The 144,179-nt window shown below is 42.7% G+C and overlaps 3 protein-coding genes across 5 annotated transcripts; 1 reads left to right on the top strand and 2 right to left on the bottom strand.

Annotated features, from left to right (window-relative positions):
- Positions 1–39,749: 39,749 nt before the first annotated feature.
- LEO1 (LEO1 homolog, Paf1/RNA polymerase II complex component) lies at positions 39,750–52,215 on the bottom strand. 2 transcript variants are annotated; one of them, XM_055717254.1, is made up of 12 exons: positions 52,081–52,215; positions 50,385–51,110; positions 50,020–50,124; positions 49,270–49,364; positions 47,876–48,021; positions 46,397–46,481; positions 45,965–46,059; positions 45,546–45,680; positions 44,807–44,942; positions 44,310–44,496; positions 43,944–44,041; positions 39,750–40,027 (listed from the first exon to the last, which is right to left on the bottom strand). In XM_055717254.1, exons 1-12 carry the CDS (start codon positions 52,136–52,138, stop codon positions 39,923–39,925), a joined length of 1,971 nt encoding a protein of 656 aa, XP_055573229.1. In that variant the 5' UTR covers positions 52,139–52,215; the 3' UTR covers positions 39,750–39,922. The 2 variants fall into 2 exon arrangements, with proteins under 2 accessions (XP_055573229.1, XP_055573230.1); XM_055717255.1 differs by having other exon boundaries at positions 39,955–40,024; positions 43,945–44,041; positions 52,081–52,200.
- Positions 52,216–52,623: 408 nt separating this feature from the next.
- On the bottom strand, positions 52,624–78,884 carry LOC102053509 (tropomodulin-3). 2 transcript variants are annotated; one of them, XR_008733156.1, is made up of 11 exons: positions 78,763–78,833; positions 72,036–72,222; positions 70,448–70,604; positions 62,777–62,899; positions 62,084–62,173; positions 61,430–61,560; positions 60,136–60,243; positions 58,521–58,664; positions 58,024–58,168; positions 54,132–55,609; positions 52,624–53,263 (listed from the first exon to the last, which is right to left on the bottom strand). XR_008733156.1 is itself a non-coding variant. In XM_055716145.1 (10 exons), exons 2-10 carry the CDS (start codon positions 72,159–72,161, stop codon positions 55,578–55,580), a joined length of 1,056 nt encoding a protein of 351 aa, XP_055572120.1. In that variant the 5' UTR covers positions 72,162–72,222; positions 78,763–78,884; the 3' UTR covers positions 52,624–55,577. The 2 variants fall into 2 exon arrangements, 1 of the variants encoding a protein (XP_055572120.1); XM_055716145.1 differs by having other exon boundaries at positions 52,624–55,609; positions 78,763–78,884.
- Positions 78,885–86,008: 7,124 nt separating this feature from the next.
- LOC102053684 (tropomodulin-2) lies at positions 86,009–122,438 on the top strand. Its single transcript, XM_055717075.1, has 10 exons — positions 86,009–86,165; positions 96,552–96,760; positions 98,493–98,649; positions 110,113–110,235; positions 112,499–112,585; positions 115,298–115,428; positions 116,049–116,156; positions 116,425–116,568; positions 116,899–117,043; positions 118,887–122,438. The coding sequence occupies exons 2-10, from the start codon at positions 96,635–96,637 to the stop codon at positions 118,919–118,921; spliced, it is 1,056 nt and encodes a 351-aa protein (XP_055573050.1). The 5' UTR covers positions 86,009–86,165; positions 96,552–96,634; the 3' UTR covers positions 118,922–122,438.
- The last annotated feature ends 21,741 nt before the right edge of the window (positions 122,439–144,179 follow it).

Genomic DNA, 144,179 nt, shown 5'->3' with positions numbered 1-144,179 from the left:
TTTTTCAAGGTGGGTAGATATCCTCAGGGACTCACAAAGATCCCATAGTAAATTAAGAATGAAATTCCCATCCAAAAGGATGAGTGATGGGAACTGAATTTAACTGCATCTTTCAGGGACTGGCTGCATTTGAGAACATGTCCTGTAGTCATTTAGCTCAAGCCACAGTTGCTTTGAATTTAGCTTGGGAGGCTCTAACTCAAGGAATGGCTGGTAATTACTACTGACAAATATACTGCTCTCTGAAGTAAGGCACACTGAATTGTGAGTTTTAGTAACAATAGGATAAATATTAACTGGCTAACCATTTTGCAATTGTTAAGCAAAGTCTAGAGATCTGGGAGTTTGCTTAGCAAAACAGTTCAGAGGAGTTTGCCATAGCCCTGGAGATACTTTCAAGTAAAAGTCATAACCAGGTTGGGCTGGAATCACATGAAGAAGTTGATGGTAGAATTACCAAACTGTTTGAGGATTTGAGCTCTGGAGCAGATTGATGAATGGTTTGGATTGAAAATGAAGGCTTTTATCCACTGTGCAAACGCCTGCTTGTTGGAAACATGAGGAGTCATGTAACTGATAACGCCAAATCTGACAGAGGTCACGGAGCTGTTCCAGAGACACAGACATGTACAGGATCCTTCCTGTGCTCTGACACAGTTTCAGATGTTGACCATGAAGCTTTGGATGACCCTTGGGTGTTTCACCAACTGCTAACCTTTACAGAAGCCAAAATGTCCTGCTCACTTTCATGGGGCTCAGCCTCTATACCCAGAGATTTCTGCTGCTTTTTTTCTACTTTCTTTTACATTTGATAGTTATCAAAAGAAAATATTTATTTAACAGTATGAAGCAACGAGCACCCACGTAATGAATGTTACCTGCATTTCTGTACTGCTTACAGGCAGAATTTCCCTGAAAGCACCATCAACTGCCCGGTGCTGCACGCATGTACACATGTTTATTTATCGTTGCCTTCCCTGGTAAATTTACAGTATCCATGCCACTTAGCTCCCCATTAAACACGGTCTTCAGCTGCATTTTGTTTTTGCCAGATTACAGTGTTTTGAATTTGGAAGAATGAGTATCACATTACGGGATAGCGTCTGATCCATATAATCTGAAGCCAAAGCAGCGCTAATCTTGCACCGCATCCATGTCAACACACTTACTCATGTCTCCTGGGTTAGGGAATGAGACACTTTCCCTTCAGCCTGAGGTTGGATCAAAAATACCAAAGAGACGCTGACAGAAACTGTAATTATAAGTGAAGACATCACGAAACCAGCCCTGCATAAAACCGAGATCATGCTCCAGCTTTGAACTGGCTGCTGCATTGGAATTACTGAGTAAAACAAGTACAAAATTTATCAGTAGGACTGGTAGACATTACCTTTGTTTTGTACCCCTACCACAAACCATTATAATGAAGCTATAAAGTGTTACAATAAAATAAACTTGGCAAGCCATACACACCCAGGATATTTTACTTAAAGAAATTTAAAACTAGCGTTTACCAATTTCCTGGTATAGGATAGGACGTTTTTAGCCCACATAAAAATGAACATTTTCATTAGCTATGAACTACATAATATTTAAAGGCTGACATAAAAACTGAATTACCTCAGATATTTTTCTTCCTTTGGGCTAAGTATATATTTTGGAGACGGTCCATTGGCTATCCGGTAAACAGTATACTTCACAAAATGACTCGTTTCCTCCCCGTGTGGCCAAACCATTTAAAGGAGATGTTCATTTGTTTCCTGTAAGTAACACTTGTGGAAGAATTTTCCACTGTGAAGCAGGTCAAGAGCCAGCAAACAGCCTGGGAGCTCTGTGCAAAACCCGTGTGGCTGAGCAAGTCAGGGAAAGCCCACACCGAAGCAGTGGAGATGGTAAAGCTGGAATGGCAGCGCCTGCCCAGCACTGGCTGGATGCATTTCGCTTGACGGGAGGCAGTAGGAAAAGTGTAACGAAAAGGCATTAAGAGAATCATGGGTTTTCATGAAAAGCTGAAAGCACCAGACTATATAAACGCAGAGTACCTCCTATAGCAGCAGGCTTTGAGACCCAAATCCCCAAAATACGCAGTGTCTGGTGCCCAGTGCTGTTAGGCCAGGCAAACTCTCACTCCTGCTGTCCCTCCTTCCAGCAGTCCTCGCAAGTCCTGCTTACTCTGTGGGGCCATTTGCAACCATTAGTTTCTGCAGGGTTAGGTTCACATTAAAGAAGAAAAACTCCTCAAATTGTTCCAGCTGTCAAGTGTTACAATACTAATGAGCGAGCACTTCCAGCACAAGAGCAAAGGCTATGGTCTTAACAGCACATTTGAAGAAGAAAACCATCACAGCAGGTCAGATTGGATCAGATCAGCAGTCAATCTACCCTCACGCTGTTTCTGACACCGGCCAATACAGGACATCAAGGGAAGAGGAGGGGAAGAGGATGAAATCAGGAGGAATTCAGTGGCAGGTTTCATCATTCCCTTGGAGATGATGGAGAAGACCAGGACTGGACCATGAACAAAGGTACACAACAGAAGAATGTTATCCGTGGAGCTAGTCCTCCATTTTCACCTTGCTTGTATCCAATGGTTTTTTTGTGACAGACAGCAAGGCACCTGCAGCTCACTTTCTTTGCCTCTGAGGCATTACTTGCCTCAAAGCACCAGGGTGTTTGGGAGGCACCCAACCTACCGCAAATGTAACTGCATAGAATGTAAAAGTGCAAATTGCCTGACACCAAACGCATCAGATTTAACACCTATAGCCTGTCTCTGCCAGAAAGGTACAAGAGGTCCAAAGCAGCCAGAAAGCACTGAAACCCAGGTGAGCACTTGTATATCCTGGACTTCTAGACATCCGGGAATCCCAACAAATGTGCAAAATGTCCAGCTTCCCCTCAGATAAAACTTGTAGGTGGAAGAAAGGACACATCTAGAGGGAAGTCTGCTTAGAGCAAGGGTGGAATCTCGTTATTAGACCTGACTGAAAAATGCCCAGCAGACATTGAACAACATGACTTCATAGCTCTCTGCCCATTTGTGGGAATGTTTTGACAAAATGATTAAATGACCCAAGACTTCAAGCCAATCTGATGTACCAGGAAGAGTGACAAGTGGGTACTATTGTGAGAAAGCTTAGCAGCGCTGCAAAATCCAACAGTACTCCTAAACTGCAGATGGAATTGGACAATTACAGCTTTGTACTTTCAACCAAGGACACCACACCTTGTCTTAAGACTCTTTAGAACGCTTTCTTCTGTCCCCGAGAATGTTCTTTGTCTGCCGTGGCAGCTGGTTTTCCTCCATGAGCTAATCTCATGCAAGCTGTAGCCTCACTGGGGGTTATGATGTGGTCAAACATAATGAAGAACAGCCGCAGCAACCTCTCATTGTGATCTTACTGGCATTTGGGTGAAGATCTCCATACCAGTTCAGCTAGTGGCTGACAGGGATGCTAACAAGTAACACAGCTTCTAGAATCACTGATGTGAGAACGAGCTGGTAGGAACTTTTACAACATTTTGAGGAGATGAATGCTAGCTAATAAAGTCAAGCTTTTCTGAAGAAACATAATGTAAATAAAGGTACTTAGTCATATACTAAAAGACAAGAAAGCAGCAGTCTTAAAAATTACTCGTATTCAACCGTAGTCTCACACTTGAACATCAGAGCTGGTTTGCAGCTTTGTTGTCTCAAACCCAGAGAGGTAAATAACATGTTGTGCTATAGCTGCTTGTTTGGGAAAAACATGGGGTATTATATTTTCATTTAAAGATATAATCTTGAATGCTTATGAGCTGTTACTTACAAGAAGAAAGCATGCATAGTAAAGCCAGCCATATGTTACAAATAATAAAGGAAATATAGCTGAAGCGTTAGCAAAGGCTTGGTTTACTACAAGAAAAAGGACTTAAAAGTCATTTCTTTAAAAGAAGCATACACACAGACAAATGCATCTAATCATTCAGGAATCCTATTCTTGGACTGTTTCGTCAGATTTGGCTCCTAAACCACCTCTTCACCGCCTTTACCACATATAATTTTTTCTACATGAAGTATCTTCTGAGCAGCATCCTCCTAAATTTCTTTAAAAATAAACTTCAAGTAACCATTTAAAGCTTCTGAAAGATGTATGCTTTTGGAGATAATCCGTCTTTTCTGATTATCACAGGAGCACTTATAGACAAAAGAAAATAAAAACAGAGCCTACCGATGTCTGATTTAGTTGCAAATTAATCAACCTCATAATCACTACACAGATGAGTTTCATCACTATCTAGACCATTGTTGCCTGGCTTATTCACTCATATTGCCTTCTGGAAGAAGGCTGATCTGGAATATTTTTACAAAAACACAGTATTTACATAGGGCCTCTTGATAAAGACTTTGAACCCACAGAATCCAGCTGGATCTCTGCTGTCTGCGACATTTGCCATACATAGTTTTAGAGACTGACATCAATAAATGTAACCTGCAGTTCCCAGCATCTCTCATGGCCCTAGCTGAGTTGAAGGACTCTGTCAGCTGGCATAGCTTCAAAGCACTGTTAGAACAACTTTATACCAAAACAAGCTAATTACCACAGTCTGCATCCAAGATGGGCTCTCATATATTATTATATTGTCAAGGAAAAAAACTGTGGCATCCCTAAAGATCTGAAGAAATTCCCAAACTAATCACTGTTGTATATACCCAGTTACATAGCAGAACATTAAAACACTATGATATTTCAAAGCTGAAAAAAAAAAAGAGTTTAAAAAAAGAAAACCACTAAATATCTAACATTATAGAAGTTCATTATAAGGGATCAAAAGCAGCTTTAAATTTGACGCCACTTCACTGTCCTCCCACACACCCACCGAGCACGAGCAGCCCCTTCGCTGCCAGCCGTGGTCCCAGACCCCACCCACCAACATTTTTATATGCCTATCCTGAAATAGCCGCCTCTTGCATCAGATGCAAAAGCTACACTACTAACTGCACAGAAGTCACAGTCCTCCCTATTTTGGTCTACATACCTCCAGAAGAAGCCTCACCAAGAGCTGGAGAGCCTTGTCTACCTGCACCGCTTGCCACTGACTGCCACATCTCTTGTCTTCCAGCCCCCTTACTCTTCACCAGGTAAGGCTCATGAAGCACACACTGCAAGGACACATTTCCCCCAAATACATAAGCTCCGCAGTAAAGTTAGTTACAAATAGATTTAACGTAGCACACATCCAGATAAAGGAAGTGATAGGAAGTCATAGCTTAGATTATTTGTGAAGAATTATGAACTGCCAGGTCAGAGCTTTCTATTTGTTCCTAAACTTTAACCCAGAAGGGCCTTTCTCTCTCAGTCACATTTCTATTTGCTTTTTCTTGTTAGTAACTGGTACACACTTACAGGCTGATTTTAGTATTCTCTAAGAAAAACATATTTATGTTTTTCACCAGTAAAAAAATCTGTTCACAAAGACTTGGTTTAACCAATCAGACTGATAGCTGTGAAGCATTCCAATAATTTTAAGACTGCCTTGTACTGCTAGCCACATCCTGAAGCCAAAGCCAATGTCGCTTCCACAAAGGACAGGAGTGTAAGACTGGAGAGCCCTCTGTGATCATTTGCCTTGATTTCCCCAGGCCCCAGGACTTGCTTCACAGTTTCAGTCTGAAGGTTCAAACTTGCATGTCCATTTATCTCTTAACACTTAAATTGTGACCAGGCTTTACAGCAGGTGCCCCCACTCTGAGGAGGGGTGGAATCCGAAGGTCCGGGCTGGCTTGGTAAGCTATCTTAAAGGCTATCCATGGATAGCTTCATGGTTAAAACAACACAAAAATCACTGGATCTCTCTTACCTGCTCTTTGAGCAAAAAGGATAGTGCCTGATCCTGACTTTTGGATAGTTTTATAATGGGCAGAGACCTTATGGTAGAGGTTCCACCCTTACGCTCAAATATCTTACATCAAAGGGCACTGCTGGGAGACTGCTAATAAGATCCCTGGCCAAATTCATAAGGCATTTTGTATTCTTTGCACACAGAAATCAGGGTTCTCATGCTCTGCAACTCCCTTTGTCCCATGGCCAAGGCTTTGCTGAGGGAACATAATGCCAGCTATAGCTATCAAGCGTCATATTTGCCCCAAGATAATTCCCTTTAGGGGAATTATTTGCCACAGCACATGGGAACCAGCACTGGGAGAAGACAAAATCTCTCCCATTTATTCTGACTTCAGTCCTGGCTGTCCACGGTCAAGAATCTTGAGCTGGCAGTTTGGTTGATGACACCCAGGTCTAGTCAAAGCACATTGGCTCTCTGCTGGGCTATTAAAACAAAAAGTCCCATACAAACTGAATTTTTAAAAAGCCACCACCACATCTAACCAGCAAACAAATCGGACAGGAATTGGGTTTCCTCAGCAGGGCACAAACATCTATCATGAGAAAATACCAACTACTTAATCAGCTATTTGACCATCCAAGTTTTGTTATTTCAGTGGAGAGAAAAGATTCAGGATATTTTCAAGTCTCCTGGTGCGTTTCTGTAAGAAGCGGGACATCCTGCCTGCTTTGTATTTCTGTTTCCCTTTGTTTGCTTCAGGTTACACAGATTAGCATTGCCAGCAGATTATTTGCAATGCTGACTAAAGATCATCACTGCAGGGACATGGAGAGAAAAAGGATCATCTGCAGCTGTCAACAGCCATAACATAACCATTCTGGAGTTATTGCAACTTTCAGCATAAGCAGAGCGCAGCAGGAATGCTGCCTGTTCTAACTGACCATGTCCATGGGTAATTATTTATAAAATATGTGGTAGCTCAAGCTGGGGACTGAAGACTCCACCATTCCTCAACTGTTTTTGAAAAGTATCTTACTAACTCTTGAGGCTTCTGCATTTGAGCAGAGACAAACATTACTACAAAGGACTTCTTCTAATGAAGTTATTTATGCAACTTGCTTATTTTATGGTCATTAACTTTCATGAAATTAATACATATACAATTTTAATCCATGGAATCCAGGCTCATAAATCCAATGGAGTCCACTCATTGAGAGCAAAGAGGAAGTTTAAAGTTTACATTAATAAGCAGATGATGAAGCAGCAGTGTTCCTGGCCTCAACCATGCTACGTGGGAAGGAATACAGAAATTCACCATTCTCTTCCTTCGACTGCCTCTAAATGTCTCTGTCTTCAGTAACCTTTCCATCCGTGTTTACTCCCAAGGGCAATAGATCTAAGTATACCTCCTATAAAAGCAAGGCAGGAGCGAAACTGATTAAAATGTCCCCTTTTTTAAAATTTATTTGTTTATTTTTTATTTTCAGGTCACCCAACACAGCAACAAAGTAACTCTGTGAGAATTTAATTTTGCTTTAAAACTTAAAATCAGTGAGTGGACTTATTTAGTAAGGAACAGGCAAAGTCCTGTTTCCCTGCATGTTAAAAGAACTTGATAGCAGCAGCTGGATTCTTTGCACCAATTTTCCTCCTGAGAGTTACCAATTAACCCCAGAGGATCTCTCTCTTTTTTTGGGAAAGCTAATTCAAAGCAAGGAATACTACAGTTTTGACATGAAATGGATAAATGATATAGAGACTGCTGTTCTAGAGGAAAAATGCCTTTGGAAATACATTAAGCTAATTCAGACTAAAAACCCACTCAACCTGGAATATGGTTATCAGACAAGTTAATCAGAAACAGTTTTAATGGGACAGCCATTCCAGAATAACTCTTTGAACTCCTGCTACAGCTGTGATTACTTTTCCGCTCCCTCTCTCTTTTCTCTGCTATTGTGTCTCCTTCAAGCACACACAGTATGTGCATAAACAGGGCCCGACCAGTCCTTTCCACCAGCATGCCCTGATTTTCATGTGGCGATGTGTGTTATGTAGGGAGATCAGCCACTGCTTCATACAGGACTTTAACTGTTTCTGACAACCTTCTTAACGGGCAATGCCATCCAGCCCAGCAGGGTTTCTCTGGAGCCCCAGCAGTAGCAGTGTCGCAGCTTTAACAGAAGGAAACAGGTATCGGAAACTCAGTTTAGATAGTGACACACCAAACTGACGTCAAACAGGATTAGCACCTTTGTATCTTTGTTCCTCGGTAAATACTTTAAATCAACAAGTTACTTGCCTTAAGTCCTGTCTCTCTGAAGATATGAATTTATTTTTGCTTTCAAATCAACTTTCATGTGAGATATTGAAGCACTTGGGAATAATTCACAATGAAATTAATTTAACATGGTGTAAATCCTGAATAGTAGCATATGTACATACCAGAATACAGAATGAGGACCCTAACGTTAATCTGCTAATATTAGAAAGCACCATGAACACCAAGCCATAGCTCAGCACATCCTAAAATCAGACACATCCAGCTGGCCAAATGGCACATGATTGACTGCCAACTTCCATACAATCAACCTTAGAAGAGTTGAGAGCTGAAGCCATGGAGCCAGGTCATCTTATAGAGGCTGTAGAGAAAAATGCTGCCCAGACTTGATGACCCAGAATTGTCTGGAAGAAGGCTGGGAGTACTACAGGCTTGCAGAGTTCTTCTTGCTTTTTCAGTTTCATTCACAGCGTTAAGGATGATTGTTACTCATATTTACTATGAGACTATTGTCCGATCACTCCCTGCCCAAGTGGTGAAACATTATTCTGTGCATCCAAATTCATCCTTATTAGGAAGAATCTGGAACAAGTTTCTTATTTCCATTGCTACTGTCATTTCACAGAGAATGGGCAAATTTATTTCTGCTTTTAAAAACAAACAAACAAACAAACAGAAAAAAACCCCACAACTCCAGCCTAAAACCAAAGCAATACCAAAATGGAAAATTTGCTGTGAGTCACCTAAAGCGCACCAGGGAATCCCCAGTTTCTTTGATTAGAGAGTATAATCATGAATTTGCATACACACAAAAGACACCCAAGCCAGGAAGAAACACTCCCTCTTTCAGTTGAACAAATACCAACTATTGATGCACATCAAATGAGCTGTGAGATGCAAATGGATCTCAAAAGACTGTGGGCCCATCTGCAAGTTATTCACCCTGTGGAGGAAGTGACTTGCAGCAGCATTTGTTCTGCTGGGGAGAACAACTCGTAGTACAACCATGTAACGACCCTGTGTTATAATTCTTCAAAACAAAACCCAAAACCCCCACCAAACTAGGACTTCCAATGAAAATGCTTTAACCTGTGCATGCCAGAGCAGGCTAGGACGCAAACGGGACACCACGGAGTCACAGCACAGTGCCCTGGTGGGGTAAGGCTTGCAGCTGGGAGGACCTCTGAATGCTCCAGCTGCTCTCACACTGCAAATACACCACCAGAGCCCAAGGAAAGTGCTGGACAATGGGATATTAATTTCCATCCTGACACGCTGCAGCTAAGCAAGGGACTAGGAGGGCAGTGAAAGCAACTAGAGGCAAGAGTTGCTCAGGGATGTCTTGGAGACGTTAAGACCTGAAAGTCAGAGGGAGCCTTGCCCCTGAGCAGCTGTCTGCATGGGGAATCGGAGAAGAAACTGAAGAAGTCTGGGAGTTAACAAGTTACATGGGTAAGGCAGAAAACTGAAAAAAGCTGCCTGCAACAGAACTCAGTCAGCTTAGTTAAAGCTCAGGAGAAACTAAGTCTTAGCTTTCAACTAAGATTTACACTGCTTTTTTTCTCCCAGAAAGCTTACCCCATTGCACTGTGTTGTTTCTTTATAAAGTGATTAATACAGTGTAGCTTGTCTGAAAGCAAGGAAGATGAGTCTAGTTAATTCAAAGAACAGTGAAGGCTCATGCAAAGCCGTATCACATCAGCATTTCTCTGGTCAACGCTCTCACGAAGCACGGGAAAGTCTCCTTGGCTTTAACAGCCATGTGCGTTTATCTTGGTCGGAGCTGTATCAGGTTGCTACATGCCCCAGGGGAGCGAGGTAGAAGGCAACGTGATGCTTGGTGTCACATTGTGCTGCGGTTCAAAGGAAATCAGCTTCTGTACAGGAGAAAGCAATTAGCTGGGAACAATGGATATGCCCTGTAATGGCAGTGTGGGGCGGGAGCGCTGGGCTGGATCCAGCTGTGGCTGGGAGGGCTGCTGAGTAGGCTAACGGTTGGCTAGCTAGGACAGGAGAAAGAAACTGCCTTATTTCCAATTTTTACCTTGCGCAGTGTCTACATAATATGTCTATTAAGTTAATCTTTCTGTTGAAACACAGTTAAAATTGGGAAAAAGAAATATTGAAACAATTACCAGATGAAAACATAATGAATGACTCAGAGTTGCTAGAGAATTTTCTCAGGCACCAGTGTAACTGGACACAAAGGCAACTGCAAGAACAGTAAGCTCAAAATAGCAGTGTTTTACAGGACGTGATGCACTAGGGCTCACTTACACTGCTGTCACCTCTCACTATAGCACAGCTGCTGGGGTTACAGTAGAAATTTACCTGCAGCAACATAAGCTTTTACCATGGACTAAGCGTGCATATATTTATTTAGCCAATTCCCATAACCTGTGTTGAAAACCATGTTATCCTGATGAACTAGAGTGGTGTCTTACCCGAACTAACCAGCACAGAGCCCGTCAGGGTATGCCTGACATACTTAACTGCCAGACTTTACATCTGCTGCCTTACCAGAATACTAGTCTTTTTATTTCTTTTGCCTGCTCAGACATGTTATAAGTGACTTGCTGCATTTCATACCACTTCAGATGGGTCTGTAACAGTAAAAGGAGGAACTTAGTAACATGTGGGACCAAAGATTACTCTGTAATTTCAGTGCAATGCTCCTGATTTGATATATTATCCAAAAAAGATAGTTTGCAATAGAGAAATCAGAGATTAAGTGATTTCCCTTTTCTTTCCATTTCTAAAGAGCTTCATGGGACTTAATCCCACGGTGACAGTCTGTACTTATTAACTGTCCTCTCAAAATACGTCATTATCTACAAGGTGGATTCAGTGCGACAGTGAGGGAGGCATCACTAACCCTATTTTACAGCAAAGGAAACCAAAACACAGAGTCATGAGGTCTCTCCCCCAAGGCCGTCTACTGAAACCAGTGACAATTCTCCTGGCAAGAGTGCAGCTCCAAGCACATGCAGAGTCCCGAAGACAATAAAGGAAAAGACATGCTGCCAACCTTCCACACAAACTGGATGACTTTCTTAAAAACCGTTTTGCCAGAAAACCTCACCACCATTCATTACTCCTGAAGATGCCCCCACTGCAGATGTTTGTAGCATGCAGAACCACAGCTCTTGGATAGAGGTCAGTGCCAGCGCTGGCCAGCTGTTCCTCATCTAAATCTCCATGGGGCTCGTATTGCTTCAGAGAGGGGTTGATCTTCACCAGCAGTTTGCAGGGAGGACTGTCAGCTGACAGCCAGTTTTCCAAGGGTGGTTCTCCTAACTCGGGCACAGAGGTCATACTGGAAATGGAAAGACACGTGCATGGAACTGAAGCCTGTTCACATCAGCTGAGGTTTGGGCTATGGAAATGCGCTCAGGTGGTGAAATACAACCAGCTACAAGTGTTTGTGTGACACCATGCATTCAGAAACTGTCACAGGAGCATCACTCCTGCCTGATGCTTATCAGTGAGCCACCTCAGGTGCACCACTGAGAGGTGAGGAGATCTCTGCAGGCGTGCTTTGCTCCCACCAAGCAGTTCCCTGGAGGTAGTTGAATTCATCCAAACTTTATTTGCAAAGGCTCCACTCCCAGGATTTCTTCTAATCTCAACCATCTAAATAACTGTGTCAAACATTTATGTGCAAGACGATCAGCAACACAAGCACTTCTTTCTGATGTCAAGGTCATCTGTTAGCTAGAAAGCTTGCTGGTCATGTTTTATGAGGAAAAAACAAAGAAGCAAGAATCATAGGATGGTTTGGGTCGGAAGGGGCCTTAAAGATCACCTAGTTCCAACCCCCTGCCATGGACAGTGACACCTTCCGCAAGACCAGGTTGCTCAAAGCCCCATCCAGCCTGGCCTTGAATGTTTCCAGGGATGGGGCATCCACAGCTGCTCTGGGCAACTCATTCCAGTGTCTCACCAGTCAAGAATTTCTTCCTAATATCTAATCCTTACCCCTTGTCCTGTCACAACAGGCCCTGCTAAAGTGTCTGTCCCCATCTTTTTTATAAGTCCCCTTTAGGTAGTGGCAGGCTGCTATAAGGTCTCCTCCAGGCTGAACAGCCCCAGCTCTCCCAGCCTGTCTGCACAGGAGAGGTGCTCCAGCCCCCCATCATCTTTGTGGCCTCCTCTGGACTCACTCCAACAGGTCCATGTCCTCCTTATGCTGGGGGCCCAGGGCTGGATGCAGCACTGCAGGTGGGGTCTCATGAGAGTGGAGCAGAGGGGCATTATCTCCCCCCTCGACCTGCTGGTCACGCTTCTTGTGATGCAGCCTGGGATGGGGCTGGCTTTCTGGGCTGCGAGCGCACATTGCTGGGTCATGTGGAGCTTCGTGTCTACTGACACCCCCAAGTCCTCCTCAGGGCTCTCGATCCCAGCCTGTATTGATACTGGGGGTTATCCTGACCCACATGCAGGACCCTGCACTTGGCCATGTTGAACTTTATGAGGTTTGCACGGGCCCACCCCTCCAGCCTGTCAGGGTCCCTCTGGACGGCATCCCTGCTCCTCAGCATGTTGACTGTACCACACAGCTTATTCTGGGAAGGGTTACTGAACTGGCAAAGAATAAAGTGTAATTTAACGCTAAAAATAATGGTAACACAATGAGATTCTTGGAGAGATCCTCCAGTTATGCCGATGGGCACTGGAGAGGAATCAAAGAGACGGATTCCTGCAGCAGTAAAACATGCTGACTGGTGAACAATTTATGTAAATTGATCTTATGGGCAAACATAGCTCCTACATGCTAAACTTTTGCAAAAATGCAAAGCTAGAGCTCTGTAAGGCCCACAGGCTGACTACAACCTGTCCAAGATTTACTCGGTGTGCCACGTAGCCACTAGCACATTGGGTTCACAAACTGGATGCACACTAGCGGCTTCAGTGGAGAGGTGACAGGCTAAGGACACTGGCACTGTCTGGTGTGCTTTAGGAGAGCGTTTCCCCTCAGTATGTCCTCAAACACTGCGATATTAGCTGCTGCCCACATCTCTGTGGGCCTCCCCTGAGGGTGGAGGAGCAAGGACAGGAACTCCAGCAGAAATGCAAGTGTGACTTTCTGTGATTAGTAATACTCTTAGTTGAAAAGCAAGCATAAACCTGGACAGGAATCTCCTCTTGGACCACTGGCTATCCCTAGCAGCTCTCTGCACTGCTCTCTTTTCCAGCTCCCAATTCACGAGCTAAATTCACACCCTTACTGGGTCACTTGTTGCCCTTCACACAATGCAGCCCCGAGGCTGGCGGCTCCTTGCTCTAAGGGAGAAGGTCTTTCCCATCATCAGCCTCTTTACAGCCCTTTCCAGGGTTCAAATAGGCCAGTGTTTTTCCCAAGCTCTAAACAGAAATGAAAACACAGAAAAACTGCCATTTGACCAGTTACGCAAAACAAAACGTCCTTCAGCGAGGTATGATTTGTGGATTAAAGTTTTTTCCCTTGAGCTCAATGCAACCTAAAAATCTTTTCCGGCAGCTTATCGCAATTTAGCTAACCCCAATCCTTAAGAGACTTCTCTATCTCAGCACACCAAGGAAGGTCTTTGTCAGGGACTTTCCAAAAGCCCTTGGCAAACCTGTTGCACACAGGGTATAGTACAGGCTTCTGAATTTCACGAAACGTCTGAATTGCCGGAGTGAGAACTAGGGGGGTTGATGTAAAGAACAGGACAAGCCTGGGCATTATTTCACTTGAAAACATTTTGCTAGTCATCTGGAAACTCATCACATTTTTCCAGGAGCATGGAAAACAGGGGGCTTCAGTCAGAGCACACTGCTCCTCACATTCAGGCTTTATGCGGTCCTGGAGAGGTGGCAGCAGCACCCTAGGGCAGACTGGAACTGGTCAGCAAAACAAAAATAACAGAAAACAACTCATAAAATCCATCCTAATTTCCAGTGGCTTCTTCACAGACTGTGCTTCTTTCACCCTCCAAGACATGCATGAACATGAGACTAAAACGTGTGCAGTCCAAGGGATTAATCGAAGGATGGCATGAATTTGTTGGGAGAAAGCAGACTACATGCCTGCAGTAACAAAGGATATGAAGAGATCGCATTAAACACTATCACAGGCTTTGGTAATTTTTGTCTATTCATAATAGCTCTGTGTCACAGCCCTTTTAAAAACCAGAAAATATTATGGTGTAATCTTACCAGTTTCACAAACAAGACCACACTTACAAAAATACATGAAAGTCTGGACAGGCAAACAAAATATTTTCAATATATTCCTCTAGAGAGCCAGATAAACTCCACAACCAGCAGAAAATGCATCCACGTTAACTTATTCGCAATGGAGCTACATCTTGCTAAACAACCCCAAATTAGCTGCTGCCTGGAGCTCAAGCCCTATGAAAATATATCTATGCCTCCTTGGAAAAGTAGAATATCATATACAAATACTTATTAGCACACACAGAGTTAACCTCTGTGCGCTACCTTCTTAAACAGAACTGGTTTTGAAATGTATTTGTTTAAACAAGTTAACAGAAATGTCAGAGGCCATTGCACCAACTGCACATGACGACAGCCTCCTTCCTCCTCTATCAGCACAGAACAATTACACACTGGGAAACAAGGGCTTACTAATGTTGAGTCAGAGCAGGAAAATCTGTCCAGAAAATACATGCAAATGAAAGAAAGAAAAGACACACTTTGCATTCCGTCTTCCCCCTCTTCCTCCTCTTTTCCCTCAAATAACATGAGCTAAGCAGAGACTGCCTCTCCTGCTCTGGCTTGAAGAGCCCCATGGAAGAATTTGGCACATCAACAGCTTCATCTGCTCCCACAGCTCCCACGTGGCTATTGGTAGTAATACCAATAATTAGTATTTGGATAAGTCCTAGCTCAGGTTACTGATTTCTGGATATCTCAGGGCAGGAAACTGTTTTCCAGGAGTATCAGGAAACAGCATGGCCTTGCAAGGCGGGCTTGTGCATAAAGCACACGAGCTCTTATATCTATTCCAGGATGAGAAGCCCTGGGACTTTCTATGACCACATGGACAAATCATGCTGGTGTTCCCCTCCAGCTGCCAGTCTGACCACAGGGGACGTGGGAGGCTACCTTCCCTCACCTTCGTAAAGGAGCCAGGGCCCAAGGGCTTGTGAAGTGCTGGGCATGATAAGGGCCTCCAGAGAACTCAGTTCTGTTTGACTGTAAGAGCTATCTCTTCAATATTTAACTGTATATACTCACTAATAATCGTGCACGCACAAGAACTTACCAGCACCAAAAATGACCGACAAGATCAACTGTGAAACACCAAGTTCTCTCCCATGTACAACCCTCCTCACTACCTCTCCTCTTTTCCACACCAGAGGCTACTTTTGCAAAACTTCCTAGTGCCAGGAGGATCCCAGTATTTCCTCCCCTCAGTGTTGCATTCCCACACCATCACCTTTTGAAATCACTCCATCAGTTTTCCCTGCCTCCAAAGGAAGGCACTGGGAAGACCATGCTGCACCAAACCCGGACTTCAGCCTGCAGCAAAGGGCAGAGCCCTCGCCTGTGCCCCTGCATTAGAGCTGCCCCAGCAGGCACCAGCAGTGCTGCCTACAAGGCGCTATTTGAAGCTGAATTCAGGGTCAGTCCCAATAAAGGACAGGGCAGCAGTCTAATCACAGCACCAAAAAAAAAAGTTGATGCTTTTCTCTTGAATGTGGATTATGAAAACAAGTTGCACCAGGACTGGGCACAGCTGACAGCTTTCCCTAGCCAAAGCCCTGCAGTCACACGTGCTGCGCTGCATGTGACAGAGTGCTGCTCTGACAGCCTGGGCACCGATTCGGTACAAACAGAGGCCATAAGGGAAAACAGGGCTATGCCCTGCTTCATTTTGGACTTGGATTTCCACTTACGAAACTTGATTTCCACTTGTGACCACGACACAGCACAAAGGTTCAGTGCCAGTGCCTCTGCTCTGCCATCATTTCCCAGAGGGATCTGTTGCCTGTTGGAGAGGCTCTGCAGCACCCCTCCATATTTGACATGGAGAAGCCATTCTGAAAACACCACCAATCTCATAACCCTCTCTAGTATTTAAGAGCCAGACTTATTCAAAACAAAATAACAAAAGAAACACCAGTTTGGAAATTTCTGATTATATTTAACTTTTTGTATTCAGGAGAGGATAAAAACCAGGTGAGATGCAATGACTTATTCTTTCAACTAAGTACTATTTCTTTCAACTTTCAGTATTTTCAGATTTAACCATAAATAACCCAATATTCCCACCTCTTCCAGGAACACCAATCCTGCTCCACCTTGCTCTCCCTCAAGCAAAGATGTCAGGCATAGGTCACTCCTAAAGGCAGGAGACTTCAGCAGTTTGTCATTAAGGAAAGAGGCAAGTCCTACTAAGTCAGAAAAGCTACAGAACTCAGTGGAAGTCACAGCCTCATTTTGCAAACAGATCTGTTTGTGTTGCGGCTTTGCTAGATGTGCACTAGAAAACAGAGCCCTGATGCACACAAGCAGCCCTGGAATAACAGCCTGTGAAGGCAGCACTGCACGACCCTCGATGGTTTGGCACTCAGGGCACAGCTGGGCCTCCTGGAACTTGCGTCTTCTCCTTCCTACCTGGGTAACACGCAAGAAAGGCATTTGTCCAACTCATACGTTTCACTTTGGGTTCTTCCACTGTGCTAAAATGGTCATGCAATAAAACGTTACCCATCTTACCCATTTAATTCTCCCCTGAGGACCCGCTCTGCTTTAACATCCTCTCCCTGGTCTCAACTCCCACACTGGGCTGTTGTGCCAATTAATTAGTTAATGTTTGCAAGGTGCTTCGAAGAGTGCTAAGTACGCAGCATTAAACATGATTATTATACAAATACTGCAGGCTCTGGGAATGCACTTCAGGCAGGCAAGTATTACACTGGAGTCACTTTATCCTCCTGCCTCAAAACTGCCATCACTCACAGCACGCTTCAGTTACCCACAAACACACGGCATGTCTTGTCTTACAGCTTAATTATAAAACAACTTCTAGTGTGGCAGAGCAGAAAGGCCAGCTGTTGTTCACGTTGCACAAAACCCACCACTGTGACAGACCAAACAGCAAACTCTGCCCCCTGCCAGAGGAAATGATGGCCATAATGTCCCCAAATGCGGTGATGGTTAGGTGAGGGGACCCCTGGGGCAAAGAGCCAGGCTGCAGTGGGGTTGTGGCCGATGATAAAGAGACCAAAAATAAGCAGGAGAAACAAGTTATGGGAAAATTCAAGAACAGAAAATGCAGCAGCAGGAGCCAGACGTGGGGGCGAGCAGGCTGGCGCTGGGCTCCAGCCGATGAGCTGCAGCAGAGCTGGTTGCAGCCCCGCAAAGATGCATGACCCTCCTTAGCCACCTCCCACCACTCCTGGGTCTGCACCTGGGTCAGTTCATTTACCAGTTCAGCACTCAGCTGCTGCCAAAGACAGGTTTGCACTAAGATTCTTGGCTGGGAACTGAAGTCCCCAAGATATGGACACGCGTCCCCTGCTGCCCTGAGAAGCCCAGGGGATGGCTCAAGGTGACACTGCAGCTGCAGCCACTTACTCCATCAGACAGAGTCAGAGCCTGAGGGCCCGGGAAGCAGTGCTGAGCATGAAGGGACATGTGCTGGACACTGCCACTACACAGCGGGCTGCAGGAGCAACGAGCACTCTTCCTGGCAGGACTCTTCCTGCTGGCAAGAGACCTGGACGAGGCTGAAGAATGCCAGTAGCCGTCTGTCTGCCTTCCAGATCCATGCCTTTGTATTTTTGATATCTAAAATAGAAAAACACACAGTTTGGGATTTCCTCAGTAATCAGAGAAACCCATTAAAACATTTTTCTTCTCCCTGTCAGTGCAAGGCTGTTGCCTGTTAGTGTTTTATATAGTCAATCCCTCTTTCCTATTTATTATCTTCAGACTTACTCTCCTAAAAATATTACAGCCGCTGTTCTTTCTGTACAGCATATACTCCAGAAGGAAACAAACTGCTAATCAAGCTAGTAAATAGGTACATCTGTTACCCCATCTACACTAAAATGAGCTAGGAAGCTTTTTTTCAGAATCACGATACCACCAAGACTCCCGAAACACTTGGCTGCGTTTCCCCAGCTTGAGCACCGGCTACCCCACAGCAGAGCTTGCACTGGAAACCCTCGGAATTAGCAACAGGACAAGCAAGGGGAAATTTATTAACAAATGAATTCCTGCTATTACAAACCACTTCCACCGCACTACCGGGGCCTTTAATGGTTCATGGCAGGATAAGCCACCTCCTTTCATTCCCAGGAGTGCAACTGAAGGCTTGATTTCCATGATTGCCAAGCTCTTACTGCAGCTCCCATTAGCTGTGGCAAAATCTGCGAGTGTTTAGCTCTTCTGAAACACGACTGTTTGATGTGTAGAGGGGGGTAAGCACCCCTGCTCCGACTTGAAGGCTCAAGATGCATCAAGTTTCCACTCCTGATGTGAGGGGCAAGTGTGAGTACATGCTCAGGGAAGCCTGTCACATGCTGTGAGCACGGGCTTTGAGCATGGGGCTGCCCTGAGCAGGGATGGAATAGGCTGCACCTGCCAAGAAAGGTTTGACTCCAGCTTTAGCCCTGGTACCTGCAACTGAAGGGTGCCAGGAGCGTGGAGAGCGTGTCAGGTCTGGGGTACTTTGGACTTGTCTCACCGCAGCCTTAGCCTGCGCCAATCCAGAAGATGACTGGAGAAACCAGCTGATGTACTGACGCAGGGCTGGACCTCCTGAAGCTCTACAGTAGCAACAATTTCAGCCCTAAATTTAATTGGCAAGAGGAAGATTTGATAGATATCTACCCTCAGTTAGAAAGTGCTTTAGAGAGACAGCAGATTCTTCAAAGCAATTCTCCTGCATCACCTACAGTTCCTCCTTATCTAAATGTGATATTAGGAACCCAGCAATTGATGCTCCCCAGGGATTTAATTATTCGCAAGAAATCACTGTTTGCTGCAGCCAGCAGCCAGTGCTGGGTAAGGTCTTCTGGGATCAGACTGCAGGCTGCTTTATGGCTTGACATCAGAACAAAATTGCATGAAAATCAGTCTTGTTGTACATGATCAGATAAATGCAGTTGTCAAGTACAAAGTTGAAAGCTCTTCAGTGAAGAAAGGGTAGCGCCTTTTTTTTTTTTTTTAATGCTGGTACGAGCTATCAGAGGGTCAAAACCAATTCATGAAGCACTTATTCCATCTCTAATGTCTGCCAGACTCGTACAGGCTTCTGTGGGAGGTCTGTTTGAACAAGGCTGTTTTCAGCTATTCACCTAAGGGGAAAAAAAAAAAAAAAAAAAAAAAAGAGACGTAAAGAGGATTTTGTTTCAGTATAATCTAGTCCCACCACGTGACACTGACTGATCTGTGATAAAATTTCCAGAGCTCAGCAGGTGTTTGGGGAGTGACTGCAGCCGCCCATGCAACACAACAGTACACAACCACAAAAGCAAGATCCAAAACAGAGGTCAAAGGAAAAAGAGTGTAGGAAGTTAGGTGTGAAGATGAATGATGAAACTAGATAAAACTTGTGCCAAACATGATTTACAGTAGAGAAATGACATTCTCTTTCCAGGTGAGGGCAAGCTGCTTGGTCGCTGTTACAGGGTACTTCTCTATCACGCTGACAGCCACAGGTGTATGCATATTCAGATACACTGGGACAACCGGCTGTAGATCCAAGGAGTCCCAGGCCAGAACACAGCTCACAGCACACTTTGTCCACTTACTTCATCCACATCATTGCTACTATATTCCACAAAGGATTTTATTCCTTCTCTTCCAGAGCTCCTATTATCATGGAAAGCTGAAAATCAGCAAGAGAGCGATGGCATAAATTCAAACAGAAACAATTCTTTGCTGTTTATGTAGCCCAAACACCAATGACACAGGAGAGAGTTTCAGCCTGCTGTTGATACTCAAAAGTCAGAGTGCCCACAACCCAGACCTTTTGGCTGTCAGATGTTTCAGTATGACATACTAAATATAGTCGTGACCCTAAAGATACCCTATGTACTATCTGCATAGAGTAAAACACTATGCATGGACCAGCTAAACAGATTTATTTCAGGATTGGTGCCATGTGTAGGATAAACAATACACGCTTATCCAAAACGTCTCCACGGCTATAAAAGTTGCTATTGTACAGAAACTTAATTTCAGAGTTAACTCTAGAGAAACAGGAATTAAAGCAGCAAGGTTGCCAAGGTCTAACAAGTACAGACTAAATGACACTAAGGAGGTAACCTGGGCTCAAGCTACCGGACAGGAAAAAGGATGGATGAAGAGTCCCTGCATGCATGCTGGCTTCCCCCTCAGAAAATAAAGCAAGCATCGTTCTGCACAACTCCCTCCTGACTCTTCTGGAGAGTGCTTCCCAACACGCCAGCAGAAAGGCTGGTGCAGCTGCGGGCAGGAAGCACACCCCCACATTCCTCACCCAGGGAGCCAGCCTCCCTCCCTCCGTGGGGGGATCATTGCATCAAATTAAAAACTAAACATTTCTCAGCAAGACTTGCACATACCAGGAACTTCGTGGTAAAAGGAGCAGTACATTATCCTCAAAGTTTTTCCTACAGAAGCTGGGGATCATGGGTGTAAGAAAGTTAGATCCTTTTACTTTCTATGCAAGCCTGGTTTAATTCTTGCAAATTCTATCCACTTTATTACTGAAATTGGAGCAGCCTGTTCCAGGGAAGCACATACTCAGCAGCACTGAAATGCACTTTGTGTATTAAATACTTCAGAAGCTGTCTAAGTAGATCGGTGTGGAAAACTGACAGTTGAAAAATAACAATACTTCTATTATTTTTATCTAAATCCTCAAAATCTTGTGTATGGTTTTATTTTCTAATGTTAGGGAAAAGAAACTAAAAAAAAACCCCACCACAAATGAACCAAAAGAGCTGATGGCCAAGGCTTCTCCAAAGAAACTGCAACAAATGGTCTGACCAGCCAGTATAAACACCACACTTAGTTGCTGCCATGACTTGCATATACAAGGACTTTAAACCTGATTGCTACTGTAATGATGAATTGTTGCACAACTGAAGCCTCGTAACTGAAGTATCGTTTGCAAAGGGATCACCCTCTACTGATTCTTCAGTTCCCTGTTAATTTTTTTCACTGTTGCAACTCTAGCCCCAGAGAATGACCATAAACAACCCTAAGGTAATGACCTAGCTAATCATGACAGTATTTATAGCACTATTATTTCCCCTTTTGCACATTGCGGAGCACAGGGAGAGCAATCAGACCCCTTGAGGATTATATCCTAACATATGTACTATAAATATTTATCTGACTGACTTAATTTTAGCTTTACCTAGGTCTTTCAGGGACACACAGTGGGCCTTAGCTTGGGAAACCAGAGAGGCAACGCAACGTGACCTTCTCATGTTCAAGCCAGTTTCCCCTTACTATTGCTGGGTTAAGTTACCTGTGTGTAACCCATCTGCTATGGCCCCGCAGTGTCACTGCTTTTCTCAGAACGAATGCCAGGACTCGCAGTCCTTGGTGGATGCTGCATTTATTGCTGAAGTTGGTGATGGAAAAGGTAGCAGATTTCATCTTATTTTCATGCCGCATAAGACCCTTTGCCATGACAATGAAAAGCCTGGCACCGCCCGAATTAGTATCACTCCAGATGTTACTCCTTTCTGCCTGGTACAGTGCATTCTCATGAGAGAAACACATTCATTCAGCTGCTGAAATGAAAGAAAATTAAAAAACCTGGTCAGAGTAACATCTTGAAAGTAAACTGCAAGTCAGAATAGCAACATACCTTCTGGGGCATGACTTTGGATGCCTACAGTGATGTCCGCCCATGTGCTTTACACCTTGTTCTGTAAACTTTAGTCTCGCAAGCAGCTCCCTTCTCAGGCGCAGTTTCTCAACAGATCCCAGATCCCACCTAGGAGCCACCACGCCGGCTCGCCTGGCACATCTGTGCAGCCGGAAGGTTTGTGAGAAGGCGGCCCAGGTTCCTAGCCCTGTCCTTCCTCAAACAGCCCCAGGGCAGCAGCTATTTTAAGCCACCATGGCACACTGATTATTGCTGCAACGTGCTGCTCCGCTCCACGCGTTGGGCTTTGTCCTGAGCGTGGGATTTCAGGCAGCCTTTGGGCCTGGCAGAGCCACCCCAACTCAGGGGCTGTGGGAGAAGCCAGCTGACCTGGAGCAGAATCACTGCTGCGACTCCTGCCCTCGCTCCACACGTGCTGCTGCCCTTGGAGAGGGAGACCTGGCACTGCTGGGGGAGATAGGACTGCGCTGCAAAGCGGGAAGTTCAACAACAGCTCCAAAACATCTACCTGAGGAAGCAGGGCATCAGCTCCTGCCCCGATGAACCACCGTGGTGCACATCTAAGCTTTACCTGCCTCATTCGCCTCTCCTAAGGACAGACTGGTACCACAGCTGGCTTTTAGAGGGGTTTTCCCAACTGTGTTTCACCAACCCGGCTAGTACCCGTGCCCTCAGGGTGCCGAGGCAGTCCAGCGTGGTCTTCTCAGCTATTAACAACAAGCTGACCCTAACAATTAACTTGAACGCTTGCCAGGCGACAGATATTTAAGCATCGATTCACTGGCAGGAGGAAAGATCCAGAAGGATTGTGATACAACTGCGAAAGTAAGCAGTATTTAAACAACCTCAGATCTGCCTCCCCGTGCAGGGCTGCAGAGCTACCACAAGGCTGGAGAGAAAAACAAAAAACCCAAACGAACTGAATCACTCCAATTTGGCCATCACAGGCAATTCGTCTCAGCAGAAAATGTAAATACACGAAGGAACCTTTGCCAAAAATACAGTGCCTCCTCTCCTCCCCCCTGGTTTCAGGGTGGAGATAGATTTCTCAGACACACATTTGCAAGGTCGGTAATGCTCTCTACTGCTTTGGAATATTATCAGATGCTGAAGGATGCTACAGCTCACAAATGAAGGAGTTTAGTTCAGGAACAAATTTTCCTCTTTTTAAAAGGATTTCTTCTAAAAATAAACTGATTATTTCAGTACTCCCACTCAGACTGTAGCCCCACAGGTAGATCTATCAGCAAAGCAGCACCAGGGAGGCAACCAGCCTGTTGGAGCAGAAGTAATTTTGTCAAGTGGCTTTGGTTTGTTTTGTCAAAAGGGTTTGTTGCTAAAGAAAACATGGCACTGAGCTGCACCTTGAGTCACATTTTAGTACGTGAGACATTCTCACCAGCGGCAGTTCCCCCCTGTTCTCCCTACACAGGCCAATGTATTAAGAGCAGGCTGAATCCCACCCCGCTAAGAGGCATGGGATGAGTGGTGGTTACAGGCACCGAGGTAACTTTAGGAGACAATTAGCTCTTGGCTTGTGACTTTTAAATCCTTCCTTCTCCAAACAGTTTGCTGAATTCTCAGTGTACAAGATGGCAGAGCGGCACAAACTGCCACACAAACTCACACTTGTGAGGTCCACCTAACCTAGGGATGATCAGTCACCAAGAAGATGAAAATCCTGCCTGGTTCTGCAGCAAGGTGGAGTTCACCCCGCTTGGGCAGCAGAAGTGGCTGACATCTTCTCACTTCACACCAGGCTCCCCCTCGGGCTGTCAGCAACAGAACTTTTTATGGGGCTTCACTAACTGAGGAAGAGATCTAGGTCTTAAAATTAATAATATTAAAAGCAAGAAAGATAAAATCAGTTTTGTGTTCTGCTTTAAACGCAGACCTGCTCAGTGCAGAGTCCCACGCACAGTTGCATCACCACGAGGGGAGGTTAACTCAGTTCCAGAAGCTGGGATGAGAAGCCAAGGGTGGAGCGGGGAACATTGCCACCGAAGTGCCTGCCCCATGAAACTACACCCACACCAGCCCACTGCAAGAACAGCCCTGTCCTTCACCCCCCCGATTCCCACCGAACCACCACGACAGAGTCAGCAGTACTGACCAGGCTGAGGAGCAGGCTGTTCTGCAGGTCCTCAGCTGGACAAGTCCCCTGAGAGCCCTCCCAAGCTGGGCAGTGAAGCAGAGCCTGCAGACCCCTGTGTATCCCAGACCCCTTCAAGGGAAGCCTCATCTCCCCTCTTTTTCAAATGAGTGGCCATGGAAAAGTACAGGGCTGTGGGAGGTGATCCCGTCAACGGTGCCTCCTAAGCTCCGCACACCCACGACAGCATCCTGGAGCAAGGCCAGGATTACAGCTTCACCTTCTCTGCTTGCCACCACCTTTCTTCATGTATCTAAGAGGACCCACATCTTGTTAATGACTGTTTCAAAAAGGGTGCAAGAGCGGATGCATCTAAAACACCACAGAAACCAACATTTCCACCAGACACCAACTAGGAGGCATCTCAACGCCAAGGAAACAGTGCTGGGCTGGCAGAGCAAGGGTTAACCAGCCACTTTGGCCACTCACCATCCCAAGCAGCACTGGATTAAAATACTGCAGAAGCTGCTGGGAGAAGCTGCAGAGCTTGAGGGAAAAGGCAGTGCCCAACAGGCAAGGACAGCGCTGGGTGCCTGCAGAGGACAGCCTGCCTTCCAGCCTCGGCCCGTGAGGGAACACACCTCAATGCAGTGCAGAGATACCACCCTAGGCAGATAAGCAGGCTTGATCTTTCCCTTCTGAAAGGGAAACCGGGATTTTCACCATGTTGTTACGATGTTCATGCATTAAAAGCACTGCCCAGCAGCCAGCTACTAGAGGAGGGATAAGCCAACTATTTCAAATGTAACCCAACAAAGGTCCCTTTGGGAAAAAAATCCAAAGTCCTGGGGGTCTCTCTGCCACTCCCAACATACCCATCCCTGTTACTGCCTACCTTTACCAAGATCAACATCCAAGCCACCCACCAGCATCAGGAGGTGGTTTGATGTTGCACATCCCCAGTAGGCTGACTCCGGCACTGGGGAAGGGAAAAGGCTGCTCCCATGGGGAGACAGTGTCAAATCAGGCAGGTGGCAGGGACAACCACAGAAGACAACAAAAGATCTTTCTTCAGTGCAGTTTTACACAGTGCCCTCAGTACCTGGTATATAACCCATTTATCAGTATCATAGAAGGTTTACATGAATTGCATGAATAACTTACCTGGCCCAGAAAACAAAAACCCCCAAACCCCACAAGCCCTGACACAAGTATAGATGTGTCACATCAGACAGCTAACAAACCTTCTGTAGAAAACCATGAGACACACAATCTCTTCACCCAAAGAGACCCGCCACAGACTTCTGAACCTAAATTTCTTGATTTCTACAGCTGCTGTGGCAGGAGGCAAGAACAAATTACTGGAGTGCATGAGAACCTATTGACCTGGTTTGCTGCTGGCAGAGCTGGTGCAACCCTACACTGCAACCCGGCCAGATGCTCACTGCCTGAACCACCAGTGGACCCGCTGGCTTCTGCTGGAGGTCACCTCCCCCTCCCACGGCTCCTTTAGCCCCAGAAGCTGCGCAAGCCCAGCTCTGGGCACAGCCAGCCACTTTAGCTGGTCACCACCCAGTGCACCTTCCAGGATCCCTTCTGCTGGCACAACTCCCGCACTGCCCAACTCTTGGGCAAAAGTGAGCGGTAACTTTTTTAACATGCACAGTTTGCAGCTCCAAGGGGCTCTCTATGGCTTCGCTCACTGGAGGGCTCCAACTGGAAATTGTTTTAAGAGGACTCCAAGCCTTTCCCAGAGCTTCCAGCCTCTCCCCTCCCCACCTGTACCGCCTGTGAGGAGCACGGGAAACCTCTGTGCCTGCACCAAAGGGGATGAAGCAGAAAAGGCCCCTTGGCAAGCTTCTGCACAGGAGCAGACCAACCTCCAAGTGGTCAAACACATTATGTGATAAGAAACCGCAACAGTCACTGAATAATTTATGTGATAAACTATTTCTGGAGCATTTGATAGCTCTACTGGCTATCATTATTTTTGCTGAATCAACAGCCCCCATCAGAGCATATGCTCTAGTGAAAACAAGCAGCACTGTGACAGGTTAGGAAAGACATTTACTAAATTAAATGCACAGCCTGGTTGCTCCACTGAGCCATAATGCAGTACATACATGGAAATCTAAGCAGCTAAATGCAACTCTTCCTGAAGTGGCTGTCTGAGCATACACAATCTGTCCCTTCAAGGTTTTTCCATTAACATACCCACGTGCAGAGCTATAAATCAAAATGAAGGAGAACAGCGCAGGCCAGCAGAAGAGCAAGAGAGAGAAAAGACATTGCAGGCCATTTTGCAAAAGGTGGTGATTAACTCTTATCAGTTAAAAGCAGTCACGGATAGAGCAATTCTGCACCTCAGCAGCCTGTGACAGAGAGCTGGGGAAGTGGAAGGAGGTGGGAGAGAAACAAGGTGTTCAGCTGCTCTTCAAAACAGAAACAAACGTGACAACATTTTACTTAAAGATTAAAACCATTGCTAAATACCCACTTTGCCTCAGAATGTAGCGCAAGCAGAAAGACGACAGCACTATTGACTTCTGTAGAGAAGCTGGAGGACGCAAAGCGAAGAGGGGGAATGCAGCACAGAGAGTGCCCTGGCAAGAAGGTGGTCTGCATGGCTGCCCTGGTACCTCCGAGGCTGCTCCCAGAGCTGCTGTAGTGCAGCAGGCTGCCCACATCCAACACAGGAATGGGATTTATGTGAGCTATCCCTCCGCTTCAGAAAGTAGCGCCTCGGATTTGCTGGCGGGGAAATGATCAGGCTTTTACTACGAACATTCCCTAAGGACACCCCTCACTCCTACAAAATCTGAAACCCTTCCTTGCCGCCACCTTTCTCCAAACGGCAGCTGTGAACCGCTCTTCTTATGCTGTAGAGTCGGCAGAACTGCCATGAGGTGTTGCTATTGAACAGATTATAATTTGATCAGCACTGGGATTACAGGAGTTCTTTTGCTAGTGGAAAAGCACACATAGTACGCAAGCCCCTATATTTGCACCGAACCCCAAGGAAACACACCTGTGGGATCACCTTGGTAGATCTGGCAGCAAAAAATCACTGCTTAACTTATTTTCCCAAAGATGCATGGCTTTGGACAAGAGGAGTCCCGGCATATGCTGGGATCTTCAGCTCAAAATACAAATTCCCCTCTTATTCCATATTAATAATACACAAACTCCCAACTCCCAGGTGCAAATTGAAGGCAAACTCATTTTCTACCCTGATCACGCTGACATGCCAGTGGGGTTCACAAGAACACCCCGGCCCAGCACGTTATTTTGGTGCGGTGAATCAGTTCACCAGGCAGCAGAGCACGCGCGCCAGCATGCATGACAAGGCAGGAAAGCTGCCAGCTGCCCTTCAGCTGCCGGAGCAGTTCCTATCTGCACAAACACACTGGCACAACACCCACTCGCTATCTGGCAACAGCAGATTTTACACGGCTCAACACTGCTGTTAAATACAGGAACCATTTTAGAGCACAACAACAAAGTCACACATAACAGGTTTAACCAAAGCTGTGTATTTTTCTGCCATGGAAACCGGTCACAAGAACCAAAAAGCTGCCCAACGACAAGAATTTCATGTGCTGCTCTCCTAATCTGCCCCGTTCCCTTCTGAAACCCTAAAACTGATGAACGGCGACACGGGCTGGTTATAGCCAGCCCAAAGCAGCAATCTAAGCTTTTCACATCAGAGCTCTGCCAAGGTGTTATCAAGGGTCACACCAAAGCTCAGAGATGTCACCTGCCATCTCCATATGACCTCATGCAACGCGCAGCCTGCTTCACCTTCACAAAACAGTCTCCTCACATACAGACAGACAAGACCTTTAAGCTGTAAGGACTCAGGATACAGGGTTTTTTTTCCAGAGGCAGGAATAATCCAGAAGTCCAAACAAATGGGAGCTGGCAAGAGCTCGGTGGTCCACAACTCAGTGAGAGACACCACCACATCTTTAAAAAAGGTCAAAAAACAGCTATGAAAATTGCAGCTTGTCCTTGTCCCCCAAAAGCAGAGAGTGTACTGACTGAAGCTGTAGCAAAAGGTGAGCTAAGATTCAAAAAACCTTTGGAAAACTGGAGACAGCTAAACAGCATGATCATCACTGAGAATTTACAGGTTGAAAGCTGTCAGGAAGGCTTACATCAAGTTTATCCTGTCTCAGAGCATGGAGGTCCAATTCCAAACCCATTTTTCTATGAACCTAAAACCATGGATGTTTCATGCTGAGCAACCCAAGAACCAAGCAAAGCACTCAGTATTCCGTCCTGCAGAATTTTGGCCATACGTCTGCAACTCCATACATCTCAGCAAACATTTTCCTGCTTTCTAAACATTTAAGTAAACTTTTCATAAAATTTGTAAGCTATGCTTCCATCCATCTAACAGCAGGCCCCCCAGCTGGTCCTCCCCTGCCATGTCACACCAGGGCCCCAAACTCACAACCTGAGCCTCGGCGAGGCTTCACGCGCAGGATAAACCCCAGTGCTATCAACAGCCCCAGGATCCTGCCTGTGAACTCACTGTCTTGGAGCAGAACAGAATTGCACCTCGTCTGAAAAACACTTACCAGGCCATAACTTATGCAACAGTCAAACATTTCATACACGGAAAAGTGTAGCCCTGCCTAGCGAGAGCAGAAACACACCACAAAAGCTCAGCCATCGAGATGGAACGATAAACAAATGACTAATAGGGGAAGACATGCATGTGGCCGGCCAGCACTGGCCAGCCGGGTGCGAGAAGCCGTGCTGCACTAGCACAGGGCTCCGCTTGGCACCCAGCATGCTGCACGCGCAGGGATGCACAGCTTGGTTGAATTGGTGGGGTGCAAATCATAGAACCATTTCAGTTGGAAAAGACCTTTGAGAGCAGCATCACATCCAACTGTTAACCCAGCACGGCCAAGCCCACCACTAAACCATGTCCCTGAGCACGGCATCTGTGTGGTTTTTAAACACCCCCAGGGACGGTGACTCCACCTCACCCCTGGGCAGCCTGTGCCAGTGCCTGACCACCCTTCCAGCGAAGACATTTTTCCTAATCTCCAATCTAAGCCTCCCCTGGTGCGACTTGAGGCCGGTTCCTCTTGTCCTGTCACTTGTGACCTGGGGGAAGAGACCGACCCCCCCTCGCTGCAGCCCCTTGCAGCAGCTGTGGGGAGCGATGAGGTCCCCCCTGAGCCCCCTCCTCTCCAGGCTGAACCCCCCCAGCCTCTCCCCGTGGGACCCGTGCCCCAGCCCCTTCCCCAGCCCCTGCCCGGCTCTGGACACGCTGCAGCCCCTCAGTGTCCCCCCTGCAGTGAGGGCCCAGCGCTGACCCCAGGATTCGAGGGGCGGCCGCACCAGTGCCCAGCGCAGGGGGACGGTCACTGCCCCGGCCCCGCTGGCCACGCTGTGTCTGACACGAGCCAGGCGCTGCTGGCCTCCTTGGCCACCCGGGCCCCCGGGGGGCTCATGCCCAGCCGGCCCAGGCAGCCCCCCAGGCCCATTCCCGCCGGGCAGGGCCCAGCCACTCGCCCCAGGCTGCAGCGCTGTGTGGGGCTGGTGTGACCCACGGGCAGGGCCCAGCCTGGAGCTGGCAAAGACACAGAATCTGTGCGTGTGCACATATGTGAAGTATCACATACTTTTGTTGTTGAATACAAATAATTTTTCAGCCTAAATTCTATTGGTATGCGTTCTAATTTTTTTTATGCAAGTTTTCAGTTTATTTTACAGTCGTCTTTGTTACCAGTTCTAAAATACATATATTTGTATGGTTTAGAAAGAACCATCTGGAATCATGTCCTGAAAAACACATCCGTCTGGCAGACAGCTTGTGTACTTCTGAGTAATTAGTGTGTGTTTATAGAAAGACAGGGCATGCTTGGGTTTTTTTCATTTGTGAGCCCACTTCATTAATTACCACATTTTCCAAAGAACAAGATATAACATTCCGCCTCTCAAACTCAGGTGCAGCAAACCCCTGTGTACAAGACCAAGATATAATATACACTACAAACGACTGTGACTTGTGCCTTCATTCCCCCCTACACATTCTGTACATCTCCCTTGCACAGTCCTGCAGGGCTCTGCCCAGGGAAGGTGACAAGCACTGCAGATTCAGACAGCCACAGCTCCATCCAACAAAGCCCCTCTGCTAGATCAAACACCTGTTAAGAGTTCTGCTATTTCTCTGCTTCCAGAACAACAGATTTTCCCCCCCATCTATTCCATCTATTTCAGACTTTCTTGAATTTTAAAGCTTTTCAGGTTTTTGAAACACCTATACAACCCGATTTAACAAACATCTAAAAGCTGGACCCCTTCGATAGCAAAGGCCTTAAAAAAGCCAGTTTACCTAAAATCTCCAACAACTTTTGAAAGCTGTGTAGCCTTTTTGAATTTTATAATCACAGTCTGCTGAAAAAAATGCTTGTTTGCTCAGAGTTCAGCCCTGCAGCATGCAATGCATCTGTCAAACTACAACCAGAGATCCCCAACTCAAATGTTACACCTTGTCTTCTTAACTGTGTCAAAAAGCTTGAGCTCTTGTTTCTAGCTCACCGCCAATGCTGATCCGCCAGCACACCTTGGATGACGTTGTGTAACAACAAAAACCTGTTTGGCCTAGGAAGGTCTGAAAAGATTTAATAAGATGTTGTGAAAGGAAGGCAAAAACAAAGAGGGGATAAAGACGGGCTCAAAGGCATTTATGAAACATGCCTCAAAATACTTTCTTCCCTTAAAAAAACTTCCAGCTTTTCTGGGAATTGCATTCTTTCTACGCAGCCAAGTGTATTTCAGATGCAAAATACTGTCATACCCAGTACTACATACAAAACTATGAACCGTCCCAAGTGTCCGGGTGAGCACTCTCAACCTTTTCCCATGTGCAGCCTCAGTTTTTGCCAGTAGTATTAGCCTTCTGCACAGCCGACAAAGCCTATTCACAGCTGGCCAGCTTTTCTTCGTTAGGTGATGTGGATCCCTTGCAAATAAGTTCAGAGACAGAAATCACGTTTAAAAGCACTGCTCCATGCAGCTAAAGTGCCTTATGCAGAGCTGTAAGTATTTGTAATGAACATATTGCAATCACAACGCATTACACATTTATATAATTCACATGACGTAAATCCAAAACTGCCTTTAACAAATGTCAGTCACATGTATTAAGGACATTTAAATTGACTTGAAAGAGCTCCGATAATCCTGCTTACTCAAAACCTTTGCTGGCTAATTGAAGGGAAAGTTGTCCTAAAATTTAAAAACACAGGAGCAGAGGTAGAAAATACCTAAGGAACATGACAGCCCTGAAGTCCAGTATCGTGCCGAATTACAAGATGACTCAAGTCTTCAAACTGGCAGTGCAGCATTCACAGGTTTAGTTCTCCCCAGCACCCAATAATGTCATGCTGTGAAAGGACTAAATCTTGGAGAGACAACCACATACATGGTGTTGCCTACTACAAGCCAGCAGCTACTCCAGGTTTAGTGTTTGAGAAAGTCTGAGAGACAGAATAATCCTATTTAGTTCCACAAGATCAAACAGGATTTGTAAAAGGGTAACACATCCACAGATCAGCGAAATGTTCTCATTTTAAGTGTGGTCACTTTGCAATCAAGTTCAGAAAGCCTTTTCATCTGTAGATACAAAGAAAGTTTTTGACCATGTCCAAAGACATGAGGATTATATGGAAAATATACATTCATAGATATGAATATACATGAAAAAAATGGAACTGATAAAACACCAATCCCCCCCTTATCTACCCCTCATACAAAATTTGGCTCACTGGTAGTGGAGGGATCTCCCACAGCCATATGTACTATCAACACAGGGACCACAACAATAGAGCACAGCATCTCCTCTTAGCAAAGAAAAGCCCATCAATATTCTCTAGCAACTTCTCTGAACAAGGTTTTTTTCAGAAGAAAGTATTTCAAGATATTATCAAAACACCAGTCGTTGAAGCAGATGAAGTCCATGCTCCTATTATTTACAATTAATTCAGTCAATCTAAAATGACACATCTTAGAACGCAGCAGGCAGCTCTAGGGGGTGACCTCACGCAGCCCACAGCCTCCCTGGGCAGCGGAGGGGCAGATGCAGATCTCCTCTCTCCGATGACCAGCGACAGGACACCAGCAGCTGGAATGAAGCTGCATCAGGGCAAGTTCAGACTTCAGGAAAAGGTTCTTCACCGAGAGGGTGGTCAGTCACTGGAACAGGCTCCCTGCCACGGCACCAAGCCCGTCTGAGTTCAAGGAGCACCTGGGTGATGCTCTTAGTCATACGGTTTAGTTTTAGGTAGTCCTGCGAGGAGCAGGGAGTTGGACTCTATGATCCTTATGGGTCCTTTCCAACTTGAGATACTCTGTGGCTCTACAAGCCTAACCATACCTGCAATTACAGCAATTAACAGTTCTGAGGAGCTTCCCAGAGCTCACTGTTGACAAGGCCCTTAACAACAGCAGAGGTATGAAACCTCCAAGTCTTTGCTCTTACATAAAAAAAATGCTTTGTGCTCTGCCGCTGTGAAAATAGCAGTATCATTCAGCTCACAACAGAAAAGCCTCCACCCATGGCAACTGGGAAGGAACTGCTTCCAAAAGAAAACGCAGACCACTTGGATCACAGGAAAATACAGCTCAGTGGACTGAGCTGCCTGCAGCATCAAACCACTGACCCGACCTGATGGGCAGGAAGGGACCCTTCGGAAGGAGCTTTCTACCACACTCTATTCCAAAAGCAGAAAAGCAGCCACCTGCCAGTGGAGGTCCTGGGAAAACATTACCTAAATGGTTAAAGCAGTCACAAGCCTAATTATCAACCAGACAAGCACTATAAATAACCTAAATAGATGCACAGATGTTACTCCTGTGATAAGAACAGGGCCAGTCAGAGCTGCAGAAAACTCTGGGTCTCTTTCGGCCAATATAGGACAACTCCTGCTGTCCTTGAATATTCATCGCCCTTCCCTGTCATTTTTTCATCCCATTGCAATTAAGTATATTTTAACTCAGATGTGGATATTTTAATACCTATCAAACCTCTTTATTTACAGCAACGTCCTATCCAACATGTCTCTAGAGTACAGGCAGCCAGATGAAGTTGGCTGGCTGTCAAGATAAAAATCAATGTATTCACTATATATATATCCCGCTATCCATGACTAAACATGACTGCAAGAGAAAAAGCGCTCGAGTACAGCTGAAGACATAATCCCATACTGGAATACTCGGACCCAGGGGTTAGCAATGCCTTAAGGGTGCTGGGCTCGGCTGGACTTTGCTCTCCTAAGCTGGAGGTTAAACCAGCTCACAGAAGCTGACTGGGCACCAGCACTTGCTGCCCGTTATAAGGCTGCACTCCTCGCTCTGGGCTCTGGCAGACCCTATCCACAACCCGCCCATAAGGCGGCTGTATTGCTGCTTGCTGGCTTGTTCCATAAATTCTTGGAAAAGTTTCAGTACAGACCTGAAATTAATACGGAGTGACCAGGCACGCCCTGTAACAGGACAGTTCGTTGCGTGCTGAAATGAAGACCAGTCTTGATAACTTTATAGGACAATTCCTGTATTTTTTCCTGAAGATACTTGTCTACCTTTCCTTCCCAAGCATGCTTGATTTGCACATCCTACTTCAGAACAAGAAAACTTGTTTCCTCAGGGAATCTGATCTCCCTCTTACCCGAAACAACTAAATCTTTTGGTTTTATAGCAGTGCCTAGTCACACAGTGACAGGTCAAGGCTGAATTAGTGTTTTCACTGTACAAAACACTTCTAAAATCTTTTATAAACCTACCATAAATACTCACCGGGGACTGTAACAGGCTTTATACACCCTCGTTAGGTGAATTGACATATTTTTTTCCTTAAGGCAGCTTTCAAATCCTAGACTGGGAACCTATAGTTCACTGGGTTAAGGACTCCGTGTGTTAATTCTAGATGCCGACCATTTCACCTCTACAGTACTTTAGCTCGGGCTGGCTATCCTTCACCATAAGCCCAAACACTTCTGCAAGTGTCAGCCCTCCCTAAAAACCACAGGCCTGTCAAGTCAAGTTGGTGATCGAAGGCTGTCCGCCTCCACGTGATTTCCATTCCCTGTTACATACAGACCCCATCTTGGGTATCTTGGATCATTGGCACACAGCCGGACCGTTAGAAAACTTACACACTTTGCTGAAACCGTAATTTGAAAGTTTAGCCTTCATCAATTTAACACTTTTTAAAATAGAGGAGGTTGCTACAGGATTAAATGTCGTTACTGTAGGTACTGCAAGAGTTCGATCTGTATCCTACGCTCTCCCACTCGGTTGATCTAAATGTAGTTGGTCTCAATGTACAAACGTGTCCCAGTCATTTTCAGAAGACTGATGAAAGAATTCAAACATATTTGGGCCAAAATTTGCAGTTCTATCAAACCATGAACTTTTTACATTAGACTATGTTTGATAAAGCACTTGGTGTAAGTTCCAGGAAAAGAGGAACACCATCAACACCCCAAGGCAAGTCACAGAACTGTTGGGAAGAATAAGAGACAAACCTTTTTAGTCAGTAAGCTAACACTCCACTATTTCTGTCCTTGTTATTTAAGCCTCGTTTCATCATCAGACATGAGGCTGTAAATGATCACCAATGCTTCTCAAAATGACAGTTGGTATTTTGCATTTTTTTTTTCCCCAAAGAAAGAATATTCTCATTTCCTTTTCTAATCACCAGAAAAACCTGTACTGAGACAAAAAACACAGGAAATTCAATCCAGAAGATGAATTACTGATCTGATGTAAACAGTGCAGCAAGCTGGGTATGGAAAAGAGTTAGTAACTCAAGTTGTGTTAATGTTAATATAAAATGAGGTATCCTCTCAGAAAAATGTGAAAGCTCTGTCTTTAATTAAGGAAGTATACTTTTCAGAGTCTAAATTAATAGTTTCCCTTAAACCAACACAGATTAACTCGCTTGCAAGAAAGGAGAAACCCCCTAACATTATCAGGTGTGACTCTGGAAACACACAAGCTGCCCAGGGTCAATTTTAAATTGCAAAAGTGTGATTTTGGTGTCTGAGCTTTTTCCAGTTCACTTTAAGAAGGAAAAACAAGAAAAGAAAACCAACAATAAACAAACCATGTTTTAGCCACACCACTTAGGCTTGATCCTTCCTTATCTTCTCTGGGATACACTCCTCCCTTCACAAATAAAGCCTAGTCCAAGTAGCAGTTTATTTTTAAACTGAAAACTATGACTAGGACATAGCAAGCTCATGCAGTTTCAATAATGACTTTATTCTATACCAGTAAACACACCTCAAAGCTGCAGGCAGTCAACACAATCAGAACCAACACTGGACCAACAGCTACAGCAGGATTATAGAGCTCAAAATTACACCCCCCAGCCAAGCACACGGACGCTAAATACAAGGGCACTGAACACCTGAATTGGAAGCGCTGGTACTGCTCTTACCCAAACCCTAATGTTTATTTCCTTTACATATTGAAAATAAGAGTGTTCGTTCAGCATCCATGTAAATTTTCCAAAAATGTTTTTATCATAAGATCAGTAATGAGTCTTCTCATGAGAACCTGTCCTGTACAGAATGTTTACCATACATCTTTACATTTGAAGAAGAAAAACCTCAGAAAACTGCCAAATTACCATGCTAAGATTAGCACCTCACTTCCACAGTTACATTCTGAAGTGAGGTATCTTGCAAAGAACAGGAAAAGCACGAAACCATATAAAATGAGATATAATCTGACTCAGTTACAGGATATATAAAAAAAGAGGGTATGTTAGTTAATACTTCCACTGTTTTATAAGCTTTTACTTATCTTTAATTTGCAATAAATAAAGAATGCAACATAGGTATGATTTCATGACTAACAGTAACTGCATCATGAATGCTACTGCTTCCCAGAAAATTTCAATATAACCAAGAGACATGAAGTTACGTTTGTTCATAAACTGGCTCTACCACCTCTTCTTTCTTCAAGACTAAGCCTTAATGGAAAGAAACACCCCACAGATCAAAACAAAAGCCTAATAACTGATTTATTCCAAACATCAACCCAGTAAGCTAAGATTCATAGGCTTTTAAAGCATAAAAATACCATTTAAAAACAACCACCAAAAACCTCAAGAAACCAAAAGTCTTGTCAAAGCATTCTTTTTTTAAAATATATATATATTTAAAATAAAAAGGCTTTGTGTTAAGAGAATCATTCCAGCACAAGTTTACTTAATTTTATGTTATCTTCTCAACTACTTAGGTTATGGAATTCCTTAGAATGCCCAGGAGTTTTAAAGCAATTAAAGATACAAGCTAGTAATCAATACCAGTTTGCAGCTTTTCTGCAAGTCTCATGTCGTCCAGACAAGTACTAAAAAAACCCCAGCCCAAGTCAAAGGGCATCACCAGGCAGCAGCAGGCATTCTTGCTCTCCAAGAAGCACTTCCAAGTCAAGCCACAGGCAAGATCCTGAGCATGGGAACAGCCTACCCAGGTTTCACAAATGTAAGGCACTGCACCTCTTACAGCAAAACCTAAAAGCACATTTATCAGAAAGAGATAATCTTCTCGACAATTCCCATGTAACAATCTCTATACATTCAACACCGCCCAGAGAGCTTTAGCAGCTAATGCTGTTAAACAAAAGCACCCCACAGCGGGCCGACACCGAGGACCCCGGGGCCTGCTGGCTGAGAACTAAACGCCCATGACTTCATCTCATGTTTAACATTCCTCAGGCTGCAGCTCTGTATCAAAGCTGAGCTAAAGTCGTGCTGCCTTATAGAGGATCTGTCCTGCTTCACCTCCGCTTCCCCTTGCCCCCAGCCAACTTCTCCATGTGCCAGGCCAGGCAGCTACACTGGTAGAAAACCATTCACTTCTCTCTGCACGGCCAGGGTAACGTCCCAAAAGCAAGCGAGTCAATGTTTACCTCTGCCAAAGCAATCGCCCCCACCTGATGTCCCCCAAGTCAGGACAATGCCAACTGGCTGCGCTGGCGCAGATGCTCCCACGGCCAGCGGGGCAGTTCCACAGGCACTGCCTGGCAGGGAACGCAAGAACCAGCGCAAAAGAAATGTCCCGACAGTTTAGCAAGCTGCCTCACTGAGCTGGGCTAGTTATCACCAAACCTGCAGCTCTGAGGAGGAAGGAGTGCAGGAGCGGCTGCCCCTTTCAGCGGGCGCTCCCCGGGCCGGCAGCTGTGCTGCAACACGAAGGCTGTGCCAAGCTGCATGGCTGGGATGGAGAAAAACGGCTGGTGGAAAACGCTGCCAGTTACTAGAACGAAACCTCCAAGTTAACACTGGAAACCAGGATACAATTGAAGGTTATACTTGAAATGGCAAAACTACGTAGCCAAGCACAGTTTTCAGTGACTGTTTCAAGAGAATTTATCCTACATCCTGCCACTAGAAAATCTAGTACTCACACAGCTTAGTATCAGCTCTTCAAAAAATTTTTCTTGAAGAAGTATTCTGACCAGTCAGTACAAAAGTAAACACAGTTCAATCCACGTTCCCTTTCCTTTGGCTTAACATTTTTAATTTGGGTAAAATGAAACAATTCCAAGCAGCGCTTTCAGACTTGGAAGCTAAGAAAAGGGACAGCAAAAACGGCCTTTGAGTTAAATAAAGTTAAATAAAACTATACAATAGGCTCACAACTAAAAAAATATTGTGGGTAAGGCTGAGTTCATTCAAGTGACTTTAATTACAAGATGATTGTTAAACCAATTTAAGATGAGAAAACACTTTCTAAAATTCCACGTTTAAATAAGACTTTAAAAGAGCAATCTACAAAAGATGACAGTGTAAAAAATTACTTCTTTTCATCTTTGTAATCCACAGAGAGACTCATTTTTCGAAGCTAAAGCAGACCACTTACCAAGTAAAGGCTTACTCAGCATCAAACCTATGGAAGTGATTAAAACATTTTCACTCTTAGGAATCTAGAAAAATAAAAATAGCCAACACGTTAATTAAACTGACAGAAAAGCAAATGCATCACCAGTGAAACGGTGGTGTGTTTCCATATGCCAAATTTGTTGTTTAAGAGGTATCTGGGAGGCTGTTACACAAATGTACAGCACGTTGCATCCATACAGAATGAGTCCCTTTCTAAACAGCTGGCGTCTTCCTGCCCGAGAAGGTTACAAATGGAAAGCAGGTAACCTCAAATAAGGAACCAGGCTCCCTGCAGAGGTCTAAACTAAGAGGATTACAGGGTCAAAATTCCAACAGATGGAAAAAAGTTTTATCTGCACATTATAGAGGCACAAGAACTCACAGGTTCTCAGGCAGATTTCCGAGTTGAAATTTTTCACTTTGTTTTCATACGTGCAAATGTCTACCCTGCAGTCAGCTGCTCAGCAGAATACATTAACACATGCAGAGAGCTCCGTCCCGCTGCAGCTACAACACGTCCCGTACCTTCCAGGCAGGAGAAAGGGAGGTGGAGTATTTTGACAAGCTACTAGCCTAATTAAAGATGACAAAAGCAAGATGTCCAGGTTGAAAGCTGTATCTCAAAGAACCAGGGAATGGCATGAGAGCAAAGTGCTCACTATGAGGCACTTGCACCCTTCTGCTGTTTTATAAAAAAGCAGAATTCAGCTGGGCAGGAGAGAGATGGGGTAACAGTCCTTCTCACGTAACTATCAGCTACTTTATTTCGCCTTAGGTAACACAAATCCACATCATAATCTTTTCACAGCATCAGTCAATGGTTTCGTTTAAAGTAGCATTAAGGTAGTTCTGTTCTCTTCTGTTAGTCGCATCCAAACTGTAGGACTGTGTGAAAAGTCAGTTAAAAAAGCAACACAGATAACATCTGAATGTTCTCTCACCAGTGAGAGAAACTACACAAGGGATACTTCATGCTGGAAACAAAGCGTGGAAAAGTTCAGGTATTTCTTCTAGCCTTTCTCCACTTTACAACTGGTATTGCATCATCAAATAAGGTGTTCAGAATCAGTGGCAAAGCAGCAATGATTCTGTCCAGAACATTCTCCAGTGACTTCCCAGCTAAACAAACCTACACACAAACCCAACCAGGAACAACAGGAAATAGCACCATAAGGATTATATAGCATTATAAACCACCTATTTTTGCATTGTGGTTCATCTCACCTTTTAAAGGAGACTTTCATCTCTGCTGGCAGAAATGCCTGAGTTTTGTTTTAAATAAGTGCTTTTCCTCTGACATTTACATCACTAGCATGTGCCAATAATAATTATTACTGTTGTTATTAACACTCGGGCAAGATGTCGATCTTCATTCTAGGCTTCAATGCATGAAAAATAAATGTCTTATGCAATCACTTAACTGTTCTAACTGCAGGAACTTCAGTTTACTCAAACATGATAAATACTTTCAGTCATCAAAATATACCAGCATAGTAATGTACAGTCCACAGTCATCAGGAAATAAGGAAAATCCAAAAAACCCCAGAACTGTATACCACTTGTATGTTCTTCCAGCTCTTCCATACTGTTACGCTAAACCGCCATACCCTTGCCAGTCAAATATCATTTAAGCATTCTATAAAGATTAGAATGGTTTCTCCTAATGAACTTGGTAAAAATCACTCATTAATCCACTTGGATAACTAGTTGCTACAGTTCTCAAAACTGAAATGTACTGTGCAAGATAAAAAAATGGCACTGTGATGATCCCTGGTGCAACAGTTGCTGCAGTAAGAAAAATCTTAAGAAGTAAAAGGAAGTCAAAAAAAAACTTTATTCACACCAGAAATGCAGACTTCAATGGAATTTTTCTTTATCAAAATAACCCCATTATGGTTACTTACATTTTTGCTCTAAGAGAACTGTACAATATATATATAAATATATATATAAAAAAAAATCAACTTTTGTACTTCCTTAGTATTAATCATCGTCATCTTCTTCTTCATCGCTGATCACATATTTCTTATGCTTCTTACTTGCTTTGTCATCATCCTCTGCTTTTCTCTTTCCAGAAGGTTCACCCTCCTTAAAGGCAAAAAAAGGACAAAAATAAACCAACATACTTCAAGGTAAAGTAAAAAACTCAGAAGAACAACAACAAGACCTCCAAGTCTTTCTGGTAAGAAAAGCAAAATTACTAGTTCTACTTGTCCCATTTTGTGCTCCTGTGATGCAGGACTGCTTATGTATCTGCACTTTAAGTTCAGTCAACATTGCCAGCAGTCTCAAACCCCAGCCTGAGAGGGTCTGTAACACAGCTGCAGCTCCACTCACCTCAATGAACGTGCAACCATATCTGCTTCAAACTGAACTAAGGCATGAAAGTAATTTATGTCATAATCTGGATTTATGGCATGTGCAATATCATCCTCAGCAACTCTTATGAGCACACATAATTCCTAGAATTTGCAGAGAAATCTTCACCATGCAGCAGCTTTCCCTTCAGGCAGCCTTGCAGCTCTGCTAAGTCTTCAGACTACTGACACCCTAAACTAGAGCTACTGAAGCAACAAAGAAATTCAGTAAGCGGGTAGGTATTTTGTTTGTTCGTTCATTTAAAAAAACAAACCAAACTAAACCACTCTCCGGCATAAAGGAAAAAGACTGATGAGAAACCACTAGTACTAAGACTTAACACCACAGTTTATTTGTTCAGGAGGTTTCAAAGAGATGGTCAAAGGAACTCAAGCCGCTGAGTTAATTACCTGTTTGCAAGCAACACCATAATGATTTTTATAGGCTGGATGCCCATTTTTTAGCACCTACATATAGAGTCAACACGTGGATGTCTATTCCATGTGCATTTACACCAGTTCGGTTTAAATTATCTTTCCAAACAGCATTTTAAATCAAAACGCTCTGAAAATATTTAATCACACTACAAATCACTAGTTGTTAACGCAAAACTCATCAATTCTGACATGAAGAACAAGCTGTCAATTATTATTTAAAAAGAAGAGTATCTTTAAAAATACCCTCGAGGCCTAAGTAATTTCATCCTTTCTTCCATTTGTTGGATTTGTTTTTGGGGGGGAAGGGTTGTGGGTTCAGATTATTTATTTTTTTTAAAGCAACACATTTGGGTTTTAAGAAGCAGCAAATTTTCAGAGTTTAGTTTCAGGATGTTCACGAATTATTAAGAGTTTCAGAAGTCTAATGAGTAGGTTTTTATTCAAAGCATCGGATTCTACATTGACATATTAGTTAGTACAGCGAGCATCTCAAGTTAGGAAGAAATTCTAAACATGGAAACCAGAAATTAGTAGGGGTGGGAATCTCAATGATAGCTTCTTCCTCAGAACAAGCAATCTCCCGTAATCTAGCAGGGCTATCGTTAAATGATTCATCTTCCTGTTTAGCAGAACATCCCCATTACCTACAGTAACAGTAAAACTATGTGCAATGCGGTGTGCTACAGTGTGCTAATAATAGACTGACGTTTTCAGTAATGGTAACATATTGTTATTGGGACAAAGATTTATGTTGTGTTGTTGACTGATGGCACACAAACGCACGCCTGTGTACAATGAAGTCCGTGTTTCACATATGCAGATCCATATTACAGATGCCATACTTCCTATGGGGGGACTGAAAGTAAGCGGTTAGGCATCACTGGGCTTTTTTGTAATACTGCAGCACCCCTCCGTGGCCCTGATGGCAGTATTACCTTTAAGCCATATAATTTTAAAATGGAGGCTATTGTTCCTCGAGCGGCAGAGAAATGCTGTTGACTAGACCTTTTCTTCTGAGAGACCGGAATTGCAAAATCCTGACACTGCCGTATCACGAACCAGCAACCAGTAGTGTCTTACAAATAAACAAATCTTTACCAACAAACACGAAGAGTTCATAAAACTACAGTTTTGTCTACGTGCCTCACTATGGCTGTCTCCAGGATTACTGTCGTATTTTCTGAAATATTAGACTGTCCTCAACGTATAATAAAAAGCCAGAATCTATGTCTTTAAAAGAAAAACTAATTTTTACTCCTGCCTCATATTACAATGCCTCTTAGTGCAAATACTCAGCTGGCAGTGTCAGAAGAGCAGTGTCAGCAGCAGCAATGTGCATTCAGAATGCAGCAAGCATCCAAAAGGCTGGGAAATTAGCTGTGCCTCCCCAGATGTTTGCAGGAAGCACAATATAGAAACGCAAATGAAAGCAAACTTACTCCTTCAAAAATCAGTATTTCTTACAGTATAGAGGTTATGTGTCATACTGAGAACTAGGTCCTCTATCGGTCATTTAAACACAAGTTTGGAATTTCAGCAGCTCTGCTTATGGAATTCTGACGGGCATTCATTCAATAGAAGGACACATAATGAGCTACGCTGCAAAACTACTCTTTTAAGAAGAAAAGGATGTTTTATCACGGAAGCCTCTAAAATTCAAGAAGATTCCAGGCACTTCACCAGCTATTAGAGTAGCACACTAGATATGACTGCAGGAAATCAACTGAAAGAAATCTTAGGGCAATAGTTGAAATAATTTAAACAGTTAAAATAATCTCTTAAAGGAAATGGTGACATAAAGCTTTAAAAAATATTCCATAAGCTTACACAGAGCTACTCAGACTTGCTTTTCCAAACTTCTGCATGATATTCTACGCATAAACTTTTAAATATAGTTCACAGTGAAACAGGACAGGAAGATTATAATCAAACTAGCATGCCAGTGTAAAAACATCTCTCATAACTTACAAGGTAGTAGTAAGAACATTTATTAAGCTAAGTTAGTTTGTATTTATTATTCTGCTACATAAGTGAAGGTGACTATCAGCAGAGCTCAGGTGTGTCCAAACTACCACTCCCAAGCCATGTTTGGCTTGAGAAAAAACGCAAGCACAGCTGCAGCTCAGGGCTGCGCTCCACTAATCAACAGAAGATGACAGCAATGGAGAAGTGGTGATGTCTGAAAGCAAGCAAACTCGTGGGCTACCAAAACCAAGGAGGCCAAACACATGACCCAACCCAATTCTCTCTTGAACGGGGCAGTGGGAAGCCACAAAGCCCAGTGCCAATTGCCATTTGTCATGAATTCCAAAACTCCCTCTTCTTCCAGCCTCCCAAGGTACACAGTAAACACCCTATGGCTCTCCACCTCAGAAGCGTTTTACAATGAGGAGCAAGAGTCAGGAAAACAGACGACACAGGCAGCTGATACAGGACACAGTCCGTATACTTCCTGTTTCCACTTCCACCGCTGGGTGAAAACAGTTAAGTTTTAATTTCAGAAACGGTATCTGTCAATTTTGAGAAGCATTACACTGCAGTGCTGTATCAGTATTAGAAGTGACATTTCTTGAAACAAACTAAACCTCAAGACATGATATGCACAAAGATTCATTTGCTTATACCCAGCAGTGACAGATTACAAACCAATAAAACACAATTTTAGATGAGGAAACAGCTCTACTGCTGCAGCTAATAGTTAAATTGATCATGGCCTAGATGTTTAGGATGATACTTAGGTGATGGATAATGTCTATTTAGCAACACACTAACTACTTTTAATACTATTTTTTAACTATTCTGTTTAAAAATAGCAGAAATACTACGTGAAAATGCTTTTGCTATTTCCATAATAAGCAAGAAAGGACCACGTAGGGTAGGAGACAACACTGCACTAGGATTCTGGTATCAAGTCTTCTTACTCATTGCATAATTTTGGTAAAATAATTTTACATAACTTTGCATATTTTTTTCCATCTTTAAATCAGCAATAAAAATAGTGACCTCCTTTGGTAATTGCTCTGGTCTATGAACTAATGCAGTGTATAAGAAATTGGTGAATAATTACCATGGAAAGCGCGCCAAATCAAATAATACATTCAACACCGCATAAGTGAAACTGTAAAAGTCTCAGCTTTAAGAACTAGATCTAGTGCAGTAAATGTTCCGGACTGAAAATAAGTAGCTTAAGAACAAAATTCTTTTCTTACCTCATCACTAGTAAGTTTCTTTGCCTTGAGTAGTCTTTGCGTTTTATCTTCATCTGAGCCTTCATCACTGTCAGAAGAGTAGATTCTAGCACGTTCCTCTACAGAGAAAAAAGGAAAGACAAATATTTACCTTTAATCTGAAATTGGTGATGAAGGAGTATTAAAAATAAATCTCTTACATTTAGCCCCACAAAAAGCTGGCAGAATCTAACCCCCAAATGAACAGAATACTTATATGAACTGAATTCATGTCTCCTCAGGTATCAAATAAACTGGCAAAATACAACTTTATCAGGACTCTCCTCTGGAATTAATCCATCTAAATCACACAGGCCCTGCTTACGTGCTCTTAAGGTTTATTATTACCTCTGATGCCACCTTTGTATCTGTTTTTGATAGCTGCTAGACTGATTGCATCATCTCCCTCATCCTCTTCATCATAGCGATCGGGTTCTAAATAATTTGCACTCAGACCACGCTGATGCTGCTTCTCCCGCATTCTTCGCTGTTGAGATTCTCTTCGAATGGAGGCTCTTAATCTCTCCTCTTCTTTCTGTCCAAAGAAAGAATCAATATATAAAGATTGAGGGGAAAAAACCCCAAACCAGCTCAAGAGCACCTTGTATTCTACTGTAACTTTTGAAATAACTTCACAGCAGTGTAAAGACTGCACACATTCTGATTTTTCTGCAGTCTGTAAGGTTAAGCAAACTGCATCATCCATGGCTAACAACTCTTGTCTATAACTCCAAAATACACTCTGTTTTTCATGAAGTCATAAAGTGTTCTGAAATGTTCAGCTAAATGACAGTTGTGATTTTCTAGATCAAATCAGCAGGTAAGGGAGTTCCATACCACAATACCTTAATCATTTCTGTGCGCTGAGACTCTGGATCACGACCTGCCATTGGCAAAATACGAATTTTCTGGGTCTTTGAACATCTGTCTGCCAGAGACAGAGTCATCTTCCTGTGAGTGGCACTGTCCGTAGAGTGTGGCCTGTCAAAAAATTGTTATGGGTTAAATACTTCTACAAGGAACACATCCATTTTTGAAGGACAATGGTAGGGCCAGCACACTTAAAATTTCGAAGATTCATCTGCACCAAAGTAAAAGCGTCATCCTTTTATTTATTTATGTGCATTGTAACAGCTACTGGAGACATCAATTCCTCTCTCAGTAAACCATCTGCAGTCCATTACCAGCCCAAATAATCATCCTCTTATTTTACATCAATAGCCCAAGATGAAGTCATCACCTTGACAGCAACCATGTATCAGAAGAAAGGTTTAATTTCAGGGAATATTAATATTCTTTCTGATTCAGACAAGGACTTGCGCTTAAAAATGCAAATTAAAATAGATATTAAAAAATACACGTAGCCCACATACTGCAGTGAATGGCACGTTAACCTTTCAAACTGGGACACCGAATTTAGGACAAATGTTACCAAAAGACTGACTTTGGAAAACAGTGTATTCTTACTAAACAGTTAAGCATTGAAGGCTTATTTATGAACTGGTATCTCTAGTCTTTATATACTAGTTACAATACTTAATTGCAAAAGTAGTTTCAACATTTGAGACAGAATAGCATGTTTACCTGAAGGTTAACTTCGTCTTGAAAACAGCCTGTCCTTGCAGACCTGTCCCTTGTCTGATAAACAGATGGTTGTGATCTCCCTGTAGTGGCGCCTTGTACACATCAAAGACCTCATTGCCCAAGTGGAGAGACATGCTTAAAAGAGATTCATATATCAGTTATTTGATAAAGCCACTACAGTCTATTTTTTGCCTCATTTCTGAACGCAGAAAGCCTTCATGTTTCCTTTTTATATACAGCCAATAATCATATTTCAATCCAAACTAAGCAGAGCGTAAAATTTTCAAAGCACTGAGGCTAAACTAATTTCTGCTGTGCAGAACTGACATCAAAGTTTGTTGACCTTCCAATTTTGCGCACCACTGCACTTCACTGTAAGAACAACTGTATTCTTTCAACAGCAAAAAGTCCAAACTAACCTTCCGTCTGACCACTTGACTATCCGCGCATTACTTTCTCTGATCTCATTCCCTTCCTCATCTCGTCGCATCCGCCACCGTATTGTGTTTTCTACCTGTGGGGGAAAAAAAAAAATCAGAACACTTAGTTTCTAACTCATAGTAGGGAATACCATGATAAAATATACTCTATATGGGTCAAGAATTACAATTAGAAAGGCTAGATAATTTGCTGCATGATGCAGAGAAATTAAAGTGAAAGGTATTGCTTTTATAGGTGAAATAAAGCTGTCAAGTTTTTTCTAAATTTACTACTAAAATGGATCAACTTTCCTCAGTGCTGAACTGGTCCACACTTTCATAATCTGAACCATAACTTAAAACACCTGAAGCTCACTTTGAAGAAATGTGGCTCGGTGAGTATAAAAGAGAAAAGGGAAATTAACATTATACCTTGAGTTTTAACCTAGTTCTACCCTCTTCATCAAGCATCTCCTCATCTTCAAATTCATCTTCATAATACTGAGGATCGAAAGGTCTGCAATAAATTATATAATACAGTCTTTATTCTTCTAAAAATCAATCCAGACTATTCTAGAGTTGTACAAAGTAACAGGTGCTTGAAAGGTTGAAATTATACGCTGTACACAACAGGCACTGCAGCTGTGAGTGAGACCTCCACTTCTGCAGTCATGCAATTTACTGCATTGATTCCACACCACAGGAGGCCTACGCAAATGTCTTCACTACCATCAATTACAGCCACCACTTCAGACCCTATAAATTACTCTAGCTAAAGCAAGCAAGTTTGCCTCACAAAATACTGTTTCCTTAGTATCAGGATGATGAGGTCAGGGTTAAGTCTGGAACAAAATATATACGATACTATACAGAGAAAATAAAAAGAAAACCCCCATCTTATAGATGTGGTGAATTAGGGATTTTCTAAGAGCACAATCTTTGTAATTTTTTTTATTTGAATCTCAAAACGAACCAAAGGGAAAGGAAGATGACATATTGTCTTCTTTTCCTTCAAAAAAACCTGACAAGTGGGGTGGGAGTGAGTGGGGGAATGCCATACACTAGCTTCCTTCCTAACAGCTTCCAGGCTGCTGCAAGGGGAAGTAGTGATAAACAGCCCCTGCTACTGCAAATTCTATTTTCAGGCCTGTCTGACCCACAGACTTCTCTCACTGATTACAGCCACTAGCCAGATGCTTAACAGTTCTCTCCTGAATCAGTGTCTAGCACGAAAGCCAGGAAGAATGATTTAATCAATGTCTAACAGAATCAATGCTACATTGCCAGCTAACAAGCCACCTATTAAACAATGCAATAAAGTTGCTTAACAAAAAGAGATGGATTTAACTGCAGTTTGCTAGAAGTGCTGAAGGTGGGCATAAGCACCAAACCCAACATCGCAAACAATTCTAATAATTTATTTTGTTTCTCCTTATGAGTTCCTGAAAAATTCTTTAGCTTGGAATAGGTAAACAGCAAAATGAATAATCAGCCCCTTCATAGTTAGTACATTTAGCACAAACAAATAAAAAAGGGCTTATTCTGAAATTCAAAATGATGTTTTTATCACTCAAAAGTGCATAAAGATCTTGTGTATTTGGCTTTCACACCTCTGAGCCTGAGCCTCTATTTAAAATTCAACTGATAGCACATGCTTTCAATTAAACCATATTTTTGTCTGTTTTTTGAAAACAAATAGTTATTCAATCGAGCTGAAACCGAAGCTCACAAGAAAAATTCTCAGCACTTTATAACAACGATAGATATTACTACTGACTGATGATAACTAAAAGTGTGCATCTTAATGTCAGACATTTTAAATATGGCCAATGTATTTGTGTTACTAAAACCAAAGCAATATAGGGGAAACACTAAAAAACCTTATCAATCATGTATTTAATGTGCAATTACCTGGGCTCCACACTAAGGAAGTTCGGCAGCTTCACAAAATACAAATCATTACCCAAGTCTGTGTTTACTTTTGGTATTTCTACCTCAATTCTAGTCTCTGGAATAGGCTCTTCTTCCTGCTGTTCTTGACTCAGTCCATTCTCATCCTAATGAAAAAAAGGAGAGTATGAGTATAAGTGAAAAAAGTCTGTCTAGCTAATGTTGCTCTAACAAGCAGTTAAATTTTTCTCGTGGTTTAACCCCAGCTGGCAAGCAACTAAGTACCACACAGCAGCTTGTTGACTCCCCCTGGCCCCCAGCAGGACTGGGAAAAGAATCAGGATAAAAGTAAAATCCATGGGTTGAGTGAAGAACAATTTAAAAATTGAAATAAAATAAAATAATAACAATTGTAATGAAAAGGAGAGAGGGGAATAAAACCCAAGTTATGCGCAATACATATGCTCACCACTCATTGACTGATGCCCAGTCAGCCCCCGAGCAGTGATCAGCAGCCCCAGCCAACAGCCCCGCCCCAGTTTATATACCGAGCGTGATGTTCTATGGTATGTAATATCCCTCCGGCTAGTTTGGGTCAGATGGCCTGGCTGTGTCCCCTCCCAGTTTCCCAGGCCCCCCTCACTGGCAGGGCCTAAGAAACTGAAAAGCCCTTGACTTAGCATAAACATTACCCAGCAAAAACTGACAACATCAGTGTGTTAGCAATATTATTCTCTTACTAAATCCAAAACACAGCATTGTACCAGCCACTGAAAAGAAAATTAATTCTATCTCAGATGAAACAAGGACAATTTTGCCTAAAGAAATGTCACCCATATGCACAGAGACAGATCAGGAAGCTCTGGGTAGAGGAACTTGCACATTTTCAGTGAAAGCAACTCAATTCAGCATTTCCATATGCCATTTAAGGTTATTTCAAATACCTGTGCAAACTCAAGAGACCAAACACAGTAAGGAAACAGCAGAGGAGCTGAGATACAGTTTTCAGGTAAGCACTGCAGAGTAAATGGGAGACAACTTTTCCCAGATTAAAACATAATAATTTATATATTATCATCAAGACTCAAAATGAAAAGATTTGTCAAAGAGCTGTAATAAGGTACCAAAGACAGCTATGAACTAGTATTTTAATTAACTGCAATCAAGGTTACTCATTGTATTTCTTTCAAGTACAAGAAGCGGAGCAGGGATGTGGGAAGGCAGATAAATGAATCCACCTGATATTGCTATGTATAAAACTTTAATAATTCTTTTAGCTACGGCAAAATTATCTGTAATGTTTACTTAATGCCCTTACTTTTTTTTTTTAATTAAAATATTATCAAACTCAATCAGCGTTCTACATTTCAGAGTGGAACGGCATGTTAATTATTCCAAAAGACAAGTCTACTCACAATGGGCTGTCCTGGAGTTGGTGGCTTGTCTTCTCCATCACTCCCTGAGGAAATGTCATCTGCACCTCCAAACAGATCCATGACATCTGCGTGCTCTTGAGCAGAAAAATTACTATTTTAAAACACAGGTATACATGCATGCACACACCCCTACATGCAAGCACATTCATAGAAAAAAAAAAAAAAGGTCAAGACATTCTTCACTTCTATTACCACTAAAAATCACCTACAAAGGTTAAAAAATGCTAATGTTTATGAAGCACACATTATTTTCTTATCCTTATTCTATATCCTTATTTTTAAGCTTTGTTTTCTTGGAAAGGGTCTATCAAATACCAGAATCTAGTTGAAAAATGGCAAGAGAAGAATTAAGAGTATAAGATCATCCTTTACTTCAAGTAAACAACTTAAATATCTGTAAACAGGAACTTCATTACACATTTTGGAGGGTTTGCTTCTCAGATGAAAACACCTCTTCCTCAGCCAGCGAAACATCACAAAACCCAGTACAGGTTCTCTGGGCTGCTCTGACTGGAGCCACCATTTCTTAACATCTTTCAGTAAAAACATGAGAGGAACAGGCAAGTGCTGTTTCACATGAAGGAGACTTGCTGTGCTGTTTTGTTATCTCCATAGCACTACAGACTTCCATGCACTGTACAGCAAGCACTATCAATTTTACCGAGTTCTGTAGCAGATGAACGGTGCGCTTAAGGTGAGGATTAAATGAACGAAAACCCCACCATTTACCTTTCTGTGCTTCTGTATCACTGTCCACTTCCGAATCTGATGCAATCGGTTTCTTTCGTTTCATTCGCAGAACTTCATCTTCACTATCGCTGCCCCTTGCAGACTCTAGTAAGGAGCATAATTATACTCAGTAAGTTAAAAATTTTGTTCCACCTATTTTAAAATTCCTTTTTATTAGTAAGTTGATTCAGATGAAAAGGAATTTTAAAAGTGCTGCATGAAAAAAATTACCGAGATGACTACTGCTGAAAACTATGTGATTAATGCCTTCACACTGAAGTTTGAATCTTTCCAGGCCAATATAAATAAAAGAGTTAAGAGAAATCAAACCAGACGCAAATCATTACTACCATACTCAGTCCTACCAGATTTATGCTCTTGGTCCTCCTCATCAGAGTGCTGGGCCCTCTCCTCATCATCCGAGTTCTGCATCTTCTCCTCGTCAGAATGCTGGGCCCTTTCATCATCATCCGAGTTCTGCATCTTCTCCTCATCCGACACCTGCGGCCTCTCCTCATCATCGGAGTTCTGCATTTTCTCCTCGTCTGAGTTCTGGAGTCTTTCCTCATCGTCAGATACCTGTGGCCTTTCATCTTCATCAGAATTCTGCACTTTCTCCTCATCATCAGAGTTCTGCTGTCTCTCCTCATCATCAGAGTTCTGCTGTCTCTCCTCATCGTCTGACTGATCACTTTTGTCCTCCTTGCCCCACTTCTCATCCTCTGAATGCGCTTTCTCAGAACCATCTCCCTCTGAATGATGACTACCTTCATCTGACCCATGCCCACGATCATCCTCCTCATCATCATGAGCAGCTTCTGAAACACTGTGCTGGTCCACATCTGACTGGTCATTATCTTCATGCTCCGAATGTCCCGAAGCTTCAGAGTGATTGTAGGATCTTTCAGAGTGGTTGTCACTCCCAGTGTGATGGGATGCCCCTTCATCCTCACTATCATCTCCAAATAACTCCTTATTACTAGGTTTTATTGCCTCTCTGTCATCATCCTGGTCACTGTCGCTTCCAGAAGCGTTACTACCAGAGCCAGCATTCTCCTGATCAGAATCAGATTCAGATCCAGAATCGGAATCTGCAAAACAAACACCACCCTTCCAAGAGTTAAGATGTCCCTACAAAGATGCACGTAATGTGATGATCATTGCTTAAAAAAAAAAAATCCAAAAAAATCAAAGCAACCCCAAAACCCAGAAAGAGAGCCTACAGAGAACTGTAAACCTACAGAAGTTACCTAGAACAATAAAATAAAATGTCTACTCATAAAGGCACAGCCAGTGAAAGACACAATGAAAATTGATGGACGCCACGAAGTTTCAAACACAACCTGTTATGTAAGATTCTGAAGTTGTACAAAAAAACCCAAACAACAACACAAAGGTAAATACAATTTGAACTAGCAAGGGCTTAAAATACGTAAATACATACGTATGGCTTGTGAGACCCTACAGTCTAGAGCCTCTAACCCAGGCCAGCTATCTGGTGTGCCCTCGAACTGAGGCTGGGGAGTGCCGTTCCCAGCAGGAATAATAAAAAAAAAAAAGGCACATCTGCCTTGGAAAATAATTTACAGAAATTTGGCGAGCGTTTGAAGAGCATATAAACGACTCCAGTCAGGAGGCATTCGCTTATTTTCCTTTAGATGCCGACAACGACTGAAACTTTTCCAGGCAGCGGGAGGCAAAGAGGCAACACGCCTTGCGTTACCGTCCCGGCTGCAACCGGCTCCGAGCCGGCCCACGGTTAAACGTGCCGCGCTCAGCCGGGGGCTGCGGGCAGCGCTCACCCGCCCCCCCCTCCCGCACCGCCGGGCCCCGACCCCCCCCCGGCCCCAGACGCCCCGTATGGGGGCGCACAGAGCCCCAGCCGTGGCGCAGCGGGGCGCTCCCGAGGGAGGGCGCCCACAGCCGCCGGGTTCCCTCGCGTCGGCCCGGGCAGGGCGCGGGGGGCCGAGCGCTGACCCCGCCCGCCGCGGCTGAGAGGAGCGGAGCGGGCCGCGCCGGGCGCCACCGAGCTGGGGGGGAAAGGGAGCGCGGCGCCCGCACCTTTCTGCTCGGCCCCCGACTCGGCGTCGCTGCCGAAGAGGTCCTCCATGTCGGCCATGGCGAGCGGACACAGCGGCCCCGCCACCGCCGCACAAGGGCCCCGCGCCCGCCGCCGCGCAGTGACGCCACTACAGGGCGCCGCGGGGCCCCGCCCCTTAAAGGGGCTACGCCTCACCGCCGTCACGGGCGGCTGCGCGCGCCCTGAGGAGGCGGGAACCGGTTGCTGAGGCGGCCGGCGGCGCTGAGGGGAACGGCGGGGGCGGACGTGGCGCCCGGCGCCCGCTCGCAGCCTGCCCCGGCGTGGGGGCTCCGGGCAGGTGCCGGCTGCCAGCCACAGCCCCCCCAGCCAGCCGTTCCCGTTCCCGCTGAACAAGGATCGCTCTGCCAGGAAGGCCCGGGGGAGCCGTAAGCAAGCGCGCCTGCTGCTTGGACTTTTTTTTTTTTGAAAGAAGGCCCAAGCCCCCAGCTGAGCACGGTACTTCAACCTTGCCAGACGCGTTTACAATCCGGCAGCGTGTAGTGCTGATAGGCCAAACCACTCTGTCCGTGTTTCCTCAATGGAAATTTAATTTGAACGCTTGCTCGTTTGTAGCTTACAAACAGTATTGCACGAGCTGCAGAGAGAACATGACTTATTTCTTTAACATACAACAGTAAATAGAGTTTGCTTTGGGAGAGAGGCTGCCTTTCCATGCTGAGCTTGGAACCAACAGAACCAACACCCGTGGTTCGTTTGACTTCTGCATTACACCTGGAAAATAATCAGGATGACAAAAGCATCACCTCTTTTGGGGAAAAAGCCCCTGTGTTTGTGGTAGCCGGTTACCAGAGCGATGCCATTCTGCACTCGGAAGCAATGAAGTCACGCACAAGACGTCACTACATCTGACAGCATTACAGTGGCGTTCACTTTGCTGAGACCGTGTGTGATTCCCGTCTACAGACAGAATTCCTTCATTTATTCCAAAAAGGATACACACTGGAGGCGCAAAAGTGACTGTTATTAACTGTTCCATGCACGATGCCTCGTCTTGCAACAATGTGGAGGCCCAAATGCTTCTGGTTGAAAGTAGCCCCAGTTCTCTCTGGTAGTAGATACCTGTCCTGGACGTGCCGACATACGGTCACAGATTTAGCTTCTGTCTGCAGAGTTAAACCAGTTATTGATGTCCACGGGTACCACCTGTGACAGGGCACCTGAGAGTCAAACCAAAGCCCCTGCCTTTGGAATAGAAATCATTAAGCAGCTAAACTTGATTTAACAAAGGCAGGCAGGGATTTCAGCTATCATTTCCATAATCCAGCCTGTCATTATTCTCCATCAGGTAGGAGCTAACTGCCCAATATTGTTAGATTATGATAAAATAAATCATCACAGAATCACAATACATGAACAGATTCCATGAACATGCAGCCCTTCAACAAATGCAGACAATGTACAGCCTGGTTTTTTGACACAAGATTATTACGGTGCTTAGCAAATAAAAAATAAAGGTTTAGGCAACTCAGCACGTGACATGCTTTGGCCATGTTTATGCAGCACTGTCTTTAAAAAGACACTCAACTTGTGACTTTATGCATACTGTATCAGAAGTTAAATTTCAGAATCTAAAAAGTTCTTGAAAATTGACAAAACCCAAAAGAAGCCCTTTTTCTTACTAGTGAGATCATTCTAGTTTTGTCAGTGTTACAGTACGTATAGTCTTTGGTTTTGTCTGAAAAACAAGTCAGAATTCTGTTAACACATTCATTTGTAATTATAATAAAAGGCTGATTTTGAAAACGGGGGAAAAAAACATTCTTCCACAAGCATAAACCAGTTATGTACATTCGCACTGAAGGCACCATAGTTTAAAATTCTCTGAACAGTTGCAGTAAAATCCAAAGTCACCTCCGGAATAAAGCCTGTCTTTAAAGGTCCAAAATCAGATTTGCAGCAAATTACGACATGGGCACAGCATCGAGAGAGCTGCTCTGTGAAATTTTTATAGCATATAGAACCTGATGCAAAAATCTCAGTCCAATATGTATTCTATACATAAAATGCTCACCATATTATGATCCTTCGATGAAAACAGTTGTCATTTGAATTCTCTGTTGCTCTGAATATAGCCAAGCAGTCCTTTGGAACATTTTTGTGGTCTCATGACAACATTGAGCAAACTTTGTACAGTATAGTCCAAACAGACCTACACCAAAAAACCTCTAGATATTCATATTATTTCAAAGAAGTCTACTGTGATTATGTACAGAAGTTGAAGTGATTCTTGTTGCTTTGTTAGTTTTCTTAGATACAGAACTTTAAATACTTTAATAATTACTACACCTTACAGATTTGACACTGCATATTAATTTCTTCACACTTTATGTAGTGTTTCAACAGCAAGACATAAGCACAACAGAAAAATCCTTTCTTAAAAGTGTTACTTCATTGCTTTATTTAAAAAATGATAGATTGATATGAAGTACTAATAGCTTAATGCAACAGCCTGAAAAAAAGGATTTTCCATTTGCCAGCATCTTTCAACAGTGGTTTTACAGTTAAGGCTTCTTTTTCTGTACAGGACTATATAGTAGTATAAAAAAATGCATGTCCACTACTTCTAGAGAAGTGGATACTTATCAACGTAGGTAAGGATTTTTAAACAAAGAATATAAACTAAATAATGCTAATGAACACATGAAATCAGCCTAAAAACATATCCAGTTTAGATACAGAACAAGATACGGTTATGGGACCTTTTGAAAAAGACTTTAAAGCTTTAGGTGCAAAAGAAAAACTGTCCTTTTGCAAGGCTCCTACACCTTTCCCTCCCCACCCAAGGGTTCTGTTTTTTTATTAGTCCCTCAAACCTCTTGGGAGAAGTCCTTAGCCAATTTATTTTTGTTTGGTTTAAAGGATGTCTTAAACTTAATCACAGTATCAAGAACTAATAAAACTTTTAAAAAAAGTAGAATTAAAAATAAGATAGCTGTGAAAGATTTCTCATCAGTGCATATGAACAAGGCTGAACAGCTCTAGACAATGAGTCCAACTGTTGTGTGAAGAATCCCTTATCACTAACACATTGTTTTCAAGAATATACACACCCCTCCACGTAAATAAGCACCCCCAGATTTTCTAACAAACATTTCAATTGGGTCATTATCTGCCAAACGATCTTGAATGTCCCATTCTTTGACTACAGACAATTATACCATTGATTTGCAATTATATTTTTAGCAGAAAGCACAGCCAAAGCCTTGAAATACAAAAAAGTTCTTAAAAAAACAATCAAAAACTATGGTACAAAGACTGGTGCAGTTACTGTGTCTCAATCTGAAAAACGTGATGCATACCAGCAGATTATTAATATAGCTTCGCTTTAAAAGGAATGGAGTTTTCCAGTCTTTTCCCTTCTAACCCAGGTAAGTGTAGTCCAAGATTGCCAAAGCAGACGGTGATGACCGTGCCCTGGCGACCCTTGAAATTTCCACAGTTCTGTTAACAAGATCTGCTAGTTGTCTCCTTCAACCCTTCTCTTGCGAACTGTAACAAGAGAGAGAGAAAAAAGTTTTATTCTTTTATCATTGTAACTACTTTTCACATTTCTGCACCATCAGCAGTTACTTTGCCACTAAAAGTTTCACAGCGTACAACTTAAGGTAAATAACATTTTGTATTATCCATCACTTTAAGCTTATGCTTTTGCAGTGCTTACTGCCTTATTCATGAACAGCTTCAAGTATTTGTGAGGGAGGACTTGTGGGGGACAATCATTTTATGTTTGGTAAGCAGATGTAGCCAGTACTCTTTATGTCAATTTTCTAGTGCTGGAGAATTAAGGTTGCGTGGCTTCAAAAGAAACAGTACAAGAGTCGCACAGTATATCTAAGATTATGTATACACTTGGCAAAAAAAAAAAATACGTTACAGTCAATAGCCTAAAACATTCTACTTATTAACAAAAAATATTTAATTGTTAGAAAACGTAAGAGCAACAAAAATTTGTGAATAAGATTGCTAGAAGCTCACATGCTGTTTAGACTTAATATGCAAGATTGACTGAATGACTGGAGTTTTGCTCAATATTTGTAGTATTTTTAATTGCTATTTTATTTTTTCCCTATCAAATTGCATTTTCCTTTTCTGTGTAGACATAGCAAATGAGGCTAAGGGTCTTAGAAATTACATAGGGCGTCTCCATTTTGTTTAAAATAGTCGAGCAAGCACATTTATACAAGAAAGTGATTCTGTTCTCAAATCCACTCTTTGGAAGTCATGCAGTTTTACCGCTATTTGTAATTTGAGTTGATCTTCTTTACCTTCAAATCAAAATAATCGAGGGAAAGCTGTTTTGTTTCCCCTCCCTCTTCCTGTCTCAAGAAATGATTTAGAAACAGCCTAAAGAAACAATCAGAATAAAATCACACTAGAATTTTACCCTTTACAAATGTATTGCTCACTTGGAGAGTAACCCATAGACTTTATCTCCATTTGAATCCAAATTGTTTTCATCGGTGACAGAAGTGATGCACACCTGCTTTCATCAGATTGCAAGAACAGATGGAAGAGCTTCCAACCTTTGATTTCTCCAATCATGCAGTTAAAAGCAACATGTACACAGTTTCAGACAAAGGGAAGTAGCACAATTCAGTGTAAACAAGCGAGAAGGAAGATACAGGCTACTGTTTTAGAAGAAACGTACGAAGACAGAAATGAGAGACTCTGAACATCTCAGTTGTCAGTGCTCAATACCCAGCTGGGTATTCAGAGTAACCTGTCTCTGTAGCTTCAGGGCTGGAGAGATGAAAAGGTATTTGCAGAAACTTTTACTCTCATACTCCAGACTAAGAAAGCAAAGAACAAGAGGCAAGATATCAATAGAAACATAGATTTCCAACAGTTAAACACTAAAATGAGAACTAGTGAAAAGACAAACCTTAAAAGAAAGTAGACACACTTGAAGTGTTACAATGAAAAAATAACTGGTTTAGAATCCATTTTGAGAAACAGTTATGCAGTGCCTGACTGCCATTCTTCTCTACGCTCTGTTACTCCTCTTCTGTCTCTTCCAGAGTTGTTTTCCTCCACTTTACCCAAGAGGGGAAGCAGATCTTGAAACTAAATTTCGATTTCCTATGTCATTCTCTCTAATGTATTCCTGAACTATTACTACTACTACTAAACTGCCTGGCCTATTTGCATGCTGCTGAGATGTGCAATCATTACCATAAAGCACCTAAAGCCAATAGGTTTAATTAAATAGAGTTTAAAAATGTAATTCTATTTGAATAGATGGACCACATTATCTTGTTTGAGAGCTTCCAAGTATTTGACATTGTTATATAAATTATTTCCATTCACATGCTATATTATTAATGAATATTCTGTGGGTCCACTTAGTTTGGATTCTAACAGCTGAGCTCCAACAAAACTTCCTGCAGCAAATAAAGATGCCACTGCTACCAGTTATCTTTAAGAGAGGCAGGGAAGGACCTGTGCACGAACAGAACTAGAAGGGAAGGGATGATCCAGTCCCAGCCTCTGTACATGACAGTACTTTCCATTTCCTTGCTTAAGCAATCCAAATGAAACTGGGCGTACTGGCATTAAAGAGGATATCCTGCAATATTCATATCAAGTACTTCTTTTACAGAAACAATGAATCTTATCTGAAAAAAAATAAAAATATTTTTCCCCTCTCCTTGCCACAACTCATGTGGAATTTGAATGTTCTTGTTCTAGACCACGATAAAAATCCTCAACTCACACACCTGAACACCCTGCAACAAAATAAAAGGAGGCCATCAAGCAGCAACGGAAGAGCAGAAGTAAAGCACAGGAGAACTCTGAAACCGATCTACTCATATTCTGCCATCCTGGTTATGTCAAACAGAAAACCAGACACCTTTAAAACCTGTACATTCATTTAATAGTCACTCTCTACTGACAGGTCTTACCCAAATCATTATTTTTGGTGATAGCTGCAGCTGCCCTGGCTCGAGGTCCCTGTTGCGTGAAGTGGTATCCAAATTTGAGGATCTTGGTGTTTTCTTCAAGCATCTTGGCAATTTCTACTTCTGCAACAGTGCCCAGCTGCTGCCTCTGTTAAAATGAAAGGTACAGAAATACAACAGAGCTTATGTGTATTCACCCTAAAAAAGATCAGAACACTTCCATCACATTAGTCAATAAACACTTTGCTTCGCTTTGATTAATCTAAAAGGCAGAAGGCCATAAAATACATTTGTGCACTTAAAAGCACAAACAAGCACAGAAGTGACTAGGAATCCATTTCAACAGAATGCTTCTGAGAATCTTAAGGACAATCATTCATAGGGTTAAGATAGTTAAAAATAAAATATTTTTGAAAGTTTATTACAAGCTGCCTTCTAAAAATATTCCATCAACTAGGATAGACTGATTTTAATTATGATATTACCACCACCTCACTTACCTGATTATCAATTTTGATCTCTGTCAATGTTTCATTGTCTTTCAGTGCATCGACCAGTGCCAGAATTCCAACTCCAGTGATGAAGTTTGATTCTATATTTAAACTTTTTAATTTTTTGTTTACTCTCAGCATATCTGCAAGAGCCTTTGAATGCAAGAAAGCATCGTTAAACTTTTGAATTTTGCTACAGTACATCACAGGACACAGTGATAACCATTTCCACTTACTAGTTCAATAGGAGCAACAAGTTCACAGATGCACGGTGTAACTTTGCAGGTTTTCATTTATTGTTTGACAGTGAAGTGACTCTTCAACCAGGCATTATCTATATTCCTCCTTTTAATAGCATTTAGACAAGAAAAGGCCTGCCTTTCTCTTGTTACAAACTAAAAGCTACACAGAATATAAATTATCTGAAATTAGCATACTGGACCAATTCCATTTTGTAAGCCTTCACAGCATACAATGAGTAATGCAAGCTGCTAAGTAAAGGCCAAAGAAAGGGTGTTAAGTCAGCTGAATGGAGAATTAGGTACGGTTAATTTGTAAACAGGAGATCTGACTTTCAAAATGCTTGTGACTACAGATTTGGTAGGAAGAAGTAAAATGCAAAGCTCTAAGCACAGTACCAGCACGTAGCTAAAAGCACTCATGGAAATGGCATATACCTGATCTTATTTTGGAGAAAATAAGAAACTGAGAATAGGCAACTGCTGAGTTTTACTGTCATAAAAATCACAACCGTTACATTTATTTTTTTTATCAAGTCACAATGCAAAATCCAAAGCAAGCCACACCCAAGAAAAGAAGCCTTTAGAGATTTTTATTACAAGAGTTTCAGTTCTACTGAACAGGAACTTTTTAATTGACCCAAAACAAAGCTTTCAAATGTTCATTTAATGGAGTCTTTCAAACAAGTTTTCTTTGCAATTTGAAATTAAAACAAATTCAAAGTATTGTCCCAGAAAAACAGTTAGCATTGTCCTCTTACCTCTATATTTGCAAATAAAAAAGTTATGCTTTTGATTCAACATAAGAAAAACAGAACCAGAAGATAAATACTTCAGTTTCAGTCATGTCAAACTAGATACCTGGTCTAATATTATGCTTTATACGCCAATGCTTTAAGTCAATCTTTGGCAGCAAGGAGGTCAGAGAAGCAATTATTCTACAACTTTCTTCAATTAAAACTCTGAAAACTCTTGAAAAAGATTATGAGCTTTTTCAGTCCTCCAGTGTGCTTCTTTTACTGTTAATTTTGAATATACTATTGGCTTGTGGAATGAACATCAGAAACCATACACTTAGGAAAAACAGAAAAACAGGAAGGAGGTTAGCAAAATGAAAAATAGGGGGAAGGGATTGGGAAAAAAGAATTCTCACTCTTCTCATGCTCATTCATCTGATGCATTGCTGCATATTAATCAGCTTGTAATCATTTACCGACTTTGATACAACAGAGGTTTGTTGAAGAAAACATACTTTGCAGTGTAATGGAATTTAATTGTTTTAATCTCCAAATATTTAAACAGGATTCAATTAAATTCCTTACCATTGTCCTCCCATCCTCACCTCCCTTGTACCTCCACTTAAACACGTTAGCAGGAGTACTTACAACAGCGACAGGATCATTGCTTCGGGTGGCTGCAAGGCTAAAATTCTTCACATGTGTGTTGGTTTCTAGGGCTTTTGCAAATTCTTTCAGCGTTGGAATTGGTATGTTCTTGAATTAAAAATAGCATTTCACTCTCTTGAGATACACAAATTTATCCCCTCCCTCCCAACTTGTTTCATTACCTTATTCTCTTTACAGTAAAACGTAGCATAATATTAACTGGTCTCTAATAATATTGCTGGTCTCTAGCAGTATCACAGTAAAGGCCTACACGTATAGCAAAGCTATACGTTAAGAGGCAATGGCTATTAAGAGTCACCAGCTCTATAAAGCGAAGTCATCTTTTCTACATTGATGCCATTGCCACAATAGAAGTGTTAAAAATATATATTTCGCTATCTTGGAACTGTTACTGAGCAACATCTACATGAACTGAATATTCTGTTATCAACATCAAATTGACCTCTTACAGATAGGAAAAGATTTAGAGCTTTAGACTGGCATTTCATTCAGTGTGTCCTATTCCAGAATGTGCCAATTTATAGTTTGGTGATTTTTACAGTGTAGTAGCAACCAAGGAATAGTTTTAGATACATTAATTATGGTAGCAAATTCCTCAGTTTATTATATAAAAAAATTTGTTCTCTTGCCTTTTTAGGCATTTCTCTTGGCTAGCATTTCTCTATTGTACAATATTCTTAAACCATGTATTTTATTTTCTTCCTTTAGTAAGGGCCACCAATAGCCTAGGCTGCTAGAGAGGCTGCAGCTAGCAGCCGGTCACTGCCGTCTGCGCTCTAAGTCAGAAGTGCTCTAGTTGTGTGTTCTTTCACTCATATATACTTAAAAGCACAACTGTTACACTTAGGAGCAGAAGTGGCCCCAACTGCTGACAGCTCTTTTGTAAGAGAATTAGAAGGATGTCAGGTACAAATATCACTTTGTTTGCAACAGCAGTAAGTGAGAGCACGTTGCTTCATCGAGGACAAAGGATTCCAAGTAGTAGTTAACTCCAGGATGGTGAACTGCTGGAACTGTTGCCAACTTGGCAGAAACAGAAAGCTGGGCTGGCAGTAAGAAAATCTAAGACTTTTTAAGTACACATTTGGCAAAAGAAACCAAGATGGCTTATCGGTTTAGCTCCAGGTTTCTGAGATTACACACACCACAGCATTTAGCAGAAAGGCTGCTGTACTTAAAATAAGCCTATCATGCTCTTATATATTGTTTTGCAGCTTAAAGTGTCTTCTACTAAGAAAAAGCAACATATTTACTGCAGTCTTCAGCTAATTACCTTAATGTTATTTAGATTAACTTCAACAAGACGTGAATCATTATCTTTAATCCTTTGCAGTGTCTCCTCCACATTTGTGGGATTTGGCGGTTCATCAAAAACAGGCAACATTTTTTCACCTTTTACTATATCTGAAAAGACATTTAATTGTAATCACACAGGTCACATACATTCACTGTGAATAAATGATACACATACTAAATAGTTACTGTATTTAAAGACCATTTCATCAGTTTTTACATCTCTCCCGCACCTAAAAAGCATACCATCCTCCCCTGACCCTATTTTCACAAAGTTCAATTCTTTTCCAAACGTCCTCACAGCCTTTCTGCTTTTCTTGCGTACCAGCTTTTTTCAGAAAGCCCATAGGAGTTGAATTACAAACACAAACATGAAACCTAGACACCAACACACCCAAATGCATGTTTATGCCTACTTTTATCCCCTAAAACATGACTTAACAGCAGGACAGATTGCAGCGTACATATATTTTAATTCTACCCTTGCCAGAACTCAGCAATGCTATAGACACGCACATTTCCAACTCAAGACTGAACAGTCTATAAAGAATGCTAGTGCAACATGAAATAGTTAATGCTATAGTACAGCATGCAGTACAAAACCCATTTATCTAGCACTTGCGTACACACTTACTTGAGAAGCTGTCTTTGTCAACCCCATTACTGCTTCCTACTACATCACAGAACTGATTGTTTGTTATCAAGTTAGACATTCCCAGTATAGCTGTAAAAAGAAAAAAAGAAAAAGCAAAAAACCAATTTGTTCCTAATTCAGCTCAGATGCAGAGATCCTTTAAATAATAATTTTTTTGTAAAACCCCCAGGTTACCAGTACAGTAAGCCATTCAATCTCTTAATAACTTCAGTAAATGTAGAAAAAAAATAATTAATTATAGACTTTTTAGTTGGCTTTCACATTTTTGAAAGATTTGATCTCACCAGATTCAAGCATTAAAGTTAAAGGTGCGGCTCAGTCACAAAATTCTTGACTGAAGCTTTAGGAATACAGGCAGATAGCAACATTCTTATATGCAAGGAAAAGTGAAGCACACCTCAAAGATCAGCCAGTCTGAGGAATCAGTGTAAAGGTTTTGAGTTTGAAAATCAGATATTTTTTGCAGGCCAAAATAATCTACCTTCCTATAAATGATCATAAATCAACAAAGTTGATATACTACAAGCAAACTGGCATATAACGTGATCTAGTTTCTATCACAACTACAACTTCCTATAGTCACATTTCAGCCAGCAAATACATTACCACATTAATTATAGATCTTTCTTGTCTAAATACGCACAATACATTCAAACTTCAAAAAACACTAACCTGCGAGGTCACCTAATTCTGTGTCTGTGGCACTAGTCAAGGCTTCCTCCAGTTCTGGATCCAGAGAAAATTTTTCTTCTGTGTAAGACTGTACAGGCTTTTGCTTGGGGATAAATATTTTCCCTGGCATAAAGAAAAAGAAAAGTCTGATGTTACTTTGTCTTATATAGCTACTTATCTTTAAACTTTGCTATACTTAAGAAATACATATTACATTTAGTAAATCCTGAGAAGCGCACCAAGGACAGCATAGAAGAATGAGGTTTATTCTGTTTGCTCTTTCAAGTCAGAGATGAGGAAAGACCATAAGCAGTTGTATAACATTACTTACCACAGATTTTCAGGTGTCTATAAATCTTATATTATATAAGCCTCCATTATACATTTTAAACAGCATAGAAAAAACACCTGTAAGGAAAATTTAGTATCACCAGAGAATGGTGACTGGTGTCTTCTCAAGGGAGAAAGAGACCCAGACAGAACTGTAATCTGTATGTGTCAGAGAAATAGAGTACCAAAGAATCATCTGAAATCATGGACGGGAGCATTCACTGCAGTTTTACAGCATACACAATATTTCTGATTTCAGATGTTAACCCAGTTTTAAAGTCAAAAAGGAGATGCCTGGGCTACTTGAGAAAGCCATGGTTTGTGAACAGCAGAACCCAGGAGAACAGATTTCTCTAACGTAGAAAGGTCACAGACAACTCAATGGCAAAAGGAGCAGAACTAATACCGTATCCTGCACCGACTTTTTAGTCGTTACAGACAGGTAATGGGAAAAGTTATTTTAGGAGACATGCATTATAAATAGAGGTCTGTGTAGTCAGCAAAATTCCTGCATGTATCTTCAGCTGAAAAGTGAGGGTAAGAAACCAGAATATGAAAAAGCTATTCTAACAGTTATTCAGAAAACAGTTCAGATTTGAATGATTTAGAATTGGCCTTTTGAAACAAGTAAGTCTACCACTGGCTAAGAACCCAGGAGAGGTAAGGGGTGCTTAGGTTCAGGACAAATTAACGCGGTAAATAAAAGCGCCAGTACGGTATGAGAGAACAAAACTGATGCATTTGATAGAAGTAATTCACAACTAGAAAACTGTAAATGTAATCTCAACAGTTACTCAAAGTTTTTCAAACTTTCCAAGTCACCTGAGCTATCAGCAGAGCGAGCTGTGGGAAAGGGGTTCCAACTTCCTTCAGTTATTTCCTGGGGTAGGAAGCAGCACTAAATTCTCCTATGGAGTCTCAGTGCTAATTCAGGAACACACCCTCTTCCATACTCATAGCTAAAAAACATTTCCACACATGAATCACCGTAGCTCATCCCAATTACATGATGAAAACCCATGACGCACAAGAATCAGACCGGCTGGGCAGAAGCCAGAAGCCCAAGATATTTTTCCTCGGACTACATACATATGCATCGTTACATGTTTGGACCAAGTCTAAGTTTAGCATTTTTAAATATCTCCCAATGACAAGAAGCTTTATAGGGATGTTTCAGTTTTATTTCTAGGAAATTCCAACAAAGCAGGATTTTGCTTTCCACCACGGGAAGCAATGCCCGAAGTCAGCTCCTGTGCCCCACAGCAGACACAGGCATAACAAAACACATCCACCTTTTCTCTCTCTCTCCAAATTCCCATCCCAGATTACAATAGTTTGTGGTTCATTTTCTTTTTAAAGGAACTTAATGCATTACCACTAGCACAGGCTAGCAAAGAAGTGTATCGGGTTTTTCTCTGACAACAAAGTCTGATGATCAAGATCTGCTGCTAGCAACACAGTATTTTTGTTCCTGGGTTGCTATCTCTTTGGAAAGTTGTATAAATGGTCATTATCCATATTTAGAAGCAGAAAATAAATCTCCTTACATAACTGTACTGACTACAAACAGTAGCTGAAAGCAGCTGACAGGCATTACCACCCATACCTCAGGACTGATGGACAGTGCAAAAGGAACTACGTTTGTGGTGCTTCAGGATCTAAAGAAAACCTTCATGAACTGAAGGCTTAGGTAGCAAACGTTTCAGGTTATTTTGCTATAACTGATACAGTACATTTCTACCCCCATTTTCTTTTACCAGCATCACCTGCTGGGGAGAGAATGTCATCCTATTTACGGCATCATTTATGTCATCCTATGTACAACATCAGTGCAGGAGGCAGCAGGCACTGGAAAGAAACTCATCTCAATTAAAAGCAACTTTCTTAAAACATGCTTCAACCCAGATCAGCCTCCTGTCTGGTTCATTACACAGTACTCACAAAAAAGAACTACTTTTTCTGATGTTACTTTAATTCTTAAATTCATAGGTTAGGAGCTTCTGGTTCTAAACATTTGCTTCCTAAGAGTGAGACTAGATTTATCTTTAAATGCCTGACTCTTAAGATAACCTGAAGAGAGAGAGAAATATATTCAGTTTTTATTAAAGCAAACATGTTAAAAGCCACTCCCCTCCAGAAATATTCATTGCAGCCAACTCCAGTCAAATGAACCAGGTCAGGAGCAGTTTTTGTTATAGAACAGGTCACACCCTTGTGTATATAATCTCTCATCCATTGGCTTCATCTCGTTCTAGCCCAGAGTTCAGAGGTTTATAATGCACGTACCAAAGCAGGTCTTTCCCTATTCCCTACTGCTGTTAACAAACTTACTTCAAAAACTGTAAGACCCCTGTGTCTCTGGGGACAATGACCTAACTCAAGGCCTGCTGCCAGGACAGTTTGGCAATTCCCTTCCCTCTCTTACTAATGTAAGCTTGGGAAAAAAAGTTTAAAAAAAACGAAAACCACTACACATCTGTGCAGCCCATGAGATTAATAGCTTTCTGGGCCCTCAGGTGGAACATTTCCAATAGCAGGGATCTGATTGCATGAAGGAACATGACATCCTCCTTTTCACCAACAAAGACGCTGCAAAGATTAAGCAATACAACATGAAGAGGCAAATTTCAGAGATGTTCAGAGATGTCACATAATTTCTGTAATAATTATATATTCAGGTCTTCTGTGCCTTTAGCTAACATGTTAAATGACGCACGTCCCAGGATTAATTTACAAGCTTTTTGCTACAGAATGAACCTCCAGTTCCAAGTTCCACACAGTCGCATTGCTCAACAGGCAAAAACGCTGCACGATGGCTATTGAAGTGCCCCAGACATTCAGGAACAGACTCACAGCATCTAAGGTGGGACTGAAAATCTTGCAGGAATCGGGTCTGTTCAGTGTGCCCGTGCACTGCACGTTGCTGGTACTGTCCTCACATATCCCACAGTCCCACACCCATGCTAGTAGGCAGCGGACGGCCACAACGTGCCGATCAGGAGAAAGTCTAAAATCCACTTTGCGGTACTCTGCAGAGAAGGAATCAAGTGTCACCTGAGGACATCCAAATACAAGCTCGTCTTGTCAGTGACTTCATGAAGAAAAGTGAGCAACATCTGAGGTACCCCTTGTATCTTATGTTCCTTAAAGTTTCATCAACCTAGAAATTGATGCAATCTACAATTCATCAATCACTAATTCTTACCACGTGACAGACTTAGGTTCATCAACTGACTTGTAAGCAAATTTTAATACAATTTAATTTTTTAAATTCAGCTTACAAGTGACTTAGTGTCTTACTGTAGAAACAGTACTGTTATTCATTATCTGATTACAGGCCACATAGCAGTGAGTTAGAAAACTGTTTTACATTAATGCTAGAGTATCACATGTTATTTTGTTCTAGTGGTCTTGTATGGGGAATGTCAATTTGACAACTTGTTTCTCCAAAGCTCCTACAGGATATTAGCTTCATTTTACAACATGTAATACACATCCTTTAAAGACCAGTGACTGAAAGGCAAACAGAGAGCACGGCGTACACAACGTCCCAAATCCTGCTGCAACAAACACAAATGGCAATCTAGAGCAACAACTGAGCAGGGCAGCGACAAAAGAGCTCTAGTCACCTGGCTAGAGTTTCAGCCTAGCAATATTTTCTGGATGACAGAGCAGGGATAAAAACCCAGCCAAACCAACATTAAAGCAGAAGTTACACGAAATGCAAATCTACACAGAACAAATATACCCTGGCAGGAATGTAGAGGGAAAGCTGGAAGAGGGCATCACAATAGGAGAGTGCAAAGGGTAGAAATGCAAAGCTTAGTTTACGTAATAATTTGCTAACGCCTTGCACTATACAGCACAAAGTACATTACTGACGTTAGATGTGTTTTTATCTCAAGTGCAATAATTCTCGTCTTTTGCTGTTCCAAGAGAAGTGAGAAGCATGGATCTAACTTGGTCAGATGCGTGGAACACACTTGAGGGCAACAGCCTGCAGCCTCGCTTCACTGTTCGGATGAGAGATCCTTCTCCTTGCAGTACGCCTTGTAAAATCTTTATGACATACTTACGTACACAGATTGAGACAAAGCTAGTTTTGTTGAAATTATTACCACATTGCTCTCATGAATCTCTTGAACAATGGTTTACTGTATGGTTCAACACTTAATTGGAACAGAATGTGACTTAAGTCATTAAATCATGTTTAAAACAAAGTATGTTTTTAAGAATGCTTTTAGAAACAAAATCAGGCACTGGAAAAATGCAACAGAATATGATATAGGGATTGTTAAGCTTCGCATTTCTTTAGTGCTGTTCATCTCACCACATCAGGGCACTTAACATTTTCTCAGATCTTCCACATTTCATAGCACACAGCAAAAAAAGGTTCCAAAGACTTGGAGAAATCACATCATCTATCATAACAGCATGTTACCCCGAAATGAGGTACTTGGGACAAACGGAAGAGAGGATATTCCTGCACGCTGTAATAGGGAAACAAGGTTACCAGGAACCAGTAGCAAGCCTGGATGCTTATTAAATTAACCTAGGGTAAGTTTCTCTGATAAACCTGCAGGCCAAATTGCCATGCAGACATTAGTTCTACTAAAACAGGAAAAGGAAAGAGAAAGAGGAGGATGCATTTTCCCCTGCTTACTCCATGAAATAAAAAATTAGACCAAGTTAAAGCAAGGAGACCAGCTAGGCACACAGAATTATTTTAGCAAAGCCTGACACACAAAAACAGCACCAAGAAAATAGCTGCAACTCTAATCCACCTGTCTCCCCAAAAACCCTCTAGATCTGAAGGTCACGATTGTCAGTTTTCTTCTGAAGTAACAGGATAATGAAGTGAGATTTTCACCTACCCCATTCCACAATTTGTTAGCATTTCTCCAGAAATACATTCACCTAACCAAACATAAAAATCATAAGCCAGTTTAGTTGTTTGTTTGTTTTAATATTAAAGAAAAGCACATGAGGATAAAAGCTCCCTCTAGATAAAAAACATCCTACACAAGTATTAAGTTTTGCTCTACTCCCTTCCCAAGTTTTACATCTAGATAAAGATCATGATTTCTTGATTTAAAGGATTAAGTTGCATAGGTTTGCCACTTTGTGCAAAATGGCTACAAACATTAGCAGCAAGTCAAAGCTGAGCCATGATATATTCATAAGGGGAAAAGAAAAGGTTATCCCTCACCTATTACAAAATTAGCTTAGCCTTCTTCCCTCCTCCTGCCCATCTAAGAGCATGAATTTCCTTAGTAAACATTTGTTCCCACATTTTTAGTTTTAATGAAAGTAAGCTACATTTCATTTTTCATATTATTTTCTCTTCTTCTACAGTACTAAAATAAATGGTAGAAAAAGTTATTAAATAGCAAGTTTAGTGTTTGGGTTTTTTTAAAAGAGATACGGGAAATTTTACTAACTAAACTGGTATGACATATTGCAACATCCAGACAGACTGCTACTTAGTAATGCTTTATTACATAAAGGACATGACGTCTTTCTTAACCAAGATCTGCGTTACAGCTGGACCCTTCTGTTTTTCTGCATGATTCTCACAGATTTTATCTACCCAAACAAATAGTTTTGCCATGTGCCGCTTATGTGAATGAAGCACTGATACTCAGCAGAAGTGCTACTAACTAGAGCCAATCCTCCACGCCCAGCCTCACATCCTGAAGGGGCTGTGCACAAACTAGCAGGGCTGCAAGGGATTCCCCAAACTAGCTACGAGGCCTGAATATACTTGAACTCAATCACAAAACCCAACATACACTAGCAAATGTCAGGCAAGAAGCAGAACGCGGGAGGAAGCAGCAGCACACTACACAGCCCAACAGGGCACCAGCAGGTACTTCCCAGCAGCAGAGGTACCACGAGGGCCGTGCTGCTATAGGTACCTTTGCCTTCTACATCCAATACATCACGTTATCCTTAACTCTGTTAGTCTTACTGATTCAGGCAGCAAACTCCCATTCCTTTATCAGCAAAGGAGTATCACAGTTACCATCTCGCAATGGAAGTGGTGCTAAACTACACAAATAAGGCAGAACACGGTGTATTAAGGAGGTAGTACGTCATATACAGTGCATACATTATAAAGTCTCTCTATTACTTCAAGGAAAAGAAAAAGAGACCAATGCTGTCAAGTAACAGCTACTGGTACAGGCAGAAAAAATACAAATACCCGCAATAAAATTTTCACTGAATATACACCACAATCACAATCATACATACAAACCCAGCAGATGAATGAAGACTCAAGTCTGAAAAAAGCAATGATTCACACCAGAAAATTAAGTAGAATTCAAGAGTTTCAAACCCTTAAGAAGAAAGGAACATCTCTGGCAGCTGGATTACAACTTACCAAACAATTTACTGAAGTCTTACTACAGCAGCTCTGCTGTGACGCTGGGGAAGGTTTAGGCAAGCTACGATCACAAGCAGTACACAAACACTGCGTCGACAGCTAAAAACCTGTGCATATGTGCCCAACACAGGGGTGGAAGTTTCTGTCCCTACCAATAATGCTTAGTAAGGCACAACAAACCTGGGAACTCTTGTTTTGGCGGGGAAATAAATTCATGCACATTCTTTTTTAATTTTCTCCTGAAAAAGGAAATGCTTCCCATCAAGTCAAGGAGAAGACTCAATCCAAAACAAAGATTTAAAACCTCAGGCTTTAGTAATGCGTCCACTCATTAGGTCAATGCCTCCATGGTTTTTAGAACACAAACCACTGCCAGGTTTCAAAACTTCTTGTGATGTTAGCTATGTAATTGGTTAATAATAACTATGCAATCTTATTAAACCTCCCAGCAAGGATAACAGAAAGACAACATGACTGCATACACCACTTGCCTGGCCTTGTCATTCTACATCTTTGAACATTATTGAGTATCTACTATGACATCATTCTACTGCTATTTTTAAAATTCAGCTTAGCATTACAAACATCGCTATCTGTACTCAGCACTACAGGGCATAAGCCACAGGCGCCACAACAGGATTTGTTACTATTGACACAAATCAGGAGTAGCTCTTACTTCCAGGATACCATCCCTATCAGAACTTTGCAATCTTTGATAATATCTTTGAGTCTTATTTCCATCCTGCGCTACATGCAAACAGCACACCAGGCCCAATGCCACAAAATGCTCGAACAGGAAGCATCCCACCCCTGCACAGTAGCACTCATTTGGAAAGACTGTGAGCTAAAAAAGCATTAGAGCTGCCAGTGCTTCAATAAACGGGTTCACAGCTGTTCTGGCTAGCCCTCTTCAGAGATTTCATAACCACCTGCACCGGAAAGGGTGGCGTTACCTTTCTTTTCTCTTGTAAAAGGCACATAGTCTTCCCTGTCTTTGTGCTCAAGAGCCTGCTTCTCTAAATATGCCAGGAGTCGTTCTCTGTCGAAGGGACCTGAAGCCTTTTTAGCAGTCTGGTCTTTCTGGCGGAAGCCTGCAGGCAGAAGTGCATTCTGCAAAACAAAACGGAGCAAATAAGTACAGCTTTAAAAGTCTGAGTGAACACCCATTTAGTTTCATTTCCCTCTTCCTTCTCCCTCTCTCCCCAAGGTTCAAACCTGATACACCATACTTTTTAGGCAATCTTTGATCCCTTGCCAACGTCCTTTTTTTGGGGCAGGGGAGGATACAAGATAATCTATTCTTTATACACCAAGAATACAATTAAAAACAGAGCACCCTGCACTCTGAATAGGACTGAAGCAATTCTTTAAGTACAATAGCTCCCAGCACTAGACTCACTAGTTACTTTGCATTTATTTTCTAGAATGAACACTGTTTAATGAGTAGTAGTAAATACAGCTCAGCTATTTACAGTTTAGACATTCAGCAAGAGACTGCTTCCTCCAACACTTACATCCATATGTTTCTAGGTTTTTAAGACAACTGCCTCTACTATCGTCCAGCCTTTAACATACAGTATTTCTACTTTTGGCCTTGACTCAAGATGGGGTGGTTTTTGTGATCATCAACATATTTCAGCTAAAGAAAAAACAAAACTGAACACACACACACACAAGGATACTAGCATGGAAAGAACAGAGCTTACAGAAACTCAGGCTGTCATAAAAGACAGCCAATCACTTTTGCCAGTTCTCCTCTGTTAAAATGTCTATAAAAGCCAAAGCCAACTAAAATATCAGGAATAGCTTGCACTGCCACAAAATAGATGATCACAGTATTCTTAAGTGACGTCTGAACAGCAGGATTAAACTTAATCCTAGTACTATTAAAGCAAGAACAGAGAATCAGGAGGTGAAAACAGAAGTCCTGGACTCTGACGTTAGCTGCAGTAGAGGACACAATTCAGCTCTTTATAACAGAAACCTAAAGTAGTCCTTATTCAATACCGCAAGCTGACAATCATTCAGGAGCCGAGTAATTACTTGCCTCCTCTTGGCAAAGTCAGCACAAGGACAGGAATAGGTATAGGCTACCAGATACAGGACCAGGATTCTTTAGAAGGGGTCAGTACCTTACCTCTCCCATCAAACTCCAATGGTTGAAGCAAAAACTAAAACTGGATGCAAAAGGGCTGGTTACCTGATGACACTGGAAACAGGGAATTTAAACAGGCCTTTCTAAATAAACTTTCTTTTTAAGAACATGACTAGAACCAATTTTTATTTATAAATAAATCCCAGAAGGCTCCTCCTAACAATCACTTCTTCCATTTTCCTCTATTACAGTTGCAGTCACGTTGCAAACAGGAAATAAACAGTTGAAACATTATATACACATATATATATGTAAATAAAATCATTAGCAGACTATGAAAAAACTGTCCAAAAATATATTGTACAAGTAAAAAAATCAGTCTCAGTTTATTTCAGATTAGTTTCTGAACAAATGAAAAAATAAAATTTCTTTTGGCTAATACCTACCTCAGGGTCAAGATCATCCAAAACAGTTTCAAGTTGTTTCAGTTCTTCTTCTGAAAGTTTGCCAAGAATTTCATCCTCATCAAGATCTTTGTACTTGTCCAAGTCCTTTCGAAATGGGAGTGTCATGACTTGGGCAGTAGCAAGTTGCTCAAACCCTTCAAAACCCAATTCTTATTCTCACCCAAATCTATAAAAAAAGGTTTTAAAAAGAAATAACCATTGTTAAGGTAAATATCCCAACTACAAAGCACCCTCAACCTCCAAATACATCCCTGAAAGGAAGGCTTTTTCATCCAGTATCCATATCTCCCTGTTACTCTTGGTTACAGCCCATGGAAGCTGTCTACACCTTGCTTCTCCACTGACAAGAATCCTGTGCTGCCATGCCCTTTTCCATCAGTAACTAAGCTACATGTATGAGTCCATCTTAATGCCATTGGTTTTTACAGATATTGCAGTCAAAAGAAGAGTTAAGATGCTTTACATTTATTGTTGCTGCTGCTGTTCGAGGGCGGTGCAGGAAAACTTCACTACAAACAAGTTAATTGGTTATTACTGACTCATATCCCTGCCTATTACGTACAGAGGGAACAAAGGAAGTTTGCCTCTGAGTTAATTATAGCACTACCACTGAAGTAACATTCTGTTCTGAGGAAAATCAAAATACCTTGAAGAAAGGCTTACAGAATACAGCTCCTAAGTAGCAGCACTCCAGTCAATCCTACTACCAAAAAAAACCCAAACAAAACCCCCAAACCAGAACAGACTGTGTAACTGCTCACTAAATATTATACTTAGAGGAAACTGGGGTCCTTCAGAAGATGTGCAGTCTATATAGTACTTCTCATGGACAAGGACAGCACAAGGAACCTTTTTTTCTAGCAGTCACAATTTTTGAGCGTTTGGCTTGGACAAAACAAACAGCTAATCACAACAGGGTTGAAGCAGACAAGTTGGTTTCTCTCATTTTTCTGTAAGAAGTTCTCGGATTCTCCTTTTGTTCAGCTTCAAGTTGAGCAGACACAAAAAGGTGACTTGAGTGACCCTGTAAGTAAGCGAGAGTGTCCACCATGTACTTGGGGAGCAAAAACTAGATCCATATGTTCAGGCTCATGAGCCTCCCCAACCCCTTGCTCAGCTCTATACACACGCTCAACACAGATCAGACGTACAGCAAACGTTTTTTGTTCTCTAGTAACCCACACTTCAGCGCAGATGCTCACACCACGTATACCAACTGTATTACCTCAAACCTGCACTTAAGACTGTACTTCAAAACGAGATCAATTTAAATCTTTTCCTTCGACTCAAGAGGCAACAGAAGGGCTGTATATACACACTACAACACGGAACCCTGCTTACAGGATTCCTTCACCTCAGATGCTTACATCAAGAAAGGTCTCCCTGGCTGTCAGTTACACACAGATATTATAACTCAGGGACACTGAACAGACGTGAGCATAAAGGTTCACCCACACCATTCTGTCAGGTTTACCTGTGAAGTAAATCTGGTTTTAACAATCGCCTTCGCAAGAACGGTAAATTTTCAGTTCCTAACAATATCTATACCTAAATGAGGAATACATTTACAGCTATTTTCAGCATGTCTGCTTTTAAAAAATATTACTGATATAAACACTAGAGCTCACTTCTAAACCACAGCTGACATTGATAGGACATAATTCCAAAGCTGAACTACCAACTTAGGTAAAGTTTTCTCAAACATAACAAAAAATAGAAGAAACTCTCAATTTCACGGCAAACTACACCAGAAGAACACGCCTGGCTTCCTCTGAACTAAACCCAAGCATATTGGAAGAGCTTGAACCTTTTGCAAGAGGCTACAGATCTGAGAACATCCAGGTTTAATGGCTGCAGAAAATGCAGAGGGTAGCACACCCATGGTTTTTCAAAGCTGTGTTCCAAAAGTAACTGAAGGAGTGTCTCTGTGGCCTGGCACGCCACCTCAACAGTTTTCACAGTCTCATGGCATTTGTTTCTTCAGGTGCACAACAGCTGAAGGACAATTAGCTGATAGCTGCAGCAGAAGCTACACAATCTGCATGCAAACTTCTCATTCCAGGAGCCTTAATGTTTTGCTCTTCCTTACAGTTTAAGCCATTACACACTATCATAAGGGAAAAACATTTCCTGCAGCTGATTACACTGCAATGCTTGTGACCAGGCTGCACCATCTGTATCCTACATCAAGACACTGCTATTTACCACATTTCTGCATGTCCATTTGCATTCAAATGTTAAAAGGTGTAGTTTTAACAGGTAATTATATGGAGCAGAATAGATGGCATACTGCAGAATAATGCTCCCCTTGCTCTGATACAGAGTAGCGCTGCATAACCATACATTACATTCATGTAGGCTGCATCTCCTCTCCATGTATTGCTGTACAATGCTGTCACCCAAAGTTAACTACCTTTCATTTACTGCATTGCTATGTTTTACATTGGAAAACTACTCATCCTTTATAATACATTAATTAATGTTCAGGTCAAAGCTGTCACCCAGAATTAACTACCTTTTATTCACTGCATGGGTATGTTTTAGTTTTACATTGGAAAACTACTCATCCTTTACAATACATTAATTAACGTTCAGGTCATAGCCCTATAGTCCATAGTCTCACTTGTTTCTATAATATGATAAAAGTAGCCATTTCAAATCCTGAGCTACAGTGTTCAGACACCAAAAAAAAAAAAAAAAGACAAAAAAGATAAAAAATGTGTAAATAAAGCAGCAGAGCAGAAAACCCCACTATTTCTGTAACTGAGTCTTCACTTCAGCAAGAGGAAGAGAAGCACATGTAGCCTGGCAAATTTAAATGTAAAGAGTTTTCAACACATTTTCTAATACATGTCAATCAAAAGTACTTTTTAAAATACAAAAGCATACTTAATATGAAGCACCCTTAAAAAGCTACGATGGTAGCACTGGTTAGCATATCTGTACTGCACAGAGATTGCTTGGTAACAACTTTCGAAAACATTCCCTACAAAAAACACAGCATATATGACACTCGTACGTAACGTGCTAAAAGTCAGGTTTTAGAACACGGTGTCAAGAAATCTCATTGCCTAAAAAGGGCACAAAGGCCAGCTGAAGCCCTAATCTAATCAAACAAGCCCCTTCACCTCCCATTAAACACATTTGGTACTGTATTTGCTTTCCCTCACTCACTGTAGCAGTGCAGCATGCAGAAAGGTAATTTGTAATGTAAGTGCATTACAAATTACAAGGTTTAGAAGAAGCAGTTACTTAGACTGTGAATATTTGTGGCACATCTTACTGCGAAATTGTAGGCAAAACTGTAACCATCAATTTTGGCTTTGCAAATACTTTGCACTTTTCTCATAGGCAGAGCTAGTTTTCTTCTAAAGTTTCCTTCTTAGCATCCCTGTGAAAACATGACATGCATTAAAAGTCAAAAGGGCTAGTATTCTTTTCTCAGATATATAACCATAAGGTAAAGCAAGTTCCTCACTGTAGCAACTCCACAGTCACATAAGAGATTAGAAGACGGCAATAACCTTACTTCAGGCCGTTTTATAATTACCTGAATAATCCCGTGAAAGACTGTCAAGCAACTTTCACACACGTCTTACCTAAAAGTTGTAATTTTTTTGATTTTCTCCTCTCCAAAAATATTTTTTTAAAAACCAAGAGATACTAAAAATAGCTAGCTTCCAATTTTCTTTCAAAAATTCACTCCCTAGAAATTTCTATTATATTTAAGAACAAAATTTCTTGGGACCCTAACAGGATCTTTAGAAATATCTTGCACACAGGAAACTACAGTCTTGTTAAAGTCCACTGTAAATGGTTTCCGTAACTTGGATTTTAAAATGGAAGTGACATCATGAAAAACAAACCCAGCCGGTTTTGGCCAGCACGTTCGCGGAGTTCACTTTAATCTCATGTGTTCCTTTGGAGCCTCCTTCCACCCAGCCTCTGGGTGACCCTGACCTGGAGCAGGGGGGTCCGGAGCAGGCGGGTCCGCGGGGCTGTCAGCATTCCTGCACAGTCAGGGCCCCAGACCATCCCAGCTGCTTGGAGAAGCCTAATCCGAGCGTTTCCCCCGGGAACCCCTAAGATGGCAACAATTTTATTTTCCACTGTGCAAGACTATACAGAACTGTTTAGGAAGAATGTGCTGCACTTAAAAGAGCTATCTTTATTTACCAAGGCTAGGACATTTAAAAAAAAAAAAAAAAAGAGTAAATATAAATATTAACATAATCCCAGCAGGTTGCTTAGGGTGTTTTTGTAACGCCTTACGATAACTCTGCTGAACAGCCCAATGCTGCTTTTCTTGGCAGAAAGCTCTCAAAACCCCACCCGAGCCCTCCAAACCTCCAGCCTGGGCTAGAGTACGCCAACCAGGCTCAATGCCCAGGGGACCCACCAGCGACATCCCCCAGCCCGCAGCTTTACGGAGCCAGCAGGTGGCAGCTCAACTTTGCCTAAGCTTTTTGTCAGCTTAGGCAAATTGTGTTTTCCAGGCAGTAAGGAACAGCTGTTCTGGGCTGATTTCCTACAAAAGCAAGCCCGAGGCTTCATTCTGGTCAAAGAAACAATTCATCAAGTTTTATACCCGGCAAAGTGAGCTTCTCCAACTTCACGTTTGTCCGTTCAATGACCCTGGGGAGTGGAGGGGGGACTGACAGCTACTGCAGAGTAACTACACGAACCACGAATATTCTTCCTTGATAAAATCAGAAGACACCCGTATTTCCAGTTCCTGACAGCCTCTCCTCTGTATCAGAGGGCACCTGGAACCAGACAAAGCCCACTTTGCTCTGTTATGTGTCCTGTATACAACTACACACAACTAGGACACAGCTACCTTGCAGACGGGGTGCTCCGAGTGACAGCTAAGCTGCCAAGTTGGCACTGTCCCATACAACCTTATTCCTGCGTGCCTGTTGCTGAAAACCAGTCACCCACGCTGCAGGGTCATACGGACATACCCATCCACCAGGCAATAGCAGGGTGACAGTGCCAGGAGCTCTGAAGCGCGTGTTCGGCAAGCGGCACAGGGCACGGAAGCGGCAGCTTCAGCGGCACGAGGCAGCACTTCATCGCACCTATCTCCATGACACTTCCAGGCATGCTCATCAGACTAGCTGCAGGGCAGGTGTTACGATCCCAAATAAATACATGGCCGGGGTAAGCCAAAACCCCCAGGTGCCACGGGTACCGCCCGCCCTGAGAAACTCCTCTGGCAGAGATGCTGGTCCAGCTGCCCGTTCCCTCTCTGCATTGGGAGCTGCTCTCCGGCCAGGATGAGGGATGCTTTGGCACCTTTTTTTTTCCTGACAATACCTGGATTTTTGTCAATAGAGCCTGACTGCCTGTGGACACTGACACACGGTCTCTCCTCCCAGAGGAACTGCCTACAGGCGTTCCATTCAGAAAGAAACATCGGATGCAAGCTATATATATACATTCTGTAAACCTGAATGTTTATAGAAATGTTCGGATATTTGTTGCCATTACAGAAAAGCGGCAAAACTTCCAGGCCTTGATCAGGACAGCAGAAGAAATTCACTTTATTCCCATGATGTTACTTAGGGAAAGCTTCTGGGTGGTAGGCAGCTTCTGGGTCTCCCTTACATCACAGGCCACCCCTCAAGCTCCGTACACCTGACACAGTAGCAAAACATGAGTCCTAAGGATACGTACAATATATATTATGGCAAATTTAAAGCATACAGCAACCTGCCTAGAACAGCACTTATTTTCAGCCCAGCTTGCGCCTACCTGCCAAGAAACGGGCAGACAGCTTCCAGAGACTTACACTGGGAGTCTGTGTGCCAGATTCCCAGGGAACACGGGACAGTGGGTGCGCAGCCCGGCGCGGGGGGCTCCCGGGCCTCGGCCGCAGCCCCTGGCTGCCCCTGCGGGCCCTGCCCGGCACCGCGCCGGCGGGGGAGCGGGGGGCGGGGGGAAGCGGCCTCCCCTCGCCCGGCGCCGCACGCAGCAAGCAGCAAGTTACGTGAACCAAACCCACGGGCGAGGTCTGTGACCAGTCTTCGGGTTTCACAGCAACGCGGGGTGCTGGTGCCGCTGCGCTGTACCCCGGCGCCCAGCCGCGAACGCCCGCCCAGCGCCCCGCAGCCCGCCCATCCTCCCTCAGCCCGCCGTAGCATCCCCCGGCGCCCCGCAGCCCCCCAGCCCGCCCACCCTCCCTCAGCCCGCCGTAGCATCCCCCCAGCCCCGCAGCCCCCCAGCCCGCCCATCCTCCCTCAGCCCGCCGTAGCATCCCCCCAGCCCCGCAGCCCCCCAGCCCGCCCATCCTCCCTCAGCCCGCCGTAGCATCCCCCCAGCCCCGCAGCCCCCCAGCCCCCCGCCCGCCTATTCCCCGGTGCGCGGAGCAAACCCCGCCCCGCGCGCTCTGCTAAGGGAGCCCGCACCCCCCGCTGCGGGAAGGCAGCCCCGGCGCCGGGTGCCCCCGCTCAGCCGCAGGACACCGGGGCGGGCAGCCGCCGGCCCAGCCCCTGCTGCTGCTTCTTCCTCTCCTTCCTCCTCCCGCCGCCGGCGCGGCCCCTCCCGCCGGGCTCCCGCCGCGCTAAGGCAGCGGGCAGAGAGCTGCGCCCGCCGCCGCCTGCCCCGGCACCCCCGTCGGGACCGCCCGGCACGGCACGGCACGGCACGGCGCGGCCGCTGCCCAGCCTCAGCCCCGTCCCCCGACCGGCCGCTCCCCACTCACCCGGGCGGCGGCAGCGACCCAGCTCCCTCAGCCGCGACCAGCAGCCCCGCGCCGCCCCCGAGCACGACGGGAGCCGTAGTCCGGCGGCGGGGCGGTGCGCCCGGGCCTGCGCCTGCGCCGGCGGGCCGGGGCGGGCCGGGGCGGGCCGGGGCGGGCCGGGGCGGGCCGGGGCGGGCCGGGGCGGGCCGGGGCGGGCCGAGTGGGGCGGCGGGAGGGGCCCGGGCGCAGCCGCGGAGCGGGGCGAAGCGTGGCGGCTGCCGCCCCCCGGCCCCGCGGCGCTGCGGGAGGGCTGGGTCTGCCGGGCGGGGGGCGGCGGGGGACGCGCCGGGCGGGGAAGGAGCAGGACGGCGCACGGCGGGTCACGGCGGCCGGGCCGCGCTCGCCCTGGCAGCCCAGGGCCGCCCGTGGGGCTGCCGTGCGCCTTCCCCGCGCCCCCCCGCGGGTCTCTTGCAGCCGCTGCCTTGGGCCTCTCCAGCGGCTGCACCTCCGCCTGCGGTCTGCGCGGCTGCCCCGGGCGGCGGGGCCCTTGCGAGTGCCTTGGGCGCCCTGACCCAGCGGCAGCGCAGGGCGGGGGGACTGGCGGGGCAGGGGCGGGGGCAGGGGTAGCGGCAGGGGTAGTGGCAGAGGCAGGGGCGGGGGCAGGGGTAGTGTCAGAGGCAGGAGCAGAGGCAGCAGCAGGGGCAGTGCCCGCCCTGCGCTCAGCACCCAGGCTGTGCCTGCCCGCCCCGGTGCTGGGCTGGCATGTGCTCCCTGCACACTGATTTCTTGCCGTGTCATGCCATGTACTAGTAAACACCTTGTGCCAGTAAAACATCAGCTATGCACAATTTTTTAAAGGTTTATAACGTGAAAGTGATCTGGACAGATAGTGTTGAAAACGGTGGAAGATCTTACTTGATTTAGCTGGTTCTGTACCACATTTCTGTGTATGTGAAAGCTGGAGCTGCTTAAAGACGGCAGTCTGCAGAGGCTTGGATCTTTCACCGTGGGTTTACTTTCTTCTTATCTTGATGCTGGAAACACGTAAACTTCCCACACCTCAAAATAAAAATACAAAACTCAATTAAAATTAAGGCTGGCGTGTGCCATTTGAGTGCCTACATTCTGGCAACGTAAAGGAAAATAGCATTTTACAGTCAAAACCATTGAGGAGCCTTCCTTGTAGACACTGCCATTCCTGCCTTCAGGATAAGGCATTTGTAGCATGAAAATAATAACCAATAATCGTCAGCATGGCTATAGCTGTTTGAGCCTGTGTTTTCCACATATCAAGGGCCCTACAACACTGCTGTGACCTGGAGAAGAATGGTGCCCAGGCTTACATGGTAGGTAATACTGAGACACTGATTTGTTCAGAGACTCACTGGAAACTCTTGGCAAATTTGGGAAAAGAAACTGGTGGTGAAATGTTGGCCCCTCTGGTGTCAGCGTGAGCTCTGCCACCTGCTTCAATAGTGCCAAGGTTTCCTTTCCATAAGATACATAAAGTGTAAGGTATAATACATAATCTTATTTAATAGGGAGTTTGTTTAAAATATTTTAAATTCTAGTAACTTATGACTAATACATTAATTAAAGATATTTTGCAAAGTCCTGGCTGTGCTGAAGTCACTATTGAGGCTCTTACTATTATTAATAGGAACAGAAATCCATTTGACAAATGATATTAACTTCAGAACTGTGCAGTCCCATGTGTTGGGCTGAACCATCTAGGCACGCTCCGCTGCAAAGGAAGAAACTCCCAGTGCGTGCCGAGGAGGCTGCGAGTGGTCAGCAGGGGATGGAGCTGGGCTTTCGTGTGAGAGTCTCACTTGTTCGGTGCTGGAGGCAAGAGACCCACAAAGCCATGCTGAGGCTTTCTGGCACCGAGCCCGCGGGTGAATGAAGAGATGCTTTTATAACCACAAGAGCACTTCTGCAAATGCTCAGCAATAGATTCATAATCCTCCAGTCATTAGAAGGCTGGCATTTTCCGAGCTGACAGACCAATGCATCTATCAGAGGGCAAACATAATGTTCTCAAAAGGATTAGTAGAGGGATTTCTTTTTCAAAGGCTGTGATATAATTTATGACAATCATACATGGGCGAGGGAAGTATTGCAAATATGAAACCTCAAAGGACATAGGAAACTTGGACAGCAGCGGAACTGCCACGAGTGCTGAAAGGATGCACATGCAAAGCAAGAGCAGATACAGCATGAGGCATCCTTGCTGCCGTTCACTGAGCTCTGCTGCGCATGGCAGGGAAGGAACATCCAAAGCCTCAGACATAATCCTAAACTGATTAAATTGTAATATATCTACTTTCCACAATGCTGATGTACAAATGGAGAACATGGGTTCAGTGTATATGGTTTGAGACAGAAATATCTTCCTGGCTGGGGAATTCACTCAGGATATAGACAGGAAAGATATTGTCAGTCAACTAGTTGATAATAAAAAGTGATGCCTAGATCCTCTATCCTATGTAATCCTATACAATGAGAGCGGCCAATCTCAGATTGAAACAAATCATGAGCGAGGAAATCATATTCCTTCCAGTGGCAGCAAAGAAGGCCATGGTTTAGTCCTTGAGTCTCTCTTGAGACACAGCCCTCATGCTTTGAGGATTTTGTGCTCTGACATGAAGGGTTAAGAGGAGCACATTCCCATGAGCGGGCTGGCTTACACAGCCTTTGGTAGGAGGCCACAGGGGTAGCTACCTACATGCGTTTTGGAATTTTTTCCTCCCCGTGCAGATGGCTGCCTTGCAGCCAGCCCCGGGGCCAGCCTGCCGAGGCGTGTCTGGAGACAAGCTCAAGCACCGACTGTCAGACCTGCAGCATTCCCAGCCCTACCTGCAGGAGCCCACATGCTCCCTGATGTGCTCCCTGCCCAGCACCTGCAACCACGCTGCACGGGGCTTTGTTTGTTGGGTGCACCATTAAGACAGTTTAGACATATCCAGAATGATTGAGTTCACTGTGAATTGGCTGTATAAGAGAAACGTGCTAAGAGAAACATCCCCAGTGCATACTGGTCAGCTGCAGAGGCCCCTTGTCTGACCGAGGGCCTCAGGCTCTTTAGGTAAGGAAGAAAATCCAAGAAAATCCAAGAAAATCCACCGCTGAACAAGGTGTCCTGCAGATCCGTTTGGAGAGAAAAAGATGGAGCAGAAAATCTTTACCATTAGCAGACCCTTTAAAGAGAGGACAGTACCCGTTAACTCCTGCTCTGAGGAGCAAACCACTTTAAACAGGACAGTTTAAAGGAAGTGGGCAGTTGGTCTGGACCTCCAGAGCCTCCTCCTTCTCCTGCCAGCACAGGCGGCAGAGCTGGGGCGGGTGGCAGAGTAACTGTGTGGATGGAGCAGAACATGTGGCTGGCTGCGGGGAAGTGCAAGCCAACCCGAGGCACACTTTTGGACGTGCTGCCTGGAGCGGAGCGGTGCTGTGTAGCTCTCCCAAATGGGGCACAGAGGATGCTGAGCTGCCAGGGCCAGTCCCAGGGTCAGCAGTGGTCATCTTATGTCCTGGGGTGATTCCTTCCACCTTTCAGCCTTCCGGAGTCCCGTGTTCCCATCCCTGATGGCATACCCACTGAGTGGCCCTGGGCTTAAAATAACCATCTGGTCTGTGCCTCGCTTCCCACACCTGCGCAATGGAGATGGTGATTCAATTTGAGATCTACTGCTGCAAATTAATTGGTACAGATGAGGTATTTATTATTGCTGTTACTACTACGGCAAGTGCAGTGACCAAATCTAAACGTATTTTATTGGGATTTAGAGTACTATGGATATAGAAGGGTTCACAGAAATCAAGTTTGGGTGAAATAACAGATGACTTGACTTTAGTGTTATTTAATGTATTGCTGTACTCTGCCTTATAAAACAGTCCAAGAAAATTCTATTATTTGTCAAGCCAATGCAATTAAAAAATTCCTGCCTAAATATAGATGGGGGTTTGACCACTTGAGATGCTGCTGGCCAGCATTTTAAGGGCTGAATCACCAGGCTCTTACGAATTAGGGCTGGCTACGTACTTGAGTTCTCTTTCAAAGCCGTTTCAGCAGTGTCACCGCAAGTCAGTCATTTTTACACGTGAGCAAGAGCCAAATTTTATCTCTACCCTAGGTCCGAGATTTGCTGATCAGGCATTGAACCAAGGTTTTTCACATACAGGTCACTGAATTTGATCAACAGCTGGTTTTTAGGGAAGAGATCAAAACATGCACAACACAGTAATCAAGTCCAGATGCTTGTCTAGAAGACAAGCTCCAGCTCAAGCAGGAATTAATTAAGCAAAGTCTTACAAGCTGTGTTATAAGGAAAACAGATGAAAAGATCACAACAGCCCCTCTGCTTTTTGTATTGAAAAAATGTGACAAACATTTTAAAACAACGGACCGCATTTTGGCTACAAATAGTTCAGTGAAATAAAACTTGCTTTTGGGTGCCCCAGCTCAGTTTAGGCAGCATTGGAAAAATGCTGGACCTCTACGCTGCATTCACCATGCAGCAGCTCCGAACCGAAGTGTCAGTGCTCAAAGGGAAGGCAGAGCCAGGAAAGATGTTTTGGGGTCCAGAGGACCGCCAGCTCTTGAAGGCTTTTCCAGGAGGAGCTTTTTTCTGGAGTACTTGTCCCCACAGCTGTTGTATCCTTTGGGTGTTAACTCTGCCACTGCGCTTTCAACAAGTCAAGTACATAAATGCACTAAAAGCCTAGGTGGGCAAAATGTTAAGCAAAGATTCCTACCGGGGGAAAAAGGACTGTGTGGGAGCCCTGCCCTGCAGTTTTAGATGTCCTCTCAGCGTGCTGGTCTGTGAAGTCCCACACATGGGAAATATGGTCAGCCCAGGTGCCCACAGTCATTTGGTGTAAATGTATCATAGCAGGTATAGCCCATACATGGGATGTAGTGTAGCCTGTATGTGGGGTGTAGCTCAGATTTGTGAATTGTATTGAACACTTCTGTCTTTTTAGTTTGTGGCCTGGGAAGAATGACAAATTATTTAAAACACCCACCCTGTATATGAGACTGAATTGTGATATGGTTTACTTTGTATGCTGTGATTTTAAGGAGAATGTTATCCCTATACTTTTAAGTATACTGTTGTGTACATCTGCATTTAACACATTTTCCACGTATGTTTTTGTCTGTATGTCTCACGAATGCAGGAAGACTGATCACATTTCTAATTTTTTGGTTGCAAATACTATGCATGAGGTAAAAGGAAGAAAGAAACATGAAACCACAGCCAAAGAAAAGAAAAACCTTGACTCCAGCCAAACTCTGTGCTCCTGGCAGAGGTCTTAAGTTGTTACTTTTCTAACACAAACTAATGAGAAGTGAATTTGTCAGCAGATACACGGCAACTGCAAACAGAAAAGTCAGTGGGAAGAGTTCTTCCCTTTGTATCGACTGAGAAAGACTTTCAACTTAACAAATGTATTTCTAAGGCGTGACAGGAAAATCTGAGTGAAAATTTTGCACAAGTTTATCGAAAAGCAAACACTCCAAAGTTAACTTCCACTCTTTGATGGTCACACACATTTCCCTCTCAGTATTTGTATAATTATGAGTAATTCAAGCCCCGATTCTACAGACCAAGATTAAACCCCAAAAGAGGGTTTAATCCGTGTTAAGAATTAAATCCACATTTCTCTGCCTCATGTCTGAATGAGGCCTGTTTGCAGTGGAAGCTTCCACCCCAACACCGAACCAACAGAATCACCTTCAGCCTGAGCCACCCGGTTACAGAGCAGCAGATCTCAAAGCAATTCGATCCAGCTTCCCTGACACTTCTGGTACTGAACAAGCAAAACCATGGATGCAAACTCTGTATTCTTGGAATGCTGCAAGACACAGAGAGAGAGAGAGAGAGAAGACTGTGGAATAAATGGATCTGTTTCTTTTTCATTTCTGCTAATGTAATAACATTTTGGACGTTTAGCAAAAGCTTTGTTAACTTGTGGCTGAATATCCCATTTCATAAGAAGTTTGGGGCAAGGAGGCTGCAAGCGGAGAATTGCAGCTTTGGAGCATCTTTGTGCACTCTGCACATTGTTGTGGATACAGGTGTTTTCCTGAGCAGCGGTGGCAAAATGCCCAAGGTGACCCTTCAGTCCCTGACACTAGTCTGAGTTTTCTGCCATAGGTCTTGCTACAGGTGCCCGAGGTGTGTGGCAGGGTATGGAGTGAAGCCGAAGGCGTTGTTTATCCTAGTTGTGCTTCTTTTTCCATAAGAAAATTCATCTGTGGTGTGGCATCTGCTTCTTAACAAGGCAATGTCTTGTTTTCCTGCCAACACATCATGAAACTTAAAGACATTTTAATCACGGGAATAGCTCTTCTGCTGCTAGTGACTCATCGTTTGGTGCTTAGAACCAAGGGCCTGGGTTCAGCTAAAACACAGTACCCAGTGAAGGCAATCGGGTAAATTAAATTCTGGACATACTTGATTACAGGGGCTACATTCCAATTGTATTACCTATTATATAAAATTTCAGCTAACAGTTAACTTTCGTATAGAATAAAAGCACAAGTATAAATTGAATTGTTGAAATGAATTAAGAGAAGAGCGGAAGAACAGCAAAACAGTCTCGGCGGTCAGCTCCCTCCGCCCCAGAGCTGGCTCCCTGGAGCGGCACATCTGGGTGCAGGGCGAGGGCCCTGGGGCTCCTGCCGCAGGACCTGTTTGGCCGGGTCCGTTTGCAGAGGGTGTGAGAGGAGCAAACCTTGTCCGTAGGGCTGGCCGCCTCCACGTGTGCCCAGAAGCGCCCAGCACACCTGCTGAGGCCATCAGCCCACGCGTGGCAAGTGCGTGGGTGAGCGCCCAGGGCCGTGCACGGGGCAGGGGCGACGGCGGCGGCGGGCAGAGCAGGCAAGCTGCAGGCAGCCTGTTTGCAGGCTCCCACCCAGGGGGGCACACGGGGCAGGGGTAAGGCTGAAACCATGGCTTGCCGAGTCAGGCGGGGGGGGGGGATCCACCTGCTCTGCACATGGCTGAGGGGCCACCTCGCCTGCAGGTGAGGCAGAAAGCGATGGAAAGAGGTGAGGGGGGAAAGGGGGAGCACGGGGGTGGCCCGGCCAGGGGAGGGCGGGCGTGCTGCTGCTGCTGCTGGTGCTGCTGCTGCTGGTGCTGCTGCTGCTGGTGCTGCTGCTGCTGGGGGGGGTGGCTGGGGCTGCCGGTGCCGCCACTCGCGGACCCCGCGGCGGCTGCTGCCGGCCGCCGGACTACGAGTCCCAGCGTGCCCGGCAGGGCAGGGGCCGCGGTGCGCAGCCGCCGCGCCGGGCACCCACCTGCCGCCGCCGGCGCTGGGCTCGGGGCGCGGAGGGGCGCGCAGGCGGCGGGCGGCGCTGGGCTCGGGCGCGGAGGGGCGCGCAGGCGGCGGGCGGCGAGGGCCGGCCCCACAGCGGGGTAAGGCGCCGGGGCCGGGGCCGGGGCGGGGACTGGGGCCGGGCGGGCCGCCGGGGCATCGCCCGCGGGCCCGGGGCGGCGGCTCCGCGGGGCGCCGCGCACTGCGGTGCGGTGCGGAGCGGGGCGGGGGGCGCGGAGGTGCGGCGGCGGCGGAGCATCCCCGGCGCGGAGCATCCCCGGCGGGGGGCGCGGGGCTCCGGCCCCACCCCGGCGGCCGCTGGAGCCGGTCCGCGGCGGGCAGGACCCGGCGGGGCTCGCCCCGGCGGCCCGCGGTGCCCGAGGCTCCCGCAGGGTGCGGAGCGCCCTTCCCCTTTCGCCTTCTGGTTTTAAGTAGCGCCTGTTCAGGGGGACGCGCGTGTTTATCGCGAGGTGCTCGCGTCCTTTATGGCAGGCGATAAACGACAAAGATTAGATGCAGCAGCGGAATAAAATACGGAAAGAAGGTATTTTTGCGATGAAGATGAGCTGTCTCTCCTCGGAGACCTGGTGCCTTTTGTGTGTCAGAAATACAGCAGGACCGATGGCGGGTGGTTACCCGGAGAGGGTCGGGATAAACGTACCAGTGACAGGTTCGGGATCAGGATGTGGATTTGGTAACATTCAGGGATATTTCCAAGCTCCTGATGAGCAAAACGTGTCCTCAAAACCTGCACATTGGCATTAGATAGCACACATGCTCTATTTTGTCATCTGACTGCAGCATTATCAGGGTGGCCCTCTGCTAATTCAAGGGGGTTTGCTTTGATGGAAGCCTGGGGGGAGTTTCTTTTGCCAGAGTAAAAATCCACAGCTGATCAGTGGGAAACATGTAGAGAAATCTGAGGACTGTAACACTGAAAAATAAACGAAAACTGGTTTGATTTGTGTGACCACCCTGAGCTTAGGAGAAACATAAACTTACGAAAAAACCATTGTAAATCATTAATGATGAAAAAAAATCAGAAATGCATCAATATCAAATATCAATTTAAAAATAAGTGGAAGAAGTAATAATATTTTTATACCATGTATGATACACTGTGTAGATCTTTTGAAAACTTATCATTTGAAAACTTTATCAAAAAGCTTTTCTTTAACTGGTTATTCTCAGAAATTGTCCTTGAACTTCCTCTGTTCTGCCCTATACTTTTGGAGGCAGGAACATGTAATGGGAAAGAAACACCTGGGACCAACTGGCCTAGTACTGCAGGCATTGCATCCTCCAGTGCCTTGCAAGGGATGCCATTACTAGAAAAATCAACCCAAACTCAGGGGTGTATGGAGGTGTCTCGCGCAATTATACTAACGATATTACGATCTTTTCCGTGGTATTCTGCGCCCATTCGCTATCTAATAGACTGTCTGCCTTTGCTGTAGTGCTGTATGCCATGCAGTTCTTAACTGGCTTCCACTATATATATATATATGTATATAAATTTTTAGCTCTATGTAGAATGTGAAGGTTATTTGAATCATTTTAGTGACTTTGCCGACTTAAATTCTTTAGGCATCTTTTCTCCCATTCATCTAGCTTGGTTGGATTTGTCTGAACTTAGCCTCTCTCATCTTGACAATCTAAATAATTTTGTTTGAAATGGTGCGCTTTATTGCATAACTTTTCTTCCTTCCCCAAATCATTATTATTTCCAGTATTTTACAACTTCTGGCAAGCAATGCTGATGCATTTTTGCTGTTATTAATCTGCTCTAGGGTTTTTTTGTAGCATTCCTAAGTTATTGACTCTCATAGTTTGATGTCTTCCTATGACTGAGTATCCTTTTGACCGAGGCGTTGGTAGCTGTGCAGGGTTTTGCATTGAGAGGCACCAGACAGGATCCTGTAGCCACGTGCATTTGCACATGGTAGGTTAATAGCAGGGTAAACGTGTAAGTTCTGTTTACTGACCACAGCACACAAGTGTAGCAGTGTTTCTGTTTAATGGTGGAGTTTGGTCATCATTATTTGGTGCCACAGAAATCTGTAAACTTGTTTTTTAAATCCTTCTTTATCAGGATTATTTCAAGGAACAGCTGGGCCTGCAGGTCCAGCTGCTAGTCTAAAATAGGGAAACCTGAGAAGAGCAGTGACAAAAAGGTGGCACACCATTCCCTATCTGTTGGCAGCACAGGTGGAACCCAGTGTCCTTTTTTCCTGTTGATGCTTCCCACATGTGAAAAACAAACACTAGTGTTGTCTTTTCCAGGGCTGGTCTGATCTCTTTTGTTGTGTAAATAAAAAGTCTATTTCCCGGTACAATTCTTTCTCCTGTTTATTGTTTCAGCTATCAGGATGTGCACATCACAGATGGTTTCTGGCTTTGGTTTACAGCTAAAATGCAAAAAACGTAGGTAGTTACGCTGGCTCTGTACATCGGAAGGAGACAAAACAGCTCAGAAAAGATGCAAAAAGAGATTTTTTTCGAAGTTACCTAACAGTGACCATTATTAAGGGTCTAGTCCTGCAGTCGGTAGTGTATGCTCATAACCCAGCCTGTGGTTCCATCTCTGCTGTGTTTTCACTTGGTGTATATTGTTCATTTAAAAGATCAACTTAAATGAACAAGACAGGCCATGGAAGCAGGGACCCACAGCCAAAAGAAAAGCTGACCAATGCTTGATATTTGGAAGATGGTTCAACTCCTTGTCTTGCCACAGACTTTCTGTTTGACCTCGAACAAGGTGTTTCTTTCCTCCAATAGAACAGTGAAGTGGAGAAGCTCTCATGTGGCTGATGGTGTTTAAAGTACCACAACAGTTGGCTCCATGTAAACATGATCCATCAGTGAGGGTGCCAGAACCCGGCCTTTGGTTTCCTGAGGATGCCTTTTTACAAAGCTGCAGATAATTCATACCCCAGCGTGTGCTTTGCTTTGCACTCATGGTAGGCGTGCTGATGACATGAAGTACAATTCTTTACACAACGGAAAATCTGGGGCACTGAACTGGGTGAAGACACCATCGGGTAAACATCACAGCTATTACTGTAATGTGCATGGTGCAGGAACCGATTAATCCGTGTTCATCTAGGGGCCACAGAGCCATGGGCTGCTGTGTCACAGGACTGGGAGCATGTATGTCCCAGGGTGCTGCTGGCCAGGGGAGGTACAACCTCTTGTTCCACGGTAAACCAACACCTGTCTGCAGCAGAATCAAACCTGCAGGGTCTGGTAGTTATCCAAAGAGGCCAAAATATCGTTGGTGCCTCACAGAAAATAATGAGGCTGTTTTCTTCCAGTTGCTATCAGATGGGCACTCCTACTGTCACTTATAACTGATCAATATCATCACTGATAGTCTTAGTTGGTTGTGATGTTAAGTCTTGTCCGAGGAACCGTCAGTCAACCACCACCAGTACAGCTTGGCACAGGGTGTTTCTGTTCACGTTGGAGCTGAAGCTTACAGGTGACAAATTGTGGGTTAAACTGCCATTTCATAGTCCATTTTGTCTGTATAAAAAGACTTTGCTCCCCAGGATTTTCAGCCTAGCACTTCAAACTGCCTTCAGTTTCAGACAGTAACTATGTTACGGTTTTATTTTAGAAAAGGTAATTAACCTTGCATGGATTTTCAAATAATCAACTTAAGTTCTAAAGATGGAAGAAACCTACCTTCCAGTTCTAAAGTTACCAGTTGCAATGAGCACAATAGCAGATAGTTGCTTCATTATTTTAGAACTGAACTTTACCCCTCTAAAAGCAAGGGGGACTCTCTCCCTGCAGGGGACACAACAGACTGACAGGTCTCTCTGGGCTTTTCTGTTTCCCATACTTGACGCATCACTGGAGTGCCAGAGCACTGTACACAATCCCAGTATTATCTCTAACACTTAAGTTTCTTCTGTCATCCTCTTCCTGTAGGTAGGAATTGAGTGATTTAAAGGTGTTTTTTTCATGTAAGACTGGCCTAAATCATCATATGGTCACTGTATAACTAGTCAGTTTTTGTGTGGAAAAAATTCTAGTGGCTATGATTTAAAAATATGACAATACCCAGAGAAGCAGGTTATAAATTCATCAGGCATTGTAAAGAAATATACTTCCTTCACAGGACTTAGTTTCCTGTTTTGAATGGTTATGAATAACACCACTGATATTATTTTAGAAATAATCTGAAATTAGTTACTATATAGCTTTATTCTGCATCAGTGGGAGAAGCATTAATATGTCATCTTTCTTTAATTGCCAGTGAAAAACCCTTCATGTTATCTGAATCAAAGGGAATACATCCCTTTATATCTTCTATAAATAACAGTACAATGGATAATTTTGCAACATACATGATGGTTTTCTTATAAAAGGCATGACTGAACTCCCATTAAAGTGAATTGATGCCTCACACTTCATTTGCATAGGAGTTGTCAGTCCCTTAGAAGAGAAGCCAACTGTAATGCAAACTGCGGAGTGGCATAAGCGTTACCGGGGTTTGGAAAGGCTCATCCAATTATGAAGTGGAGTTTCTGATCACTGAATGATTATCCTAAACGTGCAGGCCTAGTCGAATATTAGGACAACGTAATTGTTAATTATTTACCAGTCTCTATACAGTACTACGCCAGTTGCTAGGAACAGAATGTGAAATAACCCTGTGTTAGCCCTGGAGAAAAAAAGCGTTTTAAATATACAGGGATTTTTAGGGATTCTTTGCTACAATATGGCAAAAGATGGCAAACTGGGCTGGAATAGAAGAGGTTTGGTCACGTTGTGACTTGCTGAGAGCTAGTCCTGAGCTCAGTGCCATGTGCAGCTGGATGTGCTCCCCCGCCAGCCCCAGAGACACCCTCGCGAGGGACCCAGTTCTACAAATCCTGAAACAGGTTATTCGCTTTGATCCACCTGATCATGCTGTGCCCTGGATGGAAAGGGTTAGACAAGGAACAGTTCAGTGCTCCTTATGTCGTGAGTTCTTCAGAAGGCTTTTTTGGGAAACGGGTGGAAAAGTTGAGGGATTCTAGAAGACCAAATCCTTTCCTACTGAGCTCCCTTCCATTTTTTACCTATGCAAGTTTCCTTCATGTGTCTACTGTCTCGATCTACAACAGCACCTGTAGCTAATACCATTTTCATCATACACAAAAACCCCCAGTTTCATAATACTTCACTGTATGTTCCTATCATACTTCTGTGCTGTGCTGGCCCTAACACTTCCTTTCTATCTTTTCTGAGATTTCTGAACCTCCTAGTTCAAAACAAAGAAGAAATTTTGCACCACAAAATGGGAACTCTGAGTATACATCTCCTATATGTTTGTGCTTAGAAAGTACATATTAGTCTTGTTTTTTAAGTATAAAAATAAAAAAGGAACCTTATTTATATGTTCAATAATTGAGTATTTATCAATTTTTAAAATTTTTATTTAATTATTTTTAAGTTTGGGCTTTCAATAGCACAGCCTTATTTTTCAGAGCAGTTCCTGGACAGCAGAGCGGTCCCCTGTGTGGCGCTGAATTAAGCGTAGGTGGGAGCACTCCACTGTCTGGATGGTGCAGAACAAGCACCTCCTTCAACTGAGCAGCTGCCAGTGTTGCACAAACGCTGCTCTTAATCATAATGGCCCCAATCCTATTTATTTGGTCCAGTATCATTTTAACTTGAGATTTATTCCACCTGTTTCTTATTTTCATGCTTAGCTACTTAAGACTATTTAGAGAAAGGGAAGAATGTTTCCACATTTACCGATCAGTTTCACAACTATTTTTCAAAGCACAAATATCCAGCACTGTGGATACAGAGATAGTTTAAAACAGATCATACATCAAGAATTCCTTTCTAAACACCAGTTGCCATGATTTGGAAAAGTGAGAACAATTTCTCAAATATGATTATAAGAACATTCTTTTTTCCTATATAAATGAAAATAACTGTTGGGGTTTTTTTCCCATTCAGCCCATCTCTTTTCATATATAATAATAATAAATGCACATTGCCATGCAGCTTCATTCTTCACTTGTACACACTATCAAAAGCTAGAAATTCCCATTGTTTGTATCATGGTGTTCTCATCTCTACAGGATCCCAGAGACAGTATGTTTTTCTAGGTATGTAGCCTGTGTTTTAGACAGCTTGAGTGACCTGATGTGCCATTGTAGCTGCTGGTCAATAGAAGGTTCTATAGTTCTAACTATAGTTCTAAGGTTCCAACTCATCTCAAGGGATCCAAGCAATGTGAGTGGGACCTCTCTGACATCTAACTTTAATTCAGCAGAGGACTGATTCCCTCTCGAAAGAACTATCGGTGTCAGTGGTAGAGCATTATGACAGTATTATGGTATCAGCAGAAACTACAGCTTAGCTACCCTAGAAAGAAAGCCCTTTCAGTGTATAAGGATTATACCCAAAAAGTACCTACAGAACACAGCAAAGTGTAGAGGAGTTTTGTCACAGCAGGTGTTGACTACATAGAGCAATAATGTTGTTATGCAGGCTGACTAACGACACTCTTTTTGTCTTTGAAAACATTATTTTGAATTCTGGTGTTGACAGGCATGGCTGAAAAAGCTGCCCCAAATAAAACAGAAGTATGCATTTCTTTCTTTAGAAGGAATCAAAGATAAAAATATAGCAATGGAGTCTTTGAAGCTCACCAAGAAACATCTGCGCTCTACAAAGATTTAAAAGTAGCACGTGGTCAGCAGAAATGCTACCTCTTAGAGTTGTGTACTACCCTGAATCAGCATAGATTTCACGTGCTGGGCATCCAGCAGCATGCTGTGCTGTTTAACGGTGGGTATTTGAGCCCATGGGAAACTGTAGTGCTCCTTATTGAAACTGAACGGGGGGTGGGGGGGTGGGGAAAGGGGACTTGTGCCACTCCATTCCTTACTCTCCTTGTTCACTCTTCCCAGTAAGTCTGAAGGGAAACTCCGTAGTCTTAACCCGTGGTCCCTCATTCTGCTTCCCTCAGTGTCCCTAATGCAGCGACCATTCAACAGTATATCCCCTCTGCAATTAGATTGAACATCTCCTTTCTACTGTGTGACATCTGATCTGCTATTGTATGCTCAAAATAACAGTAGTTGGGAGGTTAGTTAGGATTGCTTTTTTAACGGATTAAAGTTTTCATAGAGTAATCATAACAAAGAAAACCCAGTGGATATAATCTGCAAAAAGTAAACAGTATGTGCACACTCCAGAAAGTCAAGCCACAATAAGAAGCAGCACAGACAGCATATGGTCCTGTTTACATACACAAAATTAACAGTATGAAATCCTATTAGGAAGGTGGAGATCGTAATCATCACATTAGACAGCAATTTCCAGAGTACGTGAACTCGAGACTTCAGCATTTCCTTCCTAGACTGAATGATGCTGAGTTGTTAGATTCACCTCGTTCCCTTGGTTTCCAACAGTGTGATTGTGGTGAAAGGTCAGTAGAGAGCACAAAGGCATGACACGAACGGTAAGCGTTTCAGCAGAGCTTTCAGTAGGCTGTACAGTGGGGTGCAGGCTCCAGAAAAGCTTTACTACTTACTGGGATTGTAGACAAAGAAGTTCCCTAAGCAGTGTCTTCTGCTTTTGTTGAGCCACAAAAGCGTAGGATTCAGTTGTGAAAGGGAAAACATAAAAGGAGTTTCTGTTGCAAATGTATGCATGCATGAAAAGCATGATTTTAAGCTCTTCCATGCACACTAATCTAACAAGGGTTATCCAACGTAGTGCTTCATGCCATGAGGGAAGTTAGACTGATACATCTTTAATATCTGGGTTTATATTTCTTTTTGGGTATCCCTGCTGCACGTGGTCAAATGCCTTCCCTTCCAAAAGTAAGAGGAAGCAGTTACAACATTGAAAACCCTCACCTGTTGCAAAGTGTCTCCTGGCACATCTCCCTGTTATGGCCAAGCACTTGGGTAACTCACAAAGAAATCAGAAATGTCTGGTACACACAGTCCATACTCTGCAGTAATTACCCGTTAGCACCCGGATTCAACTTCGCAAACCTTTTCACAGAAGCCATTGTTTTGCTGATATCGGTAGAACAATCCTTAGTTGCACTCCTGGATGGAATTGTGCGGGTACCGCGGGGGGAGGGGTGCTGGGACCAGGCCCCCTGCACAGCGCGAGTGCTCAACCTCAGCCAGGGACACTGTTACATACTCTTAGCAGTTGCTTTTCCAACAATATTTAATTAACCTAACCATGGGATTACATTTCTGTCTTTTCCAGGGATGCGATTAAACTCTAATAAAATAATCATTTAAACTGTTAAAGAGAGTTTAAAGAGGTCTAATCCCCTCAAAGAAATTTTTCAGCCCAGTTAATGGCTGCTAGCTGAAATGTTACTTTTTAATGAGTTTATCCAAAGAAACTTAGAGAAGGCATCTGATGCCTTAGCACAGAAATGTTGTACTGCAGCTGAATTTGTTTTTACAATCTAAACAAATACACTTACCGCTTTTAAATAGTATGCTTTCATTATTTAACAAGTAGTTTTGGTAACAAACTGTATCAGTTAAGTGTATGTAGAACTAGTGTTCTCTTTAAGCACCAAATACACAAAAACGTTAGCTCTTTTGGACTTCTTTTTTGCAAAAATATCTCTCATACTCACTGCATATGATAGAATTTTGGTAATATAAGATTTTTTTAACAACTGCTGTAGCTTTGTGAAACATTAGATGCTGACTAACTTCCTAAAATAAATTTTCAATTTAAAGAACAGTTGAATTCTACCATGACGTTTGGAACAGCCTGACAACGATGTTAGGCTATGAAAGCAGGGACAACAAGTAGAGCAGTAGTAAGGAAAAAATGAAAATGTAGGGGAAATAATGCTTTTTCTTAGAATAGAATGTTTAAGTGTTTGAAGTCAAGGCTTGCCATGCCTTGCAGTATTCATAGAACTCCAGATTTTTCAAATTTCTAATTCTACTAATCATTATTTTCTCTTTCTATAGGTTGCTGATTTCTAGTTTTCTCAATAAACAGAAAATTGAGATATGTTTTGATATTTAGTATTTTAATAGTGAAACTCTAAGGAAATGCAACATTTTCACTTGGATTTTGAATAGAATAAAAATAAAGATCAGGCTTCCAGCTCTTATGAAGAGCAACAGAACCTGCATGGCTTTTGTTAACTTACGACAATTAAAGATTTGGCCAAAGGAAATTGGAGTTTGGTTTGATACATAAGCCAGATGTAGGTGCCAGCTGGCTGCTTTCCATATCAACCATAACACTGAAATTTGTGAATGCAAAACCTTAGCTGTAAAACTGCACGGCTAGCTGTGTGATTTGGAGAGCTCTGGTGCTGATGTGGGAAACTGGGCAGACTTGGGACGGCCTGGAACACAGTTAAAGTCCCCAGGTGATGCTGTGTCTGGTCATAGATAATTCTTTTCCGCTCCTTTCATTTAGAGGCACATTCTGGCTCTAGAATTGGTTCTGGACAGGAGAAAAAGAGCAAGTGAAGACAGAGAGTCATAGAATGGGTTGGGTCGGAAGGGACCTTAAAGACCATCTAGTTCCAACCCCCCACCAGGGGCAGGGACCCCTCCCACCAGCCCAGGTTGCTCCCAGCCCCATCCAGCCTGGCCTTGGGCACTGCCAGGGATGGGGCATCCACAGCCGCTCTGGGCAGCCTGGGACAGCACCTCGCCACCTTCATAGCACTTTGTCATATAACAAATTGTATGGCATTGATGATTTTGGCCATGCAGATGACACTTGTTACTGATCAGTTGGGATCATCCAACAGGGGTTTGTGAAATACTAAGTCCATATCTTTTTCATGACTGTGTTTTGAACACCTGCAGGTGCCCCATGCAGCAGACTAATTTACAGATGATCTTTTGAGCTAAGTAGCATATCCTCACTGCAAGGATTATTTTGATCATGTGCTGTCATTCGTAGCCAAACATTTTGAAATAAGACTACCGACCAGCATACTTTAAAGTTGCTTCAGTAACCAGAATGTACCAAAAAGCCAGCCAAGATTATGTGGGTAAACTTTCAGCCACCGGCAAAGCTGGGATAGGAGAGAACACCTCAAAGGATAACAATTTGCTTCTCGTTTGTCAGCGTTGGACTGCTTTCTGTGACTGTGCCGCTTCCCTCTGCCTTTAGCAAAAAGAGCAAGCAGATACTGCTTTTTTTCTAAGTAAATTAAATAAAACAGATTCATCTCTATGGAAAAGATAACTTCCCAGTGTTTTTTTTCTTATCTACCTCTCAAAGCTTCTCTTCGCCACTGCGCTCATGAGGTTCCCAAGCATACTGCAGCCCTCCTTGCTCTTTGGCTACTGCTGCACAGGCAGCCCCAGCGCTTCCCGCACCCCCTCTGCTGAGCCAGGACATCTTGCTGCTTTGTTTTCACTAATAAAGTGTAAATGTGACTCTCGGCATGGCTTATTAGGGCTTATTAGGATTACATCAGCTAAATAGACATACTCATAATGCTTTATTGTTAACAGTGAGTGAAGTCGCAAGAAGCTCAGTACTCCTGGATGGTTGAAATCTTGGCAAGCATCATCAATCTAGCCGTGCAGCGAAAGCCATGTCTCTGCCCTTCCGAAAAGAGTTGGAGAAATATAAGAATATCAACGAAGATGAAATACTCAGCAAACTCTCAGAGGACGAACTGAAACAGCTAGAGCATGTTCTCGATGACCTTGACCCTGAGGTTAGTGATGGTGGCCAGGGGAATCATAGTTCAAAAGCTGCCTATTGTAAATGTCACATACTGCAGCATTTTATATTTGTATTCTGTTCCAGCAGAGGCAACGTACCCTAAAGTATGAGCAGCTTGGCTAGGGACATGTTGATTTTATTCCTGCTGTGATGTGCTACTTGCTGTTGTACAAGTCACTGTGCCCTTTCTCTATCCCTTGCCTATTTAGTCGTGAGCTTGTGTGCAATCTAAATCTTTAATCATGTTTGTACACTGCAGCATGATGAGAAGCTTTTTATGGCTGCTATTTCTGAGCCCAGCAATAAACAAACAAACATAATGTGTGTTTGTGAAGATCGGATCTTTTGAACTTCTGAAATGGATTGACTATGTCATTCGCAGATATTTTTAACTGAAGAGAATATATTTAGGCATGATTAAGAAAAATAAGGTTCAGCTACACAACTGTGATTTTCTAGACAGCAAGGATGATTTGAGTATTTGAAGACACTTTCACAAAGAGTTTAAAGATCTCTGCCTTGGGAACCACTTAGTCCTACAATAATGAGGTTAGTCACAAGTGTACTAGATGGGAATTCTGACTGTACCTACCCCAAAACCTTCCAAACTGATGTAGGAATTTGAAAACTGGCAAGTAAAGTGGCAGATAAAATCCATTCACTCTGGAAACAAAATCAATTCGAAACAACACAATAGATATATAGCTTCTAGTTCTATAGCAGAAATTTACCTGGAAATTAAGGGTGGGCTTTACTGTTCTCTCCCTCCATGTTGCCACTTCTCTCGCTACTATCACTTCTCCAATGGAGACACGAAACATTAAAAAAAAAACCCACAACAAACAAAACAGGCCATAGTGCATTTGTAGTCAGGCTACATATGTGCAGTAAATTTGTAACGCTCTGGACATGCTTGTGCACTCCCAGGTAAGATGTCTAGTGGCTTGAGTTCACTGGATGTGCTCAGAATTCCCTAGATATTTGCCATGGATCAGATTTACTGTGCATGTTGTCGCCAGTGATGAAGTGTTTCTGCAGTACTCTGGAGCATCTTCAACATGTTGGCTTTACTGCACACATGCTACAAATTCCATGTACCTGTATTCCTTTCTGGGGTTTTCTGGACTGAAATGTGTGAGCCTTAGGCATTTTCCTGTATTATGGGGATGCAGATGCAATCACATGGTCACACAGCTACATATTTAAAGTTGGGTTTCATCTGCTTGCTTCCTGCATACTCTAAATAGGTGAAATCCACATCATTCACTAATTACTTTCTGTGCATGCATTCATTTCTGAAGTCCAAGAGACAGCTGCATTAGAACGAAAGGAATTTCTGAAAAAATGAGAGAGAGAAAAATGAGGAGAGAGAAGAGTAAATGAAGAGAAGAAAATTTATAGAAAACTTATCTTAGTCTATTTACCTGGACTGCAAACTCTGGTTATAATAAGGATAACACAAAGAGCTCTGATCTTGCTTAGTCCTTTGGTACTGTGATTGTAAATATGGTTAATAAAAATATTAATAGGTGGTACAATCAGAAGCCTGACAGATACACTGGTTTTAATGGTTACATTTAGGTAATGCGTGTTATTGTTTTCACCAAAGAGCATTATGTGAAATAACACACAAAGAATGATTTAACTTAGAAAACAGCATTGAAATGAAATTTGGAATGCTATATGACATTGCCTCATCTCCTTTACATGCCTCTCTTTCACAGAATGCCTTGCTTCCCGCGGGATTTCGGCAAAAGGATCAGACCACTAAACCTGCCACGGGCCCTTTTGACAGAGAGCGCCTGCTCTCATACTTGGAGAAGCAAGCACTTGAGCACAAAGACAGAGAAGACTTTGTGCCATTTACAGGGGAAAAGAAAGGTACCATCCATCCTCGTGTCGGTGCTGAGTAATGGACTGCTTGGGCACAGGCGTCCAGCGCTGCCTGGCCTGCTTGTGCAATGCACTGGGGCAAAGAGGTGGAGGCTGTTCCTGTGCAGGGTGAGGCTCAGGAGTCAGATCCAGAGCGGTGGTAGCAGAGGAAGAAGTGGTGCTGTTACCTGCCACGTCGTGCTCTGCCGTGCTACTCTGGAGTTACAAAGGCGGGTTTAATCAGGCTTTGTGACGAGGAACACACAAACGCCAGCCCAGCAAGGGCTCCATCAGCAGCTCCCAGACCAGCAAACGCCTCCGTTTGCAGTCAAGCATGGACAAGGTGGCCTCGCTGACCTCGCTGGGGCCATTCCCGTGTTCAGCATTAGGCCCGTGCAGGGGTACTGTAGTGGGGGAGGTGCTTAGGAGGAAACGTGTAAATGCCTTTCTGAGTAAGTATTGCCTACAATTGCTGTAAGTAATAGCTCAGGGAATATGCTTACAAAAAATAAGTACTTTTCCACTTGTTTACTACACATCTGGCAATGCTATTCATGCAGACAGTTTCTCTGTTTCCCCTTTCCTACAGCTACAGGAAAAAAAGGGAAAAACAGGAAAACCTAATTCTAATCATTCAAACATTGGTAGGATAACCTTAGGGCAGGAACAGTCATACTTTTAAGCAATGTTCCTTTAGCACCATTATGTCCTTTTTGTCATTTCTGTAAAGTGGGTTAAAATGCCTGCCTTGGGCTACCCCTTCATTCAAGAAGGAACTTACTATGCCTGGGTCCATTTCTGGCCATCTAATGTATTTGCCGTTATTTCAGTGGGATCTGCTTAAGAGAAAGCAGATATTTCCAGAAAGTCAAAGGCAGTATTTTTTACTTTATGTATCATTACCGAAGATAAAAAATGTTATTTGCAGGTCAAGAGTTGTTGCTATCATTACATTGTGCTCTCAGTCTTTGAAACAATGGTTTTAGACAAATGAGACATTTTTCAGCTAGATCTGATTGATGTGTCATTTTATCACGCAGCATATCCTTTAACCTACTTTTCCTTCCATCATAACTTGTGCCTACTGCTGTTCACGGGGTTGATTCTGACCCACTGAAATGCAGTGACACTGCAGTGATCCTGCTGGTAGCCGGAGTGATCAAGTACATACGCAGAAAAGAAAATGGTTTATTGTAGTATGGACTTATGGCCAGTTGTTTCCAGTCTCCTACACACCGCTGTGTTAGAGCAGCACAAGTTACCACTTGCAGGTCTCTGCATATTTATACCAACATCTTCAGCCAGGTCTCATCTTACTGATACTTGCTGGCTTAGGGCTAAGACTTTGCATTTTGCACTGTAGTCGTGCCTGAGATCTCCAAACGCGCCTGAAACAAGCACACAAAACCCTGGTGGTGCGTGGAATCCCATATACCCACAGGACTGGCACTTGATCTGTACAAAACCGGTGCCTGTATTGTCCCTGACGGTGCTATTGTATATACTGGCCTGTTTGTTCTATTTCAGTTGGCTTTTGATGAGGCTGAAGCAATATTGTTCCTACATTTGCTTCCAGATTCCCTTAAAGTGCTTATTAGTGCTGCTTCTTAATTCCTGGTGTCTCTGGTGTGGAAATACCACTGCTTTACAAACACAAGTAACTACACATTGTGCTCAGCACAGAGTGGATTCAGCCATGTTAGCATTTAAAGCTATTCTTATTTTGGCTTTTGATTCAATGGTGATAATTTACGTCAAAATCACAATTTTAGGAATTATCACGATTATGAGGTTATGACAGCAATTTAGGCTAAGGAAGTTATTCCCTTAATTTCTCCTGTGCCTTGTACAACATTGACAAAATCCTTAGTATTTAAGAGATTAAGTCAGATGAAGACAACCACATTCTGTGATTTCTGCAGTCATTTTAGAATTATAATCTAAACAGAAAGAACTCTACTAAATTTGCTTTGAAACCAAAGGCCAAATGCCATGAAAATACCCTTTGTTTCTTTATTAATATTAGAAATAACTAAATTAGTCTGAGATCTGGTGAGGTTCTGTACCTTGTCAATTGAGAACTGGATGGACCGCTCAGTGGTGTTTTCCTGCTGCTTTAAGGGAACTGGCTTTGAGGAAGAATCTGCTTATTTTGAGCTTGGCACATCCCATATTGGTACTTGAGTATCTCTTCTGCTGCCCCCAGCTTGCTTGGCAGGAGGTGTCCTACAGAAAGACCACCAGGCTTGTGGTCTTCACTGCCTCCTTTTCTTATTCTCCTTCCCCCCTGCTCTGCACTGCAAAGACTTCGTGTAGAATCTGAGCCTTATAAAGCATGACTGAAGTCTCCATCTGCCAAATGTACTGAAACCTTCCCACGAATTGTATGATAATCCTGCTAATTGGGTGAACCTGGTAAAATGTGATGGATATTGCACAAAGGCCATGTGTGGCTGGCTCTGGATCTTAGAATCCATGCTTGTAACTGCAGCATTACTTGTTTTGAGACTCTCAATTGAAAAAATACAACGTCTGTATTAAAATATTAATTACTTGATTTGCATTTATAAGTTATTTTCTGTGCAAGGACACAAAGCAATCCTGCAAAGACATTTCCAAGATGTGACACTACATGCTAGATTTAAAATCACTTTAATTAAAAAATAATTAGTATTCTTCCAAAACTGAGTAATTAGTTCAGGATAAATAATTTACGTTTCTAAAAATGTGCCCTCAAAAGCAACTGAAGAAGGATATCTCTTGATAAAAAGCTTATTCCTTACCTGCATGTTGATGGTCTCTTAAGTTATATTTACAAATTCATAAATATTTATATGATTATATTATATATATACCTGTTAAATGATTTCTTTACATGTAATGTAGCCATACTGCAAATAGCCCCAAATTAATTTTACACTAATTCTGCTAGGTAAAAATTAAGTTCTGGAGCAGCTCTAAAATGCATCCAGTTGCGTATAATTACAAATGGGAGGTGTTGATGCCACTGCACCGTTTGGCACTATTTACCACCTGAGAATATTTGTGTATCAGTAAGATTAGAATATGTCAGGTGCTGTTTAAGCTTTTGTCAGTGTTTTGTACTGTGGTGTTTGTCTGCCACTGGGAAAGTATCTGTTTTTTCAAATTTAGGAAGTGGGATGCTTCTACCAAACGTTAAGTGACATTTCTACCAGTTCCTGCATTTATTATGCAAAGCTGATACTGACTTGAAAATTCAGTGATGAGCCAAAAAGAGGGTGGCATTTAAAATATCCTCCTTTCAGAACAGTCAGTGATAAATCATTATTTTTAATCTACTGTCTCTGCCTTCCTTTTTTTTTGTTGTGAATGTTTTATTAGAGAGTTCTTGACCAAAAGGCAATACCAAGCAGCTGCTGAAAGACAAAATTCAGTTGCCGACATTGGTCTCTATCTGCTGAACATGACCATAAGGTTTTGATTGTGCTAGAAAACAAGCCAAAACAAATTCCAGAGCTGACAGGGGTATTCAGGGTGGTTAAAGCACAGGAAGTGTTAAATATGAGCTCAAGAGGGGGGGCTGATTGTGCAGGGAATTGCCTTGTTTTTGACTGTAATCATGGTTTGGAAAGGCTGGAAACTTTTTTTTGCCAAAAAAAAAAAAAATCGAATGTATGGCATGCATTAGGGTTTTGGCCCTCTGCTGTATTCCAGCTTGTTAACGTACTATGTTAATTGCTGTACAAAGAGAAAGTTTTAAGCCTGTATGGGATAGCTCTCAAATTTCAAGGAAAACCCGTTTTGAGATGAACCAGGGCCAGAATGGTCACAGCCTGAAAGGCACACACCCAAACTGGCCACCAAGCAATTTTTTCGGACCACCTTAGCCCTCATCCTCCCTAACACAAGTATGGGGTGGGGACTTCATTTGGAAGTTCCCATGGTGAGCGTTTGCTGCCATAGTTGTGTGCAAACAATCCGATCTGGTGGCTTTCAGGACTGTTGTGCAGCACGGCTATTAATCAGCCATTCCACAGAGAGTTCCTTGTTAATGAGTGATGGAGGTATAGGGAGTTAGGGCTGGTAACTGTAGCGATGGCCAGTTTGTGTTTATTTTATGTATTTTTGGATTAGTTCCTACCTAGGATATTCTAGGAATCCTTACATAGGACCTGATGAACTACAGAAGTTACTCAGACTAACCCACTGCATTTAACACATAACAGCTGGTTAGCACACTTTGATCACTGTGAAGCCTTTTCTGTATCATTTTCAAGTTCATGAAAGGTCCAGGAATAAAAAGAAAAGGTGGAGAAAGCAAGGGGCAGTGCAGGCACAAAATATCAGAGCAATGTCAATGCTGCGTGTTTGCTCTTACTGAATGCGGCGTGTGCATCTGATCTCAGTTAAGATCTGAACACCACTGTAATCCAAACATAAACTATTAACTGCATTTCTGTTTCTGCTTTGTTGCAGTGGTCCTCTTAAGGACATGATTCTAACGAAACATAATTGAAAAAAGTTCTGTTGTTGGGAAGTATCATTAGATATGAAAAGTTGGCTGTGCCATTTTAAATTGCTATAAGGATTGCTGTTTCAACCCTTCACCACTATCCCTGTTTTCTACAAGGTCTCCCACTCCTTGCCAAACCATTTCATTTTGGATCTGATCCAGTTCTCATCAAAGTCATGGAAAAACTCCAGTGGATTGGGCTATTATTATTTGTGGCTGGAAAGGGAAAGGAAACATGTTTGTATGTGATTAAATGCTATAATTTTTAGCCAACTGATAAAAGGGAAAAGGAAGAAAATAAGGATGATTAAACCAGAGAACTTTTGGCTAAACCCCTGTTTTCAGTTGCTCTGGCAGAGACCATCTATCTTGCATGTTGTGCTGTGCCAAGCAGAGTATCAATACACAGCACTAGTAATAATGACAGTCATTTTCAGAAGGTCAAGGTATTAGAGTAGATGCTAATGAGTTCCCATCCCAGTTTCTCTTAACAGACTCTAGATAAAAATTTAGGGTTTAGTTTAGAGACATGGTATCTTTCTTGGATTGACAAAGGCAGTCTTTTCACCCCCAATGCTGAAATGGTTTATTTACATTTTTGCCACCTTCTTCCTGTTCTTCAAGGCTGAAATTTACAACTGATGTTTGTCTCTTAAAGCATTGAAAGTGCTGCAGCTGCTGACAGTAATGCCTCTGGCCAGTGCCTTTCACTGCTTGCTTTTGTAAGACCTTGCTTTAGTTGCTCGTGACTTTGCCAAACTCACACAGTTCAAGCTGAAATTTCCCATGCTGCGAGTCTGCCTCAGGGTGAATTTTTGGAAAGTGTCAGCAAAAAGGACTTTGCTGTTTCCAAGAACAAGATTAGGAGAAAACATATTGTTTCAGCCATCTCAAGTAAATTTTTCCAGCTGTTTTTTCATGAGCTGCAGTGCCTCCATGCTTTGAAGAGCAGACTTGAAATGTATGCCTTTTGCAATCCCCCGGGAAATACACTTGAATTTGGCATCTTCAAAATACTGGACTTTCTTGCACATCCCATTTGTTGTTGCGTTCTCAAATATTTCCCCTGCAGTGAGTATTAGTCATGTCCTCAGAGCTTCTGCCTGCATGTGCAGACAGCACGTGGGACAGCCTAGGAGGGCCCGGCGAGACCTGCGTGGCCGGATGGAGGGTGCGGGATGCTCTTGGAAACTGCTTGTCTGATGGGCACTGTCCCACCACAGCCATGGGCCGGGGGGCTCTCTCCTGCTCTGACAGTGCTCCTCTCACTTTGAAAGGGCACCGTAAAGGAGAAAAAATGAGTAAAGAGCCAGCGGAGAGGCACGTGCAGAGAGGTGGAGGGACTGGCTTTCAAGGAGCTGTGTGAATATGTTTAAGATGAAGGACTAGATGGGGAAAGGAGCTGCAGAAGAGCGCAATGGTAAGGAAGAGAGGGCAGAGGGAAAGGAAGTGCTGGGAAAGGTCAGGATTCAAAGATGTGCAAAACCATGAGACCCAGGGGATAGGGAAGGCACAGGGGACAACAAGGAAAGGTACAGAGAAGAAGGATATGCGGGATGGGAGAAAGCAGGCCAGAGGGGAACATCCCTAGTGTGGCATCTGGCTCTGCCCAAGTTTCAGCCTTCTGTGATGTCCCTGAGAACCTGAAGCCCAGCGGCACAGCTTGGCTCTCTTCCTCCTCTGCTGCCATTCCACATCAGGCACAAGAGCTCTCTGCTCTGTTGGTGAAGCAGATTAATCCAGGTGGCAATCCAGAGGACTGCTGTGGACCACAGGGATCCTGACTGTTGTGATAATCCACATGAGGGTCTGATGAAATTTTGGGCTTTCTTGTTTTAAAGATGATAGGTTGGCTTTTTGTTATTTTTATTTGAGAAAGTATACTTTTCAGAAGTATTCTTTAAAGGGTATCACTAAAGTGGCAGAATCAAAGCGTGCTGATCAGAGTCAAAGATGCTGGTACAATTTAAATTTTCTCCTTGTGCATATGCACAATAGATTTCATAACTTTGGAAAGCTTACCTTTGCAGCCTTCCTCTTCCATTACCATAATTTTTAAGGCACAGAATATGCAGATACTAATCCAAGAGTAACGGTGCAGCAGCAATTATGATACTGCCTTTTAACTACTACTAGCTTTCAGCTTCACACTTACTTGAACTTGGCCTGTTTTCTTCTTCATAATACAAATTGATTCCTGGTAAGAACTAATTTAGCTCAATTTTCATAGAATATTTGTAGGGAGGAGTTTAAACAAGCCTCAATAGAAAAGAACAGTGCAAAATGGAAAAAGTGAATCAGGTGCCTGTGATTTATGCAAGGCAGATTTCCAAGATTATTGCATTTCACTTCACTTCTAAGGTCAGTGTAGTATTCTGTAATTGAGAATAAACAGGCACTCGCTGTAGTCAGTGATTCATTGAAAAGTATGAAGTGATAAGTGTAACCAGATATTTTCTTGAAAGTACAATAATCTGAACTACAGTTTATAGGAAAAGAAGGGACATTATTGTTTTACAATTATAGCAGAAAATGCATTTGTATTATAAAATTAAGTAACTATCCTTAATAAAATGGATGTTAAATAAAAGGATATTTTTACAGATAGTATAATGGGCTTACTTCCCACCTGTGCTTTGTTGAATTTTGGTTTGTATAAGGTGGGAATAAATCCTAAGTATTTATACTAAATAAAAATGGTGGCAATCTATATTTATTCACAAAAGTCTAATGACGTAAGAAGGAAGGCAGAGAGAAGACATACCAGAAATGATGTTCCAAATGCTGTAAACTATAAATGAAGATGAAATCCTCAAAATGTTTCTTAGATTGGACACACTGGTAAAATACTAGCAACTATGCTATTTGAATTCCCCCCTTTTCCCTCCTTATATAGCAATAAACAAACAAACACTTCAGGAAAACATACTTTAAGTAGTTCTCTGTGCAGTTAATACATTTTCCTATAGATGTGCGTATGTGGTTATGTACTTTATTATTGTATAAGGAAATAAAGTTAGGGATGCATCTCATTTCCTTGCTTTACTTTGACAATGCGTTCATGGAGACATTTGTAAAATGCAGGAAATCAGAGCTTGCTGAAACCAAGTAGCAACGTTACACCTATGTCTTTATGACTGTACCCACTGCATTTCTTTTTCTCCATAGAATTTGTTTTCCTTTTATCTCCCTCTGCATTTCTGTGTCTCTCTGTAGTGCTTTTTACTGAATCCTTCTTCTCTTTGGTTTTCAATGGATTTTTTCCCCTGAGCCTCTTTGGAGTAAAACATGAACCTTATCATATTTCAATTTGAATAGAAGTTTTGCAGTGTGAAAAGGGATAGGTCTGCTGTTAGACTGAGCCAGGACAAATCTCAACTCACTGCACTCATAGTCAGAGAGTCCCTGTCGTATAATAAGCCGCCTCAGTTGTCATCCAGGTCACCCCAGGCACTTATCCTAGTTTGACAGAAAGAAGGGAATACTGATGTGCAGTTAAAATTTCATGTAAAAAAACCCCAACACTTTGGATGCTAGACATTTGGAGTTTCTATGCATACGTAAAAATAAAATGATATTTTAATGCCTTTTTTTTTTTTTACTGGAATTTTATCTTGTTTTGCAGTTAAACACAAGAATATATTATTTTTGCACATAAATGTGGTTATCTTTGTGTTGGTAATGCTGATGTAGCTCAAGTAAAAACTTGACTGACATAACTTTTGTCACTGATTTTCCTAGGTAGAAAAACAAGCTATTACTATTAAGACTTATCACAGAACATCAGCATATTCTGGAGGCAAAATGTAACACTACCAAAATTAATTACACCACATGGAGTGTTACAGTAATGTATCTTCTAAAATACAGTGTGAATATAAACAGCACAAAGAGCAGCAGCCTTTGTCTATAAATCTCACTTTAAAATAATGAAACATCACTATTTTTCCAAGGCTTCTTCCAAATAATATATTTTAAATTTAAGCTGGGCCATTGAAACAAGCAAGCCACAATCCATATTTTATTTTGTCAGTGAATTCCATGATGGCAGTATATAATGAATTTGCAAGGTACAGATGTGGCACTAAGAGGGACCTCCTGAATCTTTAAACTCTGTCCTTAAAAAAATGAAGGAAACCTCGTTCACAGCTGTCTATAAAGACAGACACAGTTTTGCTGTTGGTGGACAGGTAATGAATTCCTAATAACGTGCTAAATGTATAAGCTCTTCTAACCTCTGTCTGCCATGCTACAGCATCTCTTCACAGTGGGATAATACAAAAGAATGTTCTTATCTAGACAGCAGAAAAAAGAATATTTTTAAAACACCAGTGGACGCCAGCAAGGCCCACATACATTAAAGATATGTATTACTATCTTTGACATGACCTTGCCCCTTTAAATATTTCATATAACCAATAATAGAATTTTTTAAAAACATTTGCCAAGAATGCTTTAAATGAAACTATCATTGGGAGTCAGATACACATTTAAAAAGATTCGGGCTGCCGTCCAAGAATGACATATGCCTGAAACAAATGCTTAAAAAAATTATTCCTATATATGTGAACTGCACAGAAAAAGTATGAGTGTGAACTGGTTTCCATTACCCCTGGATTTCTTGCTACACAAGATACTTGGCCTACTCTGATCCAAAGTCCATAGAGAAGGACCAACTGTATATTACTTACTGTGCCCAGTTTACACCAGACTCGAGGTCCTGTGTCCTTTTAAAATGTTATGTGTGAAAGTATAGATGTCCGTCAGCATTTGGTAATGGTGTGGCTGGGGAGTGAGTGTGAAAAATCACGTGTTGTCTGATGGAAATGTTTCATGCAAGGTATGTCTCTGTGAAGTATAGCTGTTAGGGGATACTGTCATCAGGCGGGATAAAGATAAGGAGGATTGCCTCAAGATCTCAAATGACCTAGTGATTACTTGAAACTCATGTGGAACCACCAGTGATCTGAGAGGAAAATATTTTACGGACAGTACTCCTTACTATCGTTTTTTTACTCAGATATTCTGATTAATTTTGGCCTTCTGGCTTCCAACATAGTAATGAATTTTTTGCTTTATATGTTAACCTTACCAGTCGAATGGGCATCAAGTTAAGTCTTGGTCAGTGGTCTCTGGAAGCTGCTATCCAATACTTCAGATTAGGTGGTAGTTCAGAGGGAGTCTGAAATCATAGCACCTGTGCTGTTATGAAACCTGGAGGGCATGACTAATCTGTTTCCACAGAGTATTTCTCACCCCAAATTTCCACTTGACTTTTGTTTGATGATGCTGGGTTGGCTATCTCTGATTCATATAACCCAGTGCGTGGTGAAAGTTAAAATGATTCTTATCTTTGGCCCAAAAAGGCTTTTATCTTCTAGAAGACTCTTCTTAAAAAATGACTTAAAATACCACATGAAAATTAAATCATACTACTTTGTCTTTCTACATAACCTTCTGTCCAGTTTTGTACTCAGAAATTATTTAGCCTTGGTACAAATCTCTCTAGGGTAAATAATTCAAATCCTGCACCAGTAAACCTTGCCAGAGTTTCAGAAATTTCCATTTTTTCTGACCTTACTCGGTGACTGCAGTCATGGAAGCTGACAGTATAGAAATTGCTGTAGACAAGCCTGTATGAAAGAGAGAAATGAACTGGGTATTATCTACATGAAAATGATACTTTGGACCATAATGGGCCAAAATTAAGCCACAAAAGGATGGCAATGTTGAAAAAACAGAGGCAAAGCATCTGTATTTCAACACTAAGTATCAGAACTGCATTTATTAATGGTAACAAAATAGTATCACTAAGACAGTTAAAATTAAACTATTTCAGAAACTTTTCAGAAACCCACAGGATATGCTTCAAGCACTATATCTAGAGCGTACAAAGCTGCACAAAAAGGCATTTTAAAGTTGACAGCGGGCCAAAGCCACCTGCATCCAAAGAGCATCACAGCTTCATTCTAATGGCATTAACTAAAGTCTGCTTGAGCAGTATTTGTCAGGGACAAGGTAAGGGGAGCTGCTTCGCAGTGGAGAGCAGAAGATGGGAATTCACAGAATTATCAGAGCGATGACACCGTCTGTTGCATGTGGCATCATCTAATGCATCACTGACTGTACGGGTTTGGTACAGGAAAGTCCTGAGTGGGAGAGAAGCCCCAGCAGCGCTGGTGACTGAAGTGCAGCCCAAGCTCTGATTTAAAGGGCCTTGCTCCAAGCGTTGGCAGTTACATCATCGCGTTGCGGAGGTTAACTGTAATAGCAGGCTACAGGAGAGTCAGGCTTGTTGTGTTGTTTCTGGATTTATCCCCCAGTTTTCTCATTTCAGCAAAAGGGCCGATGATCTTGGTCTGGGGGGAATGTCGCATGGAAACACACACTGGTAACGCCAACGTAACAGCAGGCAAGTAGGTCAGGAGTCTTTCTTGGGGAACATGTGGTTCAGTTCAGACTTTCCAGGCCTGCACAGATGATCAGGATAAGGCTATTTATGTGAATGATTGTCAGGAGACGCAGAGGGGAACTACTCATGGAGAGGCTGGGAATTAAGCTGAGTTACTGGAAGAGAACAGGTTTGCTGAGCTTTGAGGCTCTTGTATGGAATGTGGTAAACTGAAACGTTCTTGCAGTAGGATGGTTTTAACTGTTTCTGGTGCCTCATTTAAACATAATGGCCACAGGAACTTTAGAAAAATCCCAGCTGTGACTGCTCCTGGGGATTTATTTTAGGACATTTGCTTTCACATTAACAATCACCAACACAAAACAGAAGTCTGCACCTTTTGATTTTAGACTCTTGTTAAGATCCTGGTGTGGAGGATAGCATCAAGTAAGAAAAAGGAAGACATGTACCTGATAATATTTCCAAGCGTTTCCCCTGTCTCAGACCTATTCCCCTTCACTGCCAGCCGGCAGAGGAGTTGTTCCAATAATTCATTACTCACTCTGGGTTTTTTTTCTTCTCTTAGGAAAAATATTTATCCCTAAAGAAAAGCCCATAGAAACTCGTACAGAAGAGAAAGTGACCCTGGATCCGGAACTAGAAGAAGCCCTGGCCAGCGCTTCAGATACCGAGCTCTATGACCTTGCAGGTTAGATAATTTATAGGCGTGATCCTCCTACACGTCCAGTTCTTCTCTGCCTAGACCTGCCACCAGGAGACATCCATCAGGAGTGTCTCATGACCAGCTCTCAAATACCTGCTGTTCCGCTATACAGACAGGTAGCCAACCTGTGGGCCATGCGTTGCCCATGATGACTTCAAGCATGACTCAATAGCTGCTGTATTTTAGACTTCTCTCATCTACTTATAACTGATGTGTCAGGCAAGGCGAGAAGATGAGCCAACTAACATGATTTGGGGAAAGGAAGGGTAGATGGTGAACTGCAGGCTGGGTTGCTTGCATTGCAGTGCAAACCACTGATCTTACTACATCCACATTGTTTGTAGCATACTTCTGCTACCTCCTCTTTATTCTGACATCCCAAATGGCAGGATGAACTTGTTAGAGGATTCAGTAGATGAGGGAATGCATCCAGGAAGAAATTTGGAACCTAATCCCTTGAATCAGAAAATTGGTTGTCAGCCGATTAGTCCTGGGTATCTTCACCACTTCTAATTCTTTTCCTTTAATGTGGACTATAACCTCATGTTCTAGAGTGTGCACAAAGGAAATAATTCTGAAGTGTATCCACTTGCAAGAATGCATGAACATTTGAACCTACAGCATAACAAAAGCCAATCTGTAGTTCTTGAGCCGCCTGTGACTTTCAAGCAGTTTGTATCATGGGTATGTTGTGTGTTTATGCTAGCAGAAGAGCATCATCTGAATCCATAATTTAGGAAGAAGCAAACCAGCTAAAGCTGGTGAGATTAATGACAATGGGTCATCCTAAAATCCTGCTCAACCCAGTGTTGAGACCTTCCTATGGAACCACTGACATCTCCTGCCCTGTCTACACAGTTCAGAGTGGATCCTGTCCTTCCCTGGGCTCTCTGAGGTCCATAGTCTACATTTTTTGGGGCCCTAGTCTATACAGAAATTTTGGTGGGAGAATTGCAACCCTGTTGACAATTATTTTGGTTTTCTTAGGAAAATCTAAATGAAATATTTCAGCATATTAGATTAGTGTGAATCTGGGTTAGATCAAGACTAAACTCAAAACTCTTGTAGCTACCATATTGTCCTATGGAAGGATGTAATCTTGCCATTATCTTTGTAATTCTTGGCTACACCACCGATTTCTGGATGCATTAGTCTTGGCTCTGACTGAAATATGAAGTATCACAGGAACCACAGGTTTATAATGCAGCTGGCATTTCTCAGGTCTGAAGTCTGAGGTTCATGGAATGAAGTTCCAAGTTGTGCTTAGCATCCGGCAATTCACAACAGAATTGTAGGTGTCAAGGTCTAATGAAAAACAGTGAGTAGCACACACCTACTGCTGAGAGTTCTGAAAGTGTCCTGTAACAGCAACTGAAGAGTCATTTGCTTACAGAACAGAGTATGTTCCCTAAGAAAAAACTCATGATAATGTAAAAACCTACATCAATTTCAATAACTTTTAATTAATGCATGAATCTGTAGAATAAAGTCCAACTAGATAATTTATGGGAGAAGTATCAAAATATCAGCAAACACACCACAATTTATTCTCTGGCACTGTGGAAGCTCATCTCCACAAAAGGTAACTTTGCAGCTTTTATGGAGTTTTGGTTTCTCTTGTCATTTCTGTCATAATAATTCGTATCCTCACTACTTATTTTAAAGTCCTGGAATAGATTCTTTTTTTTCCCCAAGCATGTTAGCATCCATGTGCTTCTATAAGAAACCCCAGCGTGAATGCCAATTCATTAAGCTAACCACACGTACAGTCAAATTCTCCTCTGATATGCCAAACAATACAACAAAGCAATAAGTGGTGCAGGTTGTATAGTAGGGAAAAGAAATGATTAGGAATGTAGCACTGAAACAAGTTACCCAGCGAGACTGTGGGATTTCCATCCCTGGATGTTTTCAGGATCCAGCTAGACAAAGCCATGGCTGACCTGGTTAATGTTGGCAACACTCCTGCTAGAGAGGGAGGCTGGACAAGATGACCCACAGTGTTTCTTTCCAGCTGGCATTTCTGCGATATGCATACTACATTGATTCAGTTGTTCAAAAAGTCCATATCTCCAGTATTTAGACCCCTAAATACTCTCCCTACAAGCAAGCATGACTCAGAGAGTTAATATTTTATAAAGGGAGTTTTGTTTGGGGAACTAAACTAGAATTTGTAGCAGATATTTTTCTGCAGGTTTTGTTTCTGCCATTAATATTGTATCCTGTTGCTGGTATTTCCACATTTTAGCTGTTCTTGGAGTGCACAACATGGTCAACAACCCAAAATTTGATGAAGGAGGAGCCCGCAGTAAAGATGGAAAAGGAACCGTGAGAAGTAAGCAAGCAGATTTATCTTGTGGACTATATGTCATCCTTAGGCACTTCTACACCTATAGGTTGGGTGCATTGGTCTGATTTAGTGTAATGTAACTGGGCCTTACCTTGATTGATCTAATTAATGTGAGGCATAGCTTTTTAAAGTAAATGCAACCTTAAAATTCATTATCTATAATGACAAACTACTACCCAAATAAATCCTTCCAAAGGAGCTTTGTTTTCCTAGAGAGCAATATATGGCTCTGCAGAGGTGCTTGAAAGTATAGGAGTATTTAAGAAGCCAAGACATACATATTTTCATTCCACTTCAGTCTAGGCAGCAGGCAGAAAACATAGCGAGCTGTAGCTAAGAGGTGGCCACAGCACAGACCAGGCCATCTCACCCCAAGTACTTACATTTATGCAGCTGAAAAACCACTTGTAACTATGGGGCTCAAACGTGGCAGAATCCCTGGCAGGGTCACATCTCTGCCCAGAGTCGCATCAAGCTGCATTCCCAGGGAGGCAAAGACCACAGGGATCTGCTCCTGCCCCTGCTGCTCTCTCCAACCTACCACCTCCCCCTTAGTCCTGTGGCTGTGTGTTTAAACATTGCCCGTTACCCGGTGCCGTAGGTACGCGGGAAGCATAATCGTGCAGGAAATCCCCCAACAGAAACAGCTAGAGTTACTAAAACCAAATCCAGACATGTTTGTACTAACAGAACAGAACTTTGGTGAATCAGATCTTAGCTCAGCAGCAAACAGAAGGCTGGACAGGGGGGAGAATTGGGTACGTCTGAATTCCAAGTTTTTCTTGAGAGCTGCCAGGCCTCGAGTCAGAATTCATCACCTCCAAGCTCTGGGATATCCAGTGGGCTGAACTTCACTTTTTAAGACAAAGTTGTGCAATACCCTCTTCTAGGGAAACAGTACTCAAAAAATGTTTTCTTCTGCTAAGGCCACAAGAACAACAACTCTCTTTACCAAGGACTTTCATTTCCATCCTTCATTACTAAAGGGGAGGTAGGAGAGTAGACAGGACACTCTCACTTCATTTTTCTCAGGATTAAGGCTGCTCTGCAAGCCTCCCCAGTGGGCCCCTGTGTGAGCTGCCGTCTATCTCAAAGCAGGCAACCGCCTGCATTACTAATCCACATAGATTTCAGAATATTTTTGTTGTACTGAGTCAAAATGTCAGCTATGTGAGTCAGCTAAACTATGCTCCAATCACAAACTTAAGAACCAGAAAATCACTGTCACATCACTGTACTCTTTGGTCCAAAAGCAATACCTTTCCTTAGCCAAGTGAAATGCTTCAGTAAAAGAGGGAGACATCTCAGAAGTTGCCTATCAATGTGGCAAAACAGCACCATGATTAGAGAAACAAGATAAAACTCATGGGAAGAAACAAGAAGTAGAAAACCAAAAATACTGCTAACTCTAGACTGAGTATTCTGCGATGTCTAACCTGAGGACAGGGTGCAGGTCTCTCCCTAGCTCCCAGCTTGGCAGGGTGTTGCCATAAGCCCAAAAAATGGTTTGCTGTTTTTTGTTTACTTTCCACTCTGGAATCCAAGGTGAATTTTCTATATGCATTTTACCAGTAGTTTTCAATTCCCTACTGCTTAGGAAGGCTGGAGTGTTATTCAGGGATATGTGAGGTCTCTTAGGGAATTAGTTAAAAAAAATAAAAGTACAGGGTGAAAGGGAGCAGAATGAAAACCAGCTCATTTGTGTATGATTTCATCTCTACTAAGAGTGCGAGTTCTAAAAAAATATTTGGTTTTCTTTTGGCCCATGACATGACATGAGCTATACCCATTGCACTGAACAGCAATGCATAGTACATTGAGACTTGAGCATGAGCCTCCAAAATTGCACACTGCCTGCAACATAAATTAAAAGGGTTTAAACATACTTGTGGTCAGTGACATATTCCTGTCTTGCCTCTAGTGGCTTAGGTGGTCAGGGCTTATAAATTAATCTCCACAACTACATGCGTGGGAATTAGAAGTACTAACTGTGTGCAAAGCTATGATTTTTATGCATCTCAATATTTATAGCTCATAGGTTCCAGCATTAAAAATCGTATCTCATTGGCGCATGAGTACTCAAAGACTTCATAAATCTTGGTCCTGGCAGACAGACTTGCTTTTCATGCTTTGATAGTTTTATTATTTAGAAAGTGCAGATGTTGCAATTTTATGAGGGCTAATTGAATTTATAGTAAGACTGATAGCATCAGCCCAGAGAAGGAAACTGAGGGGCCTCCTGATGGTGTTCCTTTATGTTAGCACAGCCTACTCATAGGTGCAGGGACATTTTCTCACTAATGTAATGGGCGAGTTCTGAGCACACCTTCCTTGACAGATACTAGACAAAGAACAAAGCAGCCCGTGCAGTATATTACAATACTATACATCCTATACAATAGTCTTTAAAGCTGCTATTAATTGTACTGGAACTTTTGTGCATAAAAGGAATTTGTCTGTGACAATACTGCCCAGCCTCTGTGTCTGCAGGCTCTAATGACATGCTTCAGGGGGCACAGAAGGTACAAAGGGCTTGGCAGGGGTAGTGGGGCTTATACTCCTGTTTCCAAGTTTTGTGGTTCATATAAACCCTTTTGTGAATGCTACAGTACAAACCTAAACGGGAATTGAAAAGCCAGACTGTTACTGATGATGCCTGTTCCTCACGACAACATTTTATGAGATCTTGTGTTGCAGATGTGGTGAAAGGTGAAAAGGTCAAGCCCATCTTTGAGGAGCCACCTAATCCAACCAACGTGGAAGCAAGTTTACAAAGGATAAAAGCAAATGATCCTAATCTCATAGAAATTAATCTCAACAACATAAAGGTAGATGCTGTGGTTTCATTTATGTCACCATTATTCAAATATTTCCAAAGCCCATGCCTTTTATCTTCAAATTTTGTCTTTTACTGTTCAGAAAAAGCAGGACACAGAGGAAAAGGGTGTGGAGGGAACTGTTGTAGAGGCTCCACGGTCATCAATGCCCAATATTGAATTAGATGCCAATTAAAAGCCCAAGGGGTTACTCCCTCTGGCTGCTTTTCTTCAGCAGATTGTAAGGCAAGATATCTCATGGGCACTGTATAATCATCACCGGCCAAATTCAATTAGCCCAGACATACAAATGAAGGAGAAGCTGGCAGGCAGAGACAGAACAACCAGCAGGAAAATAGGAAAGTAGCTCTGAGATGTGTCACGTGCTTGTGTTGGCCTGACCCAGTTCAAGGCAATGCTGACATCACGTCCTAGCACAAGGTCCCCATGGCTCCCAGAAGGCCACTACAAGCAGAGGATGCTTTGTCCATTCTGAGATACTCTTAAAAGCATTGGAGATGTTTAAATTGTGTAGACTGTGGCAATTAATCAATCAGCTTGATAATAATTAAAATCAGTGTCTAGCAATGTGACTGGCTTTCCTAATTACTGGATTTATCTTATTACTGTAGAATATTCCTATTCCAACACTGAAAGAATTTGCAAAAGCTTTGGAAAGCAACACGCATGTGAAGACATTCAGCCTTGCAGCTACTCGAAGCAATGACCCTGTAGCTATTGTAAGTTTAAACACTGCTTGGAAAAAAAAACCCCAACAATTTTTAAGTAGGTCTGTGTCTGCTTTAGGATGCATTCTTTATTGTCCCTCACAGAATTTCCCTGTGACTATGCAAAGTAGAAGCATAATCTCTTCTGATCGACCTGTATGTTCTTTCAAGCCTATTTATGCTTGAAATTTACCTATTTACGTAGGTAATAAGCTATGTTTTGCAGATTCCCTGAATCTTTCAAGACATTATCTCATATTCCCTCTTTTTGACCCCTCAGGCATTTGCAGATATGTTGAAAGTGAACAAAACACTGAAGAGTCTGAATGTAGAATCAAACTTCATCACTGGGACGGGTATTTTGGCACTGATTGATGCACTGAAAGAGAATGAATCCCTGACAGAGATTAAAATTGACAACCAGGTAAAGACAGAGCATTGAGTGAGTCCCCTTTTGTTTGCCTTCTACATGGATTCCCAGAGCATTCTCCTAGAGGGCTCTAGCAAAGTCAAGGCAGCCTCTGTGGCTCAGTCTTTCTGCAGCTCGTGTCCCATGCCCATACAACCAAACAGTGGAAAACTTCTAAATAAAACTGGTTTCAAAGCCAAATATAAAACCCAGAGCAAAATCCTCAGGGGCAGGATTCTCTTTGTAGTTTGCAGCACAGTTCTGAACTGTAACCACTTATTTCTCTCTCATATGAAAACAAGTATTTTATTTTCTTTTGGGGACATTTCACCACATCACCAACAGAGGCAGCAGCTGGGGACAGCTGTAGAGATGGAGATTGCCAAAATGCTGGAGGAGAACTCCAAGATTCTCAAGTTTGGATACCAGTTCACAAAGCAAGGTCCAAGAACCAGGGTAGCAGCAGCTATCACTAAAAACAACGATCTGGGTAAGGCGCTACTACATCTACTCATCACTTCCTTATGTAGGCCAAACCCTGACCTTCCTTGACACAACTCTTCCTGTCTATACCTAAGATTGAATTTTAACTCTACAACATTTGGTCTGCTATATGTGAGGGTTGATGCATAGCTGCATGGACTCTAGAGTAAACAACAGAGCAGAGATCTTACTGTGATTAGGAGCCACTGTTCTTTTCCTTCTCCTACTCCTTCTGGGAAGAGGAGTTACTTCAGCCTTTTCCATGGAGCACCCTGGACTTCCAGCTCCCCTGTCAGCTCTTCTGACCAGTATGTAGAGTGCCAAACCCATCCTGTTTATTCAGTGGACGCAGAAGTCCTCACTTTGTCCTGCCCATGACAGACCAAGCCTGCCCAACCAAGGGAACAAAAAAGACTTGCCTGCCTGCCCAAGCACAAGCAAAGACAACAAAGCTTTGCAAGTTTTGCCTGAGCGTGACTTGCTCTGCCCTGTGTGCTCAACACAAAGAGTAAGAGGGAGATGACTAGGCAAGAATAGTTTAGAGTAAGAAGGGGGGAAAAATGAATTAACTATGTGTTTCTAATCAATTCTGCTTCAAATTAAAGTGTCAAGCCCTGATGCCTTTGCTGGCTTCAGCTTGGGTTTCTCTCTGTGAGAACAAGAGAAAAGTTGAGCTAGAACCTGTTTCTTTCACAGATACTTCTGGTTTTTTTCAGTTTTAATTTTTAGCAGTACCTATGCATTCCAATCATACACTGTTGGTCCTGAAACTGTTAGTGTCCCAAAATGGTATTTGAAACATTCCACCAAAGAGAGGAAGACCTTTTTTTCCACTTTTTAACCAGTTGCCATGAGATATATGTCCTGCACCTAACCTTCATTTTCCTGCTTTTGTATTGTATGGTTTTGTTCAAGATTTAGTAGGACAGAATACCTACAAGAATTTAATAAAAGAAATGAAGCAATGAAACACTGAAAGCACACACAAATGACTGATGTTACACTGTAGGCTTTGGAATCATGCAATCTGTTTGCCAAGAAAGCATGATGAAATAAACCTCCTGATAGTAAAGTAATGGGATGTTTGTAGTAATATATTGTTGTTATTGACTTTCTGTAGCAAGAAGTGTTCATTCATTCAGTTTTATGGCTTTTGTTCTGTACTTTAGGAGTTCAATATCAGAAACAGGACATGACAGTTTGATGCAACACCAAATTTTGTTTCATACAAACAGAAGAACCTCACTAATCTTAGCTGGCCAAGTCAGAGAAGACTCAATACATTTTTATCAGGGTATGGAGCAGCATACTCACTGATACCAAATTACTTTCTAAAGTAAAATTCAAATTACTTTATAAAAGCGTATGATTATTACTTACCTATAGTATATACTTGTGCAATTACAAAAGTTCTTAATTTTTGATGACTAATGCTTAAATAATCCAGAGTACTGCCACGCAGACTAGAGCAGACCAGTATCCACTTACCTGGAACACAGTGGCTTTTAAAAGAGCAATAAAACTGTAACAAAAATCTAAATGAAGCCATTGGGAGGAAGCACTGGAAATGGTGATCTCTTCATCATCTAATACCTTTAGCTCAGAATCTGATTTTTACTGAGTATGTATTGATATGAACACTTGGTGAAATTCTACAGTCTGCAATATAGAAAAATGCAGTTTAGATAAAATTGTTTTGTGTAGCATTAAAATCTGTTAATTGCTCCTGCTGAATATTTCTTGGAAACTCCTTCCTTCCTATTACTGGGAAGGAAGTGTGTCAGTGAGAAAATTCCTTAGGCTCTCAGGAAAGCAATAATAACTGCTCTTCTCTTGTTTTCTTGGTCTAGTTCGTAAAAAGCGGGTGGAAGGAGAGCGGCAGTAGCTACACCATAGAGGATGCAAGGCAAGGTTGGAGGCCACCAACAACTGCAATCTCAGAGTGCTCACTGGTCAGAAGGGAAGGCACTGGAAAATCATTACAATGGGAGTTGCTCATTTCTGTTAATGTCTCCTTTTAATCTCAAAAACACAGCCTGTTCATTGTTAATGTTCACAGTTAATTTAATTTTCATGAGAAAGATTCACAGCTGGTTTAATTTTAATGAAAAATAAGTTTTGCAATATCTAAAGCCAATATGCAGAATCTTAACTGTGTTACTAAGCATAATATATAGTGATTCTAACTCTTATTTTAGACACTTTTTGATGTGTTAAAATATGATCTTATCTATGGATAAGGGATTCTCTGCTGAAAATAGAAATTTTAGGGCCAAGTTCTGCAATGCCTTATGTTTGTGAATAATCCTTACTTACATGTGTATAGTTCTGCCGAACTGAGTCCTGCAATGGGATGCTCCCAGGAGTAGAACTAGTAATGCCAGTACAGGTTTGCAGGATCGCACCCTTGAGCCTCTCTCCTGCAGTGGGATCTGGGCAGCTGGAACCACACTGGAACAGTGCCCTTCTACCTTCTTGGGTCTCCACCTGTCCAGGTCCAAATGCAGGATCACGCCTAGATGTATAAATATCATCAAAGCCTACTTGTTTACATAAGCTTAGGTTAGGTGGATCATTTTGCAATGTTACACTGGTATTTGTTATTGTTACTTCACATTGTAAAGTAATATTAGTGCTGCCAATCCTATAGACTTCAAATGCTCTGGGTTTTTTTTCTAGGCCAACCGTTTTTTATTTGCTACTAGAATGCACAGTTTACAGCTGTTAATCTGAACAAGTATTCTGAGCAATATTTGTTTTGCTTTGAGCCATGCATTTGACTACTTTTTTTTTTTTTTTTAGTTCTGGTATTTATGTACATTTGTTAGTATTATAGAACTGTTCTCAGGACCTTTTAGATGAAAAGTAATTAAATAGTTAATCCAGGTGAGCAACTGTGCTACCAGGGAAAAAAAAAACATTAAAAGGGTAGTTGTGACAGCTACATAACTTAGATCTATAGGCTTCAGTTCAGGTTTGTCCCTGTATCACAAGGCACTTAGGTGTTTGCATCAGTATTTAGCTGAATAAGGGCAGATTTAAGCATATGCACAAATGCTTTGCTAAATCAGAGCCTTAACTCAGATACTGGACATAATCTTAACCCAGTGGAAAGCACTCGGGAAGCAGCAGCTAACCCCAATGCTCAACTGCATCAAAATTTTAGTAAGAATTCAGTCTGATCCATTTTGTGTATTTTACAGTTTAAAACTGTTCTCTACCACTGTTTTATCACTGCCAACAGTTGTCTCTGACTAATAGCCAGAGGTTTGCTTTGGGTGCACATACCTATGCTGTAAGAGCTAAGGGAGGCTCGGATTCGGTGTGGCACACATGCCAATGCTTTCAGAAAGCTGCAGAAACACACATGGGGCTAGCGCTGCGACCCGGGAAACACTGGCCTCTCCTCCGAGAGCTCCTTCGGGACACCAGGAATGAAGTGCTGCTTCCTTCACCTCGGTGCCGGCACAGTGCTGGAGGTCATGGTCACTGCAGGGTCCCCCTGACCCAGGGAGGAGAGCTGTGAGCCACCGTGCGGCTGGGCAGCCAGGGATCAGAAACCGCAGGAGCCCCAGGAGCAGTTGGTACATGTCTGACATGCTTCCCTGACTGATGTTTTGATGACCAGAGTTGGAGTGCAAGCTAACAGGATGAACCCTCCCTCCGTGCCTTCTGTAATGGAAATGAGTAGGTCCAAGGCAATACTTCCCATTGGATACTGGTCTTCATACTGGGGTCCAAACTGAATAACATACACTTAAATCCCACTTAAAATACTTTGCTAAAGTGGTTTGCTGAGCTGGGATGTAAAGTGCAGTATGCACAGTTCCTTCCCTTCCTCAGAACAAGGCTGAACCCTTTGCTTTGCAAGTGAAAAACATAACACACAGGGGAGTCTTGCTGAGATTTTTCCTGGATCCATGCAGGATTTGCTGTGAAAAACTTTGGTATCCCATTTAAAAATAAAAAAAAAAAAGACAAGTTCTGTAACACAGTCATAACTTTGCATGGGTTTAAACAAACAGTCCTTAAAAATAACCGGATTACCAGGGGAATACTAGGCTTTACAGCATCAAGTCTCATGGGTAGGAAGAATCCTCATCCCCAAAATCTAAAGATTATGGTACTGACAAACTTCAGTGATTAGAATTATACTGACCCTATTTTCTTCTTTTCCTTTGATCCAATCAAGGGAATCCCAACTATCAATTAGGGTTTTTTAATGTATTTTGAAGATATTTTCCTTTATGGCTACTTTTTTTTTTTAGGGGTGGTACATATATGTGTTTAAGGGAAACAAGTGCAATCCATTTCTAGTCTTAATTGCCATTTGAAGTGTTGGTATTTGCATGCAGCAGTTTTACAAGGATGGATTGGACTGACCGCTTCATGATGTCTGCAGCATGTCATCCTGTATAGCTTCGCTCAGAGCCACACAAGTGGTTATATAGTCAGGTGGCTCCATCCGTGTCAGCTACAGTTTGCATCAAGGACCAAGATACTTAGCTGGGGAAGTCTCTCTGGGCTCTCCATCCCTTCGTCTGCCATGCTTTTTGCACAGGCATGTTTCCTCTGAAGGGAGGATTCTTCAGGCACTTGAAGTTATAATCTCAAACACCAGCCCCACCATGCACTAGCAGCCAGTGCCTGGAGCTGTGCACCCCACGGCGAGGCATCTGGGAAGTCTGGCTCCTTCCAGTACGTGAGGAGAGCTCCTAATCCCTGGCCATTTTCTCCAGGCAGCTGCTGCCAGTGCCTGCCAGGGAGCTGGGTGACCAGGGATATCTCTGTCCTGCCTCTTCTGTGTGCTCCATGCAAGGGCTTTGTCGTCACTTGGCCTTGAGCATCACAAGTCAAACATTGCACCAATATAAAGATCTATTCAATACAACAACAACACACAATGGTGATGCTTGAAGGCAGATTTTCATATTAATATAGGCTTATTTAGCTGGTTAAAAATCTCTGCAACTAACACAAACGGGGTCAGGATATGACTAGCCATTTTAAATTCTGCTTTCAAGCAACATCTGGCATACTCAATGCTGAATGGGGAACAGGGACAGAAGAGTCCTTTTTTCTTAGGCAAACATTCAGGAGTAACTGTGTCTATTTTGCACGTTGCTTCTCGTGTTGACAGCTTCAGTTTGGTTTGTATTTTTTATACAGTTTTTTCATGGAAAAGCTCAACTTTGTGCGTGTCCTAACATATGTGTGAACTGTAGCGTGCACTAAGGACCATATGTGTACATGTATAACTCTAGATGAAGACGTTATCTCTGGACAAAAGTAACTGCATGCGCACAGTGTGGTGCATATTACTCAAGAGGAAGAGAATTACCACGCTATGTAACAGTGACTCCCTAGCATTGTGGTTTTTCTAAATAAATCTTCATAAAGGATTTGGCTTTTGCAATTTCTTGTGGTTTTGTGCCTTGAATCAAGCCTCCCCTGACACTCTGACATCAGATTAAACAGCTTTCTCCACTGTGGCTCTTGCAGCTTTCACTCATCTGCATCATCTGCTAGGTTTCACCTTCTCTTCCCTCCACATTACATGCACTGGGCTGGATGCAACCATCATTCATTTGTGAATGATGGTTGGGTGCTCAGAACCAGGGCTGGGAGCAAAGCAACCTGCATTCTCCTCCCAGGTTTAACAGACTTCCTGGATTTACATACATAAGTCTGTGGGGCCTGACAAGATGCATCCCAGCGTCCTGAGGGAATTGGCTGATGTAGGAAGATCATGGAACAGATCCTCCTGGAAGCTATGCTAAGGCACATGGAGGACAGGGATGTGATTCAAGAAAGCCAGCACAGCTTCACCAAGGGCAAGTCCTGCCTGACCAACCTGGTGGCCTTCTAGATGGAGTGACTACATCAATGAGCAAGGGAAGAGCTATGGATGTCATCTGTCTGGACTTCTGTCCAGATGGATGGTGGACAGAGTCCACCACAACATCCTTCTCTCTAAATTGGAGAGATACGGATATGACGGGTGGGCTGTTTGGTGGATGAGGAATTGGTTGGATGGTTGCACCCAGAGGGTAGCGGTCAACGGCTCAATGTCCAGATGGAAATCAAATCAGGTGTCCCTCAGGGGTCTGTATTGGGACCAGTACTGTTTAATGTCTTCATCAATGACATAGTGAGATCAAGGGCACCCTCAGCAAGTTTTCAGATGTCACCAAGCTGAGTGGTGCAGTTGACACACCTGAGGGATGGGATGCCATCCAGAGGGACCTGGACAAGCTTGAGAAGTGGGTCCATGTGAACCTCTTAAGGTTCAACAAGGCCAAGTGCAGGGTCCTGCCCCTGGGTCTTGGCAACCCCTGGTGTCAGTACAGGCTGGACGATGAAGGGATTGAGAGCAGCCCTGCCCAGAAGGACTTGGGAGTACTCGTATATGAAAAAGCTGGACGTGCGCCAGCAATGTGCTCTGCAATTATGTGACAAAGCAATAATAGATCTCTGCAGGCTGCTGTTCTTTTTTTGAAGTAAAAAATGAATGCAATTTATAAAAGGTCGATGCCATTGGAACTCCAAAGACTAAATCTCATGTCTTCTTCATTACTAACTCAGGGAAGATAGAGATTTCACTGTTTTGCAGAATTTAGAATCCAATTAAACCATGTGCAGTTGTATGCGTAAAATCACTGTTGTCTGATCAGGATCTTGCATCCGAAACACAGCAGATACACTGTATCACATTATACCTCCTCAGCTAGCTTCTACTCAGAAAGCTGCCAAATGGGCTTTCTGTGAGCATCAGGCAAAGACACACATATTTCCTGCCCTCTCTTCACACAGTCTCTTCGCAGTTTTCCGTATGGTGCTTCATTAGAATTTGACACCAGGAACACTGATTTCTTCCAGGGTATACACAGCTTTAAGCTTCAAGAGAATCAAGCACATTGTAGAGCACCTAAAGGCATAGACCAAGTTAATGAAATGGCTAAGAGGACCCTTGGAACCTATGCGGCATGTTAAAAGACACTGCAAAATACACATAATTGCATGTGCCTAAGGACATCACCCCACAGACAACGTGCTTTCTGCAATCCCATAGAAGTTTACAGTTTATCCGAAGAGAAACAGAATGTCTTCCCTACCCATTTAAAGACTACCTTTACTTACATCAATACTTTTAACTCTGAAATCTTGCAGTATCTTTCTTTCTTGCATGCCAAAAAATTGATGAGACTTTTCAAGAAAATGAGGAAAAATAATAGTGAAAGAAGAGGAGGTATCTGTGTCCCAGTATGTGGTTCTGCTGGGATTTGCAAAGCCTAACATCGGAGATAGTGCTCATGGGAACTTTGCAGCACAATTCCCAGATCCTCAGTTGTCAGGGCACCAGAGAATACAGCTGCAGAGAAGCTCATGAGGTCACACACTCCATTTCCTATCTCCAAGATAGTGTTTTATTCCTACATACTTCATAGCTTTTGCAAAAAGACTGGGTTTGGTCCTGCATCCCTTTCATTACAGGGGTCGTGTTGAAGTCCCTTGGGATTTTGACTACATATGCAACAGATACTGTATCTTATCTTCTCCCTCTGAATCTTTTTTTAGGGATCAGCTTCTTCCCTTGCACTCATTTCTTTTCTTTTAAGTACAGTTGAAAAATAACTCAATTACACAAAGAGGATTGATGCTATTCTTACACCCTCCGAGCACACATCTTCATATCTTCCTATTCCAATCTGTTCACTCCTCTCCCAAGCCTGGGCAACAGCAGTGCAAACCCCAGGTGCTTCATTTTCTACAAGGAGTGCTGGGTCACTCTCCCAGTGAATGTGATACGGAGTGACAGCCTGAGCTGCAGCAAGCTGCATTTACTGCCCCATCCCCCTCCTGCTGCTGCCATGCAAAAAGTCCCTTGTTTGTGTTCTTTCGATGCATCTACCCCAAAGTAAAATCTTCTCAATTTGGACTGATACAGAGACTCTAGGGAGTTTTAATACATCAAAGAAAGAGGTGCAAGTTGGGTAACTCTTCTGCCACACTGCAGTAGCTCCAACCTGTCTGTGCGTCTCTCCAGCCGCAGCCAGGAGCTCTGCACTCTGTGCCCAGTGTCAAGCTGCTGCCAAACCTGCAGAAGGTTGGCATCCAAATGCAGCTTGTGGAGAGCACTGACTGCTAGGGAGAGAAACCACAGGGCAATGAGGATGTTGGACAGAAACCACTAAACCATGCAGCTCTCAAAAAAATTTTTAAGGTATTTTAATAGGACAGCATTTGCACATTGAAACCAACAACCACCAAGGAATCTCTGCCATTCTAATGTTTCAGTTATAGCAAATGTTTGTCTGAATGAAGCAGAATGGTCAATGGCATTGAGTTTCCTTTTTGAGGAAGAGGAAGAGGGGGAAAAACCAGCAGAATTGTTTTCAGCTGGTTCCCAGCCACACCAAAGTGCTTTAAATATTCATGCTTTTCTGATGCATTCCAGTAAAGCAGATGAACAAAAACAAAAGCAGCATGAGGGGCCTCCCTTAATAAGGGTCTGTTTATTTCTTATAGCCAGCTGCCTGACTTTATTGAGTCTGACATTAGGTAGTTCAATGAGCAAAGGAGGAGAAAACAAGGCTGTCAGACAAAGCTACTGCATGCATTGTTTCACTCTCAATCTTTTCTGATAATGACTGCATTGAGACTATATTGAACAGAATCTGGAAACAAGATTTGATACTTGCAAATTTTTTATTTCGCAGTTGTCACTACAGATGCAGATCACCTACAAGCCACACAGACTCTCAATCTGTGTTGGTGAACCCTATATATAAAGAATTCCCCAAACCTGATATTCTTGCATTAATTCTGCCACTTGTATGTGAAAAGTTATATACTCATTATATGTTTAAATCAGCATTAAAAGCTTTCAGATTATGATGATGGAGAAGGAGTTCACTGTGTACAAGTGTCTGATGAACCAGGGTGTTGGCATTCTTGATTAATTTGTAGCCCAGCAGTGTTGGCCCGCTGTACACACTGGTGTTCGTCATCCACATTAAGTAGGTTATACAGAGGTCGAATATATTTTCTCATCATTGTAACAGTTCATCTAACTGCATTCAGGAACAGAAAAAACAAGACATAGCAGGAACCAGTAGCCAGGCATGCCCCTCCACTGGCCACAAGACCGGGTGGCACAGTCACTGTGTGCCCTTCTTGTATTTTTTCCTGCATGCTTTTAGGCTGCTTGGGGATTGGGGCGTAGTGTCATTAGCTGTGTGAAGCTCGCTAGAAAATAAGGATAGCCCCTCAAAATAATTTACTTTAAATTCTGGTCTTCAGAACTGATTGCTCTGTGGCTGCCAATTAAATCTCCAGTTAAGCTCTCTCTGCCTTTACAGTCCAAATGCGCTGGTTGATCCAGGTTAACTACTGTGACATCTTCTTAAATGCACTGCAGGGAAGTTTATGGCATCTTTTCTGAGCCTGGAATAAGGTCAAGAGCACTTCTTATGAAGCTGGACTCAGTTACCTCACATTTAAGTTGCTCCCCTTGCCATGCTTTTTTTGCAGGGTACTGACCTCATACATATTTGGGGAAAAAAACACAAGTGCTTGACAGAAGGGAAATGGAAGTTCGATTGTTGTAAGTGGACAGAAATGTTCAGCAGCTGTGACAAACCCATCCAGCAGAGACATAAGTGGCTATGCCACCTGCCAAGAGCTGGAGTCCCTTCCAGCATTAGAGATTCAGAGTTTGAAAGATCATTGCCATGATGAGAAAGACTGAAGGTTTAAACAAAGATATGTGATGACATTTAAATAAAACTGCATTTGCTTCCACTTGGTATACATTTTTTCATTAAAATGAGATCATTTATTTAATATCTTCTAGTTATTTCCTATTCTACTTTTGTACCAGTGAGAAAATCCAATTAAAAATATGATTTCCCTTCACTCTTCTGAAGCTGTCAAACTGATTCCATAATTAAATGAACAAGTCAGAACAAGTTACTTTTAATATTTGTATAATGGAAAACACACTGTTTCCAAGGAGAAGGGTCATGATCCTGCATGCCCTGAAGTCAGCTGAGACTCAAACCTGCACACAGCCAGTGCAGAGCAGCAATTCCCGGCTGAAGACACTGGCTGAGGTCCTTGCTAGTGCTGTGAAGGACTCACTGGGCTGTCTTGCTAGCTTGGAGTCAGAATGAATCACTGCAAGAATATCCAGGGAGATCTGGATGCTGAGGAGGAGACCTGCAAAAGGTTTTGCTTATTGTTTTTCCACTGATGCACACAGTCATTGTAGCATCCAAGCTATGCCTTTCATAGCAATGTCAGAGAAGCCATGGCAGAGGCCACGTGTGTACTCAATCAACCTGGTGGTACAGGTCACAGCTTTGCCCATGAATTACTGCCAGCTCCTGCTGCTTTGAAATCACTTGTTGCTTTATAATAATGGTCCTATTGGGTCTCATTTGTCCGTAAAAGGGACTGTGGGGTCACCTAGCCTGACCTCTGATACCCTTAAATTGCATGTCAGTACCCAGCCCATAATTTAATGAGGCCAAACACGTACATCATTTAGAATAAAAGAAAAAAGTTGTCAGTAGGACTGCGTTCCAGCAAACAAGTGATGCAATGGCAGGACCGAATTAGGTACAACATGCAGATATTTCCATGTGCTGAAAGTAAAATCCACCTGCTACAGAGGAAGTGAAAAGCTTAAGGTTTCTCAGCTCAGCTGCTGGGGTAGAGGGATATCAGCTCTGAGCTGGTGATTAAGTTTACCTCTGGACACATGAGCAGTTTGGCACACAAGATCTGCCAGAGATACTAAAAAAGCATTGGCACCAGCCTTCTGGATCCTTTTCCGGATGTTCACATTGAGCCCAATCATTCACTCTGCTTGGAACTTAACAAAGGAGACTACAGCAGGCTAATTTACTTGAAAATGTTTAAACCAGGGCCAAGATAATCAGCCCTCTGGATGACCCTTTGAATCTCCTACCCTGAATAAAGCTGCTCTAAACTTAAAGAGAAATTTACCCATGAAAGAATTGAGATACTACGAAGGGTACAGCCAGTAAAACTCCCATCCTGGCTCTGAGGGATCTGGCACTGCACAACCAGAGTTCAACTTCATCCACTGAGGTTAGCAAGTGCCTTTCACCTGCTTTCCCTCAGCCCATGCCCAGCACCTGCAGTAATCATCAGCGCACTGACGGTGCCTAAGCAGGCTGCATCTATCCTGTAGGAGTTTAGAATAAGCGCTGCTGCTAGGCTGAGCTATATTTGGAAATCCTCTCTTATCTGCTGCACAGGACACGAACAGTATTCCTACACTGTGAAGGAAAGCCTAAGCAAGCAGCGAATTACTGCTCCTCCTTGCCTGCTCATTGTCACAAAACAGGGTTTAGTTCATTGGGCTTTACCAGGGAACACACACGTACTGCGCTGGAAACGCCACACTACTACTAAAATCAACTTACTGCAAAGGCTAATGATGACTACCCTCAGCAAGTTTTACAAGCAGCAGGAACGAGAAAGTGAGTTCTGAAACAAGTGCTGGCATTCAGTGGAGTGCCCCCTGCACCGTGCAGCTCCCCACCGGCCCGCAGCGGCGTTGGGTAGGTTGGTACTGGCAGCTGCTCTGCCAGGGACACAGGCTGCAGCAGGTTTGCCTCCAGCAACACAGAAGGCACAGGCTGACAAGTTACTTAGGGTGAACTGAAGAGGGAGGGGAGGCAAGAAGAGATTTGGGCTGAACATGTGGGTCTCACTGTAAATGCACTGAGATTTTTGCAAAGCTGAAGAATACACAAAGCTCATTAAAAAAATACTTTTTAGCATGATGCATCTTTATACCTTTCTCTAAACTAAGCATCAGCGGTTACCTCTCAGGTTACTGATCCACAGAACATCCCATCCAATGTCAACTTGACACTTAATAAACCAAACCTTTTATAATACCTATTTTAGAAGGGGTGGCTATCAGTTGCACTCTCCCTTTGACGGGTAAAGGTGACATTTAAGTTTTTGGAACATCTTCAAACCATTAATAAATCATAGTTTGCTGCATTTTGTCAAACAGTTTTGCTGCAAACATTTAAAAGTACCCAAACTATGAGTACTTAAGTATCTTTCACACACTACGGAGGTGGAAACAGAGGCACAGATACATTCAATACCATTCACCCAACAAAATGTTAAAAATAGAAGTCCCCTTGATGTTTTCTGTAGCAGTTCCTACAGAGTCTGATGCTAATGATTTATCCACTAGTCATGCATTTGTTTTCCAGTGGAGCTCATTGGGGCTGCATTAATACTTCACCTTCCCCTCTGATCTCTGCTGTGAGTCACTGAAGCCTTTGCTCACTGTCTGGGTAGGGGTGAGAGCAGTGTCACCCTCTCTGCACACCCACAGCTGGGCACCCCTGCAGCAGAGGAGAGCAGGAGGCTGGAGGAGCAGTGACTCAGGCTGGAGCATCCAGGGGAAGTGCTGCTATGGCAACTGTGCTTTAACCACTGAATTACTCAGACTAGGCAGCTTTTAATTAATGGCTTGGTTCTTACCCCTTCCTTTCTTCCACAGCTCTAATATTTACTGCACTCCCTAGGCAAACCACTGGAAGACTTTAAACAGACAGCAAACAGCAGAGACTACAGACTGTCCAAATAGCACATGGGAGAAAGCCCTGTGTTTCACCGAGTGCTGATGAAGTAGGGCTGGGTACAGCTGCTGGTGTGACCGCTGCCTCAGGGAAGAGTAGCATCAAGGTGATGGACACCAAGTAAATCTGCCCAGTGCTCATCACTAAAAGACCTGAGATTCACTGCCAGCACCTGTCAGTCTCTAACATTTAGAAAGTCCCTTCAGCATCACGGCATGGAAGGAAAAGATATACTTGGAATCAGAAGCTCCCAGGCATGCCCCTGGTTGTATTGTTGGTCAGGGAGGAAGAGGTCAGGATTTGTCCACTCTCCTCCCAGTGGGATGACCGAGACCTACCACAAGAAAGTTTATGTCTTCTGGTAGATGGACAGTAGGCCACTAACCTTCAGGAATCCAAAGATCATAGGCTAGAAATTGCTATAATACAGAGTTCAAAACTGAAGACAGTTGGAAATGTTAGGGTTTTTTGCTGTTTCAATATTAGGTAAAAATCTGTACAAACAATCATTCATGAAAAAAGAGATGCAAAAACCAAAGAAAACAAGAAAGGCTGACACTCTACATGCTCGTAATTTTCAGCAATGACACTTTTGTTACAATGTATACCAAAGGAAACTCTAGCCACAGCATGCACTATGGGAATACATGAATCCAGAGTGGACGCTAAAAGTAATTTTTTAATAAAGAAAAATGAACTTGGGACAAGGTATACAACAGGTACTGTTAAGATCCACTTTTAATAATAAGGAACTGAAATTCACAGCCTGGAGTAACAGATCAGCCTGTGAGTTCTATAAACTAAATCACTATGTGCAAGGAAGACAAGAAAATACTCAGAAAAAATAAAATTTAAACGTGAAGCAATTTGCTTTTTCAGATGTGAAAACCTGAATTCTCACAGGCCTGATTTAAGCATTTTTAAACTCATCCCTGAATCACTGCATAGCCTGAATAGCACATACCCATTGTAAGTATGCAGCTGTACCCTGTTCTTCCAGTTGAGCTGAATGGAGCAACACGACCGTTCCCTGAGTACGTGACCTTTGTACAGTTACCATTACAGGATTTTAGGATTGGGTCCTCAGTGATGACCATTTCTAACAGCTGAAAGATGGATCCATCTGTTCTTAATCACCAGGTCATCACATACACCACAACTATATGCATATGGTCACTGATGCTCATCCCACCTTCAGATGCATCACCAAAAGAAGTCTTTAGTCATATTACAGAGCCCAGATCTCCTCGCTAACACTTTGCACTACCTTTCCAGGTAATACCTGCTGCTCCCAACCATTTTTATGCTGCTAGGGAAAGGGCTGCAGATAGCAGCAGTAAATGGCACTGCATTGGGAACCTCCATTTGCTATTTAAACCAAAAGCACTCAAATGGATTACTATACGTTTAAAATAGGTTTAAAAATAAATGGTACTGCTAATGCATATGAGGTATGCAATAGGAAGCAGGAGAACAAGACCAGCATTGTCCCCCTAATTGCCTGATGCCCACAGCAAAAAAGGATCAGCAGTGTGGGTGATATAGCCACAGCTGTTTCAGGACTTTGCAATCTGACCTCAAGGTTCAAAGTCTGAAGTGCTTTTCCCTTAATTCAGATAGCACAAGAGACTCCTCCAGCTAAAGGCTTAGTTGTATCTAAAAAGCTGTGACTCGTGAAGAGCTCCCTATTTTAATCTCAACACCGAGTGATGTAAATCAGCATCTAGACTTCTCCCCCTACCCCACTCCTCAGATGCCATCAACTGCCTCCCAGAAAACACTTGCCCAAGGTTCAGGGCTCCTGCTGAACTTGCTTTATGGGCCACATGACTAAACCACCCAGACAAAATTCCTGAGGATAGTCTAAAGAGCTGAGGACTTACTTTGTCTCAGGGAGGAGGAGGGACACATTCTTTCTGCAGAACATCACTTTCTCTTAAATGACTTCTAGAGAAAAACCTGTCTGGGTGCAGATGAAACAAGATTAACAAAATGTTCCCTCCAATGACAGGACATTATGTTGTCCTGCACTTCAGTGTCCTGAGACACAGGGTCTGATGTTAACGAGGCAGAACTAGCCTATTTACAAGTATTATTGCCAGGATGACACAGGGAAGATCAAACTTATTTTTCAGAATGACCAGTCCAGTTGTAACAAAGAACATTGAGCTTTTGCTGGTTTGATCTTATGCCATTTACATAAGCAAACTGGGAGAAGAATCTTGATTTTAATTTGAACCCAGTTCAGAGTGACTTGAAAGATTTGTTAAATGTCACACCACAGACTAACCAGAGCTCATGCTCTTGTTAGGAGACAAAATCTGAACAGAAGTAGAAACTAATGCCATTCATAGTGTTAGCCTGGCCTAAGTCTCCTGAAATTCAGCATAAATGGTAACTGCCATCCAGCTACAAGGAGCAACTATGCTGCTCTGTGTAATGGCACAGCTGAAATAGCAGCCTCAGCCCCAAACCAGATGTAAGCACCCAAAACAAAGCCACACTAGGGAAGATTGAGGGAGGCAGAGGTCACTATAAGAGAATGCTGCTGCTCTGCCAAGATCTGGGTTTATGAGGACTAGTGAGCCTGTGAGAATACAGGCAACATGGAAGACCAACGTGGATATACCAATGTAAGAGCTGATACCTTAAAATGAAACTTTATGGACTGTCAGTGAAGCTAAGGCAGATTTTGTGCACAGATGATATGTTGGCAATAGAGGTGATGAGCAGAAATCCTTGCAAGCAAAAGCATTTGCTAAGAGAACTCCTATTTAGCGAACGCAATTAGAAAAGTGATTGAATTACCAGTATGGCACAATGTTGTCCACTGCAGAGAAATCTGTTTTAGTGTAATCACTTCTGGAACAATAAATTCAACCTTAGTCTAATCCTTGTAGGCTTCACCTTTGAAATGTCAGCTCTGAGTACATATTCTACTTGACTGACTTGTTTGCCAGATCTATCATTCAACAACAGAAGCCTGCCTGTTTACAGAGCCAGGTCAGGAGTTGGTGACGAAGAAACAGAACAACAGGGTGTTACAAAATGGACCTAGGGATACACTCCAAGTGAGGATGAGTAATGGTACCTACTTCTTCATATGTGCATCAAAACTAACCATCATTAAGAGGTTTGGACTATTAATCTCAAGATTTGCAATGCTGTTAGATTTTAAGTTATTCAAGGACAGAAAGAGTTATGATTCATAAAGAGGCTTTTAAGAAGATGACTCTAAGCCCTGCACTGGAACAGCTCAGGTAGTGCTCTCACTGTAGCTTAGATAATCACTCAGGTCAATTAAAAGCTACAGAACTAGCTCTAAGGATTGCATGTGCATCCATAACAGCTATTTATATTTTATGGGGCCTAGCAGCGTCAGCTGAATGGGAGGTCCCAGTGTGCCATGCAGAACCCAAATATCTAGCAAAAGCCTAGTTACCATTGCAAAAAGATTAGAAACTAAACAAGCTGATTTATTAGTTCTATTTTAGAGTTCAAAATTACAAACGCATGTCTCACTCCATTGCACCTAATGTATGGAATAATGTATAGAAAGTCAGCTGCATTTACCTTCATGTATTCTGCTCTCTCCAGTGACCTCCAGCCCAGGTACCTCTTAAAGCACCAGCAGTCAGACAGGACCAGCCCAGGCATGACTGACTGCCCAGGGACCTCACTTGGCCTCTGCAGCAGAATGAGGACTCCTCACCTCCTGGCCTTCACCCACTGCTCTCCACAGAAACCCTTTGTTAGCAGGTGCTTTCCCCACAGAAACTCCATACAGGTGACCAGTACCACCACAGCCACTGAGCAACAACTCATAAGCAGCTGCAGTCCTACTGGGGAGACAGTTCTGTCTGGAAGAAATTTGGTTTCTTGTTTCCACTAATGTAAATACTAAACTGAAACATAAGTACTTTTAGTCAAGAAAAAAAGTTTACAGGTTTATAAACAAAAGCTGAAAACTGCTGGTTTTTTCAGGACACTGAGGTACTACAGAATATCACTTGTATTTATGGTGTGAATTATACAAAGAATTCAAAAATCAGTAACTGGAAAGTAGCATTTCTTTAATTCAACTGTTATTTTTTGGACAGAAACATTTAGACTATTTCCAACAGGTCCACTACTGAAAGTGCTTTCCAGCTCCTACTTTGAAGCAAGCTAATAGCTGCAAACACCACGGATTTAAAAGGTCACTGCATAATCCAATCTCATTGATTAACATTTTCCTTTGTAGTTATGACTATACTAAAATAATGATCCCAATTCACAGGATGATTAAACACATTATTAATTTTACTTCAGTAAAACAGGCTGAAGAATCGCTGTATAACCAAGTTAGATGAAGCGCATTTCACAAGGCCTTTCCCTTTTAGGAAGTTAATTTTGCCAGTTAAAACAAAAAAACCCCTATAGTTCTTGTTCCAACCAGCTTTTTCCTATTCAAAGCTGTAAAATAAGGTTCCAATTTTTGTGTGTAATTTAGAGCCAGCATCTCAGCACTACTGCTGAACATTATCCTTCTGCCTGCTAATTTTAAGGCACTCACTATTGCCCTAGTAGGCATGTAATAATTTACTATAAGAGTTCCTGCACTTTTTGGGCCATTTGTACAAATATTCACTGAGATTAGTAAGTGCACTTGACAAGAGGTGAAAACCCCTGCAAATCACAAAAATTTTTCCCTCAGAGCCACTCGATATCCAGTCATATCTTTCTGTGAGAAACGTGATTTTAGCAGACCTCTGTTAGATTTCACGTATTTCTCAGTACTAACTTGGAGTGATTGCATGAACAGACCCCTCCTTCAACCAGAAGAGCAATTAATATGTAACATTTTACTTTTTAAAAGTTCTTTCTTTCTTGCATATTTTGTACTCAATTTGTTTCATACTAATCAGTCATACGAGTGAACAGAAATATACTGATAGTATGAAACACGACTTTTAACGAAGGGAGATTAACCTCTTACCCTGACAATTAAAACAGTAATTAATAAAAGCAGATGGCAACTAGGTCACAACACTTAAGAGATTAATATATTCAGTACTTCTTGTTTCTCAATTCAGGCATTAAATACTGGCAGTCAGCTCGCCAGGTTTAATCTGTATGACTAAATACATGGAAGTGGGGTGAGGAGAAAAAGTCTAGTCAGCTTTTTTTGCAGAGTCACTGTATCTCATGTCATGCTGCAGAAGAGGACAGAGGCAACAAAAGGACCTGAATACCCATCCCACAATGCCAGCCTAATTCTCAGGATCCATGCAAGGTGAGGACCAAATCATGACAATAACCATTAATTTTTTTTTTCCTACAAAGTCAATGGAGGGGCACAGAAACAGCTTTACAGAGACTTTGGCTCCAGAGGGCTGCTCTGACTCTACTCCTGGCATGTGCATGAAAACTTTAAGTTTTCATTCCCAGCTATGGAGATGCAGCGGTGAGCTCCGTGGTTTGTACATATGAGGTCAAGACACAGCTCCTGACCCCTTTGCTCTTCTGATTTCCTTGACCCCTTGTTTTGTCTCCTTCACTTTCTCTTTCCTTTTCCATGTGGCATGCTCTTCTAGAAACAAGATACTGAGCAATAAATAAACAAAGGCATCACTTAGTGGTGCCACATTAGTGATCAAACTGCATTTTTTGATGGAGAAATGCAACCTGGTGGCCCTAACTGATGTAACAAACAAGTATGCCTCAAGGGGTTTATATAACTTTACAAGAAAGTCAACCTTGATACTAAATGCTAGTGAATTTCATGAATACTTCCTAATGAAACAAACCTGCCAGGGATGCCTACCAGGAAGCAGCAGAAGACTGATTCTGAGAAACTGAAGATACCTTTTCAGGCTCTTCACGTGACATGGAGTTAGGAGATGATTCAGAGTAGATTGAAAGAATTGCTTAACAGGACAGAAGATGTGACACAAGTTCCAGCAAATTTGTATGACTAAGAACAGCACAGGTATTTGCATAAAATGTTTGGGCTCTTTCAGGTAATTCCCCCCCACTGGCTCACTTGCCATCTTGATCTTATTTGTCCAGCTGCTGCAAATGACAGGACACTCACAGGACAAGGTAGGTCTCACGCACCGCTCTGTTCAGGTGAATCAGCTGATGGCAGCAGTTTGTTCTGCAATTCTTCCACTCCATCAGGTTGATGGCCAGCAGTGGAGTTCATATCAGGAAAATGAAAGTCCCTGGTGCCAAAGAATAAAGTGACAGATTGGAACGGTCTATTTTAGAAAAGAGCTGCCACGTCTAGTTAGTATCATACACAGATTCACTGCACAGTAACAAATGGATGCTGGACTAAGCCTGGAAACTAAAGCCAAAAGTATATTGAGGATTTCAGCCAAGAAAGGGAAGGAAAAATGCTTTTCTGTGTTTTATTGCAGGCAGCAAGTGTTCTCCATTTTGCTCGCTTTGTTTTCTTTCAAGTTATCTTTTTAAGGACAGAAGACACAAGCATTGATGATGCTATGCATAACCAAATTTGACATTCAAGGAAGGCAAAGATTATTTGATGTAAGCAGCAAGCAGATCAATAGGTCCCTATTCCAGTTCAGGTTTCACCATCTCACATAATCTTCTGCCACCATACTGCATCCAAACTCTGCAGAAGAGAGCAATCACTAAGAAAGCTTTCAAACAAAAATCCCCAATTCACCCCACCCACCAAGCAAAACATTTTCTTTGATCTCTTTTTTTTTTTTCCCACAGAAGAATCAGGTGACTTAAATATGAATCTTAGCAATGAAACTACTAATAGTCTATTTATTTCTGACTGATGATATTAATCTCTTGTTCCTATTTATTCTTCTATGCCAACGTATATTTTACTGCATATGTTTGTGCCCATTGTTTTTGTGTAAAAAATCCCCCATTTGGTATAGTCATGGGTGTTTAGTCACAAATCCAGCATTGTTATACTCTAAGGTTATGGCATTATGTAGACACCAAAACACATTTGTGAGCAGATATAACTGAAAGCTGTAGAGTGACAGCATGCTATTACAGCTTCTGATAGAAACAAGCAGGGCTTCTTTCAGTTTTCACATCGTGATAGTAAATTATTTTCTTTAACGTATTTTTGTTTCATACATTGGCTTTCCATTTTGATACATTTAATTTATTCCCATTTATTGTCAATTGTTAATGTAGCAAAATTATATGCATTGAATTAAAAGAATGGATTAAATGTATCAAAATATATTCACATTTATTATAAGTAAATGTGAAATCTAATGTAACTAGTACAGTCTAACTGAAAGAGAATCTGCCTCCTCTTGTTGCAGCTCTGGCCAGCTAACTAGCTTTATTTGCAAGTCAAGTGAAAAGTAACTGCTTCCAGGAACACCATTGTCCAAGCCTCCATATACATACAGCTTAGCCATTGCCATTTAGAATCTCACCTTATCACTGGTTTAATATTAGAGATAACCACTGCTTCAAGCACTCCAACTAATTTACTCCTGCTCTAGAATTAGCTGTCTGTAACATCTCCTTGCAAGTCTGCCATTCACACTTGCAAATTCAGAGCATAAATTAGTATGTACCTGGTTTACTGCTGTAATATTCTGGACATTTCCTTTCTATATTCTTGCCTGTGGTAATAATGCCCCAGACAGTCTTCCCATACTTTACTCTGTTTTGATGGGATTTCAGTGAGTGCTGGGTAAAAGCACATGAAGTGCCAATGCAATCATTTGGAGAAAGAAAAAATAAAAACCCCCATATTGTATGCCCAGTACTAGAGTCTTAATTAAGGAGCTCTCAGAAACTAGAAATAGAGATGTAAATAACTTCTGATAGAGCTCTTCAGTACAGGCAGTCTTCAGCTGAGCCAAATCATCAAGGAAATAATTTTACTGGCAATATTGGACATAGATGCTTCACACAGAGGCTCTCAGCAGCTTTCATATACACGCCACATTCATACACACATAGGCACAACAAGGCTAATCACCCAAAGGATGATGAACAAGAATTAGCTGGTCATTGCAGCAACTACTTTACAGGATGAGGGCTGAGCAGTGATGGGGCAGCTAGCTGGGGTGTCTGCAAAATCAAACTGGCACCTAAAGAGATTCCAAAGGAATAGGGAAGTAGGGATGACTCAGGCACTTAAACAACTAGTCCTGAACGACTCCCTGAAAGGTACTCTGCAGCTGAAATTCTTTGAGAAGGAAGAAGCTATTTTAATTATAGTGCCCTTATATACTTATATCTGACTCCACAAACCATACTGGTGCTTGAACAAACAAGACTATCCCTAATTAAATGAGTTAATGCAGAAAGAAAGTATGGTATTTGCACATTGTACAGGATGATAGAAGCTTAAAGTACATAAGAAAAGCACTATCCCCTGTCTTTATGAAAAGATGAGAACATGAGAATATTCCCAATAGGACACACACTTGTTACTTGCCAGAAGAGTTAATAACATACAGGTAGGATTATATTTCCCTTTGGACAGTTGGTCTACAACGAAGCATGGAAACACGAAGCATTCTTTCAACACCCTGGGAATGCTAAAAACTAAGTCTTCTCAAAAGACAAAAAGCTCCCTTCACATAAAAACCCTTCCTCATTTTTGCTTTTGATTTTTAACTTGCAAGCAAAACAAGTCACATACTGACATACTTTTCAGTGGCCCAGAAAAACAAGCATCTCCAAATTAAACCAGTACACTGAGCTATGACTTGGAGGTGGAGAAGCCAGTGTCCTTATGCTTCTAGTAACACTGATGTAAAGACTGTAACCTCTGGCATAGAGGCATAGTATAAAACCAAAAGCACTAATGCCTCAAGTTGCTTTCCCACAAGCCACCTTTAGCCCTTTATTAACTCTTCATCTTGTGTTCTGACTTAATAAACTGCTGGAGTGCTCTGGAGCTCATTCAGAGGCTACCTTCATACAGGACCTTTGGTACATGACATTATCTCTGTAAGTGTGACATTGGCAGAGACTAACCCCAAGCCTGCTCAGAGTTTAACAGAAAGGAAGTTACAAAATACTGTGGGGAGACCCAGAGAGCACAGTGGAGGCACCGCTTAGACAAGCTCAGGGATCTGTACCCCGCCACAGAAAAGCACTCTTCTACAAAGTTCTGTTTCTATGCTAAAACCATGAACTATAGCCGAGAAACAGTGCGACAGATGGAGTTATTGGAAGAAACATTCACATAAATTAAATTTAGAGGGCTTGTGGTCAGGATAGCATCTCCAATCATTACATTTCTTTCAGAATTACAGTCCTTTTTCTTGTAAAAGCTGGGGACGCTTCCTGCCAGAGAGCTCAAGCTGTGCTGTAACATCGCTTGGGACCGTCGGAGCAGCCCCTGCACCGAGCAGCCTGCCTGGCTGGCCTCAGCCGAACGCTGGCGCGGGGTCCTGCCCGGGCACCGGGACCCTTACCCCCCAACGGGGCACGCTGGGCACAGTAACAGCTCCATCTCCAGTTGAAATCAGTCAGTTGGCTGCCACTCGAGGGCAGCATTTCAGTAAAAAAAAACATGGGAACAGAAATGAAGGACACCAGACCGCGGTATTGTTTTAGCACACCATGAGAATTTTGTTTGCAGGTTGATCTCCAGGCTTTCTGTATCTACAAAACCAAGGTGGAAATATAAGCAGAGTACTGAAGTGTAAGCAATGAAGGAATAAGAAGTCGACACCAGACGAGTAACAGCAGAGACTGGAAAGCCACTTCAATTTCCATATGCCTTAGCTATCAGAAGGCAAAGCAGATGCACGCATCCCCTAGTCTCCCACCCTCCTCCTCAGTGGAAACAATTTCCCTGAGGGATGGAAAAAATCAGCTTTCACTCAGATCAGCCAACTGTCTGCTAACAGGTCACAAACTTGTTGTACAATTGTGACTTTAAAAGCTAAGGAACAGCACCCAGAAACTGTGAGGATAGCAAACAATGAGCCACTTGGCCCATCACCACCTCCTCCCTTCCAGTAATGCCACTGGAATACTTCTAAGGCCAACTGCCCAAAGTGAGAAGCCTGCATTAAAAAGCATGAATGCTGCAGGTTTAGTGCCCTATTTACACCACCTAAAAATAGTCATAGGCCAAAAACATACTCCAGTTTTAGACACTGACTGACAACATGAGCTACAAGGCCAATTAGGCCAAATTAAAATATCCCCACAGCAAGAAAATATACACTAGTAAACATCCTGGAAGGTCAAAAGACCTCTTGGAATAGAAACCTGCTACACAGCTTTAAATGCACCCTGGTCACTGTTTTGTCTTCTTAGGAAAAGAGTAGCTTTCCTTCTTACCACTTACAGGAGCATCCCAAGAGCTACCACCTCCAGGCCTGGGGAAGCTGTAATCAGAGGCATCCTCTGCAGTCAGTGAGGACAGGTAATTTCAGAAGCGAGTTCCCTCCCCCTGATTTTCAACTGCTGCTCTTTCTAAGCTTTTTTTCCTCCAGAAACACGTATACCCTGCAAGCATACATCACAAAAGCAAGCATCTGTATGCTTCTCCTAGCTCTTTCAAGTGGGCAGGGGACTGCTGGGTTATCTGCAGGCAGCTGAACATTTATAGTTTGAATTGCAAAATTACACTCTTAATGACCAAAGGGACTCCACAGATGAAGCAAACTGAAGTCTAGAGGACAGAGAGAGACTACTGGCAGCTCAGATTCTGTCTTAGACTACTTCAGCTCCATAGCTGAGGCCAGATCCAACCTGAAGAAGGAGAAATGGCAACAAGAAGATCGAAAGGTAGGATGAGGATGGACAGGTAAGAGAAATAGGATCAATGAGCAGGCACAAGGGAAAATAAGTCTAGTTTAGTAGGTAGCACATGGAGACCAAAATCTTGATATTCTGATCTGGATTCTTGCATGTCTTCTGACTTCATTCCTGTTCTTGGGGGTTTTCTGGACAGTTTCTTTGGATTCCCTGATGAAGCTGTCTGAGATACACTTTGACAAAAGAAAGACCTTGAAATCACTAGTTGCTACTGTACTGAACCCTAAGATTCAGGGAAGGGTTAAAAGGTTTTTATTATTCCTCTTTTAAGTCTTCCTGAACTATAACAAATATAAAAGCATGTATAAAATAAACAAGTTATTCTTGACCTGTTAGAACAGGTTATACAAAACTGTTAGTAAAAATAAGCTTAAAAAAGGATGTGTAATAACATATAAATAAAGCAGTCTTTTACCCTGTGGTTCTTCACTTAATCAGGAAAGTTCCCTTTGGCTCTAGACAGTGATGTGACTGGAACTACTTTAGCAAAGTGAGGTGCATAATCACATTTTAAAGAAAAAACACCCACTGACAAGTGAATATTGGAATGATATATTTTTAAAATATTTTTAATGTATGAATAAACCATTTCTAGTGGTGAATCACCTGTTTACAGGTTTTCCAGTAAAATATTCTCCAACCAAAAATGTTGAGAGTGAAAAAGCCACTCACAGAGAATTAATGGGGTAAAGACAAGACACTTCCTTATTACCATCCCTGTGGCTATTTTGCACAGCTCTCCTGCATGCCAGAGCTGTCCTTATGCTCACTGTTGGGTTTGCATATCAGTGGAGGTGCCATTAACTATCATATTGCATCCAGATTTATTGCGTTCATTGCTTTTTTTAATTAAAAGAGGCTAAACCAGGGGTTAATTGCATTGAATTTGAATTCAGCAGGGAAAGGAAGACATTATTATTGTTAACTTGGCACCAGAAGTTGACAGAGCAGTTTAGTATTGAGGACCCTGCATACAGAGGCCTTAGCTGGGGTTCAAGTGCATGTGAACAGAGGAAGCTTATGGGAAGGAGCAGTTAGCACAGACAAGTGAGGCAGCATGAATAGAAACACACAGAAGCTAAATTATAAACATGTTTAAACTCAGAAGTATTCTGCAATGACTAATATTCCAATGCAATATGCAAGAACTGATTTTGACATTAATTTCACTCTGGAAATTGAAATCAAATACGGTATCATGAGGTCCAGCGATAAAGGAAACTCCACAAAAGTTGTCTGTTCTTCACTCCTCTTTACCTCCATGTTTTCAGCACACTATTTGTGGCATCCCTCCGTGCATTCCTCCCTTTTCAAAATGAGCATGATGTGCTGCCATCACCTTGCAGCAGAGTTTACATGGACAACAACAGATATGCAACACAAGGCATTGCCACCTGCAAATCTATAAGCGATCTTGGGAGGTAAAGGGTATGTTGCCAGTATCTCCTGTCACTAATATGCTGGCTAAACAATGCAAAAAGGACCATGCTCTTGACATATTATGAAGTTAGTCAACACGTATCCATCTGCTACACATAATCTGAGGTCGCATACATCATTAGCAAGGCATGAATTTAAGCAAGGCTATAGCCCAACATTTTAGTTGCAAACTGAATATTTAACCCAGGGGTCATTGAAGGACAGCAGACACTGTCCCAGGGCACCTTCCTAACAATGGCTTCTTAGTGTAGAACGGCATTTTATGTAGTTTATGATGTTAATGGCTATATATGCCGCTGCTCCAAATGTTTCCCCCTTCTGTACTGTCGACTTCACTGCCTGAAAACTTATTAACCAGAGATGTAAACAGCTTGATATCAAGGATTATGACTTAAAGGAAAAATTGACAAACAATAAAAAGGCTAAAAGGATCTATGCAAAAAAAAAAAGAGACCCTGAAGGCCAGAGGCTGTCCCTGAAGAGCCACTGGACAGCTTGTCCCACACTCCTCCAAGGCAGTGTCAGCCGCACTGCCCTGCCTGCCAAGTCCCCTGTGCTGTGCTGGGTGCTGCCTGCTGACCCCATGACCCAAGGGCTAATACAGCCGTGGATGCCCCTCTCTCGGATGCAGATGTACAGAACACGGTGATTCCATCTTGCGTGCTCAGCCCACCTATTTTCAGTAGAAATAACTATGAACTGCCCAAGAACTGCCTGCCCTTTCAATACGTACAGGTAGAAAACAAGTATCAGTCAAAAGATGTAGTTAGGAGGAAGAGGCTGACTGGTATCACCGGTCTCCAGCAGATAACGTGAAAAAACACACGGTTGGAGGAAACCGAATACATCTGTGGTAGCACAAGCCAGCCCTCACCAAATGGTAGGGAAGGAGAATAAATAAAACTTCAATGGCACTTTATAAAAACCCAAAAAAGCTCTGAGAATGCAAATCTACAGCACATGATATGGCAACATTGTCTTGTAACCTTATTACAGAAACCCATAGTAACCCTTGCTAAGAGCATTAAATATTAATAATAGCTCACAGCTGCTGCTGCTACATAATGGCCTTATTTTGATGAGGAATATGTGCACAAAAGTAATGTGCATCAGTTCAGATGAACCTACTTTCCTTTATGAAATTTATGCAAGACCCTCTCCTTGCTGCAATTAATTGCAGAACCCAGGGCTATTATTCTTGAAAGGCAGGATTTGTCTCTGATCTTTGTCCTACATTACATCTTTTTTTGTCAGAGGTTGCAACTTGAGCAGAGGCGGACAGTATAGCTTGATACACCAATCATTACCAGGGGGTAGCCTTCTTTTTTCTATTCTGTCCTAATTACTGTGATTCTGCCCACACATATAACCCACAAGGATGTTTTTTATTGTTCCTGAAATTAAAACATCCCTGTCCTACATCTGTACAACTATTATAAACAGTAATGTCCCTGGCTTCCATCATCATAAACATCAAAGTTAGGAAATGCTCACTGTTTCATTTAATTCTTTACTAAGTAAATTTGGGTTTCTTTACTGACAAAGTAGCTGATGAATATCTGATCATTAACAGAATGATTACCTAGCTAGAGAGCATTCTCTTCTCTACTTACTTTGCCGCTAAATTGTATGGCCACCTTAACTAGGTTCCATTGATACTGATCTCTTTTAGCCTGATCATCTACATATAATTTAAAATAAATCAAGACCACTGTGCACCTACTGATCTAGATATGGATGATTTTCAATGATAAAATGGCAGCTAAGTATCCAATACTAACTGGAAGTCAAGGGACTGAATAGACTTAAATACTGTTATTTAGAAAATTCATCATGACGCTCTATTGAAAAGAAAACTCTTATCCTCAGAACAAATTCAGAAATACAGAAGAGGCAGTGAGAGTTCCTAAACTGAATGATTCATTAGAATTACCTTAACTACTGCTGCATGAGTAAATATTGTAATATTAGCTCCCATGCATCTTTTTTGTCCTTATCCAATTCCTGTACAAGAATCTTACGTAAGAATGTAAAGCCAGTATTATCTAGGTCTGAAGATGTCCTGGGGCAAGGGGGCAAGGGGGCAGGCAGAAATGCAGAAAGGGGTTTCCACTTCTTCAGACTCAGCTCTAAGCAGCCTTTATGTCAGGCAGACACTCTACAATGCCTAGTTGAGCTCTCTGAAATGAAAGCTTTGATTTTTGGAAGTATGTTTCTAGCTGCTGTATTTGCAGAAATAACCTGCCAAACATGAAATGAGTAATAGATGTCTGCAGCCAGCCT

The sequence above is a fragment of the Falco cherrug genome, chromosome 7 (genome assembly GCF_023634085.1).
Source record: "Falco cherrug isolate bFalChe1 chromosome 7, bFalChe1.pri, whole genome shotgun sequence".
In the NCBI taxonomy this organism is placed as follows: domain Eukaryota; kingdom Metazoa; phylum Chordata; class Aves; order Falconiformes; family Falconidae; genus Falco; species Falco cherrug.
Note: the sequence above shows the minus strand (reverse complement) of the source record. Positions and strands in the feature narration are given on the sequence as shown.

Bases quoted from the DNA above. Each gene is read 5' to 3' on its own strand.
- LOC102053509 (XM_055716145.1), bottom strand. From the start codon at position 72,161: ATGACACTCCCATTTCGAAAGGACTTGGACAAGTACAAAGATCTTGAT. The intron at 60,244-61,429 runs GTAATTAGCTGA...TTTTAATTCAAG, and splicing joins TTAATCTAAATAACATTAAG to AACATACCAATTCCAACGCT. The intron at 58,665-60,135 runs GTAAGTACTCCT...TTGCATTCAAAG, and splicing joins GCAATGATCCTGTCGCTGTT to GCTCTTGCAGATATGCTGAG.
- LOC102053684 (XM_055717075.1), top strand. From the start codon at position 96,635: ATGTCTCTGCCCTTCCGAAAAGAGTTGGAGAAATATAAGAATATCAAC. The intron at 98,650-110,112 runs GTACCATCCATC...TTCTTCTCTTAG, and splicing joins ATTTACAGGGGAAAAGAAAG to GAAAAATATTTATCCCTAAA. The intron at 116,569-116,898 runs GTAAAGACAGAG...CATCACCAACAG, and splicing joins AGATTAAAATTGACAACCAG to AGGCAGCAGCTGGGGACAGC.
- LEO1 (XM_055717254.1), bottom strand. From the start codon at position 52,138: ATGGCCGACATGGAGGACCTCTTCGGCAGCGACGCCGAGTCGGGGGCC. The intron at 45,681-45,964 runs GTTAGTTTGGAC...ATCTCTTTTAAG, and splicing joins GTCAAGTGGTCAGACGGAAG to CATGTCTCTCCACTTGGGCA. The intron at 40,028-43,943 runs GTAAGAAAAGAA...TTTGCCTTTAAG, and splicing joins AGAAACTTACTAGTGATGAG to GAGGGTGAACCTTCTGGAAA.